A 144,179-nucleotide genomic window follows, 5' to 3' on the forward strand; every position below is an offset into this window, starting at 1 on the left:
AGGTGCCTGAAGTGCATACATTTAAAGTATGTATCAATATTCAAAATAAACACATAAGGATTTTGGATTTTGACATTTCAACTTGCTGATAGCATCTACTTGAATGAAGTTTTAATATGTATTATAGCTCTGCCCTGTCTGATCATTGTCTGAGGCAAACTTTACTCAAGCTGTCAATCCTTACACTCACAATAACATAATGAAGGGAGCCATGAAATTTACAGTGTTGTTGAAGTCCCTTAAGATCCTTCCATCTATGAAAAGCATCTGTTAAGAAACAGATTTTTAAAATTTGAGTCAATTGGACCACTTTTGGCCCTGCCCGTCATGGCACTATGGAGTGGAGACTTAAATTCATTATTTTGACACATGACACCAAACAAAAGAGGATCATGATAGGTCACCATGAAACTTTGTGATAACAAGGATTGTTTATAGATGGACCACAGACCAGGGATGTAGGGCAATTTGATGACACCAAGAAAGATTGATAACACTGGTCATGATCACATACAAAAGGCAGTAGTAATATTGGACTTCAACAGAGTTGGTTTATTATTGAGTAGTTACATTAAAACATGTGACAAAATGATGTATAGGAAGCCTTTAGAAGTCAAGAGATTTAAAACGGCAGCTAGATACACACAGTGGGCAGGACTATATACAACACAGAGTTAAATTACTGTACACACTCAATCGCACCATCTGTCACACTCCACACATGTCTGGCAACATCTCCTCTCGCTTGACATTCCAATATACATTTTACATACTATAAATGCACTAAAGAGGGCAGAAAAAAAATCATATCCCCTTTTCTTAAACTATTACATTGCATTGCTCTCTCTCACCTACGAACAGTGACACAATTTACAATATACATTTATACACACCTATGATGGAAATACTCCAAGCTATAATTTGTCAATTTAATTGCAAGCAATTTGTTACAAGGTTGATAAATATGGCTAACAAGGCAGTAAGACATATACTACTTAGTAGTATAGGTAGTGTTGTACCTCTTTGTGAAACTTGTTAAGAACCTAGTACGATACTGTTGTGTAGCTGTAACAGTGAGAGTTTCTGGTGAAAACAAAAGCCTAACAATATAGTGATAACTGAATGATTTACTTTCTCTTAATAACAACAGCTCTACAACTTTTTAATAAGCAATGCATGAGTTGTAAATGATATTTCTTTTAACATAATCTCTGCAAACTTGTTGATAATCTGTCCTCATGCAGAATTTTTGGAGTTTCAAAAGTGTCAAAACTCCAAAGAGTTGTCATGTTTTCCCAACTAAGTAGCATATTTCTGTTATCTGAAACAGTTATCCCATTAATTACAGGACTTCAATAAGATCATATCCTAAATGGTTAGGACTAAGAGTCTCATACAAATGTTTTTTCATTTTTTTGTATAGTGTGCAAACATTTTTTTTTCAACCCTTGTCAACTGCATGATGAAAGATCCAATTGTATCAAGTTCACATGTTTAACATCAGCCTTAAAGTAATGGACTATTTCATCTGTCTGAAACACGAGGCTACAAGCATCAATTACCAGTACACACAACTTAAAATCAACTTGTTTTCTATAAAAAACAATAAGTCAATGATTAAAAGACAGCCTTTATGTATATTCTAATCAATATCAGGAGATTCACACTAAGCTCTGTATGGATCTTTTTGTCAATGAAAATAAAACTGACACTTATTTCTCAAGAGTATAAATAAACCATACAGGAGAATTTGGCAAGATGACAGAAAATTATGCATTTCTAGTGAGAAAAATATGATCATTTGACACAATTTACATATTTACAATATATACAGAGAAGAGTGGTATGTACAGGGTAGGAAATTCATTCCATTGTGTGAGGAGGCTAACATTTTCTCATTTATGCCCTATAACATATTTCATATACAGTAGATTCAAAAATAGAACACTTGTACATACTGAACATTGCATTGGTGAAAACATGGCACAGTTACTCTCTGTGAGAGATACATAGTAACACTATCGAAAAACAATACTTCACACACGCACAAACACAGTGTAATTTCAACAGTGTAGTCCCACCACATAAGATTCTAAAAACAAATAGTATCCTTGTAAGTTTTGAGCCTCTTGTTAATCTTAACTTAAAAAACACTACTAAAACCAAGTAGTATGCTATCAGGCGATAAGCGATTCATAAAAATTCAATGTCATGAATAAAGTTAATGATAATAATTTGAACCAAAACATAGATGGGACAATTTACAGATAGGCATTCCATCTTCAGTGATGCATATGTATTGTACTTTCCATTATATGGGTGAAACTACTGAGAACATGGATAAATTCTCAATAGAGTTTTTGTATCCTAAGAAAATTCAAACTTACCTTGTACTGAATTTCAAAAAATCATTATGGCGGCTTACCTGCATTTAAAAAATCAACTTGGCTTAAAAAATATGAGGTTTTTGTAAACCTTGCAGATCAGTGTAACATGAGATGATGATCAGACTGATATGCAAAGCATTAACAGAACTAGGACAACTTATCTTGGAGTGGAATTTCTGCCTTTTAAATCACTTTTAGTGATGTGAAAACAGAAGCTGCTTTCAATCATTTTGTTACTCTGTATGAATAAGGTAAAACTTTATCATTTCCTATAAAAATTTTCTTATGTTGGAATTCCTCACTCTTGCAAAATTTCCATGACTCAGTTTGGCTTTGTTAGGTCCACAGTCGGTCTGTGTAAAATTAATCCTGTAGCAGGTCAATAGTTGACTTTGTCTTATGTGTCCAAGAAAGTCCATGATCAACTGCGTTGGAACTGTGTGTCCTAGCCAGTCCACAGTTGACTTTGTTGGATCTATGTGTCCTAGTAGGTCCACAGTTGACTTTGTTGGATCTATGTGTCCTAGTAGGTCCACAGCAGACTTTGTTGGATTTATGTGTCCTAGCCTGTCCACAGTAGACTTTGTTGGATCTATGTATCCTAGCAGGTCCACTGTTGACTTTGTTGGATCTATGTGTCCTAGTAGGTCCACAGTAGACATTGTTGGATTTATGTGTCCGAGCCTGTCCACAGTAGACTTTGTTGGATCTATGTGTCCTAGTAGGTCCACAGCAGACTTTGTTGGATTTATGTGTCCGAGCCTGTCCACAGTAGACTTTGTTGGATCTATGTGTCCTAGTAGGTCCACAGCAGACTTTGTTGGATTTATGTGTCCTAGCCTGTCCACAGTAGACTTTGTTGGATCTATGTATCCTAGCAGGTCCACTGTTGACTTTGTTGGATTTATGTGTCCTAGCAGGTCCACTGTTGACTTTGTTGGATCTATGTGTCCTAGAAGGTCCACAGTTGACTTTGTTGGATCTATCTGTCCTAGTAGGTCCACTGTTGACTTTGTTGGATCTATGTGTACTAGAAGGTCCACAGTTGACTTTGTTGGATCTATGCGTCCTAGAAGGTCCACAGTTGACTTTGTTGGATCTATGTGTCCTAGTAGGTCCACAGTTGACTTTGTTGGATCTATGTGTCCTAGAAGGTCCACGGTTGACTTTGTTGGATCTATGTGTCCTAGTAGGTCCACAGTTGACTTTGTTGGATCTATGTGTCCTAGCTGGTCCACAGTAGATTTTGTTGGATCTTTGTCATAGCAGGTCCTGATCGCCTTTTTTAGAGTTGTGTGCACTGGCTGTTCCATTATCGATTTTGTTAGATTTATGTGTCTTAGCAGATTAATGATCGACTTTGTTAGATCTATGAGTCATAATAAGTAATTGGTGAAATTTGTGTCCCTGCAGGTTAACGGTAGGCTTTGTTAGAGGTGTCCTAACAGGTTTGTGGTTGGCTTTTTTAGGTGTCCTGACAGATCTGTGATCAGCTTTGCTACAGGTGTCCTACAGTGGTCAGCTTTGATAGGTGTCCTGACAGATCTGTGATCAGCTTTGCTACAAGTGTCCTTACAGGTCAATGGTAGGCCTTGTTAGGCGTCCTGACAGATCTGTGATCAGCTTTGCTACAAGTGTCCTAACAGGTCAATGGTCAGCTTTGTTAGGTGTCCTGACAGATCTGTGATTAGGTTTGCTACAAGTGTCCTTACAGGTCAATGGTAGGCCTTGTTAGGTGTCCTGACAGATCTGTGATCAGCTTTGCTACAAGTGTCCTAACAGGTCAATGGTAGGCCTTGTTAGGTATCCTGACAGATCTGTGGTCTAGATGTGTCCTTACAAGTCCATAGTTGACTTTGTTGAGGTGTCCTAATAGGTCCAGGTTTTATGTGTCCTTGCAGATCCATTTCTACTGAGGAGATGCCATATGACTATCACACATTGCCTACAGTTGATTGTTATGAATGAGTCCTAGAATACCTAGGGTTTCTTTGGCGTTGCTGTGGTTGATGATTCTGGACTGTCTGGTTTAAGAATCTGGAAGCTGATGAGATATTCAGGATAAGCCTGCAAAAATAAAATACATGCGGTTTTAAATTTATTGATATGTTATACAGCACTCAACATCCATAACACTATTGTAACTAATGCTAAAAATGTAATATAATTTAGTTATATCTCTTGCCTTGCACTGGTATAAAGTTATCTTCCTTCACATTCAGCATGGAAAAGTTATTAACAACACAAGCATGATTCCTTCCCATTATATTTGAAATAAATATGATAATATGTTCAAATCAATGTTTCCATCTGAAGGAATCACTAATAATATATAGTCTATGATACAGATTCTATCTTACCTGTTCTCCCCTGTACACCACGTACTCGGGATACATAAGGCCTCCACTGCTTGGCCGCCCAATAATAGAGTGATGGCCAGGCGGTGAGTGTGCCATCTTTATTGCACTAAACTGAAGGAAAGACTTTCCAAGTGTCACTCGACACAGCAGCAGTTGTCTACAACATAACAGATACACATGGAAACATTGTTGTAACTTCCAATCAAATTGTTTGGGTTGATATAAGCTGGTAAATATAAATCAATCTGTTGAAAACTGTTTTAAACTTTTAATTAGTAAGAAAATACAAAATTTTCATTTCAAGACTCAATATTGACATTCCCATTTGCTAACAATGGAAACATTTCATTTTCATAAATTTACAAATGCATTCCATATGTTTTGATGCAAAAGAAGTTGTGATATACCTGTGACAGATGTAACAAGACCGGTCCTTGTGAAGAGGACAACCAGTACCGCCGCCTATACCGTACACATACTGGTTACTTTTGGACGAGTTCTCAGCAAAGTAGATACCTGTAATGTACATTGAAATCTATAGCTTTAGTTTGATAACAAGTTCTAATGACAGGCCAAAACCTGGAGACTACTTTTAAAATTATATAATATCGCCATCAATCATATGCTTTTGCAGCTAAGTATGATTTCATATGCTCTGATAGCTATCTATGTATGCTTTCACATGATTTAGCAGCTATCACATTTCACTTCATTTCAGATATCAAAATATTTACCATGTAAAAACCATTCCTAAGATATGCTTAAACATTCCTAGAATTATTTTTTTGTGTGGAAAACACTGGTCTGTGCATTCAACTGATAGATTGATATGAATGTTAGCATTACATTAAAGTAGCCAATTGCAGTATACCAACATAGCCTTTCTCCCAAAATGGCTTTTTAGGATATAACTACTGACCTGCTCCAAACATGCCCCCAATATAAGCATGTCGCTCGTCAAAGCCTTTGTGTACAATGGCGTTGATGAAAGGTGAGCCATGGAACAGTAAGCGTTCATTCTCATGGCCGTGGTTTTCTTCTGAGACTTCTTTCCGTCGATGACAATATCTACCCCAAAGGCGCTTATTACTGATCTTCTGGATCTGTGATTACATCATATGAACAATACATTAATTTTTCTTATATCTGCATCATTGGTAATTTATGTTTCACATCCTGTGTACCATATTATTCTTATTAACACACCATTCTCACATCTTTGTAGAATATTTTCCTTTTATAATTTACCATGTGGTAAGTCCCTCTTTGTAATTAATTGAAAGAGCAAAATATTTGAATAAATTTTAATTGTATTTAATTGTTCAATAAACCATGGAAAGCACCTGGACCTCTAAGTGTGTAAGTACAAATGATAGTTACGTTATAATTAAAAATTCAATTCCTTTTTATACACAAGTGGCAAAATGTTTGTAAAAATTGTCTTACAATGTTTCATATACTGATGGTACTCATATACCCATGCTGTCCCTAAAGTTTCTTATACTATTAACATATATTTAGACCAACAGTCTGAAAATTCTGCTGTCAATTAAACCCACCCTCTTTGAAGAGTTTTTGGATCCCAGCTGTATTAGAATATACCTATGGTTAGAATAACAGTCTTCTGCTGCAAGGCACTATAACTATGACCTAATGGAGAAATCTCAGAATAATTACTCAGGATGAGAACTTTTACTTTCCATGATTTCTGTTTGAGAAAATAATTTAAGAATCGATTCTTCTTGCAACTTACCTTATTAATATTATAACGGTTGAAAATTCCTCCTACATTTTCTTTATGTTCTCGTATTGTACTTTGCATCTGCAAATAAATATCACTCAGGTGAGTATTATCTGACCAGGGTTCAGATTCACTGACTTAAACATGTGTTTGTAAAACAACACTTAAATCACTTCATAGGATTATAAATTACATATTTACAAGAAAAATCTGGTGAAAATTTGTAATAAAGTCTACCTTTACAGTATGCTTACCTGTTCCTCCACAGATATATATTCTGGGTCATCTGGCTGTAGGTCAACAAGGACAGTACCTTGGTGTGGAACTGCTGCCAATATGGAGGACTGACCTATGGTGAGATACAAATGTTTTAACTGGATATCTGGGTTTTTTAAAAGTAAAATCTTTATAAAAGTTTTGACCTATAGGTGACCTTATTCTTATGTACTCTCCTACCTGAAGCAGTGAATACATTTCAAGGTTCTTTATGAGGTACTACACATCAGTCGCTAGTTCTAACAAGATGTAACTCAAAGATAATTTAACCAGAAGAATCAATATGACTCTAATGTGTTTTATTCAACAACGATAAATAATCACATTTCTTCACTACACACTCCCAATTCCAGGATGATAGTCTGATTTATTACATACTCTTTAACACTTTTCTGATGGTAAGTGTATAGAATACAGCCTGAATATGTCTGTTTCACTTGTAGTAACTTGGTAATAATTAGCATGACTAACTTGTAATTAATATAATAATGACAGGAGAACATGACCATTTAGACTATAACAAATCTTTAAAATCATTCAATATATCATATAATGGTCACATTATTCACTATACAAACAAATGCATTCAGATTTAGTTGAGCCATACAACTTACCTTTATTTCCGGAGATGAGTTTCTCCACACCTTTGAGAATCTTGTGGCGATGGCCATAAGCATTGATACCAATGTCTTTAAGTTCATCATGGCCCATTTCCACAAGAATGTCCATTGTTATTTGTTCTTTCTCAAAAATATCTCGTAACTGATCGAGTCCCACTGAGGTTAAGAACGAGGACACACTAACACCCTCTATACTACGTTCTCCTTCAGCCATTGTACGTTCCATGGCCCCATCTCCCACCTGTGGTGACACTGGCAGTGAAATTCCTCCTGTAGCTCCCAGTGAGGACATACCCGTCCCATTGTCATTAGTACTGTTGAACATTGAACTGCAAAGCAAGAGACAATCTTAAGTAAATACTAATCATAACTTGACAACTAATGATCTTGCTGACTTATTTGGTATTATAAGCAGCTCCTACAGAAATTTGATAATTTTAGTGAGAACGGTACAAGAATGTATATAAAATGAGAAAAAAAAAGAGTGAAAAACAAGAGGCCCATGGGCCTTAACGGTCATCTGACATTAGATACAAGATATTTGACCCCTGTGACCTTTAAAGTGGGTCAAGGTCATTCATTTGAACAAACTTGGTAGAGCTCCATGCCAGTATGCTCTGTGCCAAGTATTAGCCCCCTAGACCTTCTAGTATTTGAGAAGAAGTTGTTTGAATGAAAAGTTTATGCACGGCGGACGACGACGGACGAAGCATGATGGCTATAGGTCATCTTGACCCTTTGGGTCAGATGACCTAAAAAAAGACTTCTATTCATACCAAACATATTGCTTTATTTTATCATTATTTATTAATTAAAAAGAACATCCCGCCCTCCTTTATCTATAATTGTTTACCTGTTATTTGACGAACTACTAGCACTACTGGTGTTGGTGGTATTAACACTGGTAACCTGTGATTTAGGGAGGGTTGGGGGTTGTGTGGTGGGGGGCATGGCATCCTGTATCAGCGCATTAACATCATCTGCCTGTAACATCAACAACAATAATTATTTAACAATTAAAGCAATAGACCAACATACACTTGCACTGCCAATCACAAAAATCCTCTGATAGGTTAATTCATAGAGTCCTGCAATTGTCAATTTCAAATTTTAATGTGAACAAAAAATCACATACTGCAGCGATAACACAAACTTGTTTCTATGACATCCAGTATTTCAGCATGGCAAGATTTAGAAAATAAAACACTTACTGTTGCAAGGTCTAATGGTGTTTGTCCTTCCTGGTTCTTCATTGTTGGGTCTGCTCCGTGTGCAAGCTAGTGTAACAAAAAGACATCAGGTTAAGGTATGATTTTGAAAATACAAATAAACTGGTGTCTTTTGTGAAACATTTGTCTTGTGTGCATATATTTGAATGTACAAATCCCAGTTTGTCTTGGGTGCGCGATTCCCTTCCTTTCTAGGGAATACAAATGCCAACATGTCTGAGTGGGTACACTGGTAAAATCGTACAGAAACAAACCAATGATTCTTTCATTGATTCCCATACTGGGGATCATTGTCAGAGGTAAAAAGTTGTAAACAAATGGAATATTTTTGATTCTATTAAAATTAATTTTACACTCTGTTGAAACTGTTGACTCACCAACAAGGCACAGAGTTGAGTTCGACCTTTCTGTGCTGCTTCATGTAAAGGGGTAAATCCCCATCGGTCTACAGCATTTACACAGGTGTTAAACTTAATCAGCAGGGCTGCTATATCAACATGCTGAAAAATGAGGACAACAAACTGTCATACATACGATCACTTTCTTCATACTAGTACTGAAACAAGATTAATATATTTCTAAGTCCTGAGAAATCATTCTTGAAAAAGTTGAAGTATTGTGTAAAGATCAATTATTTGTCTGAACTAAAAACAATGTAATTATGCATATTTCAGAAGATTGAAGCAGAGGGTAGAGGTACCACAGTTTTATAAAGTAGTACATGACTTAGGCATTCCATAAGAGGAAGCATTATGGAGGGGTATGAGGTACCAGCATTTTATCAAGAGGTACATGACTTAGGTACTTACGCCGTAAGAAGAAGCATTATGGAGGGGTATGAGACCACCTTTGTCCTGTGCGTTGACATCAGCACCATTCTCCAGTAAAAACTCAGCAACCTCAACATTATTGTAGCCAGCTGAAAACAAATCAATAATGCAATTTGCATAACATAGAATGAGTAATCTTCCTGAAATGTACCTCAACACCTATGTAAACAGAATGGCTAGGGAGAAAAGAGAGACACATGTCTGTTAAAACTGGCACTACCTACAGAAGTTATTTAGTCTAGCAAGAAACAATGCAGACATAAAAATGTTATTTAGTCTAGTAAAAGCTGTATCACAAGGTATTACTACCACAAAATAATGCAGACAATCTTTAGAATCCATCAACTACACAGACATTCACTAGAGAAGCTAGTAATATCTCTTTACCCATGTTACATATATAACAAATTCCAGATGTTTAAGTTGAATTCCTGAAAATACTGCCTGGTTTTAAGTCCATTATATCTACTCTGATGAGGAAGTATCAGAACAAGATAATGGCTCAATTCAGTGATAGACAAATTCCCTTCTATTCACTGTCACTAGGGTCACTTTTCAACCTTTAGTCATCTTTTCTCAGTATATACACGTGAAAGGAATATTAACACTCTGTGAAGGACAAAAGGAAGGTTTGAACTGAAGTGCGAGATCTTACCTGCAAGATGTAGAGGAGTTGAATTGCGTCCTTGTGTATCACGACAGTTTATGTTTTCCTGGGAAGCTAGCTTTTGCACACGAGCTAAATTCCCCTTCTTTGCTGCCTCCAGTAAGGCTGCATCACCCCGGAGCAGATCAGCCACGTCCTGATCACCATCTTTGACTAGATCAAGTGGTGTGTTGCCATCTCGATTCTTCTTATTAGCATCAGCACCATGCTGTTATGTATAACAGTAAAGTAAATGACTTCAATGATACAAAAGTTAGTCACATGACTTTTCTTCATTAATACAACAGTTAGTCACATGACTTTTCTTCAATGATACAACAGTTAGTCACATGACTTTTCTTCAATGATACAACAGTTAGTCACATGACTTTTCTTCATTGATACAACAGTTAGTCACATGACTTTTCTTTAATGATACAACAGTTAGTCACATGACTTTTCTTTAATGATACAACAGCTAGTCTACTGTTTATTGATTACATCAGACACACTTTAAAATAATACTTTCACCTACCAAAAAAAAAAACCAATGAAAAAATTAATTAGACACTAAGAAAACGGAACCACATAAAAAGTACATCTATAAGTTTGATTAACAATTCCATTGAATGAGTTCAAAAATTTATACGTTAAAATGAGCAATATCTCACCTTGAGAAGAAGTTTGCAGATCTCAAATTTGCCCTTGGCAGCTGCTTCATGAAGAGGTGTGAATTTCCACAGATCAGCAACATTGACACAAGCACCATGCTGTAAGAGAGTCAACAACATGTGCATAATATCCAAACGTGAATAATATGTGACACAATATCATCAAACTTGAGGGGTTGTTATATTATAAGGTACCTGTCTAGAATAATAATACTGAATGAGATAACAAGCAATGCTTTCGTTGCTCCGTTACATCAATTATTTTCTCGAGATGATTTTAACTTTATATGTAAATTGATATTTATACATATTTCCATCTTACAGTCCAACCCTCTGCTTCAAGATAAAGGATAACTTACTTCTTTAGTCTATAAATCACAACAGGCTTCAGAATTTTCTACACCAAATGACAAAATCTACTCAAATTTGTTTTGAACTAAGCAATTTTCTATTATAGGTTGATAGATGAATGATACTGCTGGGCTGTATTCTAGATACCTTTCAACACTCAGGATAAAATTTTGTTTGAACTCAATTCCCAGGTGTACAAATTTCCTGAAGGGAACCATTGAACTTAAATTTGTTCCAAAGAAATCTTAAATGGAATAACAGACAATCTGAAGGGAAAGATATTTCCTTATAGCAATGCTTTCCTAAAGAAAACCTCCCATAAATAAAACTGGGTGACAGTCTGTACCAGTTCCTTTTAAAAACTTTAAATATAAAAAAAAAAATTGTTAGATCTCTTAAAGACTTACATTGATAAGAAGTTCTGTGACCTCAAAATGTCCATAACTACAGGCATTGTGTAATGGTACCAGACCACTGAAAAGGAAAATTAACAAAATTGTAATTAATTACTGTTCATACTAATTAAGGACTAACAAACAAGATACAACATTTTAAATATTGATAATATTTATCTCATAAGCAACATCTTCTTTGCCAGAAATATAAAGACTGAAATTGTTAGGGCATTTTCATGTAATGTTTTCATGTAATTTCTTGATCATAAACAGAAACTGCTGTGGCAAAAACATAATCCTCTTTTGCTGGTATCTTGAATTCTATCCTTCCATTAGAAAGTTCTCAGATTTAAACTTAGCTTCAACACCACATCAAGCAAAATCACACATTGATCAAATTACTTCTTCACTATGGAACCAAATAAAGACTGACCCTTTGTCCTTGGCATGTACATCAGCACCATGCTGTAGAAAGAACTCCACTACTCCAACCCTGTTGTATCCAGCAGCAAAGTGAAGTGGTGTAGAGTGTCGACCATCAAGGTCTCGGCAGTTTACTGACTGGGGATTGGCCGAAACAAGCTTCTAATAAAAGACCAAAAGGATAGTTAAAGAGATGTTTCAAAATTTAAACATCACAGCAAATTCTTCAGTACAGTTGCTATAAATAAACAAAGTGAATAAAAACTAATAAAAAGAATCCATAATTAAGCTTCCATGTACAAATCTATCAAAAAGGACTACCCTGTGACCTTGGTGTGTGGTTAGTATGACTACCCTGTGACCTTGGAGTGTGGTTAGTATGACTACCCTGTGACCTTGGAGTGTGGTTAGTATGACTACCCTGTGACCTTGGAGTGTGGTTAGTATGACTACCCTGTGACCTTGGAGTGTGGTTAGTATGACTACCCTGTGACCTTGGAGTGTGGTTAGTATGACTACCCTGTGACCTTGGAGTGTGGTTAGTATGACTACCCTGTGACCTTGGAGTGTGGTTAGTATGACTACCCTGTGACCTTGGAGTGTGGTTAGTATGACTACCCTGTGACCTTGGAGTGTGTTTAGTATGACTACCCTGTGACCTTGGAGTGTGGTTAGTATGACTACCCTGTGACCTTGGAGTGTGGTTAGTATGACTACCCTGTGACCTTGGAGTGTGGTTAGTATGACTACCCTGTGACCTTGGAGTGTGGTTAGTATGACTACCCTGTGACCTTGGAGTGTGGTTAGTATGACTACCCTGTGACCTTGGAGTGTGGTTAGTATGACTACCCTGTGACCTTGGAGTGTGGTTAGTATGACTACCCTGTGACCTTGGAGTGTGGTTAGTATGACTACCCTGTGACCTTGGAGTGTGTTAGTGATGACTACCCTGTGACCTTGGAGTGTGGTTAGTATGACTACCCTGTGACCTTGGAGTGTGGTTAGTATGACTACCCTGTGACCTTGGAGTGTGGTTAGTATGACTACCCTGTGACCTTGGAGTGTGGTTAGTATGACTACCCTGTGACCTTGGAGTGTGGTTAGTATGACTACCCTGTGACCTTGGAGTGTGGTTTATATGACTACCCTGTGACCTTGGAATGTGGTAAGTATGACTACCTTGTGACCTTGGAGTGTGTTTAGTATGACTACTCTGTGACCTTGGAATGTGTTTAGTATGACTACCCTGTGACCTTGGAGTGTGGTTAGTATGACTACCCTGTGACCTTGGAGTGTGGTTAGTATGACTACCCTGTGACCTTGGAGTGTGGTTAGTATGACTACCCTGTGACCTTGGAGTGTGGTTGTGACCTTGGAGTGTGGTTAGTATGACTACCCTGTGACCTTGGAGTGTGGTTAGTATGACTACCTTGGAGTGTGGTTAGTATGACTACCCTGTGACCTTGGAGTGTGGTTAGTATGACTACCCTGTGACCTTGGTGTGTGGTTAGTATGACTACCCTGTGACCTTGGAGTGTGGTTAGTATGACTACCCTGTGACCTTGGAGTGTGGTTTATATGACTACCCTGTGACCTTGGAGTGTGTTTAGTATGACTACCCTGTGACCTTGGAGTGTGGTTAGTATGACTACCCTGTGACCTTGGAGTGTGGTTAGTATGACTACCCTGTGACCTTGGAGTGTGGTTAGTATGACTACCCTGTGACCTTGGAGTGTGGTTAGTATGACTACCCTGTGACCTTGGAATGTGGTTAGTATGACTACCCTGTGACCTTGGAGTGTGGTTAGTATGACTACCTTGTGACCTTGGAGTGTGTTTAGTATGACTACCCTGTGACCTTGGAGTGTGGTTAGTATGACTACCCTGTGACCTTGGAGTGTGTTTAGTATGACTACCCTGTGACCTTGGAGTGTGGTTTATATGACTACCCTGTGACCTTGGAGTGTGGTTAGTATGACTACCTTGTGACCTTGGAGTGTGTTTAGTATGACTACCCTGTGACCTTGGAGTGTGGTTAGTATGACTACCCTGTGACCTTGGAGTGTGGTTAGTATGACTACCCGACTACCCTGTGACCTTAGAGTTTGGTTAGTATGACTACCCTGTAAGTTTGTAACTGACCTTGATGACCTCGATATCCCCAGCTTTGGCAGCCTCCAGCAGTTGTATGTCCACATCTGTTCCTCCCACTGGGGGGTCTTCTGTAATCATATCATGGTATCTCGATTATAATATCTTCAACGCTGTACAATTAACATGACTCTTAACCATGTACTAAATCAAGAAATAGATTTTGCATTTCGATACCTATTATTAAATGTTTCTTCATTTCTTAGGAGTGATATTAAAGAAAGAGATGAAAATCAAAGTCTGAAATCTTAAAAAATCTTTCTGACAGAAAACATTTGGCATTACATCCTCTGTGATGTTACCAGACCCATTGGTAATAATGGCATAGAAAAATTCCTTATCGATAACAGTTAATGATGCTACTTTGGTTTGCAATTGCATCATATCAAGTCAAGAAGTGGAGTTATCTTAAACAGCAGGGTAGGATCTATAACATTACTGACCAACAAAAATGATCTAATTTCCTTTCAATTTATCATTAGGACTTACCAAACAAATTACTTTCAAGATCAAGGTAATTTCATAGCTTTCTATGTATTGGTACAATCTCATTGTACATGTATTAAGATATTTGTCTAATTCTGAACAATCAAACAGGAGTTATGAACGACACAAGTAGTTAGCCTTATATATACTTTAGTCACAGCACTTTTTCTGCAATATTACTGGAGACCATAGATGCTATGTCTAATATTACCTTTGAGCATCTTCTGAATGTTCTCTGTAGCCAGCTGGGCAGCCATGTAGCCCTGGAGAGAGACGATGGCAGGATCTACTCCATAGGACATAAGTAGGCGACATGCCTGCATGTTGCCCTGCTGAGCCACTCGATGTAAAGCTGTCTGTCCAAGACTGTCCAGGGCATTCACCTGTACATTAAAACATTATTAGACTGGTAAGTACATATCATCTATCAACAGACTTTGTGTACAGTTAATACAGATTTATTCTCTCCATTGTCCACACATCTAATGCACTTAAGTCAGAATAATCTGTTTCAGTTTCTATTCTTACATGTTCTAAACCCTCTCAATATACAGTAAAACAATACAAAATACAAAAATTGTATTAATATGCAAATGAAAGAATCATCTGATACTACAAAAAAAATTTCAGTTCGTAAAAAAAAAAACATAAAACACAATATCTGAACACATACAGAACTGATGTATTAATCAAGTGTTGTTTTAGAAAAGAAGTTTTTTGTACTGATCAATAAAAACATATTCTTTCTTTTTTCACAAAATATTTATCAAAACTTTTTTTCTCTATATTCAGCTGGACATATGGAGTGTAAATGTTGAATGGTTAATGTAATGTACTGAGGGGAATCGGTTAAATCATATCAGAGTGTGTGCTGGTCAACTTTTTCACTTCAACAAACCGAACCCTCCCTAATCCTGCCAAATATTCATGTCCCATCCATGGTTTGAAGAAGTTCCATTGTATTACAAAAATTTCCTTTATGAGGACCACTATATAATTGTGGGTTAAAACCTTGTCACCCATATATCATCAAATTCAAGTATCTGACCCACTCTAGCTTTATCTGGACTAGCCAATAAGAACACAGACACTGGTAACAGTGACACAGATAGGAAACAAATCTTTGTATATCAAATTAAAATCTTAAAGGTTTTTTTGAATTCATATATTTTTCTTTTTATGGTACAATAATTTGTGAGTGTAAAAAGCATTACCTTGGCCCCATGTTTCAGTAGGACATCCATAACATCATAATGGGCCTTGTCAGCAGCTATGTGTAGTGGGGTGACATAACTGAAAGAGGAGGGAAAGTGTTAGACAAAACCAAAACCCTGTAAATATGAAGATGTGTGGTGGAGCAGAATGTCCTCCGAAACAAAGATCAAAAGACAAATCATACACTAATGTACTTAGCAGAGTGGGAAAGTTTCTGGATTACAGTTTTGCCTTTTATTTTCAAACTTTATGAATAGACAAGGCTAAGACAAAAATATCTGTATCACTCAACATTTGTCAAGAGCAGACAGTAACAAAGACAGGGCTGTTGACACTCAATATTGGAAAATGTGACTAACCTACCACAAACCACTATTTATATGTATTTAGATGACCATGGTATACTCACTCCTTGTTTTTATCGTTGAGGTTAGCTCCCTTACGGATTAGGAGCTCCACTACCTGTTTTCTCTTAGGGAAGGGGGAGGAGGCAGCACAGTGCTACAAATAACGAAATCACACGATGAATTTTAGATCATAATGAAACGATAGTTTTCTCTCAGTCAATGCTTTTTGACTGATGATATTTCTTTGTACTTATTTCTGTTCAGGACAGATAAAGTACTGTAATTTAATGACATGCTTTAGATCAAAAGTTATATACAATTACAACACTTTGGAAAATGTCTCACCAATGCTGTGTCTCCTGAGTAAGGGTGTTTAATATTGACAACTTCCATGTATTTCTTAACTCTTGTCAGGTCTGCTTGGCGACAACCTTCCAGTAATGAGTGACCTTTGAACTCATCTGAAAAAAAAAAAAAAAATCTTTTGTGAATGTCTTATATATAAACAAACAGTTTTAATCCTTCTTTCAAATCAGCTTAATGATTCATTTCCTTCCAAGGTGAAATATAAGAAGACAGCTTTTTCTAAACTACTTCTGTGTTTAAACTCAATATCAAAGGAGTTCTGCATCTGTTTCACTGTACATTCATTATTTCCTCCATTGTGTGGTTCAATGTTACAGAGAAAGAATACTTACACTGTAGCCTCTCCTGTAGCTCCCGAGTAGGAGCTACATCTATAGCACTTTTGGAGTGACAGTTGACAAGAGTGGGGTCAGCCCCATGTGCAAGGAGGAGAGAGCACACCTCCACACGGGACTTGGATGCAGCTTCATGGAGAGGGGTGAATTGCCATAGATCCATGGCATTGACACTTGCTCCGGCCTTCAAAACAAAGTGTGAAAATTAGCACTGAAATTTTGCATAAAAATAATGTTTTTCAAAACTTTCAAAAATCAATAGTACTGGTACTTACTTTAAGTAGTGTTTCTGTCACTTCAAAATGGCCATATGAGCAGGCATTGTGGAGTGGAACAAGGCCTCTGTGAAACAAACAAAAGCACATTAGTAATGATAACCAATCTGAAATATAAATCTTTGAAAAATAACAAGAAGGTAATCTGAATGCAATGCATGTCCACAGATTCTTGTAAGTCAGAACGCTTTTTGTCCTTGAATCATTCTATTTGATAATGGAAAGCTTATGTTTAACTTGGTTAATATAAAAACATTGTAACTGGCAACACAGTAGAACAAATACCTACCCCTTGTCTTTAGCATGGACATCAGCTCCATGTTGTAGTAAAAGTGCTACAATACGAGTTCTGTTATAACCTGCTGCTAAGTGTAGGGGCGTAGACTGCAACAACAAAAACACCAGTAAAGTACAGATTGTCTACAGAAAGCATCTTAATTATAAATTAAAGATTTATCAATTTAAAATAAAAAAAGCTAAATTATTAACCTAGTTCACCATAAAGACCACAAAAGTCCTGAATATCTGAGTAAATGTATGTACAGTAGCCCTAATTCACTCAGGAAGTTAATGAAAGAACCCGTTTTAAATACGTCTTTTTGTCTCACCATGATTCAAGTAACCTTGACTCCAGTGATAACTGTTACCCTCTGTTTCAGAAGATGACTGTTTTCATCAACTTATTTTTCCAATGTCTCAAATGGGCCAGTCTTCACCGATTGGTGGTTTCCTATTATGCTAGATGCTACCATGTTTTTAAACACTTTGCCCTGATTTTGGATGATACTGATTCTCATAGTTTGCATTCACTCAACCTTTGACCTTTAACCTCCCCCCACCCCCACCCCCCCCCCCAAAAAAAAAAAAAACAAGACAAAACAAACTGCACGTTACATGGATTTTACAGCAATTTCTTCCAACTTGTGCGTCATCAAAAAACAAAACTACAGAAAGGTGGTTTGGTTTTACTGATATTTACTTTAAATATTCTTCGGTAAGGTATCTATTTCACACTTTGGTGGGCGAATGTACTTGTATATATAACCATTAGTTAACAGTATGTTGGCAAGTGAATGGGTCTCTAGCTAAATCATGTCTTCATTTTTTATAATTGTTTACAAAGACAAATATCACCACTGAAACAGGCAATGTGCACTTCATGGTATCCAAATGTGATAACAACCAGGCAATGCAATTGATTCTTTATTTTGAGTCAATTGTTTATAGAAATTAGGTCCTCTATCAGCAACAGTACAAAAAAAAAAGTGGAATTCCGTGTCATATCATGTAGAATGAAAATTGAAAAAGAGTGCTACTTATCAGGTTTTATCTTCTTTTTTCCAAATTATTTATACCAAATCTTCATTAATAAATTGATGTATGTAACCATGATACATTTAATACTTCACTACTGAAGAGCAATACATTCTAATAACCACAGGATGTACTGATAACTTACCTTGCGTCCATCACTAGCGTGGCAGTTGACATTGAGAGGGGTAAGGAGGGACATGAGCTTATCTTCATTCCCACTGCGAGCTGCCTCCAACAACTCATCCTTCTTGTACTCGCCTGTAATATAAAAAATATGCTTACAAATCATGAACAAAACAATTCCCCAATTCTCTTACAGATATATTCATTAATCCTCACCATTTTTTTTAATTTGAAGCTGTCAAACAAAATTGTATATTTTGTACCAAAGAGACAAAGAAAGGCTAACAAAGGGATGATAAGGATATAAACGGTATCATTGTTTAAGATATATACTGATTTTCTTACATACATGCTTTCCATATCTATACAGCAAAAGTTTTTTTTACTTCCAAAATGATTTCAGTATATTGACTTATTGTTGAATTCTTTACTAACGACAGTGTTCATTTCCATTCATTTATTCATGTTCAATACCAGTGTTAGAATTAGGTGATTTTTCTGGGCCACTGATCAATTAAAAACATTAAAGGAATGGACCTGTATCAAAGATAAATTCAATGACTACTCACTACTAATGATTGACACGATACCTATTGTCATTGACTACATTGTGAATCCCGTTGGCCTACAGAAGCTGGAACATTTACGACTAGTTCTTGTCTACCAGAAAATATGATCAACACACATATTGTCAGGTTCAACAAGTCAACAAGTCAACAAGCTTACATGTATGTGGGTATTATTTAGCCTTGGAAATGTATTGGCCATTTTGTGTAGATACATACAGGAAAACCTAGTTTTCTTTATGTCTGCTCCTGGAACAGCAGTCAATTCCTTGCCATTATATAGCTCTCTATATAGAAGGAACATACTCAAATTAATTGTTAGATACCTATTACAGTAAAATACTACAACCTATCTTTCTTAACTGTATTTTAGTTGATAAAACTGCATCACGTTTCTTAGAAAGACATGAATGTCCCAGGGCCCCTATCCCTTTGTGCTAAAATTCAGTTGATAATTCCATTTAAAAAATAATGATAACATTGACACTAAAATCATACAACAAAAATTTATACAGGTGTTCTCAATTTTTCTCAATCTTTGTCCTTACTGCTGTGATAAACCATTCCTATCTGACACTTCTAATCAGAGATCGTTAACCTGTCCAATCAGACATTCCTCACTTCAATGATAAACCTGTTCAATCAGACATTCCTCATTTCAATGATAAACCTGTCCAATCAGACATTCCTCATTTCAATGATAAACCTGTCCAATCAGACATTCCTCACTTCAATGATAAACCTGTCCAATCACACATTCCTCACTTCAATGATAAACCTGTCCAATCAGACATTCCTCATTTCAATGATAAACCTGTCCAATCAGACATTCCTCACTTCAATGATAAACCTGTCCAATCAGACATTCCTCACTTCAATGATAAACCTGTCCAATCACACATTCCTCACTTCAATGATAAACCTGTCCAATCAGACATTCCTCATTTCAATGATAAACCTGTCCAATCAGACATTCCTCACTTCAGTGATAAACCTGTCCAATCAGACATTCCTCATTTCAATGATAAACCTGTCCAATCAGACATTCCTCACTTCAATGATAAACCTGTCCAATCAGACATTCCTCACTTCAGTGATAAACCTGTTCAATCAGACATTCCTCACTTCAGTGATAAACCTGTCCAATCACACATTCCTCACTTCAATGATAAACCTGTCCAATCAGACATTCCTCATTTCAATGATAAACCTGTCCAATCAGACATTCCTCACTCCAATGATAAACCTGTCCAATCAGACATTCCTCACTTCAATGATAAACCTGTCCAATCAGACATTCCTCACTTCAATGATAAAACTCTCAATCAAACATTCCTCACTCCAATGATAAACCTGTCCAATCAGACATTCCTCATTTCAATGATAAACCTGTCCAATCAGACATTCCTCACTTCAATGATAAACCTGTCCAATCAGACATTCCTCACTTCAATGATAAACCTGTCCAATCAGACATTCCTCATTTCAATGATAAACCTGTCCAATCAGACATTCCTCATTTCAATGATAAACCTGTCCAATCAGACATTCCTCACTTCAATGATAAACCTGTCCAATCAGACATTCCTCACTTCAATGATAAACCTGTCCAATCACACATTCCTCACTTCAATGATAAACCTGTCCAATCAGACATTCCTCATTTCAATGATAAACCTGTTCAATCAGACATTCCTCACTTCAATGATAAACCTGTCCAATCAGACATTCCTCATTTCAATGATAAACCTGTCCAATCAGACATTCCTCACTCCAATGATAAACCTGTCCAATCAGACATTCCTCACTCCAATGATAAACCTGTCCAATCAGACATTCCTCATTTCAATGATAAACCTGTCCAATCAGACATTCCTCATTTCAATGATAAACCTGTCCAATCAGACATTCCTCATTTCAATGATAAACCTGTCCAATCAGACATTCCTCACTCCAATGATAAACCTGTCCAATCAGACATTCCTCACTTCAATGATAAACCTGTCCAATCAGACATTCCTCACTTCAATGATAAAACTCTCAATCAAACATTCCTCACTCCAATGATAAACCTGTCCAATCAGACATTCCTCATTTCAATGATAAACCTGTCCAATCAGACATTCCTCACTTCAATGATAAACCTGTCCAATCAGACATTCCTCATTTCAATGATAAACCTGTCCAATCAGACATTCCTCATTTCAATGATAAACCTGTCCAATCAGACATTCCTCACTTCAATGATAAACCTGTCCAATCAGACATTCCTCACTTCAATGATAAACCTGTCCAAACAGACATTCCTCACTTCAATGATAAACCTGTCCAATCAGACATTCCTCATTTCAATGATAAACCTGTCCAATCAGACATTCCTCACTTCAATGATAAACCTGTCCAATCAGACATTCCTCACTTCAATGATAAACCTGTCCAATCAGACATTCCTCACTCCAATGATAAACCTGTCCAATCAGACATTCCTCATTTCAATGATAAACCTGTCCAATCACACATTCCTCACTTCAATGATAAACCTGTCCAATCAGACATTCCTCATTTCAATGATAAACCTGTCCAATCAGACATTCCTCACTTCAGTGATAAACCTGTCCAATCACACATTCCTCACTTCAATGATAAACCTGTCCAATCAGACATTCCTCATTTCAATGATAAACCTGTCCAATCAGACATTCCTCACTTCAATGATAAACCTGTCCAATCAGACATTCCTCATTTCAATGATAAACCTGTCCAATCAGACATTCCTCACTTCAATGATAAACCTGTCCAATCAGACATTCCTCACTTCAATGATAATCCTGTCCAATCAGACATTCCTCATTTCAATGATAAACCTGTCCAATCAGACATTCCTCATTTCAATGATAAACCTGTCCAATCAGACATTCCTCACTTCAATGATAAACCTGTCCAATCACACATTCCTCACTTCAATGATAAACCTGTCCAATCAGACATTCCTCATTTCAATGATAAACCTGTCCAATCAGACATTCCTCATTTCAATGATAAACCTGTCCAATCAGACATTCCTCACTCCAATGATAAACCTGTCCAATCAGACATTCCTCACTTCAATGATAAAACTCTCAATCAAACATTCCTTGCGTCATTGATAACTTTCCCTAAAACTTTATCTGGTTTCTATGAGGAACATGTTGAATAATTTAGAAATTCTTGGTTCTAATCCAATCTAATGTCAATACCATGGAACCTGTCTACTACAACATTCTTAGGTTACATAATCAACTTGTTCAGCTTCCATGATAGCCCTGTCCAATCAAACACAAACAGACTGGTAAGACATGTATAATACAATATTCTTAGCTTCCATGATAATCCTGTCTCAACATCATAAGCAGCCATACATGAGTGTTTTACCTGGTGACCTCTAAGCTGTGCTTAAACAACTGGTATTAAAACACAAACATGTTTACCGTTTTACAGAAGATGAGGTGTAGTAAAATACAATTCAAATCTATAATGTTGCATACAAACATATTCCCAACACCCTGCCTTACACACTGATATTGACTACAATGCTGCAGTAGTAACAGGCATGCTGTATACCTACAGGTCAGGTGTCCTGAGCAATGCACCAACAAAGTTCGCAGTGAACACATACGTCTGTAGGTGTGTCATTACACATATACTCAAGGCTCAATACCCTGCTCTTCATCAAACACTGGCCATCAACCTTCTCCACGTAAGACAATCACCAAATATTGTACACACAATTCCTCAACTCCAGAAAAAAAGGGCCAGATAACATAATTAGCAGGTGATCAATACCAAAGTTTATTTGCTCTGTGGTATGCATCATGTGTGTAATTTGTAAAACAGGCAGTGTCTGTAGTGCTTCATAACAATACCTTCGACGTTAGTAAAACCTAAGTTATCATTCGTAAAACAATACCTGCAAAATGTACCCAACTTAATCTTATTTATCATTCGTAAAACAATACCTGCTAAATGTACCTATGTAAATCTTATTTATCATTCATAGAACAATACCTGTTAAATGTACCAAGTGAAATCTTATTCATCATTCGTAAAAAGCACCTGCTAAACGTACTTAACAAAGATGAAAGATATCATTTGTCAAATTAAGTGATTATCTAACCATTGAGTAATTATTTAATGACAGTACATTATATCTTTCTTTCACCTGTATACATGTGCATACTGCATAACTTGTACTGTATATCTGTACACTACATTACTTGTACTGTGTATCTGTACACTACATTACTTGTACTGTATATTTGTACACTGCATAACTTGTACTGTATATCTGTACACTACATTACTTGTACTGTATATCTGTACACTTCATTACTGATACTGTATATCTGTACACTGTACTGTATATCTGTACACTACATTACTTGTACTGTATATCTGTACACTGTACTGTATATCTGTACACTGTACTGTATATCTGTACACTACATTACTTGTACTGTATATCTGTACACTGTACTGTATATCTGTACACTACATTACTTGTACTGTATATCTGTACACTGTACTGTATATCTGTACACTACATTACTTGTACTGTATATCTGTACACTGTACTGTATATCTGTACACTACATTACTGATACTGTATATCTGTACACTGTACTGTATATCTGTACACTACATTACATTACTGTATATCTGTACACTGTACTGTATATCTGTACACTACATTACATTACTGATACAGTATATCTTATATAATTTTCTATTGTACATCTCTGTATACCATCTTTTTTATCAAGGTGTCAAGGAAACAAAAAATTAAGTCAAACAGGCAGAGTTTGTGGCACTGCTTGTTAATACCTTGTAAATTAAAAACACATTATTGCTCTCTATAGAAAGCTGCTTTCTTGAATATATTAGTTGGTAACTTTAAACAAGAGATCCCAGAACATCATTTATAGGTCACCTACAACATTACTTTGCAAGTCTCTATATTTTGACAATAATATTACCTAGGTAGTACCCTGAATTTATTTTCACCTCTCAGTTGTAGCTGAGTTTGTTCAGCTACAGGTGAGTTTGATAACCTTCGGAAATCTCTGGCACCCTAAATCTGCGACATCAATTCCTCCAGATGTTAGTGACATTGGTAGTCTCATATACTAAGGTAGTTTTATAATCATTCTTATTTCAGCAGTGATAGTATACTGTGTTGTATAGAGGTATTATAAAACTAGTGACAAATCATAAATGTTTATAAAAAGCTATCAACGTAAAATTATACGAAAGAAAACAAAACCTAACACAGCTGAGATGAACAATAAGTAACAAATCAATCGGGTGAACTCTTCACTCTTCAATATCTGCACAACATGTTGATTAGAAGACGCATATCAAAGTCATCTGGTGCTGACATCCCTTTCATGTCAGAAATATACCTGAGTAAACATCTGGACACAGGTGTGTTTTGGTGGAATAATTAACTCTACCTCCTTGTTATTGAATGCTGCTGGATATGTTGATGAAATTCAATATAGCTGTTTTGATGTTAACAGCCTTCATAATTTCTACTAATGAAAAACTATCTAGTATTGACTTTACATCACAAATGATCGACCAATGAGAATCCTTTATTTTCAGAAGGGAAATAACTCATGAATTTATTATAGTTACGGAACACAATGGATGTGAGGTCATGTGTACTCTTAGGGGTCAAGGTCATTTAGACAGGTGTGCTGTGACGTACTGTTTCATGTCGCACGTGAGACAGGTGAAACACGAGTCATTGGGATAACAAAGGCGGGTATAGTGTAGTATGGTCATTCGAGTCTTGACGGTCCAACAACGAATACGTATACTTTATTTCTTCTATAACATGAGTGATAGCGACAATCCAAGTATTGTAGTTAACGAAAGTGTAGCTACACACAATGAAGATCGTCAGTCTGAGACTCATGATACCGTTCGAGAGACTTTTGATCTATTCAAAAATTATCTTAACACACAATTGACCAATTTCAAGCGTGATATTACTGAGGCCAACGAAGCTTCTTCCCAGAAAGCCGCTAAAAAGTTGAAAGAGGATTCCACAGTAAAATTTAAGAAGGTCGGTAACAAGGTCCAATTCGAGTTCAACAAAGGAATTGAGGAGTCACTCGAAAAAATCGACAAAGCCGTTTCGAAATTAGACGCTTGCAAGGCCCATGAAATCATCTCTGAAACTGTAGCTTCAGTTAAGAAGCGTAACAAGCTCATTCGTCTGGCAGATAAATCACCGGCTGGCTGGGAGATAGTTCGCGAGTACGAATCGGACGAGCTTGCTTCGGATTCCGAGGACGAGAAACGGATAAGAAAAGCAGAATTCCGAGCCTTGAAAACCATTAAAACAAGAAAAAATGAGAGTGCTTCCCGTCGCCGTTATTCTGTGTCCAGCACTGTTACTGGTCCTACTCAAGGGAGGGATGGCGCTAGATCATCTTATTCCGTCGGAAGTCAGGGGGCTGTGTCTACCAACAACGCGTTTCCAGGGAGGAGTACAGCCACGTCTTTTCGTCCCTATTCCGGGAGAACACCAGCAGCCAACGAGATGTGCTTCCAATGTGGAGAGTTCGGTCACTGGAGGTTTCAGTGTGGAAAGGGAAGGTCAGAAGCGACAGGAGACTCCAAGGCCGGCAAATGAACAAACGATCAGTGATAAGTACAGTTTCATATATTCTAATACAAATTTAGATACAATCAATGATCTTGTATTTCAAAAGCAATTTTTTGACCTAGAAGAAAAGCGTACACCGCGCTTAGATACGTCTGTTAAAGGACGTTTAAAACTAAACATAGATTTTTGGCGCGACATCGATGCTAATAAGTATATTTTGAAAACTTTAAAATACGGCTATTCGATCCCTTTTACATGTGAACCTCCTAGGTCTTTTAGTCGTAATAATAGGTCCGCCTTAGAAAACGAAAGTTTCGTCACAGAGGCTATTAAAGATTTGATTAATAATCAATGTGTGATAAAAGTACCTTTTTGTCCCGTCGTAGTTAATCCTTTATCGGTTTCCGTTAATAAGTCAGGAAAGAAAAGGTTGATTCTAGATTTACGTAGAGTGAATGAAGTAGTATCAGCAGAGAAAATTAAGTTCGAAGACTGGAAAATTGCTCTACAGTTGTTTAAGGAAGGAAGTTTTATGTTCAAATTCGACCTAAAATCAGGTTACCATCATGTAGACATTGCAACGTCTCATCAGACTTACCTCGGTTTCTATTGGGATAACAATTTTTATTGTTTTACAGTGTTACCTTTCGGGCTTAGTTCGGCACCTTACATTTTTACTAAATGTTTGAGGCCTTTAGTTAAATATTGGAGGTCACATTTCATAGACATTGCAGTATACTTAGATGATGGTTGGGGATGTAGTGAATCTCTCGATAAATGCGAAAAAGATTCAGACTTTGTGTTGGATACACTAAATAGGGCAGGCTTTATTGTCAATAATCAGAAATCTGTATGGCGTCCAGTACAGTACTTAGAATGGTTAGGTTTATGTTGGTCGTCTGTTGATTTCACGATTAGTATCCCTGAAAGGCGTTTGAAAGATTTGTCAGCCTCCTTAGAGTCAGTTCTCGTAAAGCTTCCTAGGTACACAGCTAGAGAAATAGCTCAAGTTACAGGGAGAGTTATCTCCCTTTCCCCTGTAGTCGGATCGGTTTGCAAGCTAATGTCGAGATTTTTGCATACTATAATTATAAATAGGCAGAGCTGGGACGGTGTTAAAACTATGGCTTCTGACGACAGATGTATCGGAGAATTATTTCTCTGGAAAAATAATATGGATAATTTAAGTTTTAGAAAATTAGCCAAGTATGAGGTACCTCGCACTATTATTTATTCAGACGCTAGTAGTGTAGCGTGCGGTGCCTTCGTAGTAGAAATTCAGGGTAGTACTTTTCACAAAAAAAAAATTTTCACAGGCAGAAAGGCACAAGAGTTCAACTTGGCGAGAATTAAAAGCAATCGAATTAGCATTGAAATGTTATAGTACCTTTCTGAGGGGAAAGACAATCAAGTGGTTTACAGATAGTCAGAACTGTGTGAAAATCACGGAATGCGGCAGTATGAATTTAGACTTGCATAAGATTGCTTATGAGATATTCTGTATTTGTGCTAGCAGTAATATTTCTTTGGATGTTCAGTGGATACCTAGAGAGAAAAACGTTCAGGCTGATTATATCAGTAAGATGGTTGATTTTGACGATTGGGGTGTAAGTCCAGAGTTTTTCGAGTTCATGGATTCATTATGGGGGCTATATACAGTAGATAGATTTGCTGATTGTAATAATAAGAAACTTGATCGATTCAATTCTAGATATTGGAATCCAGGTTGTGAGTCTGTAGATGCATTTGCATGTAATTGGAAAGGAGAGAATAATTGGCTGGTTCCGCCTATTTGTTTAGTTATGACAGTAATTAAGCATTTGGTTGCATGTAAAGCTGTGGGGACCTTAATAGTACCAAAATGGCCTTCCTCACCATTTTGGACATGTATTTTTGGTAAAAATTATGAATATAAATCATACGTGCATGATGTATTAGAATTTTCCGAAGTAGATCGTATATTTATACAGGGTGATAATAAGAACTCCCTATTCGGATCTGAAAAGTTTACAGGCCATGTGTTAGCCGTTAAATTGAATGGTGTGTGTTGATTGAGCGTCCTACTGTTTGGACCTCAGATTTTTAGACATTTACAGTAATATTGTTATTTGGACATTATGTGGTCTATCTGATGACCCTTGGCTCCACCTGACGGAGTGGCTTCACCTGATGAAGCCGATGGTCCTGGTTGGACGTTATGTGTACTATATTTTCATGTATATATTTAATATGAGACGTTACTGATATAAGCATATCAGAGTTGCTTCCCTTGACGAAGCGTGTTGGGCTATGATGAGTAAAATTGTATTCATGCAGACTGTATATGTATAATTAAAGTTTAAATGTTTAACCTTGTTTTTCTTTCTTTACGATTTGCAGATGTATTTAAGGTGGGACATTGGAAGGATTTTGTTAACATTACCGATCCTACTCTAAGGGATTTGGCCAGCTCCTTACCAGGATTGGTTATGAAATCTCGTGCATCCAATACCAATAGGAAGTACAGCGCAGGATTCAACAAGTTTTGTGCCTGGTGTAAAACATTTAACATTCTTCCTTTACCAGCAGAGGAATCTTATGTTGCTTTATACATTAATTCCTTACTCAAAAAACATCCCTCTGTTTCTGTTATAGACGAGGCTGTTTATTCTATAGGTTGGGTGCACGATATTTCTGGATATGTTAATCCATGTAAATTGCCTTTAGTCAAAAGTGTACAGGAGGGAGCTCGTAGAGTTATAGGTACCCACACAGTTAAAAAAGAGCCCGTGACGTCTGATGTCTTGGTGTCTATGATGGATAAGTTTGGTCAGGCAGACGCTAGCTTATCTGACTTACGTACAATTGCTATTTGCATCCTAGGTTATGCTGGGTTCCTTAGATACAGCGAGATAGGGAATTTAAGGCGGTCTAATATTACATTTTTTGATTCTTATATGAAATTACATATTCTGAAAGGGAAAACAGATTTGTACCGGGAGGGAGCAGACGTTATTATTGCTAGAACAGGCAAATCTACTTGTCCTGTTCATATCTTGGAGAGATATCTTATTAAGGCAGATATCGGTGACACGTCGGATGAATTCATATTTAGAAGCTTGACATTTTGTAAGTCTGACAATTCGTATAAACTCAGAGGTAATACAGGACTCTCTTACACAAGGTCCCGGGAAATAGTGTTGGACATGCTTGGTAAATTGGGTTTGGATATTTCCAAGTATGGTTTACATAGTTTTAGAGCAGGGGGTGCTACGGCTGCTGCTAAGGCCGGAGTACCTGACAGGCTTTTTAAAAAGCATGGACGATGGAGGACGGACAAGGCTAAGGACGGGTATGTAAAAGAGGACATCTCGGAAAGATCCATGGTCAGCAAGAGCCTGGGAATATGACAGGTATTATAATTTTCACCTCATCTTTAATTTTCGAAAGTTGTATGACCGTCGAAGGCCACACCCATATATAGGTGTTGAGTTTTATATGATAAATGATTTATGTTCGTTTGAACGTAGTGAATTAGAATCATAAATGAATTTATTATAGTTACGGAACACAATGGATGTGGGGTCATGTGTACTCTTAGGGGTCAAGGTCATTTAGACAGGTGTGCTGTGACGTACTGTTTCATGTCGCACGTGAGACAGGTGAAACACGAGTCATTGGGATAACAAAGGCGGGTATAGTGTAGTATGGTCATTCGAGTCTTGACGGTCCAACAACGAATACGTATACTTTATTTTCTCACGATTTGTTATTTTTCTTAATTAGGTAGCTACATAGGGCACCAAGCTAGGAAGTGTTCTTCTAGCGATACAGATCAAGCAGGAGGATTTATGATGATGGACTGAGCTGTCACCCCAGAAATTCGACATAGTCGTCTCTAAATCAGAAGATTATTGACATTAGAACGGGCCCGGCCCGGTGTGGTTTTTTGTAAATATCGTAAATAAAGTTGTATGACCGTCGAAGGCCACACCCATATATAGGTGTTGAGTTTTATATGATAAATGATTTATGTTCGTTTGAACGTAGTGAATTAGAATCATAAAAGATCTTTTAAATTCCTTATTTGTTTACAGGTAGAAATAGTGCTACCTGTACATCATGAAATACACTGCTCACTTTCTTACAACATTATCTGATGATTTTTCACAGAAAATTAACTTTTGATTTTCATTGTCGGTGATTCTCAGCTAATGTTTACAGGCTGGATATATCCCCTTCTTTTATCTTCTGTCTTTTGAGTTTGCTTTTATAATTCCCTATAATGAAGGGTAATAATAATCTTTCAACTGTTAAGTTCCAGATTGTCACCTGTTGGCCATTTTGTTTCACTGATTTGTCCCAAAATCAAAGGGCACCACTAGGTACAAAGATGAAATTACAAATTAAATTTGAGAAAGATCCATGCAGTACTTCACTGGTATAGTGATAACAAACTTTGTCAAAGATCAAGATGGTCACCTGTTATCCATTTTTTTTTCTTTTCTTTCTTACTCGATCAATCCCAAATCTAAAACTCCAGAAATAGCAATAAAAAGAATGGTTTTAATCTGGCTGGATGAACAACAGACAATGATAAAAAAACAACCCACCATATAATGGACCTGTTCTATAAAATCATTTCCTAACAATAACATGAACTTCAGGTTTTCTTGTTTCACATTACAACATTATACACCAAGTATACTTGGTGGCTGTCTGGCTTGTAAACTGTATGATGAAAAGTGGAATTATGTGTCAACCATTTCCCTACAGACATGTAGCAGACAGGAGAAGATAATTACACACATCACTGCCATCACCACAACTGTATTAGTGGATATCCAATTACAAGATTAACAACAAAACTCTGGGGTGCCTGCTGGCAACTATATCTGAATAATAATATTCTACTGTTGAATTACAACATATATTAAAAATGGAAATGAATAACCACATGTAACAACTAATGCCTTATTTTTTTTACATCAAATTTGTACTCTATTTAGGATACATGACTGGTCAGTATGAAAACTGACCAGCTGAGTAACCAATCAGCAACAGGACAACAATCAACAATAGATGTCATGGCCCACCATTTTACTGACTAGACAACAACATCATTCTGATTGGGTTACACAAATAAGTCTCTGTCCATCCTCATGGTCAACTACCATGTACAAGTACTGTCTAGAAATTTTATGTTTATTATATTATTAGGTGGCAACACAAAAGTCATGTGTTCCTTGTTTGTAGATAAATCAAACTATTTACAAAAACAATAAATCATTTTTTATTTCAAGATTTAAATGGTGGAGATTTTGAAAGCACATGAAACCCACACAGAGAAGCATTATAATTAAAGACATATTTCTCGCCTAAAAATTTGATTTTTCAACAAATGTGTCATATTGTGAAGTAAATTGCTTTCAGGAATCATATCAAAAGGAAATGAATTATCCAGAAATCTAAGGATACCATAGATCAGTGTCGAGTATGTTCCACTACTGAGCTATCTCAGGTCTATAATAAAAAACGTCCAAGGCTGGTGGAATTTGAGATCAGGCAGCAGGAGAATTGTTGTCTGCAGCTAGCCCAGGGATAGTGCATTAGAATGCATGTTTCCCTGGAGTAATTTTTGTGCATTTCTCTTCAGTCCATAGGCCTAGACTACATTTTCAGTCTGTTTATTACATAGTTATAGGAGAGGAAAACCTCACCATCTACTTTTAGAAATCGTGATGCAATATCATACTATATTTTGATTGGCTGCGTCTTGATTGTCTCTATAATACATTTTCTGATAATAGACCTATACTAACATAGGTTACTCTGTCACTTACTTTGTCTAAATGTGGAAATGCCAGCACCATTAAAAAACAAATACAGAATGTTACCAATAACAGTACATGCAAAATTTAACACTTGACTAATTGATTTGATGAGTGATGCGTACAGTACTATACATACTGGCTTCCGTGCCTGATTACATTCTGTCAGCAACCTGATTTGCCTCGTTAGCATGTGTTGTGTCACCCAATATTTTGCTACCAAGAGTTACTTTGAACTTACTTATTGGAAGTTTTATTAATGTTACTACATTAATAAAAAAAATATGATTTTGCAATTCAAGTTAATGTTTGTCTCATTAAAATTTTAATTATTCTCTAATAATATCATATTTTCACTGAACCAGCCAAGATGACGTGGCAGTACTATACGGTGTTATACATCCCCGGCCTTAATTTGGAACCTAAAAGAATCACTTAAGGATACAACTAACTTTCTATTTCCATTTAAACTAACATCTCAAGAAACATCCCAATCTAGAGCATTATTGCACAAAGTAAAATCAAGGTTTTAAATTCTAAGCTACATAAAAGAACATCAAGGCTCTACTAGCCAAGGGCTAGTGCTTGAAATAAAATTTTACACACTGAACATGGTTGGTTAGTTACAGGTTTACTGTCGATGTGACTCTTCCTTTTGCTCAGCATTTCCTCACTGATAACATCTTACAATAAAACAATGAGTGCACCAAAATAGTAGTAACACTTTGAGTTTGATTCAATTTTAGAAAGGAATGGGCAGCGCATTTTCTCCTACAATTGGATCATATGCCAAGGCAAATATCTTACAAATATCTCCATGCTATTGCCAACAATTGTATACTTAGCAATACTACAGTACCTACCATACTCAGCTGTGATATCAATACTTACCAACAACCCAGCATGATGTGGGCAAATTCATGTTTTTTTCATCATTACAAGCAAAGCATTATTTGGTATTAGAAGGCTTAATATAGCTGTCTTATCTGCATAGTATTAAGTCAGTCTGACAAGTTTAATTGGATATAAATTTATTAGTTATATGTAATTACGAATTCAATTAGGGATAAAGACAAACTTGTACTTTTAATTTTAATGGAAAACAGTAAATTTATTTAGCTGTGGCCCCTTTCAGAGTCTGACCATCTTTACTGACATCTGTATTTACATATAACTTTAGGAGACAGTTCCTGGTTTTTACTGGTGCCTTAATTGTAACTTATCAATGGTGTAGATGTTGAATGTTTGCCAAGCTGTACCATTTATCCCAGATTGAATTTGCTATTGTGATAGACACAGTTACAATAAACAAGGTGACACCTGATGTGACACATGGCGGAGTTAATTTAGTCCCTTATCATAAACATCCTTTCAAAGAATTAATCCACTGTTGATATATACATTTCACCAAAATCACCACCTGGGTCAAGTCTCCAGATTTGGACTTGACACAGAGTTTCCAGTAAATTAGGTTAATAATCTGACACTATTTCAAATTAAAAACTATTGCTTTTGCTTAAATAAATTTTTTTTTCATTTTTTAACTCCGATGAAAACAGTACACAAGGTTTACAGAGGTTTCAGTATAAACATAACGGAATATATGTACAGAAAATTTACAGCATGCAAGAAATACTTTCATTTTGAACTGTTTTAATTTTTACCTCCAGGAAGGGGTATGAATTACCAATGGCACTGTTTCACTGCCAAAATTTCAACAAGTTTCAGTTAATTCCATTTCCAAAATCTGTGGTTAAGTACATTGTTTTTTAACTCCAAAATTGTTTTGCATGATTATTAATACAAAAGTTCTCTAAAAGAGGAACCATCAGCAGCAATGGACTTCTTCATGAAAAAACTGATCTAATGTGTTTAGAAACTCTTTTCTTTGAATCATTCTCACTGGTATTTTTGTTAGAAACTCATTAATGATTATCTAATACACCAACAGGACAAATGACATATTATCCATCTATTAACAAGCATGCATAAAAAAGCCAAGAACAAAAATATTCTCACCGGTGAGTACAGCTTTGGCAGAAGGGTCAGCCAGGTCCACTGCCATCTTGCCATCAGTGTTGCGGATGTTGGGGTCAGCAAAGTGTTGTAGAAGTACTGTGGAGGAGACAGTTTCATAGTGATCATAGTTTACTGGGTGTATAGAGGAGATGTCTGACAGACCAACATCATATAAACTATAACCCTGGGTGTCAGGACGACCACTCCTATGCTTTTCACGTCGGGATCGCATTATGTGGACAAATGATAATTCCTTCTATAGTACCATTCAAATATCACAATAAAGCACATTTCTTTAAAGAATCCTCATCTTTGGTGTCATATTGTTAAGTAAATCCATATATCACACACTACACTTCCTGGGTAATTTTCAAAATTCTCCAATAAAATCACAAATTTTCATTGATAAAAGAAGAATGAAGTACATCCAACTGTAAGTGACAATGTTGAGGACAAACTATTGCCACAATGATGTCTGACCACTGCTGTGTCCTGATACATGTGGTCATGGGTAGGGCTCTAATAATCACTTAGCTTCCCATGCCTATCTGAGATCTACTCCAAATTTCCCCTGTCACATGTGGTCAGAGTGAAAACCCTAACACAACTCACCAGGGGTTAATCTACTCACTGACCACAGGCCAGCTGCTGTGTAATATAGACTGACCAACCTGTGTCACCCTTATCCACTAAAGTATGTAAAAGCTTGCTGCTTCTACAGAGGAAAGATACTGTCCCTATAAATTAGACACAAACTGCAACATAATGGTAAACATTTGCATATAGTGACCCAGTGTAAGGTATATACACCCCTGCCAATATAGAGTGGACAGAACCTGACAAGTGTCACTAACTCCAGGCAAACAAATGCTGTCACACCTGAATGCTTATCAAAAGGACTAACCAGGTGCCAAGTGGAAATCAAATTTGCATGATGACCCAATCAAACTGTTGGACTTTTAAAATTTTGATGAAACATTTCATATATGTGGACACAGACTTTACATGTCTTTCTGATGTAACAATTAACCTGATTACAGTCCAGTCTGCTGATAATTATATCACTTAGTCCCATATCATTATCTAATACATTACTCACCTTAACCATAAAGCTTATTTTCTTTTCAGAGGTTGTACTTTGTTTTTTGTTCTTATTGATTTTATTGATTTATGAAAACATAGAAGCAAAAATCTGATTTTAAATTTCCATTTATTAACAATGAATTGAAATAATTGAGTAATGGCAATTCATAACTTATACTGTACTCTCAAAGGTTCAAATATTACATTTGAAAAAGTGTGGAACAATCTTTTTTCTTTCACAATTAGTGACAAATAATTTTTTTCCAAGTATTTGTGTGTTTCATTTTGAAAATCCCATTATGATCAGAATCATTCTGTAGATATTTGGAATTTTACTACATATTTTCCACCACTTAAACTAACTATATTAAGATTTACCTTTAAATTAATATTTTATCAAAAATGACTCCTCTTTTTTTTGAGTCAAAACTTTATAATGTTGATTCCATTCAATGTTTTTTAGCTTGGAGAAGAAAATAAATTTTGACAATGTTAAGAAATCAGTCAGTGTCATAATGCCATTAGCTAGCCACCAGTAAAGAAGATTGTAATCACTGTCATGGTTTTCTTTAGAGCATTGTTGATAAGCTGTTGACATCTCTGTTACCTCTACCTGAGGCAACCATTACCATGTCCTGTCTATTCAGAGTAAACACCTCAGCTTTCAGGTCTGTATGTCAGTACATGATATTGGTCAATTCCTGACATGCTGGAGCTGTAGTTGGAGAGTGTGACTGACCATGTACTGGGTGTCCTGTCCACACTGCCATAGGGCATTGTTTAGAAAAACTTCATTATCGGGTGACAGTAATAAATCAACAGGATGTCCCACAGAACTAAGCAAACCTTATCTGTGCTATTATAAATCTAAATGAACTTTTGATAGTTTTATTGGCAACCAATTTAAGCTTTGATATCTTAATTTTCTGATTACACAACTTCATGACAAAATTTGCTAAAATCATTAATTCTTAGATAAAATATTTTTTCTTAGATAAGACAATACAAGTGTCATGAATAAAAAATCAAAATGTCATATTTACGATTTCTTGCAAATCTATATAGAGTTATACTTGATACATCAACCTGATTTGTTAGACTCAAGTCAAAAAGTGGTTAATTGTAAAAATAACAAGTTTCTGAAATGTTGTAGGGCCCTGTTTCAGGACTGAAATTCCTGTCGCCAAAATAATGTAATTTTCCTGACATGAAACATCAACCACAATTTCTCCCAAATCTGCATCTTTTTTCATTCATGCACCACAGACAAAAACTTAGAAAAATTACTTACAAGCAGTGCATATAAGATACAGACTAAATCATATTTGAAAAAATTCTTTTAAATGTGTACTTTATACAGAAAAATTAAACATTATTACATTCACAGACAAACCTTGGATGTATCATAAGCTTGTACTCACCAATACAAACATCTATCTTTCCCTTGATGGCAGCCTCATGTAAAGGAGTATAGTTCCAGTTGTCACGAGCATTGGCATCCCCACCATTACGTAACAAAAGCTGTACCACTTCTGCATGTCCAAAGGAGCATGCATTGTGTAGAGAAATTAGTCCTCCATCGTCCTTTGCATGGACGTTTGCTCCACACTCCAATAAATGCTCAACAACGTCCTTTCGCCCAAATCCTGTTAATTTTTAACACAAAAAGCACATTGTAAAGAACAGTAGAATGTAATAAGGGTTGTTTGTCCAGTATACATAATTGTACATCATAAGACAGTGCTGTCATGTTCACATTACATGTAACCTGGTGTTTTCTTTTTGGTGCTGTAAAAAGTTTACCATATATATACATACATATTCTTTATTCAATTTCATTCACTTATAAAAAATTTTAAAAAATACCAATTCTGATTAAAGATCAGAAAGACACATGGCCATAGCAAAACAAATCTCTCAGGGAAGGTTAAGAATTAATGTGTAACTATTTTTGTAAAAATTATCCTTGATGAAAACCAGTGTGGTATCAAGGGGTATAAATTGGCACATATCTACTTGTCAGATATATTACTGTTACATTTCATATACAGTATAATTCTTTCTTAGATGATGAGATATCGCTTATCAGAAACCATACAGAATGTCAAGAACAAGAATCCCCCTGACCTTTTCATCTCAAACAATCAATACCGATCTGGAAATAATAGCATGCCTTGTAATATTAAAGTGCACCCAATAACACATATGATATTGCTCTTAGGAGAATAACAAAACCAATGCTATGCCATCGTCCTGCAAACTGCCCATCCCTTCTGTCAGAATTGGTATGTTGACCACCTCAGCTTAGAGCAGGATAAATATGGGCGCTACAGTGAAGTATCCTTATCCTCACACCAGCAATTCTAGAGACAGATAGCCCTTTGCTTTTTCAATAATTATCTTATTTTGCTCCTGTAACAATGTGTGACTGTCAAGGTCATTTGTAAAATCCCAGTGCCTAAATTTTTCTTTTAGATATGTACTATGTATTTGTGAAAACCTAAAAATTTTAGAACTAGAGAGTCTTCAAGAGGTTCATATCAAAAGATCTTATCGTCCTTGTCCTCTATGACCTTGAAAGAATGCAATTGTCTTTTATTTGAATAACTAAAAAATTTACAGGCCATCTCAGCTACCAATGATCCAATAGAACTAGTACCTTTGTGAACTAATGAGGACTGTACAATTTCAATCACTGCAGTAATTATCGTTAATTTGAATAACACACTGCACTATTATATCTGTGTGAATGTGCACTGATGTATTATTATGTTCATGTTAGGTTGACTTTGTGTGATGCAGTGAGAAATCTAGGAAATTGTTCCTAGACTCATCCATGTCAATATATTGGCAGAAATTGTCATAACAAAGGAATCAAGTAGGACACTGTCTGTCTGGCTAAACACCCAATCAGCACCATGTAAACAAAATGTACCTATACACTACACATGTGACCCACTCAAGTCACAGTGCAATGGACCTGCATATAATGGATATTCTACTGCACAAAATACCAGTATTTATGCTAAATGAGTTTTAGCTTCCACTCAATTTTTCAGTAGTCTGCACATGTTAGTGATCACTTGATATTTTAACAGCCATATTTTTTATTTGTTGCACAGACTCAGTCATTGGTACAAGTTTTAATACTGTATTGGTTTATCTCAGACAACTGGATCACCTCATTGTTGTTGATAGATCGAAAACATGTCCTTAGTCTAACAGTTCATCATTTGTAAACATGCTATCTTCATACAGATAAAAATAAGTTTTTGGTTTAATTTGATTGTGACCATTTTGAAATAACTATAACAGACAGTCTCACCATTTCATAACACCACACTTTGTCAACTCCAATTTTAGAGAGCTCTATGACAACACTGGGGATAGCACTTAATTTTCATTTATCTACAAAAAAACTAAATACAGCGCTTGTCCAAATTTTTCCTGATTCTTAATGTAACAAGAGATCCCAGAGGGATCTTCATGCCCACCATTGTTTTATCTTTATATGCTCTTAGAAAGTTGGATCTTTTCCCTTCATTTCTCTTCTCTGTTTTTGCTCTTAATGATAAGACATTTGAACATTTCTTTGCAGAAATAAATGATAATTTCTTTGCCTGCCAAATCCAAAAAAGCCACCTGGAAGCCATTTTGCTTCCAAAAAACGAACGAGCACAAGAAGAAATCAAAGGGAACATACGAATGAAATTTGAGAGATATCCATTCAGTACTTCTTCAGAAAAAGCAATAACAATCTTTACCAGGCAAAATCAAAGATGGCTGCCCGTTGGCTGTTTTGTTTTTCAGATCAGTCCTTAACTCAAATAGGCACAATTAGAAGATAAAGAACCCTACACATGAAATTTGAGAAAGATCTATAAAGCAATAACAAACTTTCAATGTCAAAATCCAAGATGGCCATTTTTCGGCTGTTTTGATTTTCTGATCAGACATAAAATTAAATGGGCACAACTGTGGACATTTGGGAAATTACATATGAAGTGCGAGAAAGATTCATCCTGGACTTCCCAAGAAATAGCAATAACAAAAATAAATTGTCTATGGACAGATGAAGGACCACGGACACAGAGCAATCGGATAAAAAAAACCAATTCAAATTAAGCCACATTCACTAAATAATATATACAAAAAATAATTTGTACAAAGACAAAGTCTTCAAAAGAGTAGAAAACTTTTAAGTTGCATACATACAATTAGTGAACAACTGAAACAACATAAATGAAGTACTTAAAATCCAAGTTCTATTCATGTTTCAGTAACTTCCCTTAAATGAATGTACACAAATATTGCTGTGATACGACTGGCTTCTCACTTTCATTTGATTACATCGAGATATGATTACAATCAGTGATAAAAGGAAGTATTTTAAATTGATTTAAAGAATAATTTATGTTACAGAGTGCATTTTCCATTAATTTCAATTTGAACAGTGTATACAGAAAGGTGAACACTGATATGATTTTAAAAGCTTCAGCTATTCAAATATCTTGGTATCATGTGAGCAGTTTACAATGTACTATTCTCACTCTTGTGAGAATAAGATAAGATACAGAAGTCTGCATCTTGATTTGTTATTAGCTGCCTTTCCCAAATTAATTGAAAACTAAAACTTGAATCACAGATAATCAAGTAATGTTTATATAAACAATATTTTACCACCATTTCTCCACTTGTTTAGAGATAATTTCACCATGGAAAACTGCTGAAGGTTTTTGGACGATCAAAAAATAAAAAAAAAAACAAAAAACTGACTGACACATGTGGGAAGGGAGGTAATAATGTCAGGTTTCTGATTTTAATTCCCATATTCGAGCTATGTATACACTCTTATCATACATGTTTCATGTTCAATGCAGCTGGAGTTTATGAAAAGTCAATCACCAGACTTGTTTCTGTTTACACTTTTGGTGTAAATTATCTGCTATTATGTGACAAATATTCTACAGTACAAGGAAGTCTTTTTTAAGTTTCCAAAAATCTCAATATGTTGATATATTGGATCAAGCGAAGATATGATACAATGAAAAAATGAAGCAGTGCCATGATACTTTTACACAGTTTTTAAAAATGAGTTATTTTCCATATTCAAGTTAATTCCCTTTACCGAAACCTATTACACTTGCTAAAACCGAAATTGCAAATGTTTCAAGGAGGTACAAGTATATATTTTTCATATAATGTACGCTTTATCATCCTACTTTCTATTACAATGTTCTAAAACAATCCATACAGGTTCGTGTGTAGTTTCTTGTTTTAATAGTGTAACAAAATATGCCAACATTTCTCCTTAATCTCTTCACATATATCATATATCATGAAAGCTGAGTGATTTTATAAATCTTATTGCAAAAGAAAATTTTGATGATTTGCTTTTGATATTTTATAACAAACTAACAACTCAGGTGTCAGTAGATAATTATTCTTAGTGAATAAAAAATTCACCTTTGATTTTTGCAGCTTCTTCCCCATCCTTTTTTTCAGAAAATATATAACCTACCTAACAGCATCAGAATGCCAAGCAATTTTTAAATTATTAAACACTTAAGAAGTTTCCTAAACATAAACATTTTTGATACAGTTAGTAATGCATGAGATTCACTTCTCAAGAATTGTCACCATGATACTTATATCATACTAGAATGACCTATGGACTAGTTTATGCTATGTCAACATAACAGCACTCTAATATGACAAAAACTGCTCAGTGTTCATTATATATAAATATATATGTATAAAGGTGGCTTTGGTGTGTGTTGGATTTATCACCCAATAACAACCACTGCCATTTGAATTGTGAGACAGGGTTTCATTGTGATTTGTGGTTACCTCAGTGAACAACATACAAGAGGACCATTGCATTCAATCCTGAGCGTATTTGGGTTAAGTGGCTTGCTAAAGGCAACACCAAATCAGCACAGGATGGTCCTTAATAACTGTCAAGATGAACGGAACTTTTTTTTATTGATACTTTAGAGTTCAATCCACATATACAAGAAAACATTCAATGATAATATCTTCTTTGTTGTTTTAAGTGATGATCAACAATATGAGTATTTAGACACTGTACCCAATGTCTTCGAGCATATTGGGGATTTTTTGGTTGAATTCCCCTTTATTCTACAAATAAAGTGATCATGATTATCGTGATTATGGAAATTCTTCAATTTTGTGTCATTACTTAAAGAGGACAAGATATTTTTGAAAGCTCAAGTCCAATATACTCTGATAGAGTTATCACACCCTACGTTGTATGTACTGCCCTCGCAATGATCATTACCTTACCATGTACTGATATATTGTAGGTTTAAAATTACACTTCTCTCCGAGTGCCACAAGACTATTACATTTTAGATTCAAGTATCAATCATTAACTGTTAATATGGCGATGAAATAAATAAATTTGAGTTTATGATTTAGCTACATCTCGATTTTGAAGTTAAATCAATCATAATCAGAGAAAGTCGTCTGTAATACATGAGGTAATGCAATGGATAATTACTAAATTCATCAACGACAGTTTTAGACCGGTATCATGTCAAGTTTCGACTCTGACGGTTACGTGTCAGCTGTTTCAGCACCCTTTATGTCTAGGTTTGTTGTCAAGAAATATTACTGATATTTCAGTAAAACCGGTTATTTTACATGGAATAATGTACAATTATTACTAAAACATATGTGTATTATGTGAAATCGTTTATATTTCACTATCTTTGAGTCTAAATGACTCAAAATTATCCACATGTAAACAATAACATCGTTCCAAGGTGGAAAAGGAGACAAACCTGCAGCGAAATGAAGAGGGGTCGACTTTCTTCCAGCAGTATCTTTCGCGTTCACATTATGATGATTTACTAGTTTCTTTACTTTGTTCAAATCTCCGTTTCTACAAGCTTCGAATAAATCTCGACCAGGATCGTTGTGAGAAGGAGAACTTGGTTCATTTTGGAGCATGGAGCGACGGCTCGTCGCCATCTTTAATTTTCGTAACTCACGCCAAAATAACGGTTGCAAACGAGATCTTTTCAAGCTTATCTGCGACGTTGACTTCGGTTCAAAGGTGAACGGGACGGAGTTTGGAAGGTAAAAAGGTTTGATCGATGAAGTAAAGAAGAACGCTTACGTAGCGGTTTTGTTGATGTTTTAAAATATGTTTAATCAAAGTTTTGTTACTTTATTTCAAAATGTAATGCAAACACTGTTTTTGTAAAGCATAATTTTGGCATTTAGCAAGATCATAGAGGTCATCTCAAAACCTTTACTGATAACAGGTGTCCTTTCCGAGGGACCATTTCAAAATTATTTTACACAGAAATCTCATGATAAAAACTAGAACAACACAACTTAATTTGATTTGGTATATAATTCCGATTACAGTAGTCTATTGATTGATTAATTAAAATATAACAACATATTACAACAGAATAGTATATTATAGATTTACATAGTTCCTATCACCGCAAATAAATTATCACTTTATCCTTAATATTAAAAAAAAATTAAATGGTGATGTTGTACATAGTCCATCTATAAAAAGTTCTTGTTATAACGTTATCTTTTAGAAGTACAGATTGGACCTTTCTCAAATCGCAGATTTCCTGTGGTCCCATTTTGTGCCCTTCTGGGTTTGGGACTGCATTTTGATAATGAAAGTTTGTGATCATTATTTTTGAAGAAATATTGGATGGATCTTTCTCAAATTTCACATCTGTTCCCCTTGGTCCCTAGTTGAATACTTGGTTTTATGAATGATCAGAAAAAAAAAACTGGTTGACTGGTGGTCATCTTTGATTTTGAAAATAAGAGATTATTTTTGCTGTATTTTGAGATCTTCTCCTTGGTTCCTTTTCTTGCCCTTCTGTTCTTGAGTCTGATCACAAGATCCAAAATGACTGACTGATGGCCATCGTAGATTTTGACAATGATTTTTACTTTTGTTATTTCTTGAGAAGAATTGGATGGAATTGTCCCAAATTGCCTACCTAAGTTCCCTCCGGATACTAGTTATGCTGTTATGATTGTACCACTGATCAGACACACAATCCGGTTGACATGCTATCATCTTTAATTTGGTAGTTTGGTGGATTTCACTATTTCTCCAAAGGGATTTTCAAATTTCATATACCAGTAATTGAGAGCAAATACAGAGGGAAGAAGAGAAAAAAACAGTAGAGGTGAAGTGGTGTTGGGATCTCTTGTTTAATAATGTTATTATTATGTTATTTATGCATTGTTTATACACAAGTCAAAAAATTGTAACAGAGGTTATAATTATTTCCATGCCTCTGATAAGAATCGAACCCATGACCCCAGGCTTACTAGTCTGACACTCGACCAATCGAGCTAAAGAGAAGTTCTCTTCAGCTGAGTGGTATATTGCGGCTAGTATTTACCAGGGTTACAATATTATGGTATGGCATTTTTCTGTCTTTCTGGTTTGAACTTCTATTTTCCTGGATATCTCCTCCCACAGTTTTCAACTAATCTTTTTGAAACATGGAAGGGTTTATCACCATCACATGAAGCTGTGAATGTTAGTTTGATTTGACTGTATTTGGAAGAGTTACTACTCCTTGTTGTTTTTCATAATGTTTATCTTTCCGTTTTCAACCCATGTCTTTCAAACTTGGTAGGTTTAATGACCATGCTATGCAGTTGTATTCAGTTTCCTGAGCAGCAATTTGATTTATCTGTATAAAGAAGAGTTATTGCCCCAACAATATTTCAAAAAGTTATTGCCTTGCCCCTCTTTTCTTTTCAGCATTTTACTCTTGTTCAAAGATTTCTTTCGATTTTCCACCCATCTCTTGAATAATGTATAAATAAAACAAATTATCATTACTATTTCAATAAATATATTCTTCCCAATACAACATAAAGGACTACTGTATATTGTTCAACGCCACTGTGCACTCTTTTCTTTTTCTTTTTCAAAATCTTGCATATTGTATTATCAACTTCGTACAGTGAAGCATGACAACAAAATGCCTAAGATGGGGGATCTGTGGTGCAGGGAAGATCTCCAACGACTTCTGCTCTGCCATGACAACCCTACCAGACGGAGAACATGAGGTATACAATACAGGTTCAAAGCACTAAATATTACCTAATAAGGAATAAACTTCTGGCTATTAGTGACTACCCTTGAGAATCTCCTAAATACAAATATATCACTAGTTTTCATATGATCTCAAATACAGGTAATACCCTGTACATGTAATGATGCAGGAAAGATTGTTGTGATCCCTTGTTGATAAAAATGCTGGTTTTGATGTACAAATGTATATTGCCTGAATTATGTACATTGTATTGTGATATTCCTGGGTAAATATATTTGTCTATGATGATAAGTAATGATCATAGATTGTGGCAGTGGCAGCCAGGAAGCAGGAGAGTGCCAAGGACTTCGGGGACAAGTTTGGAGCAAAGATTGCATATGGTTCTTATGAAGCCTTATCAAAGGATCCCAATGTTGGTAAGAAAAAATCACAATGGTGTGCCTGTAAGAATTGTAATTTTATATTAATGTGTCATGCACCTGAGAAGTTGTTTAATACAAGTATGTCAAAATTGTCGTGGATACCTGCAATTATTAGAGAACACAACAGTCTTCAGGTATTTTTGCATCCTTTGACCTGAAGGGTTGGGATGACCTATTGCCATTGTGTTTCGTCTTCCATGTGCCATGCTCCATGCACCCTGTGTAAACTTTCCATTCAAATGACTTCTCCTCAATAACTGAAAGGCCCAGGGTTCTTATATTGGGCCTGTAGCATGATCGGATGAAGGATGTTTGTTAATATGAATGACTTTGACCTTTTTTTCAAGGTAACAGAGGTCAAATATGTAATAATCTTTAAACAACTTCTTCTCAATAACAAAAAGGTCCATTGTGCTGGTACTGGGCCTCTTTCAAGGTCACAGGTGTCAAATATGTCAAAATCTTAAAGCAACATCTTCTCATTAAACAAACGGCATAGGGTGCTGTTATTGGGCCTGTGGTATGCTGGGATGAAGGGTTACCAGTTTGTTGTTGTGATTTGCATTTTCTCTTTTTAAAGGTCACAGAGGTCAAATGTGTTCAAATCTTCAAAATTTCTTTCTCAACAAGCAATAGGTTTGGAGTAATGGTATTTGTGTAGTAGCATGTATTAAGAATATGCTCATATGAACCAACAATGTATTCTTTGTAAGTTGTAGAGTAGTTACACAATTCATTTTAGGCCTATATATATAGATCTTTATAATCAGATGACCGTTAAGGCCCACAGGGTTCTTGTTATTTACCTGATATTGTTTAACACCATACAAACCAGTAAGTCATTTGTGATTCTCTAGATATTGTCTACATCGGCACCATCCACATCAATCACATGGAGTTAAGTATGATGATGTTGAATGCTGGGAAACACGTCTTGTGTGAGAAGCCAATGGCCTTGAATTTGAGACAGGTCAACAGTGTTCTACAACTAGCCAAACAAAAAAATCTCTTCTTCATGGAGGTAAAGTTAAACAACTAAGTCAGGATAATAATGTTATGAATTTATGTATCTAGTTAATAAAACTAGTTATTTGTAAAGGGAATATTGTAAATAAATATGGGATATAAAGTTTTAAGCTCATCTGACCTGAATAGCTAAGTGAGCTTATCCAATGGTGCAATGTCTGTTATCAAACTCTTCCAGCATCAGCTTTTCTATTTAAACAACTTTTACTCAAAAGCATATGGCAGCTATATTCATAAGATGAATCTTGTTTGAAGAGAGTTTGATTTGCAGGGATATGAAATGCTCGTGTATTTGAGATCAGTATTGAATACCAAGTGAGCAATACAGGTCCATTGGGTCTTTTGTTCTAATGGTGTTTACTATAACTGCCAAAATTGACATTATTCTCTCTTGCCAAACTAAAGTTATGACATTCATAGTAACTCATGAGGTTGGAACAATAAGATTAAAAAATACACAATTTATAAAACCAATGTGTTCAACTGCAACGTCTTGTAAAATATCTACCAGGAAGAACATTTTAGCTTTTAAAACTTCAATCTAAATCAGGATTTTGAGATATTTTTGAATTTGAAGATGTATACAGAATTTCAAGTACAGTCCATGTGTATGTGACACAAAGATTTATCAAAGCATTATAAGAGAGCAATTCAGTATAACAGGCAATGACTATCCATCGTGAAAGGTATTGGTGTCTTTAATTAGAGTCTCTCTCTAAGCCTGTATGTACAATGAAGGTTCTCATCTGTTAGTCAATCCATGAGCATAATTAAGAGAAGCACAAAGGAATTTTGGCATAGTTTTATCCTTTTTGTCAGAATGAATCATGTAGATTTTAGAGTAAGGGGTCTAGATCAATTAAGCTGGAAAACAAAGATTTTTTTGGAACTTCTTAGAGAAACCTGTGCCACTAGGACAATAACAATTTCAAACTTCAGGGCCCATCATGACAAAATAGTATATAAATATGTAAGAACAGCTAAAAATGAATATCAGTAAAAATTTCATACTTTAACACATGAAAAATAAGTTGTAAGGACAACAAAAACAGAATCTGCAGCTTCATTAGTCAAATAAGAATGTTGAATGCATAAAGTTTTAAGTGTGTGTTGCTTGAGGATTATCTGCTTTATGGCACTCTTGTTATATGTGGTATCATAAACAGGTAATACTCTAGAATATGGCATGAAATGTTCCCACACTTCATTGTGGTTCACAACAAATGGCTGCTTTTCCAGGCTACATGGAGTAGATTTTTTCCCATTTATGAGAAGATCAAAGCAGAAATTGCATCTGGTAGCCTAGGTGATGTAGAGTTGGTGACGGCCAAATTTGCCATTCCTATCAAAGATGTTCCAAGAATTAAGGAGAAGGCACTTGGTGGAGGTTGTATGTTGGACATTGGCATTTACACAGTCCAGCTGGCCTGTATGGTGTTTGATGAAATGCCAGAGAAAATCGTCGCAGAGGGAGTGCTTAATGAACAGGGTGAGGTTTATCATGAAATATTTTGTAGAGTTAAGCTATATAAGCTGTAGGAAAAGCATTGTCCAGGAATGTTGATTTCTCTTTGTGTTATTACCATTTATCAACAATTTAAAAAAAGAAGAGGTGTATGTCAATGTGTTTGTTCATCCCATGACTGCTGTGCCCTTCCATCATTTTTCTCTTTTCAAACCAGATCTTTTTTCAAATATGATTGGTCTTCAATTATTTTTTTATATTTATCTGGAATGGGAAGTTAGGTGTGTGAATTTGATTAAATGTCTGACAATTTCATATAAATGCACAATTCTTGCCTAATGCGGTATTAAGATAAAATATATTTTTATGTAACAGGTGAGTTCAGTTGAAAAGGTCTGAAATCTAGAAATATATTAAGAAAAAAAATCTTATTACTATAGTGGAACATATTAAACAGAGAAATCTTATTGATAAAGGCTTGAAATATGGTGAACTTTGGACCATAACTAAAAGTGTTATATATTGGTAATGTGTTATAACAGGTGAGTACAACATTGAGTCTGATATACAGAAATATATATCTGAATATAAAGATCAATCTTGCAGGGCTTAGGAAATTATAACAATAAACCAGAAATCAGGAGATTTAATAATAGTATCTGTAATTTGTATAATTTACAAATAATTTTGACTAATTTTTTGTATTTGACAGGAGTGGACGAAGGAGCCTGTATCATCCTTAAGTATAAGGGGGGTAGAATGGCTAATCTAGCTTACTCTAGTCGTACGTGTGTGATCCAGTGTGCTGCCAGTATCCATGGAACTAAAGCAAACATTGAGGTAGTAACTTATAATTATACTACACTTTGTTTTTGGTGTTAGTCTATATTCAACCCATTTTATTATACATTTAACCAGTCTTTTTCTAGAGTCTGCAATAGCCCAGTTGGTAATGCATTGGTCTTCCCAACCTCAGATTCGAGGTGTGTAGTTAATTAATTCTTTTTACTTGTTCTTCTGTTCTCCCATAATTTAACTTGTCTTGGCCCTGTCTCCTACACTATACAGACAAAGAAACTATATATTTGAGACATGGCTTTACCTTGATGGGACAGTGTGTTACTTTGACCTTTATTGTGACCTTTGACCTACATCAAAGAAACGAGATTTCCTGAGCTCTATTTTCTACACTATCTGTCACTGGAACTTCACACTTGGGGCAGGGGTTCAACTAGGTGAGGTAGTGTATGAAAAATAGTTCACTCTGACACATATATTGACCTTAAACCTACTTCAAATGAAGATGTTTTCCCCGCTCCATTTCCTGTACTACTTCTCACTGTAACTTTACTTGTGTAGAATGGGTTGACTTGGATGATAGGGGTCACATATTAAAAGTGGTCTAAGTAGGTAAATTTGACCAGCATATTGACCTTTGACTTAAAGCAGGAAATTATGATGGTTTCAATATAAATTTGTAGTATTGCCTCGATATCACTTATTCATTTCAATCTGTGATACCACTTACTGGAATATAACTGAATTAATTCACTTTTATACAATCAAGTGCAGTTCATACCTAAATGCCATGAAATACATGGTGTCATCAGATGAGATTTAACAGTAAAATGGGACAATTTCTGGTATACATCCAGCAGATTTATTTGCCACGGTAATACTGACACTGTTCATCATTGGTTAAAGTGAGTTTAACAAACATTTGATGTTTAGAATTAGTTCCTTCACAAATTCATCTTCTATGCATTCTTTGCATATCATTTCACTTTTAATGGCAAACTGTAATTCATCAAATTGTCTTATTTGAATTTTTTATATATATGTATATATAAAATCTAAATATATTTTCAGATACCTGACCGCTTTTGGTGTCCGGAGAAGGCCATTTTACCAACAGGTGTGATTACCAATGAAGTTCCTGAGGGGCGCCATGCATATAACTTTTCCAACAGTGGAGGAATGAGATACGAGGCAGACCATGCTCGCAGGGCCATTCTAGAAGGTATGATAAGTTTCTGTGATAAACTGGTATTTATTTTAGGTATTGATAAATCATGTAATAAAATCATGAAGACCTTTAAATAGTGAAGTAATAACCATGTTTGTATTTTCATGTAATCCTAGAAAACTCAGCGGAAATCTGCTTTCCAAAATGTGAAAGTGTTTATCTTGAACAGACAATAATATTTTAAATGGAAAAAATTTGAAATCATTTCAGTTTGAAGTATTTGATAGCGTAAGTGTATGGGAAGGGAAAACAGGCTTCTTACAGGGTTTTAATGCTACCTGGTCTCCATCAGACCATAAAGTATTATAAATAACAGTGTTCATGCTTGCCTTTCGAATTTGGGGGTAGTGTACCTAAACAATGTTTTATATTGGAGAGTGGTTGAAAACCGAGGATAAAAGTCTTGAAATTCACTAATTTGGGTTTTTTTTACCCTCATTCGTGGGTAACTGGGAACATTGCATAAAGAATGTTTATCAAAAACAATGCTAGAAAAGTATTAGGCCTTTTACTGGCCTATGTATTGCTGAGAAACAAACTATAATCAAAGCAGAAAGTGACAAAAGAGAATTGTACAAGACTTGTGGTTTGCTGACAATACAAAAATGAGTTGCTGAGTTATATGTATATTAACAAGGTGTGTATGGGCCAGCATAATTAACTGCCTTATACAATGTGTAAACTATCTTTAAAAATCAATGAAATTTAATAATTTATGTTTTGCTTTGTTTTCCAGAACCTAAAATATTGATAATAAGTGTTGTTTTTACTTGTTAAAGAATGATCACTGAAGATCTGAGGATACATAACTTCCTGTTTTAACTGTGTATTGTAAAATTAGTTAGTCATATGTATTCTATTTATCTTGTACTATTAATCTACAAATACTAATGTCTACAAAATGATAAATATTTAAGATTTCACATTATTTTTTTTGTCTTCATGGATTTCATGAGTAGTGTTGTCACCATAAAATCTATAACAAGGGATATAGGCTTTTTAGCTCTCCTGGCTGTAAAGTTCAAGTGAGTTTATTGTATACTGCATCATCTTTCTGTCAACTTTTTAAACAAATTTCTACCAGTCAAGAACGAATGAACATGTTTTGACCAAGTTTGTTCAGAAGCATCATTGTGAGGAGAAGACTCAATTTTGTATACGAATAAATGATTGGTGTTATCACCCTCCCATGGGACCTAAAGGGGAAAATTAAGCAATCCTTTAAAATCCTAATTCTTTAGGAATGGTTGGATTTTTTCTGAGACATCCTTAAGTAAAGAGGATTCATTCTTGTATACACAATGGGTCTCTACCCTATTGTTTCGGAATTGCAGGTCCTAATAGGGGAAATAGAGCAAATTCTTGAAATTCTACTTTTTCTATGGGAATGCTGGTATTCTGTCCTAATTTGGACTTAAGTACTATTGGTTGAAGGGGAATCAATTTTGTATAGATTGTAGGTCTCATGCCCCTGTGGCATGAGGGGCGGGCCCAATAGGGAAAACAAAACAAGTTCTTTGACATCGTTTCTGTTGAGGGATGTGTGGAATCTGCCCGATTTGTTCTAAGGCATTCTTGGGCAAAGGAAAATCAATTTTATATACACAATTGGTCTTGGCTTCTTGAAATGGGAGAGACAAGGCCCAATGTGGGAAATAGAACAAATTCTTCAACGTCCATCAGTAGGAATGGCAGGATTCTGTCCCATTTTGATTTGAAGCATGCATGGTGTGGCACATGGAACCTTCGAGTTTGCCATTGCATGTTCCAGGGATGCAGAGAGCAAAAATGATTGTAGCCCCAGTAGTAACCCAATGTGAAAATAGATATAAACCTTTAGAATTCCTTTTCCTTTAGTTTGGATGAAGCTATTTCTGCAAAGCCAGATGAGCAATACAGCCCCTATAGGTCTCTTATTATAAAAATCTATAAAAATTGTCATTCTCTCTGAAGTTTGTTGATTGAAAACAAATTTTTTTAAGTAAGCCTGATCATCTCATCACTTCTAACATGTATGATTTACTTTCTAGGTAAACTGGAATGTGCCGGGATGCCTCATCGCCATAGTGAAATGGTCATGACGATTAGTGATGAAGTCCGAAAACAACTGGGTGTTGTCTATGATGTTGACTAGAATTAAGTTGTCTTCCTTTGACAGTTACTACGGTGCTATGTTTTTCCTTTGAAAAACAGCTTTACTACATTATTCAATAAACATACATATAAAGGAATACATAAAATGATTTTAGAATCTGCATTTTTGTTAAATGTAAAATATATACAATTTTATAATTCCAAAGTTGTTATATGATCTCTCCTTTTGATAAGTAATTCTACCTTTATATTATGTTGATTTTTAAGTTGATGAAGAAGAAGAATGTGAATCTACCTGCATTATTTTGTTGAAATTATAAAACCTTTATCATACTTGTTTTGTTTTCTTATGCATTTCTATTGCTAACACATCATCATCATCATCAACATCATCAACATCATTGTCATCATCATCATCATCATCATCATCATCATCATCATCATCATCATCATCATCATCATCATCATCATCATCATCAATCATCATCATCATCATCATCATCATCATCATCATCATCATCATCATCATCATCATCATCATCATCATCATCATCATCATCATCATCATCATCATCTCAGCAACAAAATTCAGATAAAAGTTTCCACACTTGGGATGTTTATTTCATTAAATAGATCATCTCTTGTTGCCCATATGTACTACAGATTTGATTTATATGTCTATTTCATGAATTCGTTTTAGTCCTCCTCTTGTTTGGTCAAAGATGAATTTGTCCAAAGATTTTCAACGCTGTTTATTAAATGCTATACTTGTCACTAGTTTGGTTGGATGGTTACAAATTATATGCTTTGTGTCCATGTCTCTTCATGGTAAGCACACCCTGCCTCTATGGGTCATAGATCCTGCCCATTCTGTGATGAAACATCAAAGAGTGGGATCAGGACACTGGAATGGACTCAGATGCAGTATAACTTGAGAAGTCCCCACAGGTCTGGCAAGGCAGTTGTCATTAGTCCAATGCTGTCACTTGAATATGTTCCCTAGATTGTATGTACTATATCTCCAGTTTTCCTGTGGCCACCATTACCTCCTCCTTGATAGACTTCCTCCGGTAGTAATGGAGGGTTGGTGTAAACAGGCCCCAACATCTACTTTCACTCATCTGTCATTAAGGAAGGGTGATGTTGGTTCACAGATAGGATGCATACACATAATAGTCATGGATCTTGATCAATCAGACTGGTACAATGTATATCATTGACTGGGACATAGTGATGAATAGAGAAAACAGTCTTTTGAACTGGATCAATCAGACTGGTACAATGTATATCATTGACTGGGACATAGTGATGGATAGAGAAAACAGTCTTTTGAACTGGATCAATCAGACTGGTACAATGTATATCATTGACTGGGACATAGCAACAGATAGAGAAAACAGTCTTTTTTGAACTGGATCAATCAGACTGGTACAATGTATATCATTGACTGGGACATAGTGATGAATAGAGAAAACAGTCTTTTGAACTGGATCAATTAGACTGGTACAATGTATATCATTGACTGGGACATAGTGATGGATAGAGAAAACAGTCTTTTGAACTGGATCAATCAGACTGGTACAATACATATCATTGACTGGGACATAGCTTGATTGATTGTTGTCTGCTGAAATTCGAGATTGATGGGAATAACAAAATGATTAGCAGACATCTTTGTTTTGATAAAGTTTGTCATTATTTTTGAGAAGTACTTCAGAGATGCATTACTCTTGAATTTCTCTCTCTAGTTGCCATTTTAAATGTTGATAGTCAATAACACAAAATGGGCCAGAAAGCTAATCTGTTCTGCAGCTTATAAAGACAAAAAATTGACAAAAGAATTAATTTGAACAAACCCAAAGGCTCTTCTCCCAAGCTTGCTATAGCCAAACATAATGAAATATATTTGGCCTTTTGGTTACTGAGAAAAGCTAATTTTAAGACTTTGAACCCTTTGTGAAGTCGGTCAAGGTAATTGATTTGAACAAACTTGAAGCAATTCACCTCAGTCAACTCGGTATAATTGTCAATAAATTTTAAAGAAGAAAGAATCAGATGAACACAAAATAATTTATTATATTCTCATTTGAAACAAGCAAATGAACATCGACTTTATAAATTTGGTATAAATAATACATCAATATGGAAAGATATCACAGCTTTATCACATATTTCAAATATCAATTAGGACGGAATGTTGAGTTAATATACATCAGCAAATTCATGTAAGTATTATTTTTTCTCTATTTTAAGTAGGCTGACAGTTTTTTATGATAACTGATCATCTATGCTTTTGAACCCATCATAGTTCTCTTACAAAATTATGTATACAAAGTAAAGCTGTAAATCTTGATACAGACAAATAAAGCATTAAATTGTCTGTACCCTGCAACGATGTTAGTAAAATATCACAGTACTTTAACATGCATTGAAAAGCAAATACAAAACTTTATACATTATTACATCATTGTTTATAAGATATTAAGCTGTTTCTTCAAACGGCTTTTTTTCCAAATAGTTATCAGTCCATGATCTCATCTAAGCAGTCACTGACAAGAGTTTCATTGATGTTGACATTATGTGCCGGAGAGTTGAGTGACTACAATGTTTGGAAGCCCATAACACACAGTGTTGTACCAGGACATCTCAGGTTCCGGCAACTCCTCCTTAGCACCGAAATCACGGTCACTAAAGTCTCGTTCATCTTCTCGGTGACTCTCCTTCTCCTCGGCTTCCTCAGTAGGTTTGTCCTCCTCAGGTTTCCGACGTCGGTAGGGAGTGAACAACAATCTCAAAGCCTCCCCTGTAGTTTTTCCACCCTCCAACATATCTGTTATATAATACAATGTAAGTGTCAGAATGGTTATCATATATAGATACTAGCATTACTGATTTCACTATGTTTACAGTGTAGACAAAAGTGAAGTCACTCTTATCAAGATTAATCAGATTTCAACATTGTTGTGTACTGATATTTACATGTCTTACATTCCATCTGGCAATATTAGAACCCTTATCAGTAGTTGAAGTCGTTAACTTATACGTATATGTAGTTGAAATGAGAGTCTGTAACTGAGTAAACGTATTATGTAACAAAAATAATTGTTTTGTGATGCCTCTGCAAGGACCTCTATTTTACAGTATGACATTCTAGCCATTGAGCCAAAGGGAATTTAAATCACAAGGATATCAAAGGTTAATTAAAGTCACAAGTCCAAATATTTTTATACAACGACAAAGATATTAGCCTGAAATATTCCTAATTTCTGACTTTTTCCCCACTTTGTGTATGAAAGCCTTAATAGAGAGATTTAATCTTTATTGCCCGACACTTCTAGAGATATAACTAATGTTAATCTTAAGAAACCCTTGTTGTAACTTCAAGATCAAGATTGAACTGCATAGAAAACTAAACTAAAACTAAAAATCTACGATTTACCTTTCATGTTGGTCTTTAACCTATTTGCATTCTCTGCCAGAGCACAGTGCCATTGATTGGCCATAAGACACTTGATTCCAGTCAGACTGACCAACATGGCTGTCTCCACAGGTTTCTCTAGGGCCAGAATGCTTGCACTGTAGAAATGAACAAAGCATACATTTTAGAAATACACACAAGTTTTGATATATGAGATGGTAAAGAATAACCTACTTCATTAGAAAGAGATGCCTCAAAAGGAATGACATTATCAAGGGAAGGCTTGTCTCTGAAGAAGGTGTGGGTTTATTTATTAATTAGGCAACACATATTTCAAAAAGATTAAAGTATAGTAAAATTTGACTTGCCTCTTAAGAACGTCCAGTTTAGACTGCCTGGTGAAGCTCTTACTAGTCTGTGCCAAGTCCTGGATATACAGTATGCTACAATCTACAACAATACATTCATCTCATTAGATTTAAACAGTTGTACAGTGGAGGTTATACCTTACTAAATAAATTCTGAGCAGAATCAATACCATAATATATAGAAAATAATAATACATAACTTATATTTCTTGTTTTGACTATATCATAATATTTTAGTTACTGGACATGAACTTAATTTGCATGTTTTTGTTATTTTCACTGAACCTGTATCAAGAGACCACCTGTCATATGTTACCTTATTTATTACCTCCGTTCAAAGATCACATATGACAGATTTGATTTTACAACATTTAGAATTTATCTAAAATAGTCACATCGACATTTTCTTAATTCTATGAAATGAAACCAAAAATCAAGATTTAAAATACCGGTAAAAGTGTTATTAACCTTGAAGAAGCCAACAGATTTTGTTACATCACAGACAATCTGTGTGATTACTAACCTGGTATGTTGAGAGCAGTAAGTTTGGCAGGTGGTATATAGTTTAGGAACTTCTCCATGCCATAGAAGATGAAAGAGCTGTTTTCTGTAAGATATATCTCCCACTCTCCAACACTAGGGGTGTGGTCATCTCCCATGATGCCGAGCCAGCGAGGCGTGAATTGCTGATCGTATTCGTCTATCAAACGGTTTATCACATCTATTGGTTTATCCACTTCTGTAACCAAATATCACACAAAATGAGATCAGCTTACCTCACCTTATCAAAAGTTACATAATCATCAATTATAGACCAAGTTATAATACTTGTACATACAGAACTAGAAATGTAACAGGCAGATGAACCAAGAGGGTCAGAGGTCAATGTACAAGACCTAGGGTAAAAGGGTCCATGTACAAGATTTAAAGTCACAGGATTCATATTACAGAGTTAGAAGTCAAAGGTCATTGTCACAGAATTAAAGGCCCGAGGGTCAATGCTACAAGATTCAGGGGGTCAAAAGGTCAGTGTCACAAAATCACAGGTTACAAAATACTTTCAAGAGGGTGATGCAGTATCACTAGAAAGACAGAGGAAAAAGTCCCAGAATCAGAGGCCAGAGGGTCAATGACACAGAGACCAAGGGTCAATGTTAAGGAGGTCAAGGGTCTAGTCACAAGATTAGGGGATATGGATAAAATATTTGGGACTACAGGGCTCATATTTTTGGGAAATACATACCCGTTTCTGCACAATCCAAGTGGGTGTCCACAATATCTGGTTCAATCAAGGAACATGATTGATATCGCATGTAATACATGTAGAACCTACTGTATTCTAATATACATCGATGACTTGTCTTCAATTTCACTGTGGAATAATATGGTGACTTTACACATTTCATACCTGATCTTGTGTTCAACTTTGACTCTGAAGACATTAATTTCAACCGTATTATTTCATATTTTGTGGGGTTACAGCCAGGGTAAGAAGGAGGGAAACCAAATAGTTTACTCTCTTGATCCATAAGTAATACCCCTGGTGTAATTTCATAGATTAAGAGATTATATTTCAGGTTAGTAACTCTCCTCAAAAGTCACAATGTGATAGCACAGATGTCATAATATCTTAATACTGGTTATTAGATTTTGCAGATGAAAAACTACAACCTTTGAAGATCTACCAAAATAATAACTAGCACTTTTCGAAAGGATACATCTGAAGTTCATTGTGTCTACAGCATGTTGCCATGGTGCTATCTCTCTGGTAAGTGGAACCTACAATATGCATAAAAAAAGTTGCTCATCATTAAAGACTCTTTATTCTTTTGGTATTAGTGGAACTCTTCAATTTTCAGTAGATAATACTTATGTTCATATTGTTGTAGACTGTGATTTCTCATTCAAATTCAAGATGCAGCTTGTATCTACAAAATTATGTGAACTGTATCTCATATGAATAATTTTGACCATCTTTTGTATATGACTTACAATCTTGGCCATTTTTTTGCTGGCATCCCTGAGGCCAGGGATTCTTGACATTGGGTTGTCCACCTGACCCTTTGGTTTCTTCTTGTTTACATCCTCTGTGAAAACAAATGGTACAGTAACAGAAAACATTTAATATTTAATTTTAAACTAAAACTAATTAAAACATGGAATACCAGAAGCATATGATAATACTGGAATATAGTGAAATACACAATAATTTATACTTGTAAAAAAGAAATACCTGACACAAATATACTTACTTATATAATCAATTCATATATCAGTTAAATCAATATCAACTATTCATTTATGATTCTAATTCTTAAATTTTGTTCTGTGTCTTATAATTTCCACTTTTTCATCCTCTATGAGTAATTACTGATGGTAAAAATATAAACACATGAAATTTAAATCACAAAGTTTTTAGAATTAACAAGAGCAACTGATTTTGTTGAGAGGATTAATTAATTAAAAATCAAAATTTACTATTTTCTATATTGAAGTTGTTAACATGAAGTGTGAACGAAATTTACAAAACTAGTGTGATTTAACAAACTAACAGAGAGCAGGTTATGGTGAATAGTTAAAAGTTTTTCAACATGATTCTAGACTGTAAATTTCTGTGGAAACACTTCTCACAAAATCAGTGGTTATCGTTTTTGTAATTCAGAACTCCTTGCCAAACTGGTCAACTAAACAGTTAAAGAAGATTGTGGATGGGACTTAACAATGAACAAAAAATATAAAATCAATGTTAACAGGAGTAACTCCTCAAAACTGTCTTACTGGCTGAGTCTGCAGCAAATTTAACATGATCCCCTACAACAAAGTCACACATCATATAAGTGTAACAAACAGTGTTTCCAGGACAACAGATACAATAGTATCATTAATACAGAGGAATTCTCACATTTCCAAGACAACAGATTCATGGGTTTTATTATTTCTATAGGAAATTTGGTACCGGCATTTCCAGGACACTAGATATAGGTGTATCATCAGTAGTTTGGGAAACTGGTGTTTCCAGGAAAACATCAGTACTGTGGGAAACTTCTTTCCAGGACCATATCAGTATTGTGGGAATCTGGTTTTTCCAGGACAATAGTTTCAGGGTATTATCAGTTTTAGGGAGATCTAATATTTCAGTAAAAAGGTACTCATTTTAAAAATGATTTTACATCTTGTTTACCTACTTCATTGCTTTTTCAGGAATAAAATAAGTTTTCCAATTGTGGGATAAAAATTTATTTGATTTTTCATCTTTCCAAGCGAGCATGGTGAAACAAGCAAACGATCTTCAGAACTGTTTTAATTCAAGCAAAAGCAGAAACCTGACTAGATTTCCACTCCAGAGAAAAGATGGAAACTACTTCAAACAAATACTATGCCCAGTCTATACTGTATCTAGGATCTAGCAGAAATTCCACTAATATCTGAAAAACTAGTACCTTGTTGGCCCAATTTAACTTCATACATTCAAGATTATTTATCACTTAATGATGCTATGAGATAAATGTGATTCGATGAAATGAAACACATATCTAGCATTTTACCTTAATCATCCATATGAAAATCATTTGAAACAGAATAAAGATAAACTTAGTTAATGCAATGGAAACAATAATTGATAAAGTTATACTATGATATTAGCCACAATGTCATTAAATATTTTGTGTGAGATAACTTAAGTTTTTCATTATCTAATAGCTGTTGTAGGATTGATAACTGATATTCATATATAGCTATATAAATATATATTAAGAAACACCAACATTTTAAGAATTAGCAGTCAGATATTAATTTCATATCTTTAGTTGTATGTCTGGTTTATTTTACAACACTGTTTCCTATCCTATTTCAAATTGTTAAACTTTTCAATGCAATCTGAACAAACAACAAACCATTACTGTTACTTTACTTATTCAGTCAACAACCATCACCCACTCACCACACAAAAATACAACTATATTCTAACTCAAGGTCACAACAGAGAAAAATGTGTACAGAAAAAAAAAAGATCATACGAAATTGTAAAATCATTTACAACCAAAGACGGACAATTTGTAGGGAGGGGTTTGGGCTTGAAATATGAAAAAGGAAATTGGTGGACTTCAAGATCTCAATAAACTTTGTACATATGACCACAGAAGAAATTTGGGACTTTTTAAACAATGAGGATACAGTTGCATCAATATTAAAATCATTTAAACATCACATTAAAAATTGATTTATGTTTGAAAGAACATTTGAATTACTTTAACAAAAAACTAAAATTCATTGTTCTTTTTATATTTTGATAAAAAAATGTACACACTGGAAAAACAATCTTCATCATTCTACCAACAAACAATTAAAACCAGACCACTACTTCCATCCCCTAAGTCTTGCCAGTCACACAAACACTGTGGGTGCCCTGGTCTCACACAAATTACCTTCTCCTGTGGCTATGACATAAACACAAACTTATACCTTATAACACACAACTTCACCAAACATCATTTGTCAGGTTATGACATCTTTAGTTAGAATATTATAAATATTAATTATTTGAATGATTTTAATATTTTTGAAATATTCAATACAGAGATGGGACTATGAATGAAAGTATTAAATTTCTGATACGTGGCACAATAATAATTATCATTATATCATACTTCAATATGCTATCTCGTCAATATAGACGGATTCACCAGATATGCTATTACTTACATAACTTGTTAACTCTTATTGTAAAATAACCTTTCAAAACTCAAAAGTCTTCTATTTTTCTTTTTTTTTTTTTTAAACTTTTCAGCTAACTACCTCTTCATACAAAGTACATTTATGTAAAGAGTGTAAATCATAATGGTACAATTATAAAGTCTGCCTAATCAAGACGATTGATTATATGATATAAAAAAAAAACCAAAAGTAAATGTTTATATAGGGGTATTTGAATTTTTGGTATAGGACAATTAACATGAATGTACAAGAATATGAAGCAGTTGATATGTTGGCTAGTACACAGATCTAATACATGTCATTAACACTACATCGTTCATTAACCCTCACATGCAATACCTACCATCTTCTGTAGAAAGAGATAACAGAAAACCAACATTAGTAACAAATTGTCCAGGCAACAGACATCATCAATTTCATAAAAATTGGGAACATTTTCAGAAATTAGAGAAATCTTTAATTAGTGAAAGTACCCAGCCAATGAATAATTAATAATTCATAAAATTTATATGCATACAAAGAAAAAAAGAAATAAAGTTTAAGACTAAAACTAACAAAGGTTTGTATACAAACACCGAAATAAAGAAAATATAGTGCATTACACCAAAATTATGGGAGAAGAAAAAAGATGGGGTTTGCAGCCACTGATATGTATTTTTGAATTGAAAGTAGATTTTTATTTTTCAATGATAATCAAGAGCAGGGTGGTTGATCTAGCACTAAATCTCAAACAATCCATATTTAGTACAGCTGGACATTATGATAAATGAAATCATAAAATTGATAACAATGCCAATAAAGATAAATACACTGAATGCATCCTTCTATTCAAGCCAATGACAATCCTCTTCTTGCTCAACTACTTAACAGTTTTTATGTAAGTGTACTTAGATGTATTGTTGATAACATAAGTTCTAACTTACACTAGCAATTAGAAAATATGAAACAAATTGTCAGACATGGACTTAATTGAGAGAAGTACTTAACTATACATGAGTTAGTGCTACTCTTGCAGAGATAAAGACCAGTTTGAATGGATCACTGTCATCACAAACCCTTTAATATGGTGACTCCTTTCAGATTTTTTTCTATTTTATCAAAATCAAATCATTGAAATTGGATTTATTTAAATGAGCATATCCTTTAACAGAAAACAGAATCAATGATTATTTTGTAGATAAAATTTGCCAGTTTTCAGAGAGATAAGTCAACAATGAAATAATTTATATTCATTAATAAATATTTTAACAAAATGGGTAGGAAGGAATACCTCATGGTTGTTGGAAGATATAAGCCATGTACCAAAGTATGTAAACTGCTCTTAAGAAGGTCATTTTTAGGGTTTGAAGATAAAAAGGTAAAGATATACAAGACTAACCCATAACAGCTAGACTAGGTGAGCTCGGCTTACCTTTAGGCTTGCCTGTATTGAAAAATTCAGCATTGCATGAATATTTTGTTTACCTTTTTCATAGCTTATGCATTTTGCATAACTAACTATTAACTATAATGCCAAGGGAGACAGGTTATGCAAAAGACAAAAACAGGAAAAAAGTGATGATTGTGTTTGGTTCTGACATCTTTAAATGGCGTGCTACCAATCTGATGGCAACAGCTGCAGTCAAAAAATATGAAAGTCTGCCAAAGTAAGAGTTCTCTGTAAAACATAGGAATACACACTAAAGACAAGGTTGTTTTGCTGTCGTAGTGTGGCAGAGACAGAACAGAAAACATACCTGTTGGTACCTCTTCCTTGAAGAATCTGTGATAGAAAAGCTGTAGTGAAAAATCACGTGACAGGGATGCAACATTCTCCACCTGTAGGAACTCAAGGGCCTCAAGAGGGAGTTGCATGAGATAGTTGTCGACCAGGAGGATAGCGCACTCAATACTTGGAGGAGGCTCGACTGGGGCATTCTTAGCTTCTTTACCACTGGCTGGGGTCACCACTTGGGTACTATAGGGAAAATTTACATCACTTAACAAAAACAAAACATGCTTTATTTTCATTTTCAGATTTTTGTTTTTTGTTGTTTGAAAGAAAATTCAAATGAATTAATATTATCATAAAAATGACCTCAATTGAGATAAGCAGTTATAACAATACATTGTCACTTTGGGACATTTTTATACCATGTAGTCGATTGAGTTTACACAAGACAAAAATTGTTCATCTGAAACTAAAGACAACCAGAAAAACTCTAGATTTTATTATCTGTTTTTTTATATTTTGATAACCTTACTTGAGCATGCCCTGTAGAAATGTTGTGATGGGCTGAAGGTAGGACTCCATGTCCTTGATAAGCTGGTCAAACTCCTCTAACAACATGGCCTCCTCCTCAGCATCTTCATCTAGATGAAGGGTCTGAAACATCATCAGTCTAACTATAATGGCATATCTACATGGTCAGGTATACAGGTATTCATAAAGCTAATCTACATGGAGAAATAGAAAACATCCTAAAATCTTCTGTACCAAGAATATGATATCATGCTGTTTCTAAATCTTGTTAAGAAATAAGAATAATTTGTTCCCATCAGTGTGTCTATAGGTATATCATGGAGATTACAGCATCACATCTCTCCTCCTGTACATATTGTCATTTTTCTTCTTCATGGACAGAGAAACTTGTCTTTTAATATCCTCTTAATGAATATCAAACATGTTATCTTTATGTCTACATAGAAAAAAGCTGGTTATCTTATCTACAAATCTTCTCCGAGTGTCAACCAAATTATGTAACTCATATCATGTTCTCTGACATAATAAATCTACATGATTGTTTATTAAGGCTGAATGTTAAACAGACCTGTGTCTTTTGTTTGAGACTCTCATCGAGGTTCTCCAACATCTTCTGTCTCATCATAGCCTGGGCACGGGCATATTCTTGCTTCAGAAGCAATGCTTGTATGGCCTGGCGATGGTCTGCAAACTTTGTAAGCAGGGATTCTAGCATGTCAGGGTTCACCTGGATACCAAACACCTTGGCCCTGCTGGATGCTGTTATTCAAAAAAGATCATTTAATTAATTGATCAAGTAAAAATGATGTATGTAAACTGACTTCAGTTGTCTTCTATAGCATTACTTATCTAGACATCTCAAATTTGTTAGGGGTTTTATGTAGAGGTATTTCAATTTAACTAATTTTGTTCAAAACAGTTCATCACATATTCTTAGCCAGTCAAAACACCCCTTTCAACTATTGATGAGAAAGAAGCTCCACCCACTTTCCAGTCAAGTTGTCAGTAGATTCGGGTCAGGATGCAGGTCGAGACATAGACAAAGGCTTAAAAAGTTTCTGTGCACTGATTATCTGTCTAAATTGTTGTTTATATTGATTCCTGGTATTCATATTTGAATTTTGTCATGTCTCTCAGTGGATCAATATAACAGGGGACATCATGGAGAGGCTTTGACATGTGACAGAAAACTTGTCTGAAGTTGTCAGTATGTTTCTTTCAAATGGAGATTGGGATTTATGTATAATTGTGCATTATACAGTAAAGGTAGAAAAAAGTACCAGGTGACATGAATTTATTTAGTTGTGATATTATAACTGAAGATGATCCCTGGAGTTCGAATATCACCTACTGTAACAGTCATCATCTTTATCAACATTCTGACATTACAGACAATCTCACCTGAAGTGAAGAAAAGCCAATTGGAACATGTCAAAATGATTATCATCATTCCCCTCTCCACTTTCATTCTGCCATCTTTGGGTAAGTGACAGAATTCATGAGTATATTGGGGATTTGATCATGAAATTATCCAATATAAAATGTGTTATGTAACCATTATTTTAGAATACTGGATATATGTATCATTCCAAACCCTCTAATTATTCTGACCTTGTGGAGCAGTTGTCTTTGGATTCTTGCCTCCTCCAGCCACAGGAGCATTCTTTGGCTTGTCTAAAATTGCACCATACAGGAAGTTTCTAGGGGAAAAAATGACATTCTGTGAAAAGGTGAACCTCTTCTAATAATTATCATTTCACTCATCCTTAATTCACTACTTCAGAATTATTCAATGAAAAATGGCCTTGAATTTTCAATGAATCAACACAATTGGCTGTAAACATCAAGTTTCCAGTTTCCAAACACTTGCCTGAGGCAAAGGAAATGTAAATACAGGTACTAAACAAGTCAGTTGATGAAAATCAGAAGCTATATCCTGAAATATCTTTTTAAACCAGCATCTTCTGAAAATCTGATAACTCTTTAAATATCTTTATCATCTGTCCTTAGGTCTTAGCAGTTAACTGATAACAAGAATGTCTGGGGGTTTGAAGTGTAATGAAGTACCACCTACTTGTCATTTTGAATGGTCATTTTCCCATAAAAAAAATTTGGATACAAAGAGGAAATTAGTCTAGAAAGATCTTTCAAATTCCAGAAAAAAGCCCACAGCTGATGGAGGATTAAGTCTCTAGATAAGTTACTAGAATCACAAGTTTGTAGTGAATTTAATCTATTGTAAGTATACCACGTGGAAAAACAGATGCTATCAAATATACATATATTACCATAGTTACTTATTAAAAAAATACTCTGTATTTCTTAGATGTACATTGATATATGTACTGTCTTATAGACTTTTGAATTAAATCATTGTTCATTAAAAGGAAATGTTTGATGACTTGTATGGCTGCAGCGTGTATCCTACATACTTGTCTGGAGAATGCTGAAGGATGATAAAGTTGAAGTTGGCTGGGAACTCCTTTATCAGATCCAGATGGGTGGGCATCACCTCAAGTCTCTTCCAGGCCTAGACAGAAAACAAAATCTCAATGCTTTAATATATATGTATCTGAAGGCTGGAGATACTGAGACAATGACTTATTTTAAAGTCTAAGGTTTTCTGTTGTATCAATGATATTTATCATATTAGAAAAAGTTACTTCATTTTGATGTTAAAATATCTTACTTAATTTTAATGGTTACTATACCTAGATATGTTTTTATGCCTTTCTTGTACATCAACAAAATAATGAGAATGTATGTGTTTACTTTGAAATTCGAGTTAATTTATCAAACTTTTTCCCCAGCTAATGATTGCACCCATTTTCACTCATTCATTAATATGATGTGATGATGCACTGTTCATGGAGCAGGGCATAACATGCTTACTGTATTGTACTTTAAACCAGAAACATTTATGTATATACAAGAAAAAATACAATTTATTCAATATTTCACCAGACATATACATGATGTATTTGTATATTTCAACATTGACCAAATCCATGCTTTATTATGAAGTACTTACTAAAACAGGAATTATTCTTATTACTCACCTGCCAGTTCTGCTCAAGCGATGTCTGGACAGAGGTCATCAGGCTGCCGCTGGACATGTTTGTGCTGATGTCATTTTCCAAAATGTCTGACCGCTGATGGAGCAGTGCGGCAAGACGAGAGGTCATGGGGTCGACCTGGGCCTTGTTCAGGAGTGTTTCAAGTTTAAGAGACGTACAGCAACTCTGTAAACAACATTGATGCTCATTTAACACCAGCAGGCCAAATTTACTGACATATTTGAATTTCAACCAATCTTACTGTGTAGGCACAAGAAATATTTGAATTTCAACCAAAGACACACAAACATTCTTACTGTGTAGGCACAATAAAGAATGACCAGAGACACACAAACACTAATAAATGGTACTTTAGTCCTGACCAGAGACACACAAACATTGTTACATAATAAAGTTTAATTAAGACCAATCATTACTTTAATGATATATGAATTCCTTATTTTGATGATCTAAGGGAGTTAACTCCTGTATAGTTATTGTCAGATTTATCTATTAATTGTTCAATTAATTATTGTTTATTTCCAGTTGAGTTTCTGTTTGAGATCACTTACCTGATATAAGGCCAGGAACATAGAACATGCTTGAGGATCATACTGTCCACAACATTCCACAAGTTCCAGAGATATAGTGGCAGCTAAATCCTGGTTACAAAAGAAAAACAATTCCAATGTCAAGCCAGATATGTGGTCAAAGATCATTGTCAAATGCCAATTACTGTGGTTTAACATATCTAAACCTTTAAACTTCAAGTGAAAAATGAAAAGAAAAAAAAAATGGAGGCTACTCACATTGTAGTGTTTGTTAAGTGCCAAATTGAGAGCCTGGACCAAACACTCAGTGGCTTGTAGCAGGTAGTGTCTACTCACGTCCTCTGCAGCCTGTCAACATGTAATCATACAATATTGAATTAGAATGTGGTCTTTTATTCGCCTCCTAGGTTTAACCTTTAGGCCCTTCACAGAGAGAGTCCTAATGTTAAATTCATTGTTTGGATCTACTGTATCTTATCTAAATTGGTATTGAAATGTGCTCTTTACTTGTGTCTTTTGTACAATTTTAAAATGTAAAAGCACATATGAAAATAGTTATTTCTAAACAAAATCATATTAAAACAATACAATTTCTCTAATGTAACCATATGGTGGATGAAGTTGCCTGTCATGTAGTCAATATGACATCATAAAAGATATAGTTAAGAGCAGTGTTACCTTGGTCTCTTTCATTTGTACGGAGTAGCGTACAAACAGTTTGGATGTCTCGTCTAACTCAGGTTTCTCCCCTTCATCTTCCTCTCCTTCTCCAGACGAGCTCTCCAGCTTCGAAATTTCCTACAAGGAATGTGTCAATAGTACATATGATAATGGTAACAAAATGTCTTTCAGTCTACCAGTGCTATCAGCAATGAATCTGTAATGTATAATAGCATATTAAACCCTACAAAGCCAAAAAGGAACAAAAAATCTTCATACATTCACATGCTGAATCAAAGTACATGAAAATCTTTAAAACACGAGAAACAAGGATTTTTTTATCTAAGTGTTGAACAAATATCTTTAGCTAGTGAAGTAAAGCTATCCTTATGATAACTGGGCTTACCTCCTCATACACTGACCACTGTGTGCCAGAGTTTGGACAGGAAAACACAGAGAATGCCTTCAGACTCTGCCCTATTCCACACAATGCCTACAATCAAAACAATCATCTATGAATGCAAATTCTTCAGGAGCCCCCTAATCAAGCATTCTGGGTCTTATTTCTACTTCAGAGTTTCATATACCATGTACGGACTCCTCAGAATCAATTGTCCTTGAAAGTGAAATTAATAACGTATTTATGAAACTGTATGTACTGAACACGTATATTTAGGTAAAAAGTCATGTATTATAAAACAACAAATTCATCTACTCATTACAGTCATATCTCAGAAATGTTGTGGACCATACTTACCTTAGTCCTCAGCTTAGGGATTCCAGCAGCCATATTGTGAGCATCCACAAACTTCAGCATGGCATCTTCGATAACTGTTCTGTAAACGGAAAATAAAGACAAGAAAATAATTGATCACATGACCAAGACTTTGCAAAAGGGATTTTACATGTCAAGTTCCTATCTTTTGGTGAGTTGAAGTATATATGTTTACATTTATCTGAAATATTTCAGACAGTAGGTTTTATCCACTTATTTATAAAATTGTCACTAACAATCACATGTTCATTTCAAATTAAAATTGGTAAAATGAAATTCAACATGAAAACAAAAGCCTTTTTACCTCGTGGTATCAACCCATTCCTTTTCCATGTGTGTGTAGGTGGGGGTCTCTCTGATAAAATCTTCAACCATCTATCAACACAAAAAACATCATCAGTTTGTAAAAGTATTCAATGTGACAATACTAACAAACCAGATATGACTTTACATCAGTTATAGAATTGAGTGTAAGGGATTGAAGGTAGTTATAAGGTCTAACAAAATAAAAAATCCTTTGATTGTTAAATAATACCAACATCTATAAGTTGCTATATCAAACAATATCCACATCTAAGAGGAGACTTCTGATTGTTTGAAATGTAAAGTATATGATGTAGTCCTTACTCAAACCACCCAAAACCAAGCTACTCATTATTTTTCATTCTAGAGTCCATTTGTTAGATAAATCTGAGCACATACATGATGCCAAAAAAACGACTTAATTATTTTTCGTTTCTCCATTTGAAGAAAAATGTTCTGTGACAAACCATCTGACATTTCCTTGGACTGTTCCAATAACATTTTTTAAAAAGCATAAAAAGCCCAGGTTACCTTGACAACTGCACCCTTCCTGATATCCTCTAACTGAGTCTCTCTTGCCTCCTTCGCATGTTCCTGGAATATCGCCAACATCACAGACCCACAATGCACTTTGATATCAGCTAACTCCCTCTGGATGGGCAGGCTCAAGTTCCGCAACTAAATAAATTTAAAGTACAATGCAATTCATTATACTAGCTCTAAAGATAATATTGGTTATGTTACTGTTGTCGTTATCCCAAATGTTAAGTAATGTGTTGTTTGGAAGTGCTTTTGTTTTGTTTAGACCAACTACATGAGTTTTGCTTATTTTTGAGCCTTGTAATACTGACAGCAAAATATTTGTTGTTTGTACCCTCTGTAGAGAGTTAAGATGTGCAAGTACTTTCTCCACTGAAATGTTGTTTCTGAAACAATCTCCTCTAAAGAGATGAGAGCATGCTGACTTCCATGTACATCTCTGAAATTTAGTTTTTGAACCTACCTCCTGTAGAGAAGCGAGGGTCTGGACATCTCTGTAAACCTCCTCTGCTATTGCCACAGCATCCCGTAGCACACCCATAGACTATAAACCAGAGACAATCATAACTAACATTGCTTAGTTATTAGCATAATAACTTGTACTATTGTAGGTAATAAATGCAAGTTTTATCTGACACAATAAAATTATTGTACAAATTTTGTACATTTATGTGCCTAAAAATCAATGTACAAATTTTATTTTCTATTAAAGTGTCTATAAACATTGACCTTTCATGCAAAACCAGATATTAGTTAGGAATTTGGTGAAAATATGACATAACATACATATATATCTCAAACTACTGATGAATCAATCCAGACAAAACTTTTGTGAAATATTTCCATCACTCAGGGAGAAAAATGAAAACATTGAAAGTTTATACCTGGAGATAATAAGTATGGAGGACTTCTTTTTCTGAATGGATAGATTTCTTTGCCATCTTGATGAGGATATCAGCATGGTCCTTCATTATGGGTAGGACTTCTCGTTTGTAGCCTAGTTTTGTCAGCTTGTCGCAGGCATTCTCATATTTCTGTGCAAAAATATACAGGTAAAACATTGACAAACCTCTGCTTACATTAATACAGGTTCAAATGGAATACATTTCAATTGGTTTTTTGTTTAATCCTTGGCAGAAAACTCTGAAACTGATGTTCATAACAAGCTTTACATATAACACACTTGATGCTTACCTCACAGATATCCAGAAGTCTCTTCAACACTTTAGGCTCATTCATATCCATGTCTTCTTCAAAGATAAGCTTGCTCTGAACAAATGCCAATCTGTCAAAAAAATTCAATGAAGCTTATGATCTCACAGTGCTTATTGATTTATAAAAATGCAAGATTAACTGGACTATTCAACAGAACAAGTTAATTGATCTACTTGTGAAAATTACTTTTCATGTCGGATAAAATATAACAGACTTATTTTCATTTCCATGTCAGGTAAATATAACAGACTTATTTTCATTTCCATGTCAGGTAAATATAACAGACTTATTTTCATTTCCATGTCAGGTAAATATAACAGACATATTTTCATTTCCATGTCAGGTAAATATAACAAACAAATTTTCATGTCAGGTAAAATATAACAAACTCGTTTTCATGTCAGCTAAATGAAAATGTTCAAGAAAATCAGGCAAATATTGCATAACAGAATCATACATCATTGAAAAGAAAAACTACTACAATTATTTTATTCTGACTCTGAAATATGGGACATAAAAACATATTCTGGAAATTCTAAATGGCAACCCATGGCCATCCTATTTCTGTATAAGATAACTGTTGTTTTTCTTGTGTAAGTTTCAGTGTAGTATTACTCATATGAATGAATAACGTGTAGGCTGGTTGTTTACTAAAGTCTTGTATTATATAATCTCTGAATTAGCTACCAATCCTGCCAAAAAACACAAATACCATTCATTTAAATGATAACAGCTAAAGTGAGTTCTCAGATTCACCTACCGTGCTTCCATTTTAGCAATGATGAACTGAGTGACACTGACTCTATTAGGACGCTCATCAGCAATTCTCATAAATTCATTTAAGGCGTGCACCAGAATACCCCGAGCCTGAAGATAAGAATTTCAAAATAAATAACCTGAAGACAGCAACAAATTTAAGTTATTTTCATCATAGAAAATCAAAATGATATGGAAGTGTTAATTCTATCTTAACCTTTAAGCATGTAGCAGTTGCTATCAAATAGACTACATTTCACTACAGATACTTACAATCCTCTTAGAGTTCCTGTTTTCATAATCCTTCAGTGTAGCATCCACCATCAGCATAGTTGTGTCATACCAAAACATCTCATCTCCTTGGTATTTATTCTGTAGTGGTAATATTTTCATCAATATAAGAAAATGAAAAACAAAATTATGTCTTTTCAAGGATACTGGGATATTTTTTGTAATGTGTTGCTGCAAAAGGATAGAAACCTGTTTCATCAACAATTAATACAATTATTCCATAAAAATCTTCTTCCAGATGAATGCAACATGATATCAATTTTAAGATTCTTTATTACTTTGTAAAGAATGATCATCAGGGTGAAGTTATAAAAAAAACAATTTAGCATCCCACCTGTGCCTCACGGCAGAAGTTAAAGGCCTGGCCATACTGGGCCTCAGCAAGAGCTAGCCTTCCAAACAGGAACAGGATCCGGGCCTCAAGCTGATGGTCATCAAAAGCCTGCAGAGTAAGGATATCTATCTGTCATACAATAATCTTTTCAACCTGATGACAGGCAAATTAAACTATCAGAACTGCACATCAAATTACATCAACCCATGATATACATTGCATGGTAAAGTGTATCTTGAGATAATTTTATTCTTCATTACTGTCCTAACCTCCTTTACAAGATTTAAATGATGAAGATAGTTTTGTAAATGTTAATAGACTTACCACAGCTGCTTTGTGAGCCTCATCCAGGTACTGTCTGGCTGCTTGGTAACCACACTGTAAAAATACAATCAATGAAATGAATGTAAGATAAACTTTAAAAGATCATTAATACTGAAGTATCTTGTTCACAATGACCTGTTAGTGACTTGTACTGACCTGATTGATAAGAAGCTGTGCCATATCAGCCCACACATCACGGAATGTAACAGCACTCAGCACTTTACCCAGGTGAGATGTGAGAGGTTGTTCATCACTCTGTTGAAGGAAATGTCATGATTGCAGTCTCATTTAACCTTGTCTTTATTAAAAATATTTACCTTGATATCAAGGAAAAACATGTTTAAACATCAATGTAAAAAGACATTTTGAACAATTTGATGACTTTAAATATTAACATGTATTGTTGTGTCCTCTGTTGTTTTAAAGAAGAAAAATGGCTAAAAGTTTACATTACTTTAAACACTAATCATCAATCCAGTATCTTGTATCAAAAAGTCCATAGCAAGCAAACCTTGGTGTCTATGGAGGATTGTCCCAGATGTGATGTGACTGACTTCCTCGTCTGACTTTGTGTACTCTCTGCTGCCAGATTTGCCAGCGACTCCTTCACTCGCATCTCCTCCTTTGCCACTTGGATCTGTCTCTCCTTCCATATGGCAATCTCATCACGGCATCTAGGAAGAGATAGTCACATTTATATCATTCATATTTTTCATTCCTTACTGCAGTTTCCTCAAGGGTCCTCAGGTGTGAGATATTGAAAAATACATTACAGGTAGTTCATTTTAATTCACTTTAAAGCATGAAAAGAACTGTTAGTCTCTAGAGGCAATCTGTGATGAAAATATTGCTTAATTAGTAGTAAGAGATTTTGACTTCAAAATGTAAATTGATTTAAACATTTTTTTTTAATCAATCATTTATCAAATGTGTCTTTTTTGAAAAGCAGTGATGGCCAGGGAAATACTCTGAACAATAGCATAACAATGGAGCATGGTTGTACTTACAGAGACTGGTCATCCTCACTGATAGTGAGTGGTCCAGCCAACCTCTCATGGAACATAATACCATTCTTCAAATTTAACTCCAAACAGACCTCAGCAGCTCTGTAACATGTTTAACATAAGATGGAGAATTAGCACACTGATGACTTTACTTCATCCATTAACAGCTGAAATGAATATGACAGATAATAAAACAAAGACTTAGACACAACCGGTACAACAAAGATCTGTTGTTTCTGGAATACCAATAAATTTAGCTGTGATGTTGCTAGCATTAACAACCACAAGTATGTTGTCCTATATTGACATTACCTTCCCAAATGTATCTTCTATCACCTTCCCAAAATGTATCTTCTATCACCTTCCAAAAATGTATCTTCTATCACCTTCCCAAAATGTATCTTCTATCCAGGATTAAAAAAGGTGAGGTGCTCACAATTCCCAAATCCAACCATGTAGACAAGTTTTTTATTTCTGAAATGGTCAAAGGTCACCTTTTGACCTTTAACATTGACCAGTAACCATTAAAATTTAACTATGCATAGATCTTGATGGTGTGATGATGTGGTGAGAATATTTACCAAATCTGTTAGGGTTACATGAGATATCTAGTACACAAGATTCTCATGGCCTATTTACTGACACAGAGACAAAGTGCTCTGGAGACCGGAAACTCATATTTTGTTAGATATTTTTGTGATTATAACAAAGGTCAAGAAGAGGTCATAGTGCCTTGTTTGCAAGTTTGATGTCCAAACATGAACTCATGTTTGATATATGCTGCAGAAACTTTTGTCTTGGAAGAAAACTTTTAATTTTCACCACTGTTAAATTCTCCCTAAAATAAATAAATGTACAGTATACACCTGTAACAGAATAATATTCAAGGTCAATGTCAAAGGTCAAGTGGAGGTTAAAGTGACCTCATTCAGTATGTAACACATGTACCTGTATATTTCCAAATGACTTTTTTTGGCGATGCCAAAAAAGAGGTGTGATATAATGTTAAAGTGAACTTCATGTCAAGATATATTGATTACAGTACCTTGAGTGGATGAGAGTGTTGAGTGCGTTGTTCTTGAGGAGGTTACGTGACATGACATCCTCCAGGGCAAACACTGGTAAAGTGAGGTGGTTGTAGCCTACTTCTCTCAGCATTCGAATCAGTGTGTCCAGGTAATGCAGGGTCAACATCTGTTTTATAATTCATAAAATTGTTTTTCAATTACCACTAAACCTCTTTTATACCAGAAATAACTTCTTATAAATCTACCAAGTCCAGTAATCAAACTTGGTCTATATGACTTCCATAAGAAAAAAAAATGCAGGTCTCATTTAAATAAAAAATGAAATAATTCATTTTAATCAAATTTTATAGAATCTGACATGTATTTTCTCAGGGGTGAATCATTAAAAGTAAAATTTTCCATAAACAATGTGTAAATTAAAAAGTTATTTCTAATATTAGTTTCTTTTGTTGTGAACTTACCGGTTTAACAATGGTACTAGAGTTAATACCATTAACCTTCATCTGCTCACTGCTGAATGCTTCCACCACCTTCAACACAAAAGTGATATAGAGATTACAGGAGTGACATGGTTTCTAATTTATCACTTCACAAATTGTTTCAACTAACTATTGATTTAAAACAAATCAGTCAATATCAATATTTAGTGATATTTTCTTTCTTTCTGAGTTTGATTTTTCTAGATTTTCAGTTTTTTTATATAATTCTGATGTCATACCTCATCTGGAGCATCGTACACAGCCCACTCCTCTGTATTGCTGGGCAGTGCATCAATGGGTCCCTTACGTTTGGGTTTCTCCTTTACAGGGGCAGCTGGGGCATCTTTTTCCTTCTTTTTGTTTTTAGCTGATGCAGCATCAGACTTGGCATCAGTCCCTGCAGCAGCTGCAGCCTTCGCCATCTCCTTAATGATTGGTCCAGTCACTGGCACTGACACCTACCCAGTATACAACACAAAGTATTGCCAAACAAAGTATAACAAAATTGCCAAAAAAGGGGTTAAACTTCATTAATTTAAATTTTTTCCCCAAATGTCTTCATTTCAGATCAAAGCGATATAAACAAATATCTTCCTTTTGTCTTTCTACCACTGACATTTAATCTACTAGATATAGACCTGGGTCTTTTACAGTTATTTGTAACATGCACTTTGCAAATCTCTATGTAAGCTACTTATGTGTCATACAATCACTCATTATACTGTGTCTGAAGCTAAAGGCTAACAATTGTTTATATAGTATTCCAGGTACATGACTGTTGTAATGAGTTCTCTACAGGTACATTTTGATATAGGTACATGACTACCTAAAAACATGACACAGCCATACCTGCCAGAGCCGCATGATAAAGGAGTGGCACATTAGTAAGAAGTCCTGGTACTCTACTGAGGAGCGACCAGCTATCTCGGCAAGGAGAATGTATGCTCTCAGCAGTCCATCTATCTGTTTCACATCTTCAAGGTCCTGGAACTTCAGTCCTGGGTTGTTGGGCAGCACACCTGTAACACAACATTTAGACTTTGTTATGTTAACTGATCTTTTGATTAAGTTTTGTGAACATTTACGTTTCAGATAATACAAATGATATCTGGAATTAGAAAGTGAATCTAAGTTTAGCTTCTTTTAATCATGTGATCTTGGTAAGCTGATCATTAAAATTTGAAACCTGTCTCCAACTGACCTAATACAGCCTTACACAAATTCTTCTACAACTGACTCTGTATATCCCTTCACAAATTTGTGTCCTACTGACCCTGTACATCCTACACAAACTTGTGTCCTAATGACCCTGTACACCCTGGCTTCACAAACCTGTGTCCTACTGACCCTGTACACATGGCTACACAAACTTGTGTCCTACTGACCCTGTACATATGGCTACACAAACTTGTGTCCTACTGACCCTTTACACATGGCTACACAAACTTGTGTCCTACTGACCCTGTACATATGGCTACACAAACTTGTGTCCTACTGACCCTTTACACATGGCTACACAAACTTGTGTCCTACTGACCCTGTACATATGGCTACACAAACTTGTGTCCTACTGACCCTTTACACATGGCTACACAAACTTGTGTCCTACTGACCCTGTACATATGGCTACACAAACCTGTGTCCTACTGACCCTGTACACATGGCTACACAAACTTGTGTCCTACTGACCCTTTACACATGGCTACACAAACTTGTGTCCTACTGACCCTGTACACATAGCTACACAAACTTGTGTCCTACTGACCCTGTACACATGGCTACACAAACTTGTGTCCTACTGACCCTGTACATATGGCTACACAAACCTGTGTTCTACTGGCCCTGTACATCCTACACAAACTTGTGTCCTACTGACCCTGTACACCCTGGCTACACAAACTTGTGTCCTACTGACCCTGTACATCCTACACAAACTTGTGTCCTACTGAACCTGTACATCCTAGCTACACACACCTATGATAGCTTGCTTAGCTACAGGTATGTATCCATCAGGATTGATATCATCTGACACACTGCTGGTCTCACTGCGACTGTCCATGGACTTTGCTGCTTTCTTGGGTTCAGGACTTTTCCTTGGAGTGTCAGCGACAGGAACTAATTTTGAGGGAGGTGCTGGTGTGGCCTTGCCCTTCGCTGAACTCTTTCCTTTCCCCTTCTTCTCTGCTTTCTTGGCCACAGAAGCCGCTACAAAACAAACATGATTGTAATGATTACTTACAGATAATAAAATCAGCAAAGATGGTAAATATCAAATATCATTCATAAATGTTTCACTTTTATAGCATACATATAAATCCCATATATACGGCAGCACATTTGAACCTCTTATCACATGTAAAATTTGTTAGATATTTCAATGTTACATATCCATATACACTTAAAATGATATAGATTAATGAACATGACATACGCTGATGTTAGTTTCCAACTGTTTTAATGTATGACATGATATAAGGGTTAATACATTTATATAAGTTTGTATGCAGAAACATTAAATGAAGCTTCAGCATACCTTATTAAGACATTAATTATACATCAACATAAGAATTAGTTACTGAGTACATTTTGCTTCCTAGAAAGCTTAAAGTAAGATATTCACAAAAAGTTTAAATACATATTTTGTGCATTATTTTGTATTACAAACACTTTCTAAAAATGATACAGTCAAACCTGTCTAAACCAACCACCTGTGGGATCTAGTAAACTTTATACTAAATAAGCCAGAGTTACATGACATCGAATACAGATGTCTTGTTTTGTAACCTTTGATGAGAATGGGATTATAACTCTACGTCAGATGTGACAGATTGTCTGAATAATTAGGGGTTGGTTTAGACAAGTTTTACTGTATTTTGATCAAAATAAATCATCAATCAAGACATGAGCACACAAATTATTGTACATCATCTCAGGAAAATCAACATCTAGGGAAAAAAGGCACACAGATGGTAAATCTAAATAAAAAAAGACAGAAGACATCACTGTAGTAATCCTAGTATACACACAGTTGTCTGTCAGTGGGCTGTATTTAATTAGTTGTGACTTTATCTTGGTCAAAAAGAAATCAAGTGACCTGACCAATGTCACTAACCAATACTACATTTGTATATTCATATTAATTAATTCTACCAATAATGGTATTGATTGAATAATTTCTAGCCATTGATTAAGTTAAAATTCTTACCTATGAATACAAAGTACCTAAACATATTATGCTCAAACATTTTTAATACAATCAATATTTTGTAAACAAAAGTAAATTATGAACCCTACTAATGGTACACTAAATTAAGACATCATATTATCATTAGCAAATAATTTCCACAGATTTTGGTTTTGTTTCCGACTAAGGTGAAAGTCATTCCATTACTCTAATTTCTCAAAGAATAAAATATGGTAGGAGCTAAAAAGATTCTCATCTGCAATATATATATAGATTGATTTACTGATAAAAACCTTACAGTATGAAGAAGAATAATCACCATGCGATCTATTTAGGAGTGGGACTGGGGACAAAGGTTTCTAGCTATGTCTACAAACACCAAACCACTACAATCAAAATTACAGGAAACACAAATGTACATGTCTGTCTATATACCCCCTTCACATACAAAGACTTTTAAGACTGAATCAACTTGATGCGACATGTTATAAATATCCTCCAATCAAATTCTTCATTTTAGAACAAATAAAAGATATCTCACTTCAAGGTTAAGCATCTTATTCAAAGACTCTTTCTGAGAGTCCATTGTGAATGACAGTTTACACTTAAAGTCATCAAAAGAGATTAATATGTGTCTGCTAACTTTGCAGTGGGTATAGAAGTTTGGTAAATCTATTATCTCTTAATCAGAGAAATAAAACCAGTAATCACATTTGGTCATTGCTAGCTTAAGTACAAAATAACGAGGAAGTTATGAACATGTACTTTATAATAATTTGAATTTTTGATTTGATGAAGATGTTCCTTATCATAATAAGGAACCCTCAAACACATACAATGTATTTATAAATGATTCATTAAAAAAAAACCAAAAAATAAAAAACCCCAAAACACTTTTGTACTTTGAAGTATTAAGTACTTAATTACCTTAAATCCTGTAAATCATAGAGTAACTGTTACATCTACACCAATGGTATTGTTGTCAACACTGAAACACTGTTACATCTACACCAGGGGTATTGTTGTCAACACTGAAACACTGTTACATCTACACCAATGGTATTGTTGTCAACACTGAAACACTGTTACATCTACACCAATGGTATTGTTGTCAACACTGTTACATCTACACCAATGGTATTGTTGTCAACACTGAAACACTGTTACATCTACACCAATGGTATTATTGTCAACACTGAAACACTGTTACATCTACACCAATGGTATTGTTGTCAACACTGAAACACTGTTACATCTACACCAATGGTATTGTTGTCAACACTGTTACATCTACACCAATGGTATTGTTGTCAACACTGAAACACTGTTACATCTACACCAATGGTATTGTTGTCAACACTGAAACACTGTTACATCTACACCAATGGTATTGTTGTCAACACTGAAACACTGTTACATCTACACCAATGGTATTGTTGTCAACACTGAAACACTGTTACATCTACACCAATGGTATTGTTGTCAACACTGTTACATCTACACCAATGGTATTGTTGTCAACACTGAAACACTGTTACATCTACACCAATGGTATTGTTGTCAACACTGAAACACTGTTACATCTACACCAATGGTATTGTTGTCAACACTGAAACACTGTTACATCTACACCAATGGTATTGTTGTCAACACTGAAACACTGTTACATCTACACCAGGGGTATTGTTGTCAACACTGAAACACTGTTACATCTACACCAATGGTATTGTTGTCAACACTGAAACACTGTTACATCTACACCAATGGTATTGTTGTCAACACTGAAACACTGTTACATCTACACCAATGATATTGTTGTCAACACTGAAACACCGTTACATCTACACTAATGGTATTGTTGTCAACACTGAAACACTGTTACATCTACACCAATGGTATTGTTGACAACATTGAAACATATTTGTGGTGGGTTCAACAAGGGGATCAGACTTGATATCCCAGAGTATAATGGATCAAACAAACTAGAAACTATAAGATAGAACATATAAAACATTTAGACAAGCTATATATTAGGATACCATGCTAACTAACAATATCTAACACTTCACAGTGGGTAAAGAAACGGACAGCAGGAAGAAAAATAATTGTTTGAAAAAATATCTGATAAGATGAATCTCAAAAAAAAAACCCCCACTTTAAGATCCATCTTAAGGCATTTCAGTTTATCAGGAGAGTAATTTCAATTTGTACTAATAATATAATGATAACATGCAATATCAATCATTATATAGTACTTAATAATGGATCAATTTCTTATAATATTGTGTGCCATGACCTCTTCATTAGATATTGATCACCATTAAAAATTATGAATAAAGAAATAAAAAGACTGAAAAAAGAAATCATGCATGACATGCTCATTACATAAATGATATGATATTTTGCAAAGTGCATATTTCAAGAGATTGTGGACAAAGAAGTGAGAGGAGGAAGCATATAAAGAAGAAGCTGAGAGATATATCCCTGCTACCTTTCCCAGTCATTTTTTTGTTGGAGTCTATCAGTGAAAGTTTCCTCTGGACAGCAGCTGCATCAGAATGGTGACAACATACACAACTAATCTCTACACTGACAGTACAACAATCACAAGTGGATACCTCTCCACACATACAAAGCCTTTCTCATACAAAATCTTATATTTCTTTTTTCATATAATAGTTATTGGTAATCATTTGCATATAATTAATGAACCAGAAAGCTGCTGAAGGTCTATTATGAATTCATAAATGGCCAGCAAAGAGACAGAATAAATGACAAAAAATAAAGCAAATAACTTTAATGGTGCAACATGTTCTGTTTTTAATGAACATTTCTACAAAATAAGAAATCTGATGCTAGTACAGACAAAGGCTATATTACAAAACATGCTAACATGAAACAGCTATATGATGAAAAAAGTGCATGGTACCTAACATATACTGGTAAAGCAATATCAGTAATGTGAACAAGTATATGGTTACAGATATTATACTGGAAATGTTATCCTTTAATTCTACTTACTGTATATTTTACAGTTTAGATATTGGATATGGTATATTAATTAAAGATAAGTAACAAATCTTTGAAATATTTGAACAAGTTATTTGAAAAATTGAGAAAAGAAAAGAAGTAAATGCTATATTGAGTTTGGAATCACATCATTGATCATATGGGCAAACAGTTCCAGGCTCAATCTGAAGCCAGTAATACATTCACCATCAATAAGTGAATTGTATTAGTACTTGCTGACAAACTCTCATAGAACTTAAGCTTCTTGTGATCAAATCTATCTTCTTTTGTACAAAAGAAACTTTGACAAAAAAGTCTAGTCTATTTACCTCGTTCCTTGTGTATCTCTGTGTCAGTCCTCATGTTAAGGATGATATCAACAGCCCATTCTATCTGATCCACTGCATCCTGGAGAGGAAACTCGTTGTAGTACAGCCACTGACCAAACTCTAATAGCAGGTCCACTTTCTGCCATTCATTACTGGCACTCTAAAACAGAAAGTAAGCATTTGATTTAATAGTATACGTAACATGTTTTAGTACAATCACTGACCAAGTCCACTTTCTTACTAGCATTCTTTGACAGAAACAGGACACAACTCTCTTAAATGAACGTAATTAACAATGCACAAAAACACACATTCTAATCATTTTCTAATTCTGTAATTCCATCAACATGCGAAAATTAAAATTTATATATGGCAGTCTGAAAAGAATGAAGTATCACATTGAATAATCAACACATATGCCTACCAGAGTTTTTTCCTTCATTCTTGGAGCATAAAACAAGGGACATAACTCTGTAGTGTCAGACATAGCTCCAGGTATACCTATAAACTTACATTGAGAGCCTCAACAGCCGCTTGGTAAGATATGAGCTGCTCCAGAATTTCTTTAGAACTGAGAGCTACTCTCCTCCACATGTGAGCCACATAGTCCTCACTCTCGTCCTAAAGTCAATAGAGAAGTATTACTACAAAACTTCATTGTAACTCATTTGGCTATTAATGGTGTAAGTACAGTCTATATATATATATATAACTTTTTTGTCGAATTTCAAAATATATGTTTAACACCTAAACTGCAAGACCAATGGTACAATAAAGAAAATTTTATACATAATGATACAGTATTAACAACAATCATGATGATTTTTTAAAAAAAAATTTCATTGGTCAAGAAAGAAAATCTGAGGAACAAAGGGACACAAGTTAGTATACTAATGGTACCGTTCATCATCCATCCAAAATGTCTTGATATTAATTATGCTAGGGGCAGCAAACTGACATAAAAGACAGATGATGTAGTAACAGACCTGTATAATATTTTTTCATCATTTTAAGAATATACTGAGTGAATGATGAACAGATGCATGCATGGATCACATAAAACATTGTAGAAATGTGTTCATCACAGTGCCAGTACCTAGCCAAACTGGGTAACGTGTGAGATGTGATACTTGAGTCAGCAGTGTCCACACAGATATCATTACCATCACCAGATAAAGAATGTGCATATCAACAAGTCAGTGATATCATGCAAAAGTTTATAGATAAGGATTTTTAAGAATTTTCAAAAAACGTTTCATTTTTATTTGAATGGGAACCAGCATGAAATTTATATTAGTACACTTTGGAGCAGCAGACCACTGATGATACCTTAAGTGGAGATAAAATTATTAATTTATGTACACACTGTAAAAAGGAATTTTTATAAGAACTTTGATAACTCTAGTTAATTCAATATTTACTAATTAAAATCGGGAAATCAACACATATAATCCCTTCTTAAATCTAATCTTATCACTAAGACCATGTCATTATCCGACCCTCATTATCAAGTAGGTAACTATTTTTCCTAATTCGAATTTACTGTAATATCAAGTTTTAAATATCAAAAGAGTCTGATAAACAATTTCAAGAGATTTTTTTCAATCATAAAATCTAACCACAGATATGTGTACAATGACAGTGTTTGACACCTAGACATCCTTCATGCGCACTGTGTCCTCCTCCAACTAAAGCAGTGAAATACTACTGTCATAATAAGCCAGCAACATTTGGTGTGTGACACTGATTTTACTGATGGTTATACAATATATCACTTAAAAGCAGTGGTAGATATTTCAACACCCAAACCTTGCGAACTTTGCTGATTGACAAATCATCAAGGTCTTCCTGTCAGTTGTTAGTCAAACAAAATGATGATGGAATAAAGACATACATATTAAATATAAAATCTATATATATGAAAAAAAAAATATATGTTTTAAAGCATATATTACAGAGGAAATATGTGTTAGTACGATTTATTACTGAAAAAATTTCAATAAAAAAAAACCCAAAACATTTGAATATGAAGGTATGAGATCAAACTATACCTACAATAATACATTGTGTTATTTCTTTGTTAAATTTAATTATTCTATAATAAAAAGTTTCTGAAAAAAAATAGGATGAAGATTTGGATAATCAAAACAACAAAATTAATCCAGAAATATCAAGTCAATTGGTAAAAATATTGCCACTCTCTGATTGATATAAGTATATGTAATATTTAAAAAAAGTGCAGAAAAATCATCACCAAAAGCCAGAAGTAATAAAATTTGATATTTTCAGTTTGTGTGTTAAAACTGAAGCTGGACAATGTATGAAATTAACTGATTTCTCTTACCTTAAATTTCTGGATATCCATATTGACGCTTCTACCCAACTTAGCCTTAGTCATCACACGATGCTTAAAGATCAGTCTGTCAAATAAAAATAATGAGTCTACTGATTTTTAAGGTATTTGTTTTTCTGAAACAAAAATCTAACTACATCATTCCAACAAAAGGAGCCTCTTCAATTTCATCCTTTTACAAACGAAAGGATTTACATGAAACACAAGAAAATCATCTAGAATTCTTTTTATTTCTTGAAAAGTGGGGATTAATCTTTATGTTTTTTTACCAACAACACACAATCCCTAGAAATGTAAACTGATGTTAACTGATAATGACACCAGGTTTACCATACATATATACATAAGTAGGTAAGTATAAGCATTGTTATTCCTAAATTCTGACCCTTACTGTCAGAACTAAAATCTAAACAAGGAGCTGCAAAGCCTGGCATTATCCCCCTCACCCAGCTGTTGGTGTAAAACCTAAATATGATAGATATATTCCACCTTAAGACCTAATACAGTGAAAGCACTAGTGTAAAATGTAATGTCATCTTTCGTCAGTTAACAATTTAATTTCCTTTCATCTCCTCAACTTCAACATTTTTTTTTATATATATATACATAAAGTTTATAGTAAGAGTTCATACCTTGATGCAGGTCTTGTGTGTTTGACTGATATTTGAATAAAGCTTGGTATTGTCCATGAACAAATTTATGCAACACTATAAGTCGTACAAGAAGTCACAAGAAATTGAAAAATTTGATGGTAACAGAAAAAATATAAATAATAAAATGTTCTCAATAAAAAAAGGCGCAACTAGGGCACTAACCTAATACAGAAAGTTTTTTGGAGTTAAGTGGAATGGTTTCGAAGAAAATGTTTCCAAGGTAACAGGAAAAATATGAAAAATAAAACGTCATCAAAAGCAAAAGGCAGAACTAGAGCACTGGCTTAATATATAAAGCAAGTTTTGTGAAGTTGAGTCAAACAAATTTGAAATTACAGCCTGGAAAAGACCTTCGACGGACGGAATGAACCCAAATTAATATCCCTCGCAAGATAATAAAAATTGGGAGTTTTAAACATAATATGCTATTTATTATAGCACGAAAGTTATGACAAATAAAGGAAGTGTTTCTGAAGCTACTTACAGTCTGTGTTTGGTCCTCGGCATATCAGTGATAGCCTGGTCCATAGCAGCCAAACCTTCCTCCCATTGTTTCTGGTAAATAAATGGAATTTTGTTTCAAGTATTCCTTAAAGCACCAATTGTTAACAAAAGTTTCAGAGTTCATGTCTGTATACAAATATGTTGCATAAGAAAAGAACATACAGTGACCACTGTCTTATAGTCTTTATTATCCTACCTTGTCAGCATAGGACTGGAAAAGAACTCCATACAACGATGCTCTGAGGGTCAGGTCATCCTCGGGACTCCCAATGGTGGAGCTCTGTGGCTTATCATCCACAGCCACTTCTGCTCCAGTACCTCCATCTTCCTCCTCATTTTCCTTGTCTTCCTGTTTCTCCTAAAGTTCAAAGAGGTTTATAAGTGGGTGTATATAACTTAAAATTCCAACAAATTGTAAAGCATTGTTGAAAGTCCTAGTAGTGTTTTTTTCTACATTGTATATTATTACCAGTATGTTTTATTCCAATTTTCTTTGTGATAAATAATGTGAATTTTTTCCTGATCATTAAGTAATATCTAATAATTTACCATCAGAATTTCAAATTTTTTTTTCCATCCATTTCTATAATTAATATCTCAGTCAGATTAATTTTTTGGAACACTAACATTTTCAGCTTGGCCTCACATCAGTTATTATTTTGACATGTAAATCAACATTAAATGAAGGCCAGTTGTTTTCCTACCTCTGCCTTTCGAACAGATTCAGCTGTAGTGGTAATGCAGAAGAGAATGGCTTTGATTGGCTCTCGTAGGAGTTCTCTTTCAATTGGCTGACTGACAAGAGGCATGCATGCGTTCCAGTAATGTCTGGCTGCAGTCATCACCATCTCATAGTTGTCAGCATTCCTGGCAAATCTGGGAGGATTATAATTGAAATATGTATACAAGGACATTGAGTTGAAACAAATGAGTATGATACATAGTTCAAACTAAAAATTGAACAAACCATATCACAGTGAAATTGGTCAAACACTGTTGACCATTATACTGTGGTAAACCTCCAGTCAGTACAAATAGGCAGGAAGTTTGAACTTAAGATTTTTTCCATAAAAAGTTATTAGCATCGTAGTAATCTCTTCATGTGGTCACTATTCACTATATTGACCTGGCACTGCTGCTGGTGACTAACACACTAAATCAATGAAGGTGACACAGTAACACTGACCTGCCACTGTTACTGGTGACCTAACACACTAAATCAATGAAGGTGACACTGTAACACTGACCTGCCACTGTTGCTGGTGACAAACACACTAAATCAATGAAGATGACACAGTAACACTGACCTGCCACTGTTGCTGGTGACTAACACACTAAATCAATGATGGTGACACAGTAACACTGACCTGGCACTGTTGCTGATGAATAACACACTAAATCAATGAAGGTAACACTGTAACACTGACCTGGCACTATTGCTGGTGACTAAAACACTAAATCCATGAAGGTGACATAGCAACACTAACCTGCCACTGTTGCTGGTGACTAAGACACTAAATCAATGAAGGTGACACAGCAACACTGACCTGGCACTGTTGCTGGTGACTAAGACACTAAATCAATAAAGGTGACACAGTAACACTGACCTGGCACTGTTGCTGGTGACTAAGACACTAAATCAATAAAGGTGACACAGTAACACTGACCTGGCACTGTTGCTGGTGACTAAGACACTAAATCAATGTAGGTGACATAGTAACACTGACCTGGCACTGTTGCTGGTGACTAAGACACTAAATCAATGTAGGTGACATAGTAACACTGACCTGGCACTGTTGAGGAAAGCTTCCATGGCCTCTCGTCTGATAGCATTCTTACCAGCCATGTTGTCCACAAGACTTTGGCCAAGAAGACCACTAGCATAGCTTAGCATCTCCTGCTCCACCATATACCTGTGGCTGTAAATAAAGACACACACTGAGACCAAACTGTCAACAAAAATTGATAAAATCTGACAAGGCTGTCAACAAAAGAAAATTTACCAGGTGTGTTGGAGCAACATGAATGCCTGCCAGTAACCAAGGAGAAATAAAAACTTTCCAATACTCTGGCTTTGTTAATATGTGAACTCATGACTCAAAAACATTAAAGTTCTGCCTGTTGAATTACTTGTAAAGAATCTGAAATAAAACTTATTTCTACCTGTTGATCTTTTTTTTTGTTTTTCTTTGTCAAATTCAATAACAGGCGCTAATACAGTTCTTTATCTGTATCCATTAAAGAGTAAATGAGTGGAGACAAAGTAATGAAGGAAAGATTGAATGAAGGACAAGGGTAACACTATATTCCCCTGACCATATAATAGCAGCAGTCAAATGATGTATCGATATCATACAGGGAGTTCTCAAACCTTTTTAAATGACAACCCAATTTTAGATATATACTTACGCCTCCATCTTCCTGTTCTTTGGCTGAGTACCAACTGTAGCAAAGCGTATAGCTTGTTTACTACAGCGGACAACAATGGCATGAAGTTTCTGAGCGTAAGCCAGAGAGGTCAGTCTTGTCCACATCTGTAGCTCCATAAACTTGTCTGACCATGTGCACTCATCTAGCCAGTTAGCTACCTGTATGGATGAAATCAATTAAAAATTATACAGAATTTTGTTACAGTGGATCATAGGTTCCATTTTTGCCCAAATATCTTTCCTGTCTTTGCCTTGAATTAGTTTTTGGGCCAAAATATCAACCCTTGACAGAGTTAGATTTATATTGTACATAACACAATAATTGATTGCAATTTTACAACCTGCTGCACTTCTATACATATAAAAGATCATCACCATGTAAATATGCAGATTTGAAAAACTGGACAAAAAGACTGACAGGTGGAATAAATAGACATTATCAAGTATATTATACCTCTCTAATCATTGACATGGGGCTCTAATCAACCAACAGAATTATATATGTATATCTTCTTTAATATTCTACTTCATATTTACACAATTTACCTCTGCAATGGTTGGTGTGTCCTTGAACTCCATAATTCCATTCCGGTTAACAGTCAGCATCTCCATGGCAACTATGGCCCTTGTCATCTGTCTCTGACCTTCTGTGTATGGCTGGACATAAAAAGGTAATTAATTCTATTCTTATGCTTTCTGTCACATTGATATATAACTGATTAATACTTCAGAGAAAATTTATGTCAGCTTTGCTTAGTTTTCAATTCAATGAAGATATTTGCCAACAGCAATCTATTTTTCATCATAGAATATTGATGACTATTGGTTAATCATCAAGTTTAATATCAACAATTGGTTCAATGTATTGCTATAATTTGTTTTTCCATCATTTCTATTTGTCCTTTCCTACAGTTCAAACTTATATAAGGCAGAAGAGTTATGCATTAAGCCTACCTCATCATCAGCCCCTAAGGTTTTTGGGATCTGCACTTGAGCCATCTGTTTGGCCAGCACCCAAGTCTGTAGGAGTGGGACACGAGCTGCGATGGGAACAACATGGAGTGGAACACTGCCATTGGTCACATCTATGGCATACTCACAAACCTGTAATAATTAGGAGATTTCATGTGGAGTGTCTGTATTTACTATTTGGACAATATGCTATAAATTTAACAACATCTTATTCATTGAGTATAACTATATATTCCTGCCTTCTTGAATCATTAACAGCAATCAATTTTTAAGTGGAAAATAAGGTTGGGGTACAGAATTATCCCAAGCAGGTTTGATATACATGTGTACAATGTATAAATATTGTACCTACCTCTATAGCCTTCTTTAGGTCTGGAGCGGCCTCGGGATTAATGCTGACAGTTAGGACTGGTTTACTCTTTGCAGCACCAGCAGCAGCAGGCTTGCCCTTCTTACCCACCTCAGGAGATGGTACAGGAGTTGGTGCAGATGCACCGTCTTTGCTTGGCTCAGCTGGAATCCAGGGCTTCATGTAGGCATATGCCAGTGCTGTACAAATATTCACTAACATCACTGTCTCCCTGGAAGACAAAGGACTAAGATTTCAATCTGTACTATAACATAAACAAAAGGCCCATAGGACCTCCATCACTCACATGTATCTTCTTGACTAAAAATGCTTCATCAAAACATAAAGTTAAAGGAATTCTCAATATCCAAGCACACAACATATTTATTTTTCTATCAGGGCCCGTACCTCTGTCCCTAGAGAAACAGCCAAACAATTGATACTTCAAACCAAGCTGAGACAGAATCCTGTCATTTCTATAGAAAGAAGAATTTTAAAGAATTTCTCCTATTTCCCCCATAATGGTCCTACCTCTCCAACTTCAGGGGGTCGAAACCCTCTGTTTACACAAACTTGATTCCTCTTCATCAAAGAATGCTGCTGACACCAAGTTTGGGCAAAATCCATTCATTCCTACAGGAGATTTTGGACTTTCAAGAATTTTTCTCTATTTCCACTATTTGGCCCCATCCTTCTTCCTCAAGGGGCCAAGACCCACCATATATACAGTGAATATTATTCACTCATGATTAATTCAGACTAAACTTTGACAAAAGCTAATCCTTTCTAAAGGAGAAGTAGGATGTTAAAGAACCTGCAAAAAAAATTCCACTTTTGGGCCCCACACCTCAGGACCTTGTGGGCGAAACCCACCAGTAATACAAAATTGGTTCTGCTTTAACCTAGGATCTTTCTGACCAAATTGGTAAAATCTGCCCAGTCATTCATGACTTGTAGCAATTTCTGAAGAAAAAGTTGGCAGATGATAAACGCCCACAGTATGGCATAATCTTACTGGTCCTTTGGATCAGGTGAGCTAAAAACTAAATATTGTTCACAAAACTCTCAAAAAACAGATTGGTCAATTGCTGCCCTTAATCTGTTGGAGGAGATTAAATACCCTGCATGTCCTATCTTTCGCAGACCAGTCACAACAGTGGAAAGTGTATCCATGATTTCCCGATGTCGAAGCTGTGTGAGGAGATGGTTGTTGTAGTTCCAGATGTATGCTCCAGCACTACACACTAGCCAGGGCTCTATCAGCTCCACACCTAGTTCTAGTCCTCGCAGGAAACTCTGAGTACCATCCTCTGTCAGCAATTTGATCCAGTCACTGTTAAACATAGAAAGTGTTGGATATTTTAACAGTTATCAGTGTACTCCTGTTATTAGCCCACACTTTTTGACACAATGTGGAGAACAAGGCTCATTAACAGGACAATGTATTAACACTTGTTCTCATTTCTAGATATCTGCCTACTTTTACGAAGTCAAATAAACTGGGGAGAGTTCATAAAAAGTCATGGGCCCATTGTATTGAATTAATATGGTAAAACATATACAGTTTTACAAATATTTTATCAAAAAGTAATAGCATTAAATACTAAATATTGGAAATACTGGAATATTTCATAGCCACAGAGCTGATTAGATCCTATAAACTAACCAGTACTCTATCCAGTCTGGGTCCTCCTCCGGTTTTTTAGCTACATATCCTTTAGGGCGCTTACTCTTGTCCACGGGAGGAATTGGCATATCATTTAGTTCAACTCCTTCAGACCGCAACAAGTGAACAATGGCCTGAAGAAAAATACAATTCATAAAACATACTAATCATACATTTTACAGGCAAAACTTCCCTCAATATTCAAATCCCTTTCTGTTATGAGTTACATTTCTTCAATGAAGCTGCCAGTTTGTTTAAATGTCAGACATCTTAACTTGCAATAAGTTCAATTATATCTAATTTTTCTCACCTACATATTTCATCATTATCTCAGCATAGATATAGGAATTAAAACTTCTGTGAGTGTAGTTACCTCCCCTTGAACAAACGAGACTTCTGCTAACATCCTGATGAGGTCCTTGTCATATAGTGGGACAAATCTCTCAGGACTAGTTGGACGACTGAGGTTACGTCCCTTTTTCTCCATTCCTTCATAAGAGGTGGCTCCCTCTGCTAGTGTGGACATTACTGACTCTTTGGGGCCACCAGTTGCTGATTCCTGGCCCATCTTCATAGATGACTCCTGGACCATTCGCATAGATGATTCTCCAGCTGCCCCCATACTGCTGCTGGCTCCACCATCACGCCGTTTTTCAGGCTTTGGGCTGCAAAATTACAAATTTCAACAGGATGATTTATACAGTTTTTCTGTATAATTTAAGACTGAGTTTTTTCCATTCCAAAAGTAAAATATTTCCTTATTCAAAAAGTGAAATACAAGATTTACTTCATACCTTTCCATTTTCTTTTCCGGTAGGACATTTTTCCAACGTCCGTCATCATACAATAGACAAAATCTGGCAGCTACACGACATACGTCCCAGACTTGCTGTTTACGGGCAGTTTTAGCAAGGTCACCCCAAAGCCGTGCCCTGCAAAATCACACAATCCTTTAGAAAATTTCATAGACTAAAATTTAGGTCAATGAAATTTTCAAATGATTCATTTATAACTGTTGAAATAGTTTTGTTGTTGATATGAGTATATTTGGAAAAATTTAGATACACATGTAATAACATCAATAAACATAATGAGGACAAGGGGGATAACTCACCTTTCTCTGTCATTTTCATCACCCAGTCGCTTTAGGTGGCCTGCAGCTTTTTTAACACACTTGTTAAACTGGCGTGCCTTGTTTGATAGCTTCTTTATCTGTGTGAGTGGAGCTTTCCCACCTGTCACATCTACAACAGGTGTATGCATCTGTCTAAGCTTACTGATATCAGAATTAACCTAAACCAATCTCACACAAATCCATCACCTCTTGAATACACTGTTGATAACAACATGCTATCCTTAAATTAGGGTGATGGCACTAAATAAGAAAGAGTTCTAACTAAAAACTAGGCCACAAACTGATCTAAAGTATCCACAACATCTTACTTATAAAACTGACAAATCAAACATATTTAAGAAACGTTTTGAAAAATCTTTACAACTATATAAATAAAATGAGATTGTTTATATCCCTATACTGCTTCAACAAGCTGGGCTCACTGCTTAATGAAACTGATAAGTTTGTCAATTTTTAACATCACAGCCTGACAAAACTTATAACACTGTACTGTTGTCAGTGTACATACTAACAAACATTACATGATTGGATAATTTATCGATTATACACTGTGTTTACCCTTCAGTGAATCCAGAGGTATGAAGTAAAGTGGTCAAATGGTCATTACACATAAAGAAATTAGCATTTATTCGCTAATTACATACTAGTTCACCTAAATTTTCATAAAATGATAAGGCCTTGTGTCATGTTTGTTTCTGATCTTTAGTAGAACACCTTGGTTAAATGTTTGGCTTGATTCCACTGACAATAAAATTACTATATTAAAGACTGAAAATTTTGCTTTTCCCTCTGACAATAATTATCATTGGATTTTCATTCTATAGCTTCCATTATTGCTCTGAATTATATCAGTAACTAAAATACAAGCATTCATAAAACCTCAGAAAGCAAATAATTGTAAATCATTTAAAAACTGGGAATGAAATGAATTGTCGTTTGTGGAAGGTAATTTTTTATATTAAAACCAGTACATGTAATTTGTGACATCAATACATGTAATTTGTAACACCAATACATGTAATTGTGACATCAATACTTTGTGACATCAATACATGTAATTTGTGACACCCATACAAGTAATTGTGACATCAATACATGTAATTTGTGACACCAATACATGTAATTTGTGACATCAATACATGTAATTTGTGACACCAATACATGTATTTTGTCACACAAATACACGTAATTTGTGCCTCCAATACCTGTAATTTGTTAATGTTCTATACATGAATTATGACACAAAACTTCCAAATTTTATCGTTTATAATCACTTGATTTCAATTGATAGCAATGGAATGATACGATATCAATTTTAAATGTATTTGCCAATTAGTAATCAGTTTCCTTATTAAAGTATATTATGTATTTACAGTTTTATGGTTATAACGTCAGTTTTAATCAAGCATTAAATAGCTTGTTAAAGTCATGAAAAAGAATGATTTCATTACATTAATTAAGATATTGAAGTTATTTAGTACAATGTAAAAGTAGAGTACACTAATCCAGTTTTAAAAAAATAAAATCTGAATGACACATTACAATTCTCTTTTTTCAAACATATCTAACTAATAGTACAAACATTTCCAGAAAAATCTCAGAAATCTTCAACACTAAGCCACACAGATCTCAGACTGCTACAAAGAGTATCCTGCAAAGGCTTTAAGAAGATGAATGTTTTAAAATTCAAACAAATCTATTACCTTACATGAAAATGAAATTTGAAAATCAAAATCCACATCCCACTAATCCAATTCAAAACAGGTTTACCATGGCCACATTAGGTAATGGATGTACTACTTTGATTAGAAGGAAAATTAAGAAAGATGAGTTCAGAAAAGAAGGAAGAAATTTTATTGATCAGTTCTAACTTCATTTGACAAATTAATTTACTATAAAAATTCAAAGAGTTAAATCCAGAGATAGAAATATTTATTTTTATTTTTTGAGGCGAGTTTTACAATACTGATCCCAGGAATGGTGGTAGACACAGAATTACACTTGTAGTGTAAACATGCTAGAAGATGTGTAGAAATAGAGAGCAAGATAAACTGTCTGTGAATTCAAGCCCAAATATGGTGAATCTACCTTTAGCATGATTTGTGTCTGTATCACTATCTGGATCAAATACTCAATACACATATTACACACTTCATAACATAAACGTTCCTAATTAAACAATGATTCACCTTTTTTTTGTTATTGCAACATCCAAATTCTGGTAATATTCAAGTTTTGGGTGTGGAGAATATTTACCAAAAATAGAGCCATACATCCAAAACAATATTTGCTATTATGAAAACTGTTAACTAGAAATATGAGTACATGTACAAACTAGAAATAACAGTACAAACACAAGACAAACAAGAATTTATATGTGACAAGTTGAAACAAATCCATTATTTTAAGAAAGTGGAACAAACAATGACTCTGAGAATATAGCTGAGTACAGCTGCCTATACTACATTCACCAATCACAGAAAACTTTAGAAAAGTTTTCCAAGACGTTCTGAGAAGGTTCCTCCTAAGAAAATACAAGATGGCCGTCTGTCAGCTATTTCTAAATTTATAAATTTTCTAAATTAAGAACCACTAACAACACTGGTAGATCGAAAAAGATTCCTTCAGTACTCTCTGATACCCAGTAATTTGACCTTTCAAGCATTGTTTATGAAATGACAAACAGATGGACTGACGATTGACCGCAGACAAAGGATGACATTAACAACCCATCATGTAATGATGATGGTGGACTACCAAATGTAGAATTCTAAATCAGGTATTGGTATTTTGGTAACAAATTCTTAACAAAATCATACCATTACGAGTTTCATCCTTCCAGCATAACACCACAAAGTATCTACCCTTTCGTTTACTGCTGTCTTGACATATTTTCTCCTAGACAGAGATACAGACATATAAGATGATCTTTCAGAGATGTGGTTCAGTCTAGTCTCTACAGCTAGCTTTACCCATCAGAAGTATCAGAGATGTGGTTCAGTCTAGTCTCTACAGCTAGCTTTACCCATCAGAAGTATCAGAGATGTGGTTCAGTCTAGTCTCTACTGCTAGCTTAACCCATCAGAAGTATCAGAGATGTGGTTCAGTCTAGTCTCTACAGCTAGCTTTACCCATCAGAAGTATCAGAGATGTGGTTCAGTCTAGTCTCTACACCTAGCTTCACCCATCAGAAGTATCAGTGTCTGGCTGTGACTACTTCCTACAGTCATGTGAATGTGTTTGTCATAGTAAAGCATGCTTACATCAGCTGGTGTAGAGTGACATACTCTCCCCTCCCCACCTAAACTTCAATAAAAAATAACTATAACTTCAATGAAATCAGATCAGTTATTCTCTAAAGACGATGTTGAAACATATACTTTTTACATGAGTCAATATTCCTCATATATAGATTTGTTCTCAATTCTTTATATTTTAACTTTGTATATTTACATACTGATGATGACCTTCAGGAAAAAAGCACCAAAGTTTGTGACACATTCAGTTAAGCTAGCACCTACGCAGTGTAAACATGCTTCACCATGGATTTTAACTATCAGATTTAATTAGTAATATAGCTCATTTAGAAGTGAACCTGTAAACTCATGGTCCTTGTTCTCTGAAATAACAAAATTGTCAATAATTGCTGAATTTCTTTCAGATGAGAAAATAAAATAAAATCCTGTAAATACAATATTGAGTACAATCATATAAGCATAGTATTGTATCAAAGAATAACAGTAACTACAACAATAATTAGAAATCAGTTTTAACAATTCACACCACACAAGATTTAAAACAAACACATTGACAGATCATACATAAAGTGGCAAAAATTGCTTGTATACAACCAAACTGATCAGGTATACAGAAGTATGTAAGTCACAAGTGACAAGATATGGAGTTTGTTAAAACTAATCCCTGAACATGCCTGGGTTGTTTACAAACATGTTTAACGCAAGAAAATAAGCTGATATAAGGTACATATAAAAAACAAGGTTCAAATGTTTCTCAATGTTCATTAGAAGTACAGTGAACAGCGAAAAATTTACATCAATTAAAAAAAATATGGCTTTAATTAAACATTTACATACCCTTGTTATCAAGAGAATTCTTTTCCTCAAGGAATTCTTAATAAATATTCATTAAAGATCAATTCTTTTTGTGTAGTTAGCAGTTTTCAACATAAGATTATAAAAATGAAATTTGACTTTGAATTTAAACTTAAATAAATGATCAGTCATCAGGACAATGATGAGTATATAACAGTTATACTAGAATCTGGATCTACCATCAAATATATTTGATCAATAAACAAAGCTTTGATAATCAAGAGGTTTTAACGAAGAAAATGATGTAACATCTTATGATGGTTAAGTAGAAATTGCAAGAGGTATGTGCTATATTTCGTCTTATTATGATTAGTGTCATGAAGTTTCAGAATTACCTGAACAAACCACACCTACAAATAACATATCACACTCAGTCCCTAACATAGTGCTTTAAACTGACCTTTGGTGTCACTTTCACTGTCCAGCACTAAGAGGAAGGCGTCTGGGGCAAGTGCCTCTCCAGCTTTAACCAAAAGTGACCGCTTCATGCGAATAGTTCCTGAGTCAGCCTTTCTGGCCTGTGATATAACCATATATATGTACACATATCAAACTTTTAATGAAAATTTCTTGCAATCTTCAAATTTCTGCTGTTTGTTAGAGTATTTAATGAACATTTTTATTATCTATATCAAATCCATAAAATGTGTAAGTACTGATATATATAACAGAAGTATCTATAGCAGTTAAAAACACTGAACCAATAATATGGAAACACTGTTAATACTAATATTCTGCAAACATGCAAAAGGCATGAATAAAAATTCACATGTAACTGGTTCTTTTGCTTCTGATATATCTTTGTGACCTGCAGTTCTTACCTGCTCGATGATCATGGCCGCTATATCTTCTGGCCTTTCTGGCTGTTGGTACAGCTGTGATCTCAGCTCTAGTCTACGTAGAGATACCTCCAGTCTCTCACGGTATACATTCCCATCATCTAGAGCTAGAGCCTACAAGAGACAAGCACCAAAATCTGTGTCAGTGGTATTCAGACATATCTAGTGTTTATTCTAATCCAACTCCCTGCCCTGCATCGTACGGCACAGTAGTGACAAATCTTTGCTATTTTAGCCACAGATAAATCTTAAAAGAAATATTTGTACATGATATGACCTGCAAACTGGTTTTCCATATGTAACAGAATTTTGAAGTTATTTGAGCATTATTTACATAAATTGACAGCTCAAGAGGATATGAAACAAAGTTCAACATTAGATAAAGGGCAGAAGAAACATCTTCAACTGCTTACAGAACTTTCAGGTAACTCATTTACCAAGTTAATGAAAATTTTCAACTATAACAACAAAACATAATTGATGCCTAAGACAAAGTCTTAACCTTTTTGAGGTTGTCCATGGCCACTTGTATTTGTTCTTGATCTTCCTCACACTTGGCTAATTCTGTGTGTACCTGACACCTCAGGCTGATCAGTAAACTGTAACACATAACATAGGAGAAAATAAGAAAACTGGAATACTTGTACATATATAGTTAATGAATAAACATTCAATAGTCCTCATCTCTGCCCTTGGTGCTACAAAAAAATATTGCATACAAAAATTGAAAATCTTGAAATAATTATTGTTTCCAAGACTAGAGAAGTCATCCTCTAAAGCCAAGGCATTTATATGAGAGGTCAGCTGCCCAGAATGAACTCTTCTGGTTAACATTTTTGAGTCATCACCACAAAGCTAGACTACCTCTTCTTGTTTCTAGCCAATGGCAAAGATTTATCATCTATATCCAGGTATATCAAATACATTTGTATAAATCAAGGGACACGGTTCACACTTCTCTCTATCCTTGTATGTATTGAGGGAGGAAAGTCTTATCTCTCTCTATCCTTGTATGTATTGTGGGAGGAAAGTCTTACCTCTCTCTATCCTGTATGTGTTGTGAGAAAGAAGTCTCATCTCTCTCTATCGTGGCATGTATTGAGGAAAGGAATCTTACCTCTCTCATCCTGGTATGTATTGTGTATCTTACCTCTCTATATCCTCCAAGGCTTCTGCTACCAAAGTGAGGGGTTTGCGTGCATGGTTCCGCAAGTTGAGTTGAAGAAGTGGAAGACATAAGTTCCACTGGGTCACACATGCAGCCTGAATTACATTTGGATCGCCATGACGAATGGCATTCATGATTGTCTCCTCACAACGCTTGATAGCCTGTAACCTCAGCTGAAAATTTCAAAAAAAGTAATTTTTTCCATCATTAAAATACATAGCCATTTTAATCAGCATAACCGGATCCTTTTTTAACATTACAAATCACATCTAATTATGTACTGATCATCTCCCACTTAAATACATTTATGATCACACTTGTACAAAATATCCCATTGCTACCATAGTACTATTGTAATATCTGTTTCAATTACAGAGAATGTGATATTGTCTACAATTTGACATTATAGAATTGCTAGCAATTACCAGCTGAGATCAGTTTAAAGCTGTTCTTGGGAGTATAAAACAAACCTCTTGGTCGTGAGTGATATTTTATACAGAGTTTATTTCTTGTGTGTAATAATACATGTAATTATTATCACATTACTTTTCTTTTTCAAGAAAATATATCATTACATCATAACAATGATGGAGCCCTCTCAGTGCTACAAAAACACTATGTATCAGGATGAAGTACATTATTTAAGTAACTAAGGCTTTGAAGTGTTATGTAATGATTACTTACATCTATGACAGACTTTTGATAAGATTCTTGTTTGTCACCCAGAGAATGTAGCATTAAGTCACATTCTAATAACTCGAGCTCCAAGTAGAAGCCAGCCTCCTACAAACATATATATATAAAACACTGTCACATACATAAGGTACATAACAACAGGACAACAGATAATCACTAACAGATTGACAGCAGCAATTTTATAAAAACTTTCTTTTGTATGTAATGCAGTATAATTGTTATGTAACACAGGAAAGCATGAATAATTCAACATTTAACATACATGGTTGATAAGAGTTAGAATACACAGGTTTTATTTGGTTGCTTTCACAAGAAATTAGATCACAACAGTGGTAGGTCTGATATGACAGTATGTCAAATTATTCAGCAGTCATATCAAATTGATTAACTTCACTGCATTAATTTTCATTCTTTCTTTTTTCAAAGAAGGATGAAATGCATCTTGAATTTTTGCAGCTGAGCTTTACTTTCTTGGTATAATATAATTTAATATATCATATAATGACATGTATACTGTTTGCTCAATTTATCACCCTGTGAACAGCCAGGGTCACTTTGAGATGAGATCTCCTTATAGTAGCAGACAGCTACCTCATTGAATGCTATGTAGAAGGCCCCTGCTTGCTATAATAAACAACTGACATAACACATCTTGCTCAATAATACAACTATAAAGCACATCTCTTAACTATTTGAGAAACACAAACCTCCCTGGGTAGTGATAGAACCACACCTCTCAGATCTTCTCATAAACACAAACCTCCCTGGGTAGGGATATAACCACACATCTCAGATCTTCTCCTGAGAAACACAAACCTCCCTGGGTAGGGATAGAACCACACATCTCAGATCTTCTCCTGAGAAACACAAACCTCCCTGGGTAGGGATAGAACCACACATCTCAGATCTTCTCCTGAGAAACACATAACTCCCTGGGTAGTGATAGAACCACACCTCTCAGATCTTCTCCTCATAAACACAAACCTCCCTGGGTAGGGATAGAACCACACATCTCAGATCTTCTCCTGAGAAACACAAACCTCCCTGGGTAGGGATATAACCACACATCTCAGATCTTCTCCTGAGAAACACATAACTCCCTGGGTAGGGATAGAACCACACATCTCAGATCTTCTCCTCAGAAACACAAACCTCCCTGGGTAGGGATAGAACCACACATCTCAGATCTTCTCCTGAGAAACACATAACTCCCTGGGTAGGGATAGAACCACACATCTCAGATCTTCTCCTGAGAAACACAAACCTCCCTGGGTAGGGATAGAACCACACCCTGGGTAGGGATAGAAACACATAACTCCCTGGGTAGGGATAGAACCACACATCCCAGATCTTTTCCTGAGAAACACATAACTCCCTGGGTAGGGATAGAACCACACCTCTCAGATCTTCTCCTCATAAACACAAACCTCCCTGGGTAGGGATAGAACCACACATCTCAGATCTTCTCCTGAGAAACACATAACTCCCTGGGTAGGGATAGAACCACACATCCCAGATCTTTTCCTGAGAAACACATAACTCCCTGGGTAGGGATAGAACCACACATCTCAGATCTTCTCCTGAGAAACACAAACCTCCCTTGGTAGGGATATAACCACACATCTCAGATCTTCTCCTGAGAAACACAAACCTCCCTGGGTAGGGATAGAACCACACATCTCAGATCTTCTCCTCAGAAACACAAACCTCCCAAAGTCTGACACTCTACTATGCAGTCCCATATATTGATATAGTATTGTATATTGGTGTAATGTCGCATGTTTTGCTATATCATTGTACACAGATGAAACTTGTGTCCAGTGACATTAACCATTCTTTGCTATACAATCCATCACAACTCCTTCTCTGTGACAATATTATGTATCTGATTTCATGAAGAATTTGCTATCATCGTATTGGCAATATGATTTTTTTTCAGAATGCAATATGATAACAATTTCTTTGTCAATAGGAAAGTGAAAATTTGCCCTAAACATCTAAAATTAAACAATAATAATACAGTGACATAACTTACCTTGACAACGCATGACTTCATGTGGTTCACACAGTCCTGAGCGAGATCTGCGAAATCTAGGTCCAGACAAAAACGGCCAAGTTCCAGCAGCAAAAATGGCCTTACAAGGATGTAAATAAATCAATAATAATAACAACATATAATATTCCACTAAGTACAGCTGTAGTTATTTCACAGAAAAATAATCTTTTCATTTGAAAAAACTTAATGTTCTAAAGTGACCATGGTACCTAAATACTTCTTACCTTATAAGTATCTTTTAAGTACCTGATGAAGACCTTGCGACAAGGTTGAAACTGGTAGACAAAGTAAAGTTTCTACTAATTGATAACCCTTGAGTATGCTGCAGTTACTATTCTGTTTCTATTTTAAGTACCTGGTAAATACAATGCTAGATTTGGTCCTCAGAATACAAATTTGTGTCTGTACACATAAATGATTAACCCTCATATGTTCAACCTTGTCCTATGTTCTGTTGGAAAAGACAAGTTACACCAGTTCTTTTAAATCTTAAACTCTAGAGTCAACAAATATGAACACCAATAAGATATATCCTTACATGTAAACAAAGAGTAAGTACAACTATAATACATCAAACATTAAAAACAGAGTATCTTACATGAGTTTCGGTTTATATGAGTTTAACAACATGAATTTTGATTTTTTTCCCCATTTAACTGAGTCTTTCTGGCTAGGTAAAATGAGAACTTTGTGACAAGTTTCATAAATCTTTTATAACATGGAAATGAGTTTCTATCAATCAAATTACTGGATTACTTTTGCATTTGCTTGTGAAATAGCATTTTTTCTCAATACTGATCTCATTGTAGTGATTTCATAATTAATGCATATGTAGTTATAATGTCACAATGAAAACAATGGGAACCTTCAACCAATCAGAGCTGCACAAGATCATATTACATATGTTATTAACAACAAATACGTAATCGGTGTTATTACATGGATAACAAGGTAGTTATGCAATCAAACATTTTCTCCAACATTGATGGAGCCCACCATGTTTGGTCTTTGTTTTTCTAAATTTTTCACTTTTCTCTTCTGTTCTATTCTTTCCATTGTACTCAACTATATGTAAAATCCTTAACTGTCAAAGATAGTCACTTGTCAGCCATTTTGTTTTTCTGGTCAGTTCCAAAATTAAAGGAGCAAAACTACAGACCAAAAGGATGCTATATTTGAAATTTGAGAGAAAGATCTGTACTCCTCAAGAAATAGTGATAACAACCTCTCATTGTCAAAATCCAAGATGGCCATCTTTCAACCATTTTGTTTTTCTGATCAGTCCCAATTTTGTACCAAGGGGAATCTTCATATGAAATTTAATAAAAATCCCTCCAATACTGCTGAAAAAGCATTTACAAACATTGTTCACTGATAATAGTGTACTAAACATCATACCAATACATAATATGAGATTTAAAAGACTTAAGCTTGTGATTTATAAAAACAAAAATATTTCTACTATAAGCAGGTGACCATTGTTAGTAAAGGATTCTATCTACATCACAGGACAGGCCATTCCTTATATACCAAATGTACACAGATGTAGTAACCTTCTTAAGAGAAGAAAAAATCAAAATCAAATGAATACAAAAAAAAAAAAAAAATAACAAAAACAGACAGACATACTGTAAAAGTATATAAAGGATAGATAATGCTTCTAATGGATGTAGTTACTGCCTGTTACATTCCATTTTTTCCAAAAATTACTGATGATTGTACTTTATTTGTTTGCTTTTTGTTTCCTGCGTTTATTGCCTTTTGAAAAGTCAGGTTCATTTTGAAGCAGGGTCTAGATCTCATTGTAGTAGCTAGTGGCTATCTCAGTGAACAACATACAGAAAAGCCTGTTACACACCACCAGAACAATAAGGGTAAAGTGTCTTGTCCAAGGACACCACCACAACATCAGAGAAAGGTGAGAAACGCAAAGCACCACAAGTAGGGGGTATCCAACTATTTAGTATGGATCTTTACCTGAGGGTTTGTAGGCCAATACTATACCAAAATTTTATAGTTGTTACTAAATATTATCAATTTACATGTTTTTTTTGCTACTTCTAAAATATACCTTCCTTGTACACAGAAGAATGTCAATATTTATTACAACTAAAAAAAACAAGACTCCTGAGTGAACCACATAATGTAGAATGTCCTATTACTCTGACTGATGACCCTATTTTTTTCTATAGCTCAAAATTAAATCGTAAGTATAACCCTGTACAGATTCCTCTTCCTTTTAATCGTTAAATGTAAGGTTGGAGATTCTACCCTTGTTGATGTGTGGGAACTCACTTGTCTGGACTGTCTGCTGCCAATTTCTTTGTACTTGTTGGAGTTGGGGTTCGCCTCCCCGCCTTGGAAGGACTTCGTCTGTGTGAAAAATTTAGCCAGGGATCTATCAACATCTACAGAAATACCTACAGAATTAACTAAACACACTGTGATACTACAAGTGATACACATATCAATTAGTCTAAAACTTAAAATATTCCTTAATTGTCCAATCCAAATGTCACCTACATCAATAGTTAAACTTGAATGTAAACACTAGTTCAGTACACAACAGACATAGATGTATCTAATTCATCCTCCTTTTTCATGATAGTCCCTATATAATATAATTTAGGTGTAGTTTGCTTTAAGCTGTTTGATATTTATCAACAAAATCAAAGTGTTGTAGGATATACCTATCTTATTTGATTCAACTGGTATAGCGTATTGAAGAATTTTACAATCACTAGTGAATATTGGATTGGACAATCTCTGGAAAAGAAATGCATATCTACAATCTATTTATTCAATAAGAAACAGTAACCTGGAAATTTAACCTCAACATTCCCTTCAATTTTGCAACCATAAATTTAGTTTACGTAAAACATATTTTTAGCTTTAGTTAGCCTTGATCAACTAAAACCAACTTACCATTATTATATATAAATAGTTGTACCATATGTAAGTGAATTATGGAATTTTAGAAGGTAAGAATGTTAATATCAGTATTTTAAATAGATACTAAATTAATCTATTATTACAAAAGTAATTATATGACAGATATTTTGATTACAAATCACTTTAAAACTGTTGGTGACAAACTTTCCACACTTGTGTGACTAACCTCAATGTTATGGTTGCTTGTTAATGAAGAAAATGTAGAAGAGCAGTGATCTAGAATTCAGATCTGATCACAGTGTACCTAAAGACTAAGAGAACTTCAGAAATGCCCATCTTACCTCCGCTAAAAATCTGGTACATGGTTTATTTTGCATTTTACACCAAAAATTAACATTAAGTCCAAAATTAAGAATCTGGATATTAATCGATTTCATGTAATTTGTTTTTTTCACAATTTAAAACACTAAGATGTCAGACTTAGTCTTTGTATTTTTATACCTTTTTTTAAATATTGTACCAAGGTATCTCATGTGGCAACTTGTCTGAAGTGTGACTAAATTTGCCACGGCATTTCTGTCACCACCTTAACCTTGTGCATACATTGACACGTCGTGCAGAGTGATTGTGAAACCTTTGTCGGTCATATTGTGAAATCTGACTCGGCCAGAATGTGTGAAAACAAGAGTCAGTCAGATAATAAATCTCACCTCATCATCTCACCGCTGGATACATTGCGATTTCTTCAAAAAGTCATAAAAGGAAAATTTCTTAACATTGAGACAATAGATATTATTTAATAGGGATATTTTGATGGACTGGTGAATAAGGGTTAAAGGGAACGATACAAACTCAATGATGTAAGATGATAAGAGGTAATGCGATCACAATAACATCGGAGATTAAATTTGCTCAACTAAGAAAGCAAATGTTTCATTAACAAGAGATCCCAGTGGGATCTTGGCCCCCACCATTTGAGGATCTGTTTTCAGTTCTTGCAAATTTGTTTATTTTTTTTTTTGTTACAGGTTTTGTAAATGTTCATGAACTGGCCTTCATTGAATGTACTCAATGATGGCACAAGATATTTTTATTAAGCACCTATTAGCAAATATCATTTGAAAAAGATCCCAAAGTATTATTAGAAAGCAGTCAGTTACAGGTGGATAATGGACATGGTCTTGAATCAATATGATAGAATATCAAAGAAAATATGCTTGTGTTGTATTACTGTCGACATCCAAGATGGCTGCCTGTGGACCACCTTGATTTCAAATCAGTCCAAAAAAAGCACAATGCACAACTAGGGACCAAGGGAAACCAATACCTATGAAATATCAGAAGTATCCATCCAGTACTTCCTCAAAAATAGCGATAATAAGATTTTACTCTAAAAATCCAAGATGGCTGCCTGTCAGCCATCCTGATTTCGGATCAGTCCAAAAAGGTAAAATGCACAATTAGGGACCAAGGGGAACCTGCATATGGAATTTGAGAAAGATCCATCCAGTACATTCCAAGAAATAGCGATAACAAACTTTAACTTCCAAAATTCAAGATGGCTGTCTGTCAGCCATCTTGAATTCAAATCAGTTCAAAAAAGGTACAATGCACAACTAGGGACCAAGGGGAAACTATGGTTGCTGATTCGGGACATCGTAATATCGCTTCGTTTAATGGGAATCGAGATTTCGATATCACGACACCACGATAGCAAGAAGCGATAACACAATAGAGCGATGCGAGACCATGATAGCACATCATGTTGTCGTGATATTGCAATCTCGCTTCCCATTAAACGAAGCGATATTACAATGTCCCAAATCAGCCACCATAGGAAACTGCATATGAAATTTGAGAAAGATCCATCCAGTACTTTCCCAGAAATAGCGGTAACAAACTTTTACTTTCAAACTCCCAAGATGGCTGCCTGTCCGCCATCTTGAATTTGAATCAGTCCAAAAAATCTATAATGCACAACTAGGGACCAAGGGGAAACTGCATATGAAATTTGAGAAAGATCCATCCAGTGTTTTCCCAGAAATAGCGGTAACAAACTTTTACTTCCAAAATCCAAAATGGCTGCCTGTCAGCCATCTTGAATTCAAATCAGTCCAAAAAAAATACAATGCACAACTAGGGACCAAGGGGAACCTGCATATGAAATTTGAGAAAGATCCATCCAGTACTTTCCCAGAAATAGCAGTAACAAACTTTTACTTCCAAAATCCAAAATGGCTGCCTGTCTGCCATCTTGAATTCAAATCAGTCAAAAAAAAAAAGGTACAATGCACAACTAGGGACCAAGGGGAAACTGCATATGAAATTTGAGAAAGATCCATCCAGTACTTTCCCAGAAATAGCGGTAACAAGAATTGTTTACGGACGGATGGACAACGGACCACGGACGCAGGGCGATTTGAATACCCCACCATCTGATGATGGTGGGCTTAAAATTCCATCAACAACGTTAACTTGGTATCTACATCCTCATCTCTTGGACCTCACACTTACAATACTAGACTTCAGAAAAGCATTTTTCCAAATATTAAATAATTCAATTATGAGATTTGGAAAAAATGATGAGGAAATTTTAATGATAATGGTACAATTTCATGTGTGATTATGTACACACATGCACCCATATATAAATATACCACCGGACTCTCTCTTACATTAAATTTGAATTAATGTTGGACTAAATTATATAACATGAACTTTGTCCCTAGACATCATTCCTGATGTCATATTGTGTTGTCACAAGGTTTTATCAGGTGGATTACAGTACAACTGATCCTCTGATCCAAACCTACAGTTCATCACAACCAAGCTTTGTCCAAAAATTACCAATATGGGCTCTCTCTCAAAATCATGCTATCATGCATTATGTAAGCGATAAGCCAATGAAGCTGGAGTATTCATTCTCAACATATTTTTAGATTTTTTTTTATAATTAAAGAATATCTCCCAAATGTCATTTCATCAACTATTATCTTCACATCTGGAATGAAAACTATCATCTTCACATCTGGAATGAATACTAAAAGTACACATGTACTTGCTGTATCCATGCTCATAAATAATTGTGTGAAATCACCATCATGCATTTCTATTTTCTAATTAACACACATGAACACCATGCTGGAATCCATTATTTATAAGTGATTACATCAAAATTATGTAAGTGCTATGATTAGGACATTGTATTTCTGATTAAGTTCTACTTCTGACTAATAACATTACTTACACTAGCTCTACAATGATATTAAGTCTATTGTATTTAATCATCTCTCTTCATACAAAAAAAAAATTCATCTACACATTTTACTTTTTTAGAAATGCTGATGTATAGGATTTAATTCTTAGATGCCGCACTCAACTGATCAAAAGACATATCTAGACCCAAATATTCAAGTTTTTTTTAATCTAACAGTAAAATGCATAGAAATTAGAATACATCAAAAAAAGGGGGGAAAAAAAGAAAAGAAAAATATCCAGCTACGTAAACATAATAGAAACTGATACAACAGAAATGTACAACAAAATATTTCCTTAATCAATTTAAAGTGATTTAACCATCAACTATTAGAATTGATATTTGACCTTCAAGTATTATTATTGAAATACTGACACTTTAGCTGTCTCTACATCATCCTGCTAGGTACATTAACAAACGACAGAACCAGTAGACGTCCTTACAAAACTACATCAAACCTACAATCTAGACATGCACAGTTGGTGAGTGTTATATAACTTACAACTCAGAGTCCAAGAAAACACTCTGAGACACTTCAGAATGTTGAGACTGGGGACTGGGAAAACAAAACATCACATAAATCAACTAAATTAAATCAAACAAAAGTGCATAAATATTTAGTAAACTAGATAATGTTTAAGTAATTAAATCTAGGGAATTGTCAATAGGAGACAATTTGTAATAATAATTAATAATTAATTCTGAATGCTGCAGAAAAGAAAGTAAAAACATTAATAGAACTCAACTGAAAATACACATCTATCACCACTCCTCCTTTTAAACAAAAACAATCAATCAATGATTAGTTAATTAGGTAAAAAACTTTTTCCCAAAACATAATCATTTTATGAAAGAAAAAAAAATTAAAAAAGGAAAAACTATCTTGGCATGTTTGACGATTTCAAATATCACTATTATTATCATCATTATTATTGTTTTTTCGAAATTCAAATCTTCATGAGTTGAAACACTAACACTCTTCCACATCAAAATTACTATAATGCTTGGTTAAATCAGGTTGAATTAAGATTGATGTGAGAGACAAGTCAAAAGCTTACTGATGTTTTTATAAGTTAGACATAAACTAAAGTAAACTGATTTTGATGTTGATTTAATGCTTCCATGTTTTCATGTCTTCAGACTATTGAATGTGCATAAAAATGTATTGTACATCCCAAAAATTAAAACATCTTATCATTTTGATGTCAACTTTTACAACATGATGACACAACTCTAATTTACTTTTATATTAACAGGAAGTATCACAAGTCACAGTTGTTTCAACCACAACAAGATTCTGTCATTCAGAACAAAGAAAAATAGCACGGCATATTAATTAACGAAAAAAAATCAATACAAATATATGTATCATTCAAAGTGAGTTTGGAAGAAAATCTGATAAAGCAATTTCTAAATTTTATATCTAAACTGAATTTTTCATATAACTGACACAGTTTTCAAGAAAACCTAAACTATGAATACCAAATTATTCTATAACACATTACTAAACCAATATTTAACAGAATATCTGTCATGTACATCATTATTAGATCACAAAGTAAAAATATCAAACACTAAATGATTTGATAATAGTCTGGGTCAGCAAATCAATAAGTTTTTTTTTTCATTTTATCAAGGAATTTGCATGTGGTCAAAACAACACAACAGATATATATCAACCAGGAAAGATTCAAATAAAAAATATGTATATAGCAAGTTATATATTTTTCAAAGAGATTGCAAGAAGAAATTGTAATTTTCAAGGGCTTGCCTTCTAACAATAAAACATGTTAAAGATGTTTTTACTTGGGCTGCACAATTTTTTTTTATTTCATCCAAAATGTTAAAAACAACTCCAAAATATGTTTGATTATAGCTAGAGATATAACATCACATATTATAATTTGCCTTCTGAAAAGTTTTGTACATTTTTACATATCCTGAAGTGAAGTTTCATGAACACTTCTGTTTCACAGTATACAAATGACAAGGGTCCAATATTTCTTCTGATGTGTAATCAGCAGTATGTTATAATGCCAGTAGAACACTAGCCAAACACATCCCTTCAATCAGGGACAAAATTAGAACTAAACTAGCCAAACAAATTCCTGTAAAAAAGAAAATGCTAAGGGCTATCAAAGAAAACTGTCTATCTCAGATGGGGAAGCAAGGTTGGCCAAACAGGGACCCAAAAATAAGTAACTTTAAACAGTATCATATAACAAACTGCATTTTCTCTACAACTGATTATACACAGTGTTTTATCAATTTTTGATGGCCCACATTGTATAGACATATTTCTGGAAAGCCCTGACTTCAGATTAGATCATCAATTCCACAATTCCAGACCAAAAATCTTTCATTAGGTCATCACACCCAGAGCTGAGTATACTTACACCCGTTGTGATGAATTTTTACGTACAAGGTCAGGGCGAGGTCTATCAGGAGTTGATGAGCTAGACCTTACACTTTAAAGTCACATATGCAATGTCATTATTAATTATCTTCGCAATCAACCAACTCTTTACATTATCTTCCTATATCTGATTGAAATGGTTAAAGCTACACTGCTCTGTAATGCGATATCATCATAATCTTTGAAGTTAAAACATACCTACCTCCAGAAATTCTATATTGCTTTTAGAGTATAGCCACAATGCCAATAAAACAGATATGTTTACAGTATGGTCACTGTCACTGAAGTCTTTAAATCCTTGTTTTGATAAAGTTGGAATGATCCATCATTAACAAGAAATCATATGTTCAGTAACAGGTCTATATCTGCTTACTACATATCAATAAAGTTTGAAGTATCTTCATCAGTTTGCCACTTTAACTGCTTATCATCTGAACTTACAGTTAAAGTCTAACAAAAATCATACATGGAAACTGGTTGTGACATTGGCTAAAATTTTGATAAGGGGTGATTTCTACCAATTCCTTCTTAAACACAGTTTCTGATTTAGGAAAAAATAAAGGATATCATTATTAATGTGTCAATGTTATGTAAAGTGCTAAAACCTGAACAGGTTTTAAAATGCTGTTGAAAAAATGTACCTCTCTCTATCATCTTCCAGTCGACTCCCAGGAGTGGGACTAGCTGCAGTTCTCCCCCCTTTCTTGCCACGCCCCTTCTCTGTCTTTTGGGCATTGGTGTCATCAGCCCCACCTTGAGTAACACCCATTTGGTTAAGGATACGCTGTACCTCACTGTAGTACTCTCGTTGTTCATTCAAGTCAACAGATCTACAAAGTGGCGATAAAGTTAGGTTACACAAGAAAATCAAATATTCTGTGGTAAATAAATTAGAAACAATATGTAACAACACAGCATATTCAAATAGAAGCTCACCATTTTTGCTGAGTATTTGTCCTACAGAAAAGGCTGGGAACATACAATTACATACAACTTATATTTTATGTACTTATCTCTCAACATATTTTAGACTTTTATGTGATATACTTTCACAGGAAAACTTCCAGTCAACTATGACCTCTATCTCAATCAAGAAAGTTCCAAAGGTATAATGTATTTATCTTCAGACAAGCCCAGGGTGTTGGCCTTACTACAAACCCTGAAATAACATTGAAAATTATTATTTTAATATGGATGGGCTTTTTATCAAATATAGACTTATTACTGAATGAATATAGTGCTTCCACACAAATTAATGACGTTTTGAAAACAGGTACCTTATCATATCATCAGAAGTTGCGTTCAGTGAAATCAAAGTTAGCATGACAATGATTTGATCAATAAACTTACACTTTGAGTTTCAAAATCTTGTAGTACACTGCTAATTCTGCAGAGTTCTTGACATCTTTGTGCAGTTTGGCAGACTCTAGCAACTGGTTTCTTACCTATTTAAAAGTACATTGTGTAAAATATAAGTAATAGGAAAAAAATGTGTCGTGTATTGAAAACTGAACCTGACTCACAGATATTTAACAATAATTCCTCACATTAAAACTCTACTAGGCTGTAACTTCATATCCACAATGGATGTGTGAAAACAATGACAATGTTATCCTATAATAAAGAATCATAACCTATGCAGTTTCAGAGAAGATTTATACAATGTGATGGGAGAGGGTGTGTGTCTTTGCTTAGTGATTAGCATATCTATTTGGGAGTATGTATATGAAGTTTGGATCACATCTTTTCAGAGATGATATTCAAACCAGAACTTACAATGATCCCAAACACCTTTTTGTACAGATGAGGTACGTTAGTCTTGATGAAGGTAACAGCTGGATTGGCTATACTAGCAGCATCATTCCTCTTCCCAGCATCTAAATGACACTCAATCAAAGCTCTGAAACAATTTGAAAAACATATCATGTTCAAAAAGGTGAGCAGTTGAAACCAAGGAAGCAACACTGCAGTTGTTGTTGCACCATTTCAGCATTAAGCAATTCTTGAGTATTTATATTTGAGATTTACTTTAACTGAACTGTTTCATATAGTGCTTCGCTGATAAATGTATCTTACATAATTAGCAATATCAGGACATATAATTATTTTTCATTTCAACTATCTTTCTTTAAAAATATATTCGAGAAAGCTAAGTCAAAGAACAATTATTTAATATTTTAAACAAGTAAAATGCCGGCTCCTAGGTAAATAGTTGCTAACCATACTTTTATGCTGCAATTGACCTTGGAAGCTAGAACATATTTGAGGTATTCTCAAACTCAATTTTGTAAAAATTTTCAAAAAAAAAAAAAATCCTCAAGAAATATGTGTTAGAATGAGACTCTAACATTGGGTATTGGTTTTCTCTAAATGATCATTTTTACTTTGACCTGGCAGAGGCTGAGAGAATCAGATATTTTGTTAGATTTTATTAAACATACATCATCAGCTGAGCACGCCATTCAAAGTCTTTGTCATCAATGTCGTCAAGTGCCCTAACCACCTGGTGAAGACCACGCGCCAAGAACTGTTTGTAGTTAGGCTTGAGGAATGGACGACAAAATTGCCAGTAGATCACGGATGCATTGTAGACCAGAAAGTGATACCTGTAGATATGGATAAAAGTTCTTGTGATGTCTGATAATATAAAAGTGTATCAATCAAACATATTTGCAATCATGCTTGCCAAAGGCTAGATATATACTCATGTAAGTATGCACATGTATAACAGATTTCAATCAGTGACTCCAAATTACAATAACATTACCAGTGTTTTGTAGAATGGCCAGGATATTAAAAGTTTGTATGATAATTACCTTCACTTCAAAAAAGGGAAATTCCATATCATCCTGTAGGGCAAACTTACCTCACATTCTTCTTTGCAAATGAGATAGCTTTCAATAAATAAACTACTGCTTTTTCCAGTTGTTCCTGAAAATAAAATATAAGTTGTTTTATGTCAATATACACAAAATGTATGATATGTTTAGATTAATGTTGACTTACATACTATTTTTCTAAATCCTTGCTATACTGGTAAGTGAAAAACTACAGAAACTTTATAAAATACTGTGTAAAAGTACATTAAAATATATATAATTTATGTATATTCAGTCAACAAGGTAAAATTCTATATAAGGTTGTTTGTCTGCTGTACATGCACACTATATCATTTTATTAGTAACATCTTTTGGTTGCCAAGTGAGTTACTTTACATATGCATGTGACATCTGCAAAGTTTTAATTACTGGAACTAGGATTGTTTGCATGAATAGGCTAATTTTTGCAAACACTGGATTTTTCAGCTACTATCCAACATTACTTACTGGGTTATTTGCTTTCTGTGGGGCTAAAAGCTGAGCCTGACATAGATATGCTCTGCACAAAAACTGGTTTGCAGGTGGTGGTTTCATGAAGAACATTTTGAGACAGTCCCTCGCCATGTCATAAAGACCATTCTGGAAAAAAAGTATTTAATTAATAATGAAATATGAGTAATCTAAAAATTGTCAGATGGATATAAATTCATATTTGTCTGTAAATAAAATAAAAACTAACAATTTACATCAAATTCTGTAACCATCAATAGTTTAATGACATTTTCAGAAGAAAATTATAAAGGAAATTAGATATCCTCCATAAGAATCTCACCATTCTGATTTTGATTTCTTTGTCAAGTGACTCTCAAGGATGACAATGGGTTAGATGTGTAGCTCTCAATATTTCATAATTTACAATACCTGGAAGGAGATTTCTGCACAGATAACGTACAGATCCTGCCCAAAGGCTTCTGGTGCATCCACAGATGGTTTGTTTTCTGCAACATTTCTGAGGACTTCAAATGCTTCACTCAATGGTGGATTATCTGGACCTGCAAGTGCAAGGGAAAATCAATTCATCCAGTAGTTGTGTCCGTTAACCTACCAAAAAGTTATATTCATATTGACTCAGACTATTCCCACCAATTTCTCCTGTCAAACCGATAACAGGAGAGATATTTTGTTGCTTACAATGATTTTAAAAGTCATTAGAACAAGTTTTTAAGAATCACAGAACAGTCAGAAATTTTGCAACTTTGGCAGAATATACCTTTAACACATATTTTAGTTCTATACTGTTGACTACCCAATTTTTGTTCTTTCCAATGATGAAAATATACCATATATATGTTTCATGATATAAAAATGTTTGACCATCAGTGTTGTAATGAAAACTTTTCATGCTCTTGATCACTTTAACGTATTCGCTTGACTTCATCAGTTCAAGATTTTCAGTTCAATTTTGTCTGCTATCCTATCCACTAGATTAGTATGCCTTGTATTTATTTTTTTCTTATTTGGTACAATACAGTAATGATCACTAGAATTAACTACACACATTGAAATACATGGCAACGAAACGAAAGTTTCAGTACACATTCTCCGAAAGATGATAAATAAGTTCATGGTTTAAAACGACTGTATGATTTTAAGACGACATTCAACATAAAGACGTTGCATTCATGTAGATTTTTCAATAAATACAATATTATATCATTTTTGTTAAAAGCCATTTAATTCACTGAAATTCAAATAGGCGTGTTTCTGTGGAAAAAATAAGCTAGTACTTGTACGTCTGTACTGTAGGCATATATAGTCAGAGAGACTGTCGGCTGACCCAGTAGAATCTGCAGAGTGACAAGCTTGACATTTGTTATACACACTTTTATTACCTGATAATTTTTGGGCAGTTGTGAGTAACTTGCGAATACTGATATCCATGTTGTCGTAATTACTCGAAGCAAACAGTAGCGAACAATCAGAGCACCTGAGCGTTGTCCGCCATGTTTCAACTACTCGTTGCTATTTTGACCGCCATCTTTGTTTCGTTGTTGGTCACGTGACTTTTATTCGCGGGAGATTTGAAGCTTTTGAGATGTATGGTTGACACAGGTTGGTCGCTCAGTGGTTACTTAACTTAAATACATTTTCAAACTTGATGTTTTTTTCCAAATCAACGTGAATATATTCCAAACTATACATAAAAGAAAATAATTGCTAGCACACACAGCCAAATTAATTTTAGAGATCTGGTTTGGTATTAACACTTTGATAGGAAAAAAATGAGAAAGGAAAAGAAACTGTGTAGAATGTAGAATTTATATGATGAAATAAGGCTAGAAATGTTGATCTCTTGGAAATGTCTGATTCTTGATCATGAAAATCATTAGCATAGGAGCACAGGAAGACACGTATCAGATATGTACCCAAAGATTTAATTGTATTTCTATCACAGTGTCCGGCAAACATATATATTGTCAAAACGAATATTCATTCTGTAAACATGTTTAAAGTGGCTACTATCAATTCTACTTAAAACTGATTAGATTTTGTTCCCACTACATGTTTACCGTTTTAGTGACAACAATGTGAAAAAAAAAAAAAAATACAAAACGAACAGGCGAAACCACGATACTGAATAGGCGAAACCACGATACTGAATAGACGAGATCACGATATTGAACAGGCGATATCACGATATTGAAAAGGCGATATCACGATATCGAATATGCGATACCACGATACTGAATAGACGATACCATGATATTGGGTAGGTGTTATCACGATACTGAATAGACGATACCATTATATTGAATAGGTGTTATCACGATACTGAATAGACGATACCATGATATTGAATAGGTGCTATCACGATACTGGATAGACGATACCACGATACTGAATATGCGATACCACGATACTGAATATGCGATACCACGATATTGAATAGGTGTTATCTCGATACTGAATGAATGGTATCACCTAATCATTAAAGCGATTTTACCAAATTAAAAAGAAACGATTATGAGATGTGACCTTAATGAATTAGTGATATCACCTACCCAACTAGTGATATCGCCGGTTTATTATAGTGTTATCACTATCATATGTCAAAACCGTTTTTACTGCGGCGTTGTCGCCAATGATATTGAACTGATGGTATCACCTGTTGATTGTAATGATGCCCCATTCTGTTTGCATCCTTCGTTTCGCTTTTGGTAGACTATGTCGATATGCATGCACATGGATTGTATTTTTTATGTCAAATTCAAATTCCGACTACTACGTGTTACAAATCCAAATATTTTATATAAACATTCTCGTGAGATCGTGCGAAGGCAGTCATTTCCAAAACTGCGGTCATCGAAAAAAATGAGTTGATGTATACAAATACGTAATTTATTTCGAATTATATTCAAATTTTGCTTTGTTTCAACACTAACAACCTGATGTCGAATAAACACTGAGATCTTTGAGAATATATATCCCATTCAATGCGATTTTTGTTTGTTGTGTTGCCAGCAATATTGACCACTTGCAAATTTCTTTTAATATGTCTTCTTGGTGTGTCTCTAAGGATTTGTGCACATATCAGGCAGTGCTTGTTGTTGGATTAGACTGGAGTTCGTCGCCAATGGAACCAGTTGTCTGTGGGTAATATCATGCTCAATTGATAAGCTAGGCGGAAATGTGTGATTTGATTTGTCGATTTAGAATTGTTTCCAGAGAGAATTGTCCTGTAAGTAGACATAAAGTAGAAATTGAAGGAGGCATATTTATCTCAATTTTCCTTTATATTGCGACACACCTTCTTATGGACGACGAAGTCTGTAGCCTACTTTCGGTCTGGTATGCATATATCGGTTAGAACTGGGACTGGCATCACTATATACGTGTAGTGTGTAATATTTCGATGTGATTTTATTTCGACTTCTGTAATGTTGCAAAGGGTCTCCATGATTATATTAGCGAGATAAATAGTGACCTAAAATGATGTGTTAATTGTTGAACTGATTTCCTTGCTGTTCCCTACTGACGGCATCTTTTTCACACTCGCCAAATCGTGAGTGAAGATCCTTCTTACTCAGTTAAAACATAGAAGAAAAGTCTATTACATTATCTGCAAAATTAGATCTCTGTTTTCCGGGGTTTTCTACTCTTCATTCTAAGATATTATCTCTATTGTACAGAAAACGAAGTGAAATGAGACACGTGTATCTGGTATCATTCAGATTTGGAATTAACGACATCAATTGAGCTGACCCTAAGTAGATCCAAATGCCGATTCTGAAAGCCGTCTGTCTTGTTGCATCTCTGGTAATCCTATATCCTGCAGGATATACAATTCTTTTAGATCGTTGTCCAAATATCGTACGATAATTCCAGAAGGGACACCAAGTTCTGCGGAAGGGGTATGCCATCCTCCATATTCATTGAACTACTATAATTCTGTGCTCGACAAGTCTCTTTGTGAATCTTTTCTAAACTTGCTAAAACAGCCGTCCAGGGTTTTACTATCAATGGTACTGGAAACGGCATTTCTACATAAAGACACATATCAAGAGTTTTTGATACGGTACAAACAACGAATAAAACGTAAACATACAGCTGTTTTGTCCTTCCGTGGCTCTTAAGTGATGTTAAAGGCCCAAAATCTAAAGTCAAGGACTAGACTGAGGAAACTCGAAATTGATTGAAAGAAATATTAAAATCTAAATCGGAAGGTGCACTATCCCCATAATTCAATCACTTTCGCTATTTCCATTTATCTGAAATTTTTAGAAGAATGTAAATTACTTGTATATATTCTGAATGGTGCCACTATTTGACTGAATTAAAACGTGCCATACAGGTTACGGAAAACTCCGGTGACTACTACCTGCAATCTCAAAGATTGTACAAAACACAAAGGTGCATAGCACCTTTTAATACACATCTAGAGTTGGACACTAATGAGATATAATTTTGTCGGTCGGCGTAATGATATTTTAAAGACTTTGTGGATGATTGAACACACGCTTAGACTTTGTCTCTATGCTCTCAACTTGAGGTTGCAAGGTTGAATCAATCTCTGAAATCTTCAATGTACGTTAATGCATGCTGTCTCTAGTCCTGACCCCTTTGTAACCAAAGCCTGGTCCAAATAGGAAGAACCCTTTATAGGGCATCAAATGGTACACATGTAAATTCCCAAAAAGTTGATTTCAAAGCCAAATAAAATCTACATTTAAATTGTTTCATGGTCAATTTTTCGATGGGGGACCTATTTATATACCCACTTCATTATCATCAGAAGCGTGAAGTAAAACATGGACGAACTATCCTTCAGGTTAGCAAATTATAAACGTTGTCTATGGTCAACTGTAATACTAAACATAGCAAAGTATAGTTAGAAATAAAAGTGGGTGAAAAGGAAAGGAAAATGTAACAGAACCAAAGATATATCCGCTTGTCAAGGTAGCTGTTGATTTAACAAGTGAGATTGACATGTTTTATTGTTTTAAGGATAGAATGAATTCGGAATGTATCGAGGTTGCCAATTTGTGGCAACGTGGAATGACTTAGGCATCCGTAGAATCGTTATTGTTTTTCCGTAGTCCAATGTATTAATCTAATTTCTATATAAAATTAGATAAATACATTGGACTGGGGGGAAACGACACCGTTTATAAGTTGCCAACTTGAAGGATAGTTCTTGCATGCTTTACTTTTACCCTTCTAATAATCATGAAGTTGATTCCATTCTCATTTCCTGTAAACCAGACGTATTCTGTAGTCTCTCTCTTAACGGAATCATATCCTCGGTGGATTAAAGTGAAAATTGTTGACCTCTTTTTCGCAGCTGCTATAAAACACTAAAACAGGAATCAGCAGAGATAAAGCAACAGTTTCAAATGTAAACACTCGGCAATTATATATGTATTTACCAATAAAATAGTATTACCTGTAACATGTATCACCCGAACTGGAAGTGGTAGGAAGTGAGCTGGAAAATTCCCGTTTCTGGGAAACGAGATAGTGTCTATATTGAAAACCTAACAAATGGCTTGAATTGTCATTGACATCATAAAATTTAGCCGTATGATCGAATTTCAGTTGATAATTCTGTTTCAAAGTTTCAAAAAATCCAAAAGGGAAACTAATTTGTCAATATAACAGCCTTTTTAGTGCTCATTAAAGTAGGTGTTTGCATAAACAATTGAGTGTGCTTGTGATATAGCGGAACTGTGACGAGTGTTTGATGGTATCTGCTGATAACTTAAATTTCCAGTGTCAACGAGAGACAAAATGTCACAGCCGTCATGCTTCGGGATGTCGTTTAGGCTTTGGGAATCCATTATTCATTTATAATTCATCGCATAAATTATTTCATTTTGTTTTCAGGTAAACAAGTCCCGGAATTCCTTTAGACAGTTTTGAAGACCCATATTCCGTGAATGTTTCCAAATATTTCATGAAAGGAATTATCAAAGACTTTTCTGCGTTATTCAAAAGGATATAGATTGACGACATGGCAACACCTCGCGTGCTGACATTCCGACAGTCCGTCAGTCTAGGTGATATTTGGATTGAAGGTACGTTTTTTGTATTAGAGCTGATTACGTAGAAGGAAGGTCAAGGTCTTTCATTACTCTACCGTGTCTTTCATTAGTTTGTCAGTGGTAGTGAAGCCTTGGTGCCTCCAGTATAGTCCGAGTATAAAACAGTTGAATATGAAAGTTTTTATCTTAGTCGGGTGTTGTCTTATCATTCGTAGTGTGTGTTGGCCATTTAAGCATGTGTTTACTAGGTATTATCTGCAGTTTGGTACATATGTCAGTGGTTACTTAACAATATGTGAAAAAGACGCGCTATTGAATATGTAAGTCATAAAAATCATCTGATGCTACACAAATTATGGCTGAAGTAGATAAAACTGTGCAAAATTCTATAAATTCTTTTGTTGGTTTCTGTAAAACGATAATTTCGTAGTGATGAATACAAATGGAGAAAATTAGCATTGTCTACAGGAGAATACAACAATACTACTGTGTTTCAAATACCGTTAAAACTGCGACAACCTTTTATATACTGACATGCACACAATCGAAAAACATGTGGAGTTTTGATTAAACTTTAATACTGGTACAAACCTATACTTGAAATACTTAAAAAGAATAAAATAAGAATCTTACCCTATAAACCATCGAATGCTTATTTTTCTATTAAAACACCTCTCCCTTTCCTTTAATATACTTTAACTTAAACAATACAGAGCCCGTTTAACACGTAAAGTTAGGCATTCCAAATTGCCAAATTGTTGCCATTGATGATATCTATGACAAAGCGTAATTTTCAAAATTCTTATCCAGAATATCATTGTGCGCCGTTTTGCACTTGCAGCACCAGTTGCGACCTCAGACACAGGTTTATGTACTGCTTGACCCTCGTCAAGACTCAGCATTCTGACTGGCCGACAGGTATTTCCCCACCCACTCTCGGGACTAATGTATATTTATTATTGTGGTGATGACAACATGTACATAACACTCGTTATCTTGTCATTAGTAACAGTAGGGAATAGGCACTGGATAAGAGGGGCGTTGGAGGATTCCTCATGTAACAGTGGTCACGGTATGGTCAGAGCATGTACATTTTTGTGTGTCAGTTGTGCAATTGAATAAGGTTACTTTTTTATTACACATGAAACCTCTGTTTCCAAAGAATTCTACACGATGACACAAGAATCCTATTCTTATTGCCCTGTAGATGTAATCTATTCTCGTAAAATTAGTAAAACAGAACAGGGGCAAGACGTGTATCCTTAACCTAAGTGGTTAGTCAGTAATACGTTCTAGCATTAACTGGTGCTACTCACATCCTAGGCACGCGAGTCGATGACAACAGGATTGCCACAACCGCTCCGACAGAATAGACCAATAACTTCAAAACGGAACTTCAGTAAACATAATATAAACAATAAACGCAGGTAGAGCTATTTTTTTTGTTTTGTTTGGTTTATCAATTTATACAGGTCTTTAACAAAAAAAATATAATAAAGATAATACCGAACTGTCAACATAGTGTTAATTCTACCTCAATATCGATGAAACAAGGGAACAATGAAACAAAAGAAAGATTTACATCGTTATCTCTATAAAACCGCAAAGGGAATGATACAAGGCGTTCCGAAAGGGTAAACATCTTCTGCTTTAGCGATGAGACTTGTCATGTAAATCTTGGTGAAGTAAATAATGTCACGTTCTAACTGGTTATCACAATAATATTTCTCTATCGCATTCTCGCATAGACTCACATTCGTTTTCCTCCATAGTCTCAGCTCCTACAATCTTAACACGAACTAAATTCCGACTTTAAGGTAATTTATAGTCCTCAGCTACAGCTCTTTTCCAATTAAACCATGTTTGTTTTACATTATTATTTAAGGAAACATCTACTGGTATTTGAATTGAACTGATCACAAGAACATGTTCTGACAAATTAAGTTCACTTTCATCTAAAATTGACACACTCTGTACTAAATCAAGGGAGCTTGCTTCAATGATAATATGGTCAATAAGTGTTGATTTACCCATTTGGAGAAAAAAACGAACTAAATGGACCCCTACACGTATTTTGTACATTGATGGATATCAAATTACACCAGCTTAAAAACTCCTGAAATATCCTAGATCTATCATTTTCGTCAAAGCTACACCGAGTACCTTTAACTTGACATTCAAATCGCCCATCAACATAACCTGTCTATTCTCTCAATAAATTGAGTATAGGCATTCCAGAAGTTCAACATTTTCTGTAAAAAATCAAATAGTCGGAAAGAGTAATCTCCTCTCCCTACTATTCTTGGACGATCTACCTCTATTTCTTGTACTCTGAAAAATGATTCTTTGTACAACAGATCAACAATGAATAAAACAGTTGTTTTGTCCTTCTGTGGCTCTGAAGTGATGCTGAGGGCCTAAAATTTAAAGTCTAGGAGCAGACTGAGGAAACTCGAAATTGATTGAAAGAAATATCAAAATCTTAATCGGGTGATGCACTAGTAACATAATTCAATCACTTTTGCTATTGTCATTTATCTGAAAATTTTAGAAGAATGTAAGTTACTTGTATACATTCTGAATGATGCCTCTATTCAATTGAATTAAAACGTGCCATACAGGTTACGGAAAACTCCGGTGACTAAATATCTACCAGCAGTGTCTACTACCTGCAATCTCAAAGATTGTACAAAACACAAAGGTGAATAACACCTTTTAATACACATCTAGAGTTGGACACTAATGAGATATGATTTTGTAGGTCGGCGTAATGATATTTTAAAGACTTTGTGGATGATTGAACACACGCTTAGACTTTGTCTCTATGCTCTCAACTTGAGGTTGCAAGGTTGAATCAATCTCTAAAATCTTCAATGTACGTTAATGCATGCTGTCTCTAGTCCTGACCCCTTTGTAACCAAAGCCTGGTCCAAATCGGAAGAACCCTTTATAGGGCATCAAATGGTAAACATGTAAATTCCCAAAAAGTTGATTTCAAAGCCAAATAAAATCTACATTTAAATTGTTTCATGGTCAATTTTTCGATGGAGGACCTATTTATATACCCACTTCATTATCATCAGAAGCGTGAAGTAAACCATGGACGAACTATCCTTCAGGTTAGCAAATTATAAACGTTGTCTATGGTCAACTGTAATACTAAACATAGCAAAGTATAGTTAGAAATAAAAGTGGGTGAAAAGGAAAGGAAAATGTAACAGAACCAAAGAGATATCCGCTTGTCAAGGTAGCTGTTGATTTAACAAGTGAGATTGACATGTTTTATTGTTTTAAGGATAGAATGAATTCGGAATGTATCGAGGTTGCCAATTTGTGGCAACGAGGAATGACTTAGGCATCCGTAGAATCGTTATTGTTTTTCCGTAGTCCAATGTATTAATCCAATTTCTATATAAAATTAGATAAATACATTGGACTGGGGGGAAACGACACCGTTTATAAGTTGCCAACTTTAAGGATAGTTCTTGTATGCTTTTACTTTTATCCTTCTAATGATCATGAAGTCGATTCCATTCTAATGTCCTGTAAACCAGACGTATTCTGTAGTCTCTCTCTTAACGGAATTATATCCTCGGTGGATTAAAGTGAAAATTGTTGACCTCTTTTTCGCAGCTGCTATAAAACGCTAAAACAGGAATCAGCAGAGATAAAGCAACAGTTTAAAAATGTAAACACTCATCAATTATATACGTATTTACCAATAAAATAGTATTACCTGTAACATTTATCACCCGAACTGGAAGTGGTAGGAAATGAGCTGGAAAATTCCCGTTTCTGGGAAACGAGATAGTGTCTATATTGAAAACCAAACAAATGGTTTGAATTGTCATTGACATCATAAAATTTAGCCGTATGATCGAATTTCAGTTGATAATTCTGTTTCAAAGTTTCAAAAAATCCAAAAGGGAAACTAATTTGTCAATATAACAGCCTTTTTAGTGCTCATTAAAGTAGGTGTTTGCATAAACAATTGAGTGTGCTTGTGATATAGCGGAACTGTGACGAGTGTTTGATGGTATCTGCTGATAACTTAAATTTCCAGTGTCAACGAGAGACAAAAAGTCACAGCCGTCATGCTTCGGGATGTCGTTTAGGCTTTGGGAATCCATTATTCATTTATAATTCATTGCATAATTTATTTCATCTTGTTTTCAGGTAAACAAGTCCCGGAATTCCTTTAGACAGTTTTGAAGACCCATATTCCGTGAATGTTACCAAATATTTCATGAAAGGAATTATCAAAGACTTTTCTGCGTTATTCAAAAGGATATAGATTGACGACATGGCAACACCTCGCGTGCTGACATTCCGACAGTCCGTCAGTCTAGGTGATATTGGGATTGAAGGTACGTTTTTTGTATTAGAGCTGATTATGTAGAAGGAAGGTCAAGGTCTTTCATTACTCTACCGTGTCTTCCATTAGTTTGTCAGTGGTAGTGAAGCCTTGGTGCCTCCAGTATAGTCCGAGTATAAACATTTGAATATGAAAGTTTTTATCTTAGTCGGGTGTTGTCTTATCATTCGTAGTGTGTGTTGGCCATTTAAGCATGTGTTTACTAGGTATTATCTGCAGTTTGGTACATATGTCAGTGGTTACTTAACAATATGTGAAAAAGACGCGCTATTGAATATGTAAGTCATAAAAATCATCTGATGCTACACAAATTATGGCTGAAGTAGATAAAACTGTGCAAAATTCTATAAATTCTTTTGTTGGTTTCTGTAAAACGATAATTTCGTAGTGATGAATACAAATGGAGAAAATTAGCATTGTCTACAGGAGAATACAACAATACTACTGTGTTTCAAATACCGTTAAAACTGCGACAACCTTTTATATACTGACATGCACACAATCGAAAAACATGTGGAGTTTTGATTAAACTTTAATACTGGTACAAACCTATACTTGAAATACTTAAAAAGAATAAAATAAGAATCTTACCCTATAAACCATCGAATGCTTATTTTTCTATTAAAACACCTCTACCTTTCCTTTAATATACTTTAACTTAAACAATACAGAGCCCGTTTAACACGTAAAGTTAGGCATTCCAAATTGCCAAATTGTTGCCATTGATGATATCTATGACAAAGCGTAATTTTCAAAATTCTTATCCAGAATATCATTGTGCGCCGTTTTGCACTTGCAGCACCAGTTGCGACCTCAGACACAGGTTTATGTACTGCTTGACCCTCGTCAAGACTCAGCATTCTGACTGGCCGACAGGTATTTCCCCACCCACTCTCGGGACTAATGTATATTTATTATTGTGGTGATGACAACATGTACATAACACTCGTTATCTTGTCATTAGTAACAGTAGGGAATAGGCACTGGATAAGAGGGGCGTTGGAGGATTCCTCATGTAACAGTGGTCACGGTATGGTCAGAGCATGTACATTTTGGTGTGTCAGTTGTGCAATTGAATAAGGTTACTTTTTTATTACACATGAAACCTCTGTTTCCAAAGAATTCTACACGATGACACAAGAATCCTATTCTTATTGCCCTGTAGATGTAATCTATTCTCGTAAAATTAGTAAAACAGAACAGGGGCAAGACGTGTATCCTTAACCTAAGTGGTTAGTCAGTAATACGTTCTAGCATTAACTGGTGCTACTCACATCCTAGGCACGCGAGTCGATGACAACAGGATTGCCACAACCGCTCCGACAGAATAGACCAATAACTTCAAAACGGAACTTCAGTAAACATAATATAAACAATAAACGCAGGTAGAGCTATTTTTTTTGTTTTGTTTGGTTTATCAATTTATACAGGTCTTTAACAAAAAAAATATAATAAAGATAATACCGAACTGTCAACATAGTGTTAATTCTACCTCAATATCGATGAAACAAGGGAACAATGAAACAAAAGAAAGATTTACATCGTTATCTCTATAAAACCGCAAAGGGAATGATACAAGGCGTTCCGAAAGGGTAAACATCTTCTGCTTTAGCGATGAGACTTGTCATGTAAATCTTGGTGAAGTAAATAATGTCACGTTCTAACTGGTTATCACAATAATATTTCTCTATCGCATTCTCGCATAGACTCACATTCGTTTTCCTCCATAGTCTCAGCTCCTACAATCTTAACACGAGCTAAATTCCGACTTTAAGGTAATTTATAGTCCTCAGCTACAGCTCTTTTCCAACTAAACCATGTTTGTTTTACATTATTACTTAAGGAAACATCTACTGGTATTTGAATTGAACTGATCACAAGAACATGTTCTGACAAATTAAGTTCACTTTCATCTAAAATTGACACACTCTGTACTAAATCAAGGGAGCTTGCTTCAATGATAATATGGTCAATAAGTGTTGATTTACCCATTTGGAGAAAAAAACGAACTAAATGGACCCCTACACGTATTTTGTACATTGATGGATATCAAATTACACCAGCTTAAAAACTCCTGAAATATCCTAGATCTATCATTTTCGTCAAAGCTACACCGAGTACCTTTAACTTGACATTCAAATCGCCCATCAACATAACCTGTCTATTCTCTCAATAAATTGAGTATAGGCATTCCAGAAGTTCAACATTTTCTGTAAAAAATCAAATAGTCGGAAAGAGTAATCTCCTCTCCCTACTATTCTTGGACGATCTACCTCTATTTCTTGTACTCTGAAAAATGATTCTTTGTACAACAGATCAACAATGAATAAAACAGTTGTTTTGTCCTTCTGTGGCTCTGAAGTGATGCTGAGGGCCTAAAATTTAAAGTCTAGGAGCAGACTGAGGAAACTCGAAATTGATTGAAAGAAATATCAAAATCTTAATCGGGTGATGCACTAGTAACATAATTCAATCACTTTTGCTATTGTCATTTATCTGAAAATTTTAGAAGAATGTAAGTTACTTGTATACATTCTGAATGATGCCTCATTCAATTGAATTAAAACGTGCCATACAGGTTACGGAAAACTCCGGTGACTAAATATCTACCAGCAGTGTCTACTACCTGCAATCTCAAAGATTGTACAAAACACAAAGGTGAATAACACCTTTTAATACACATCTAGAGTTGGACACTAATGAGATATGATTTTGTAGGTCGGCGTAATGATATTTTAAAGACTTTGTGGATGATTGAACACACGCTTAGACTTTGTCTCTATGCTCTCAACTTGAGGTTGCAAGGTTGAATCAATCTCTAAAATCTTCAATGTACGTTAATGCATGCTGTCTCTAGTCCTGACCCCTTTGTAACCAAAGCCTGGTCCAAATAGGAAGAACCCTTCATAGGGCATCAAATGGTAAACATGTAAATTCCCAAAAAGTTGATTTCAAAGCCAAATAAAATCTACATTTAAATTGTTTCATGGTCAATTTTTCGATGGAGGACCTATTTATATACCCACTTCATTATCATCAGAAGCGTGAAGTAAACCATGGACGAACTATCCTTCAGGTTAGCAAATTATAAACGTTGTCTATGGTCAACTGTAATACTAAACATAGCAAAGTATAGTTAGAAATAAAAGTGGGTGAAAAGGAAAGGAAAATGTAACAGAACCAAAGAGATATCCGCTTGTCAAGGTAGCTGTTGATTTAACAAGTGAGATTGACATGTTTTATTGTTTTAAGGATAGAATGAATTCGGAATGTATCGAGGTTGCCAATTTGTGGCAACGTGGAATGACTTAGGCATCCGTAGAATCGTTATTGTTTTTCCGTAGTCCAATGTATTAATCTAATTTCTATATAAAATTAGATAAATACATTGGACTGGGGGGAAACGACACCGTTTATAAGTTGCCAACTTTAAGGATAGTTCTTGTATGCTTTACTTTTATCCTTCTAATGATCATGAAGTTGATTCCATTCTAATGTCCTGTAAACCAGACGTATTCTGTAGTCTCTCTCTTAACGGAATTATATCCTCGGTGGATTAAAGTGAAAATTGTTGACCTCTTTTTCGCAGCTGCTATAAAACGCTAAAACAGGAATCAGCAGAGATAAAGCAACAGTTTAAAAATGTAAACACTCATCAATTATATACGTATTTACCAAAAAAATAGTATTACCTGTAACATTTATCACCCGAACTGGAAGTGGTAGGAAATGAGCTGGAAAATTCCCGTTTCTGGGAAACGAGATAGTGTCTCTATTGAAAACCTAACAAATGGCTTGAATGGTCATTGACATCATAAAATTTAGCCGTATGATCGAATTTCAGTTGATAATTCTGTTTCAAAGTTTCAAAAAATCCAAAAGGGAAACTAATTTGTCAATATAACAGCCTTTTTAGTGCTCATTAAAGTAGGTGTTTGCATAAACAATTGAGTGTGCTTGTGATATAGCGGAACTGTGACGAGTGTTTGATGGTATCTGCTGATAACTTAAATTTCCAGTGTCAACGAGAGACAAAATGTCACAGCCGTCATGCTTCGGGATGTCGTTTAGGCTTTGGGAATCCATTATTCATTTATAATTCATTGCATAATCTATTTCATCTTGTTTTCAGGTAAACAAGTCCCGGAATTCCTTTAGACAGTTTTGAAGACCCATATTCCGTGAATGTTACCAAATATTTCATGAAAGGAATTATCAAAGACTTTTCTGCGTTATTCAAAAGGATATAGATTGACGACATGGCAACACCTCGCGTGCTGACATTCCGACAGTCCGTCAGTCTAGGTGATATTGGGATTGAAGGTACGTTTTTTGTATTAGAGCTGATTATGTAGAAGGAAGGTCAAGGTCTTTCATTACTCTACCGTGTCTTCCATTAGTTTGTCAGTGGTAGTGAAGCCTTGGTGCCTCCAGTATAGTCCGAGTATAAAACATTTGAATATGAAAGTTTTTATCTTAGTCGGGTGTTGTCTTATCATTCGTAGTGTGTGTTGGCCATTTAAGCATGTGTTTACTAGGTATTATCTGCAGTTTGGTACATATGTCAGTGGTTACTTAACAATATGTGAAAAAGACGCGCTATTGAATATGTAAGTCATAAAAATCATCTGATGCTACACAAATTATGGTTGAAGTAGATAAAACTGTGCAAATTTCTATAAATTCTTTTGTTGGTTTCTGTAAAACGATAATTTCGTGGTGATGAATACAAATGGAGAAAATTAGCATTGTCTACAGGAGAATACAACAATACTACTGTGTTTCAAATACCGTTAAAACTGCGACAACCTTTTATATACTGACATGCACACAATCGAAAAACATGTTGAGTTTTGTTTAAACTTTAATACTGGTACAAACTTATACTTGAAATACTTAAAAAGAATAAAATAAGAATCTTATCCTATAAACCATCGAATACTTATTTTTCTGTTAAACATATCTCCCTTTCCTTTAATATACTTTAACTTAAACAATACAGAGCCCGTTTAACACGTAAAGTTAGGCATTCCAAATTGCCAAATTGTTGCCATTGATGATATCCATGACAAAGCGTAATTTTCAAAATTCTTATCCAGAATATCATTGTGCGTCGTTTTGCACTTGCAGCACCAGTTGCGACCTCAGACACAGGTTTATGTACTGCTTGACCCTCGTCAAGGCCCAATATTCTGACTGGCCGACAGGTATTTCCCCACCCACTCTCGGGACTAATGTATATTTATTATTGTGGTGATGACAACATGTACATAACACTCGTTATCTTGTCATTAGTAACAGTAGGGAATAGGCACCGGATAAGAGGGGCGTTGGAGGATTCCTCATGTAACAGTGGTCACGGTATGGTTAGAGCATGTACATTTTTGTGTGTCAGTTGTATAATTGAAATAAGATTATTTTTTTCATTACACATGAAACCTCTGTTTCCAAAGAATTCTACACGATGACACAAGAATCCTATTCTTATTGCCCTGTAGATGTAATCTATTCTCGTAAAATTAGTAAAACAGAACAGGGGCAAGACGTGTATCCTTAACCTAAGTGGTTAGTCAGTAATACGTTCTAGCATTAACTGGTGCTACTCACATCCTAGGCACGCGAGTCGATGACAACAGGATTGCCACAACCGCTCCGACAGAATAAACCAATAACTTCAAAACGGAACTTCAGTAAATATAATATAAACAATAAAGGCAGGTAGAGCTATTTTTTTTGTTTTGTTTGGTTTATCAATTTATACAGGTCTTTAACAAAAAAATATAATAAAGATAATACCGAACTGTCAACATAATGTTAATTCTTCCTCAATATTTCTGAAACAAGGGAACAATGAAACAAAAGAAAGATTTACATCGTTATCTCTATAAAACCGCAAAGGGAATGATGCAAGGCGTTCCGAAAGGGTAAGCATCTTCTGCTTTAGCGATGAGACTTGTCATGTAAATCTTGGTGAAGTAAATAATGTCACGTTCTCAAAGGAGAAACGGGAGCAACCACCTGGCATATTAACGAGCAAAGAAGATCAAGGAGATCATTATGTCGACCACAAACCTCTCTCATATTCTTCATTAACATGTATAGCTAAAACCTCGTGTGTTGTGAGTTTATCTGTAAGTCAATATTTTTTGAGATTTAAAAATCCAATATGGTACTTATTTCCAAACGTTCAAATAGCGCGTGTAGCTTTTTTCAACCCGAGAGTGAGACAAGGAAATCGCACATCGGGAAAAACATGGATTTACCTATCAAGAGTAGGAAAAACCATAACAAATGCTTGTGTTAAGTAAATGGACTCATATAGACATTGTTTTTCACATAAATACTTCCATACCTATGTTCTATATCTTTGACCTAAAGCTGTATAGACGATATAGCCCAAACTATGTATACCACCATACCTACGTTCTATATTCTATACCCACAGTGATATACATATAGCCAGAATTATGTATATCTCCGTACTTACGTTCTATATCCTATATACCCACAGTGATATACATATAGCCAGAACTATGTATATCTCCATACCTACGTTCTATATACCCACAGTAATATACATATAGCCAGAACTATGTATATCTCCGTACTTACGTTCTATATCCTATATACCCACAGTGATATACATATAGCCAGAACTATGTATATCTCCATACCTACGTTCTATATACCCACAGTAATATACATATAGACAGAACTATGCGTATCTCCGTACTTACGTTCTTTATAATATATACCAACAGTGATATACATAAAGCCAGAACTATGTATATCTCCATACCTACGTTCTATATACCTACAGTAATATACATATAGACAGAACTATGTATACCTCCATACCTACGTTCTATATACCCACAGTAATATACATATAGACAGGACTATGTATATCTCCATACCTACGTTCTATATACCCACAGTGATATACATATAGACAAGACTATGTATATCTCCGTACTTACGTTCTATATCCTATATACCCACAGTGATATACATATAGCCAGAACTATGTATATCTCCATACCTACGTTCTATATACCCACAGTGATATACATATAGAACTATGTATACCTCCATACCTACTATATACCCACAGTAATATACATATAGCCAGAACTATGTATATCTCCATACATACGTTCTATATACCCACAGTAATATACATATAGACAGAACTATGTATATCTCCATACCTACGTTCTATATACCCACAGTGATATACATATAGACAGGACTATGTATATCTCATGTTGAAATTCTATATCCTATATACCCACAGTATATACATATAGCCAGAACTATGTATATCTCCATACCTACGTTTATATACCCACAGTGATATACATAGACAGAACTATGTATATATATTTCTATATACCCACAGTAATATACATATAGCCAGAACTATGTATATCTCCATCTTACGTTCTATATCCTATATTACAGTGATATACATATAGCCAGAACTATGTATAAATGTTCTATATACCTACAGTAATATGCATATAACAACTATGTATATCTCCGTACTTACGTTCTATATCCTATATACCCACAGTGATATACATATAGCCAGAACTATGTATATGTGTGTTTTACGTTCTATATCCTATATACCCACAGTGATATACATATAGCCAGAACTATGTATATCTCCATACCTACGTTCTATATACCTACAGTAATATACATATAGACAGAACTATGCGTATCTCCATACCTACGTTCTATATACCCACAGTGATATACATAGACAGAACTATGTATACCTCCATACCTACGTTCTATATACCCACAGTAATATACATATAGACAGGACTATGTATATCTCCATACCTACGTTCTATTTACCCACAGTGATATACATATAGCCAGAACCATATCTCCCTAGCGTTCAAATACATATAGACAGGACTATGTATATACTACGTTCTATATACCTACAGTAATATACATATAGCCAGAACTATGGGTATGTTCTATATCCTATATACCCACAGTGATATACATATAGCCAGAACTATGTATATCTCCATACCTACGTTCTATATACCTACAGTAATATACATATAGACAGAACTATGCGTATCTCCATACCTACGTTCTATATACCTACAGTAATATACATATAGCCAGAACTATGTATATCTCCGTACTTACGTTCTATATCCTATATACCCACAGTGATATACATATAGCCAGAACTATGTATATCTCCATACCTACGTTCTATATACCCACAGTGATATACATAGACAGAACTATGTATACCTCCATACCTACGTTCTATATACCCACAGTAATATACATATAGACAGGACTATGTATATCTCCATACCTACGTTCTATATACCCACAGTAATATACATATGTAAGCAGCTTACTGAACGACGTACAAAAAGGATCCATGTTGAAATTAGTATAATCAGCATATTTAATGACGGTCTAACCTATGGCAACCTCATAATCTTTTAGTCGGATTCATGCTGGTTTATAATTTCTATTGGTATGATGTTTTTGATGTTACTCTTACATTTAAAAATTCAGCCATTAAATGATTTTCCTATGAATATAAAATAGCATTTCTTGCCTCTTTAAAATTACAACTTGTCATTACTATTCACTTGTGTGTTTCAGTTCTATCCTCCCGCCCTTTAAACACACATACGTAAACATATCTCTCAAGCCATCACTGTTTATGAGCTATTATTTCCAGACTCAGACATAGCTATTGCTCCTGGGCATGGACAATTATCCCGTTATCTATACTAAGTTGGAGAGGTTCATAAACCTTGATATGGCCAAGCGTTCAAATTGGGTCTACCAGTGTCACTAACCTAAATGTAAGATACTAGGGTATGTGGAACCTACGTCAGAAGCATGAAAACACTAAGGACTGTAGGATAAAGTCAACATTACCGTAAATGACAATATATATAAAACACTTTATGTCTCCGAGGTTGTGCTCGTTGTACAATCAACTTGTTTTTGTTTACCGGAAAAATCCTGTGATTGTTGTTATAAGATCTTGATAGGTAGAAAGGAGCTAATTAATGTCAGTGTCCGCGTAATTACTTCCTAACTTTCTGTTGCAATAGAAACACATTTTTAGCATTGCTGCCGTTCCTCTGGAGACTTCAGTAATCAGCATTTGACATTGTACCTGCCCTTGTCTGTTATCTATGCTTGTTTACAGCAGTGTGTGTAGATGTCTATTAACGGCAGACGTGTCACAATATCGTGTTTTTATTGTTAGTTGTGTCGTTACCACAGTGAACATTGTAAAGCTTGAATAGCAACGCTGTCAGAGAGAAATTAAATACTCAAAACCGATCAATTTTGGATTCTTCTGTATTAATCAGAAAACGAAGTCAATAACAAAAATAATCCCACATTAGTTGACCCCTCACACAGTAAAGGTTTTCTTCATAAGTTCACCATAACTCAGTAAGGGTTCCCTCATTAGTCCAACATAACTCAGTTAGTGTTCTCTCATCAGTCCATCGTAACTCAGTAATGGTTCCCTCATCAGTCCACCATAACTCAGTAAGGGTTCTCTCATTAGTCCACCATCACTCAGTAAGGGTTCTCTCATTAGTCCACCATAACTCAGTAAGGGTTCTCTCATTAGTCCACCATCACTCAGTAAGGGTTCTCTCATCAGTCCACCGTAACTCAGTAAGGGTTCCCTTATTATTCCACCTTAACTCAGAAAGGGTTCCTTCATTAGTCCACCTTAACTCAGTGTTTCCTCATTAGTCCACAATAACTCAGTAAAGGTTCCCTCATTATCTAGCAGAACTCAGTAAGGATTCCTTCATCAGTCCATCATATCTCGGTAAGGGTTCCCTCATTAGTCCACCTTAACTCAGTAAGGGTTCCCTCATCAGTCCACCATCACTCAGTAAGGGTTCCTTCATTAGTCCACCATTACTTAGTAAGGGTTCCCTCATCAGTCCACCATCACTCAGTAAGGGTTCCCTCATCAGTCCACCATCACTCAGTAAGGGTTTCCGCATTAGTCTACTATAACTCAGTAAGGGTTTCCACATAAGTCGCTACAATAATCAGGCATGTATTTTCATCATTCAGCAAACATTCCCACATTAGTCGCCTCATTATTCTGCCAGAACTCTCATAACAGCGGACTCATATTTCAGTCCTGATTTCCTCATTATTCGCCTTATAATTATGCAGTGATGGCCATCTAACTCTAACGGATATTAACTCCAGTGCCGCTATACTTCAACACGGACTCCAACATTAGTCAGTCCATACTGACAATCACTAGGATTAAATCAATGCATCTTTATTTCTTCCTTAAAGGAATAAGCTTATCTCAAATAATTTATTTAATAGACATGTATTTGATATATCAGGTACACAGAATTCATTTCAAACGTAGAACTGTGACTGTGTATCCGAAACAAACACTAACCACCCTTTGTTTTAGCCATATCGTATCACTTGTATCATCACATCTCATTTCGTTCAATTAGATTTTTTACTTTGTATAAAATATCCCTTTGTTTTATTAATGTTATTGACATTTTTATAAAAGAACAATTTTGCCACAGCTATACAAAACACAACAATTCCCTGTCAGGATGTTTAAACTCCGGAATACAATAAGAGATATGGAGAGTCCCTGATCTAAGCATGACGGTGTCATATAAAACCTGACATTTCTACCAATTATACGACACAGCACACTGGCGAACCGACCTATATTCCACAGTCGTGAAGTCAACGTGACCTTTTTGTTATTGATTTGATGTAGATATTACGATAATATCCAAGGACGAATAAGTAAGGCTAGAACATGATGCTGTGGTAGAGTTTCTATGTAAGTTCAATGGAATGAAAAAGATCACACGGATCTAGTCTTTATCATTTAATTTGATATTCTGTTTCTTTTCTACTTATACGACAATTTTAATTGTTGCACATCATTATTTGATATTCAAGAAAATGTGTACATTCTTAATGACATAAACGTTATTTGATTTCAAGAATGGTTCATGAAAGGTCTACATTCATGGGGACAAACTGCAGCCCTCACATTGACGCCCCCTCCTTCCCCAACATTTCGATACGAGACCAAATTGATGAAATGACTCTCTGTAATAATTCACAAGAATGTCTTCGTATGTGTCGAAAAAAACCTGAAAAACGGAAGGCAGAATTTTTAGACAGCAATGAATTTGAATTTTTGCAGAGAAATCTACAGGTATGTCTAACCATGTTGAGTCATCTTGATATTATGTATTGATTTTCCGTTGGCCCTGAAGGCTTATCGAATGTCTCCGTAGTACGATCCTAAATAGAATTTTACATAACTTTGATAAGATTTGTATGACCCGAGTAGTCGGGAAAATGAGTAAAAAAAATTAGAATGTGAGCAAATTGAATTAATCATTTTCAATTATTCTCTATAAAAGTATTGTAGCATCTATAATCATTCCTCCCACTAAAAAAGAAAAAAACAAAAACAAAAAAAACAAAAAAAAAAAAACCGAGTCCGAGATCTTAACGTTAAATCTTGCCTTGAATATCACAACATGTCCTGAAATGAACAAGGTCCTGACATAATAACACGTGTCAAAATCAATAAAGTCTCACGTATTCAGCCTTAACAAGTAACTAATTAACATTTTTGGCATGTTAACATTCTTAAATAAACATTTCCGTGTCTGGATCAATAACGGACGAACGGAAGCTGCTGCTTATATGTGTCATCAGCCTTAATAACCTTTCCGCCTTTTTTTTTTTTTACAAACTTCGTCCTCTCAGCTATCTTGAAAAAACAATGATTGAAATAAATGATTAAAGATGTTACCAGAGTACATGCACTTGTATATAAAAATATCCAACAGTATGTCAATTACTGTATAACAGATACAAAAGTGAATAACACCTTTTAGTACAAATTCAGAGTGAGAGACAGTAGAGCGATGCATTAAACTGCATCATACAGATGTTTCGTCCTTCTAGAACTCATATGTGGTACTAAGCTCCTAAAGCGATGTAGGAAAATCCAAAATTATCGAAAGCAAAATCTAGCTTTGGGAGTGCACCAGTCCCATAATTTAATAAATTTCCTAATTTTCATATATCTAATAATTTTAGAACAACGTACAACAAGTGCATTTGTATATTCTAATCCCTGTCACTATTCTAATAAATTTAAACCTGGCATGCGGGTTTCGACAAATTGCCTCGGGGACTTATAATGCAACATACACACAAGCTACATTTAACAATGTTATGCATTTGTCTAAACTAATTTAGTGAAAGTGCAGTACAAAAAAAGGATTATCACATAATATCTTACCATTTCAAATTTGATAAAGTCTGCTAGTTGTTTACGTAAATTACAAATGTATATACATATAAATAACATTAATATTTTTATTTTATTTTGAAATGTATAGAATCAAAAAACAAAGTCTAACTTTAAAATGCTGCAAAACATGTCCCATGGTAATATATACGTTATTTGTTGCACATGTTGGCCTAGTTCCTCTCTACAGCCACAGCAGTGTGTCAACAGCCAAGAAGGCTATTGTTGTTGCTTAGTGATGTCGCATCGCTTTTATTAGGTTTCTATGTTACATCACATCACTAGCCGCAGTCTCAACGGGTGTACTTGGGTGACATCTTACCAATAACTCCACTCTCTCCGAAAGTATTTTTGCATCTAGGGATTACGTCCATTTCTTTTATACGATATGGCGTTGTGAGGACAAAAATACAATATATCTAGATTTAATTTAGTATTCAATAGACAAAATGCATTATATATTGCAACGATTTTAAGATGAATGGTTTTACGGTTCACTTTATCAGCTAACTACATGTGACATGCTGCACGTGAAATGCTACATACTGCGATAATACTCATTTGTATATACATGATAATTAATTGCATTTAAGGTTAATTGTGTCACGTGAAGCTAATGTAATGGATTTGGGTGGACATACACAAACCACCCAATATTAGCGGTAAAAGACCAGTTATATTAGTAATTTATACGTCTAGTGATAGCTTACACTCAGTTGGTGTCCATTCTGTACCATCACATACACTCATTTAGTCCTAACACACTTACTATTAGGCGTAGTGACGTCAAATTCAATTTCTTATCAGAAATTCCAATATGGTTTCGTGTGCTGATGCAGTTGAAATTGGACACATAATCACAATTCCAAATCATCCACGTGAAAACAAAACTTTTTTTTATTTATAGATATATGGATTCTAACTTTTGAACATTTCTGTTTTATGTCACACACTCCTATTAAAATACGTTTTCTAAATTCTCTAGCACATATACCGAGTATATTATACTTTAACATATATTTACAATTATAATTGAAGCCATAATCTATGTAATTCTCATACTCATTATACATTGATAATCATAGTCTCTCTCCCACGCGTGTGTGTTGATGTGACGTTATAAATAAAGGACGGCATCGTACCACATACTGAGTTTGAATGTCACGCGCTTTAAAGTGCCTTCCGTTAAAATATGGTCCTTATGCAGATCTTTTTTTCTTTTATTTCATTTTGACGGAATATGATAAGAATAAACGTTGGAATCTTTTATTTAGCTAATAAGATTTAAATAAATGTGAAATATTAAAAAAAAAAAAAAACAATGTTGTTGGTTTTGTTGCTATGGTATCAGGAAGACTGACACAAATGATTGCTCCATGATGGCTGTTTTTAGGTCGACAAACTGAATGTTTTCGCTATTTTAATATAAACTTTGAAATAGATAAAATAGTAACTGCATTTTAATGCAGATAAACTGTAAATATTAGGTTTAACATTCTGTTTTGACTACGTTATCGGGGGATAGCTACAACTCAACCCAACATAAATGGTTTCGCTAGTTATTCCGTTAATTGGAGTTCAATTGTACTTATCTCCCGAAAATAACCTAGTACCACAATAATAGTTAACATTGTTGTATTACAACAGTACATTGTTGTATTACAACAGTTAATTATGGTAGAACAACAATACATTATTGTACAATATTACATTATTATAGAACAACAGTACATTATTGTATTACAATATTACATTATTATAGAACAACAGTACATTATTGTACAACAGTACACTATTGTATTACAACAGTACATTATTATAGAACAACAGCACATTATTGTATTACAACAGTACATTACTGTATTACAACAGTACATTATTGTATTACAATAGTACATTACATTATTGTATTACAACAGTACATTATTGTATTACAACAGTATATTATTGTATTACAATAGTACATTACAACAGTACATTATTGTGTACAATAGTACATTATTGTATTACAATAGTACATTATTGTACAACAGTACATTATTGTATTACAATAGTACATTATTGTACAACAGTACAATAGTACATTATTGTATTACAATAGTACATTATTGTACAACAGTACATTATTGTATTACAACAGTACATTATTGTATTGCAACAGAACATTGTTGTACATCAGTACATTATGTATTACAACAGTACATTATTGTATTACAACAGTATATTATTGTATTACAACAGTACATTATTGTATTACAACAGTACATTATTGTATTGCAAAAGTACATTATTGTACAACAGTACACTATTGTATTATAACAGTACATTATTATAGAACAACAGTACACTATTGTACTACAACAGTACATTATTGTATTATAACAGTACATCATTATATATACATTGACAGTATATATACATATAATGCATTATTATATCTTAAAGAATCTGTTTTAGTCTAGTATCGATTGTATAGACTACTTAAATAGCCATGTCACTAATGTTTTTGTGGGTTATCATGCATTATTGTAATCCTGCCGTTCTGTAACATCAGACATATTTTGTATATAAAGATAATGTTGACAATGTCTGTCAGTAGAGATTGGATTACAATTAATGTCTGATCGTTCCCGGGGAATTGTTTTGGAGTATAAAAGGGATATAAAAGGCCGTTATCATATATCATATAAATATCCAGAAGACATACAACATAAAAATATGAATATGACACAAAATAGAGAAAAATTGCAAACTGTTTTTCATCAGGAACTGTTCGGTTTATTTCGTTCTGCTATAACAGAAATCTGGCACCAACCGAAACATTGATCGTCGAATTCAAATTATTTTTGAAACTCATGGCCCAAATGGTCTCATACCAGAAAAGAAATTATCTTTTTTCTTCAAGTATTTAGTCTCCATAGTGATGAACACAGATATATCATATCATAGGTTTATTCTCCTTTGTGATTGTTACAGACATATTCTCCCAAAGTTTTAGTTTCCATGGTGATTGGTCCAGATATATTCTTCCAAGGATCTAGTTTCCATACTGATTGATACTGACATGTTCATCCAAATATTTGGTTTCCATGGTAATCGGTACAGACCAATTCTTCGAAAGATTTAGTTTCCATGGTGGTTGGTACAGACTAATTCTTCCAAAGATTTGGTTTCCATGGTGATCGGTACAGACTAATTCTTTCAAAGGTTTAGTTTCCATAGTGATCAGTACAGACACATTCTTCCAAAGGTTTTGTCTCCATGGGGATCTGTATAGACATATTAGTCTCCCTGGTGATCGGTAAAGACAAATTTTCATCTTCATGTTGTTGATGGAGAAATTTTAATGTGCGTGGTGTTCGGCACCGATAGTTTAGTCTGTCTGGTGTTCTGTACCAACATTTTAGTCCATCTACGGTTTGTTGTCTTTATGAACTTATAGCTAAAGCGTAATAGCTCTACCTGAAGTGGAGGCATACTTCTTCAATTTTCTGGAATAAAAACACCATGGAAACCCTTACAGACAATCTCTACTTTAAAATCTCATACATAATATAAATATACAGACCACATTTCCGACAAATCAATAAAGCATTAATGGTCGTTATGTTTTAGTAATAAAGGCGTTTTGCTTTATAAACATATTGAGAAAGCATGGGCTGATGGAATCCCTTATGCCCTTCCAAGACGGTTGTCTGTTTACAATGGCATGTTTCAGCCCAGTTTCACTACCAGTCAAGCCTCCGTTGTGTGTATTGCGTTTTCGTTACGTAAAACAGGCAACAAGAATTCAGTTTCTATACATAATAAACAATCCAACATACTTCAATTTATGTTCACTTTGATGATTTTAAGAATTTTAAAAGGGGCAATCTATTGAAGGTCTGGATTCGTTTAACATTTTCGAAACTCCTTCATAAAAAATACTTGAAACTCCTCATGAACAATAAATATTTATACCAAATATTTTAAAGCCGTTGTTTTCTTAAAGTCTTGAAAAATCTCTGGCTAGATATTGAAGGCTTTTTTTAAAAAGATATCAGCGACCCGGTCTAACATGCTGAAGAATTCTAGGTAAGAAGGACATTCCGTACCCATTGTTCTCCGCCGAATCAGTCATGTACTTAAAATGCACCCAAGTCGTTGGCACAAACATACGGATGCACATACAAATTTGTTACTCTATTGGAACCTGAAGTCCAGTTTCCGCTTTGCGCCTAGCCTCTCGTACTTCTAATGACACGTTTGTGTTTAAACTTGAATATGGACAACCCATTGGTAGATATGATGCAAAATCCATACTTTATATCTTGGTGATGCCTAAACTTTCAAGAACGTTGTCAATGAGACTCTCCGTTTTGTTCATCCTAGTAAGGATTGTAAAACACATAAATACATATGCAAGAGCATGATAACGTCGTTTTATTTATGATTTCGAATTGCGAAAACAATATACCGCACCATACAGCAGGTTCGTCCCTCTGTGACTCGTCAGCGATGCAAAGGGCCTGAAAGCGTCGGAGAAAAATTCAAATCGGTCGACAAAAATATTAAAAGCACAATAAGTAGGTGACTTATCCCCATAACATATTGAAAGATTTCAAAAGATCTGGGAGGTGTCTGTAAAGTATTGAACATTGCACGCTTGTGCTTGTTGACGTTATATAATATGATGTACCCTTCAGAACCTGGGATTTCTGTTCTCTCGTTGAAATCTTGTAAAGCATGCTGCGATGGATTCTCTTTCAGATAAAATGTTTTCGGTATATTATTTTAAAAGGACTGTAACAAGGAATATAAACAAATGTTCGAATCCCGCCAATTCTGAGATATGATTAAAATTCAGGATCGGATCAATCAGAATTAAAATGGAAGCTGATTTTTCCCCTCTCACGTATATTGTCTGATCGATCTACGTTAAGCAATTGCTATAGAATATCTCTCGTTATTTCTCTAATCGAATTTGATCAAAGGAGACATCTATCACTTTTGTATCCAGGAAACGTTTCTGTGTGTTTCCCTTATTGGGAAACTGCTCCCGTTAAAAACTTGGAAAGCCAATATTCATTTCTCCTTTACATAACATCAATAAATCTATATTGTCATAAGTACTACACATACCATATCAGTCAGATTTTATTATACTGCTAAGTGTTTTATATTTGAGAAAATAATATTCAGGTTCAATGAGTATAGACTGAGTGAATGTGTGGAGCGACTAATGTATTATGAACTTTAAATTCCAGTAACAGTGCTAAAGTTTCATTGTTCTTTTATATACTTGCTCCACATTAGACTCAACAAGTAATTCAAAAATGATAAAATCACCGTTTATTACAAAAACAACCATGAAAAACCAAACTTTGTCAAAAAAATCATGAAAACGCACTATGGAAATAAGTACTTATCGAATGAAAAGTTTTCAATCTCCGGTGGGGATTTACCAGTTATGGCACACAGTCGAAAAATGGAATATTTTGCTGAGATTCCCATTGGACACTTCTGCGATGCCATATTGTGTTGGAACAGGGCTCTCAACCCAAATGATGATGGAGAAACAAGAAATATTTGAACATTTGACAAAACGCATATCACACTGGTGTAATAAAACGCGTTGGCTATGGTTATAATCCATGGCTGTGGATAGGAACGCTAGGGCAATATATAAAATCGTCGGAATATGCTGGGGCAGTTGGACATGTGTATGAAAACGCCTCATTTTGAATGTATACACTGTTTGTTGACATGTCTGTATTTTCATGTTGTTGGTCTTGAAGCACGATGCCATCGTATCCAAAGAGTAGATATGTACAGACATTGTATATATTGACTTGTTAGTTTTATTGTAATTACAAATTACAATTATAATTAGTCGATACATCTAAATATGGTGTTTGTTTTGTATTTTGAATCAATGTGATAACCAGCGGTATAAGAATATAATAACAGTCGTATACGTTGAATGTGTTTCTGTTTTTGTAATAAACTGTGACATTTTACAGATATGACCATAAAAATGGTTGCTTCAAACAGACATAGAAAGTCACCATTCACATACATATTTTAAAGAATGTGAAATCTGATCCCGAAAACATGTTTAATTCTCAACTCGTTGATTTGCTGTCGATGAAGCAGAAGACGTTTACCCTTCAGGGACACCCGATCCTATTCTCCTTGTACTTCTTCAGGGATCTCCGTGTAAACGACATCCGTTCTTATGTTGCAAAATTCCAACGAGTTCGAGTTTGAATTATTGACATATCGGTACACCCCTCCTCTATTTGTTAGCTATAGTCGTCGCCGTAGTCGTGATAGTTGGACTCTTCACAGTTCCTATATTAGTAAGTACTCCATTGTTCATTGTGAACACCATGGTGGTACCTTACGTACCCTGGCATGGTTGCAGTCTGACGTTACCGTTCTAAGGATACAGCATTGTAAGGGATCAAGCAAGAGAGAAGGGAGAGGTCGTCATTTATGTTTAAACAGGGATGAGAAATGACAGTGTTCGTTGTGGTGTTGTTGATAAGCACGTTCAGACAGTGGTTTTCTGTCAGACTGACTGTGTGGTGCGCTGCTCCAGGCGGAGCGATACCAGAGGCTGACTGACACAAGCAAATCGTATAAGTGAGGAAAACCTAGGACACGGGTGCATGTGCTTTTAATTCTACCAAGATACCAAGGGTGTTATCTGGGGATACTTTGTTGTGAGGTAAGGCTAGTTGTAAATCATTGTTGAGCTATTAACATCACCAGCTTTATATAAACTTGACTTAGTGAAATATTTCTTATATTGGCTAAAGTATTACATACTTAATGAACTTTTACATACTTAAATTGAACACCACAATATCGCATTCATAAGTGGACTGTAACTGTTTATATTCAAACGACTCTATTTTACTTACAAGTAAGTAATAAAGTCTCTATGGTTTTAACTATACAGGTCAGCTGGCTTTTACCTATCATTTGTCTATACATATGAAGAAATAGCAAGGCATGGTATCAGTGTATGGCTATATCTGCTTAAAGTACAACTATTTATCATACAAAACCAAAGCTATAAAGGAGCAACATTCTCAATTCCTTATATCCTAATGTCTTAATACGGACAGATTATTTACATTATTCATCTTATACCTTCCTCTGATTCTCAAACTTTATGAATCTTTAATCAAATAGCCGTGTCTAGAGTAAAACTAATACAAGAATGATATTTTTTTCTGTGAATAACTCACATGTAGGACGTAATGATTTTCTGTCTTTGTAATTTCTAATTCAAACTAACTTATCTGTGCTATAAAAGTAAAACTTCGTCACTAAGAGTGGAAGTCGTCACTTGGTATTTTAAGTTAGTAATTGATAATATATTTTATGTATAAACATCATAAAAACCACTGTTGTTTATAATGAGTTTGTATCCCGTACATTGTCGCGCCTTATAGAGGAGTACGAAACAAGGATATAGCATCATAATGCTTGTTATAATGTATTCCGTCGGGCATTGTACAGAAACCACCAATAATATAGTTGTTTAGCATGCCAAAAGTCTGTTATATTCAGGATTTATTCCGAGAGACAAATGTATCGATTAACGAGCAATTGCAAGATTTGTATGTTAAGAATGTCTGAGTGAAAAGATTGGCTAGTGAAGGTACAAATAGATAGTCATGTTTAGAAGGGGGACAGTACGGGACAACAATTGCTTCATCAGACATGCTTGTTTAGCGTTGGCATCTAACGCACTTCATATCTGTTTAGATTTACACGGCTAATTTGAACGTGCATTTCACGTTAGTATTGTGTGTACACAGCAATGTGCATTGATTTATCATTAACTGTGTTACCACTGCCAGCTAAAGCATGTAGATTTGGACGTCCGAGAACAAAGCCAGGCATAGTTCCGATTATATGTGTTCTCAAACAAAGCCGACTATAAGGTTGAAGTACACCTGACTATCATTAGTGTTAGCTCCTCATATGTTTAACGTTACCAGCTAATTAGTGTATGGGTCTTTTGCCCTGTCAAGAAATAACATGTACACAATTGACCGTGGTCAGCACATGTTGGGAAGGAAGTGGCAGACTTGTTATAATAATAAGTTTAAACAGTAATGATACCAATGTGTGCGTACGTGCACTATAACATCAAAAACCTAATTTGTAAACCCCGCGTAATTCATACACACGTGTAACATCATACTACTACTTCTATTTCAGAATCTCGCGTGATTCATACGCACGTGTAACACCATATCACTAATTCTATTTCTTAAACCCCGCGTAATTTATACTCACGTGTAACATCATATCACTACTTCTATTTCTTAAACCCCGCGTAATTCATACTTACGTATAACATCATATCACCACTTTATTTTGTAAACCCCCCGTAATTTACGTGTACACAGTAAATACAAGTGTAATTCGTTCTGACCTGTAACACTACGTGTACACAGTAAATACAAGTGTAATTCGTTCTGACCTGTAACACTACGTGTACACAGTAAATACAAGTGTAATTCGTTCTGACCTGTAACACTACGTGTACACAGTAAATACAAGTGTAATTCGTTCTGACCTGTAACACTACGTGTACACAGTAAATACAAGTGTAATTCGTTCTGACCTGTAACACTACGTGTACACAGTAAATACAAGTGTAATACAAGTGTAATTCGTTCTGACCTGTAACACTACGTGTACACAGTAAATACAAGTGTAATTCGTTCTGACCTGTAACACTACGTGTACACAGTAAATACAAGTGTAATTCGTTCTGACCTGTAACACTACGTGTACACAGTAAATACAAGTGTAATTCGTTCTGACCTGTAACACTACGTGTACACAGTAAATACAAGTGTAATTCGTTCTGACCTGTAACACTACGTGTACACAGTAAATACAAGTGTAATTCGTTCTGACCTGTAACACTACGTGTACACAGTAAATACAAGTGTAATTCGTTCTGACCTGTAACACTACGTGTACACAGTAAATACAAGTGTAATTCGTTCGTGTACACAGTAAATACAAGTGTAATTCGTTCTGACCTGTAACACTACGTGTACAGTAAATACAAGTGTAAATACAAGTGTAATTACGTTCTGACCTGTAACACTACGTGTACACAGTAAATACAAGTGTAATTCGTTCTGACCTGTAACACTACGTGTACACAGTAAATACAAGTGTAATTCGTTCTGACCTGTAACACTACGTGTACACAGTAAATACAAGTGTAATTCGTTCTGACCTGTAACACTACGTGTACACAGTAAATACAAGTGTAATTCGTTCTGACCTGTAACACTACGTGTACACAGTAAATACAAGTGTAATTCGTTCTGACCTGTAACACTACGTGTACACAGTAAATACAAGTGTAATTCGTTCTGACCTGTAACACTACGTGTACACAGTAAATACAAGTGTAATTCGTTCTGACCTGTAACACTACGTGTACACAGTAAATACAAGTGTAATTCGTTCTGACCTGTAACACTACGTGTACACAGTAAATACAAGTGTAATTCGTTCTGACCTGTAACACTACGTGTACACAGTAAATACAAGTGTAATTCGTTCTGACCTGTAACACTACGTGTACACAGTAAATACAAGTGTAATTCGTTCTGACCTGTAACACTACGTGTACACAGTAAATACAAGTGTAATTCGTTCTGACCTGTAACACTACGTGTACACAGTAAATACAAGTGTAATTCGTTCTGACATGTAACACTACGTGTACACAGTAAATACAAGTGTAATTCGTTCTGACCTGTAACACTACGTGTACACAGTAAATACAAGTGTAATTCGTTCTGACCTGTAACACTACGTGTACACAGTAAATACAAGTGTAATTCGTTCTGACCTGTAACACTACGTGTACACAGTGTAACACTACGTGTACACAGTAAATACAAGTGTAATTCGTTCTGACCTGTAACACTACGTGTACACAGTAAATACAAGTGTAATTCGTTCTGACCTGTAACACTACGTGTACACAGTAAATACAAGTGTAATTCGTTCTGACCTGTAACACTACGTGTACACAGTAAATACAAGTGTAATTCGTTCTGACCTGTAACACTACGTGTACACAGTAAATACAAGTGTAATTCGTTCTGACCTGTAACACTACGTGTACACAGTAAATACAAGTGTAATTCGTTCTGACCTGTAACACTACGTGTACACAGTAAATACAAGTGTAATTCGTTCTGACCTGTAACACTACGTGTACACAGTAAATACAAGTGTAATTCGTTCTGACCTGTAACACTACGTGTACACAGTAAATACAAGTGTAATTCGTTCTGACCTGTAACACTACGTGTACACAGTAAATACAAGTGTAAGTGTAACAACGTGTACACAGTAAATACAAGTGTAATTCGTTCTGACCTGTAACACTACGTGTACACAGTAAATACAAGTGTAATTCGTTCTGACCTGTAACACTACGTGTACACAGTAAATACAAGTGTAATTCGTTCTGACCTGTAACACTACGTGTACACAGTAAATACAAGTGTAATTACACAGTAAATACAAGTGTAATTCGACCTGTAACACTACGTGTACACAGTAAATACAAGTGTAATTCGTTCTGACCTGTAACACTACGTGTACACAGTAAATACAAGTGTAATTCGTTCTGACCTGTAACACTACGTGTACACAGTAAATACAAGTGTAATTCGTTCTGACCTGTAACACTACGTGTACACAGTAAATACAAGTGTAATTCGTTCTGACCTGTAACACTACGTGTACACAGTAAATACAAGTGTAATTCGTTCTGACCTGTAACACTACGTGTACACAGTAAATACAAGTGTAATTCGTTCTGACCTGTAACACTACGTGTACACAGTAAATACAAGTGTAATTCGTTCTGACCTGTAACACTACGTGTACACAGTAAATACAAGTGTAATTCGTTCTGACCTGTAACACTACGTGTACACAGTAAATACAAGTGTAATTCGTTCTGACCTGTAACACTACGTGTACACAGTAAATACAAGTGTAATTCGTTCTGACCTGTAACACTACGTGTACACAGTAAATACAAGTGTAATTCGCGTTCTGACCTGTAACACTACGTGTACACAGTAAATACAAGTGTAATTCGTTCTGACCTGTAACACTACGTGTACACAGTAAATACAAGTGTAATTCGTTTTAATGCATGTCAGTACGAGT

General features: G+C 34.9%; 3 protein-coding genes across 3 annotated transcripts; 1 reads left to right on the plus strand and 2 right to left on the minus strand.

The window, feature by feature from the left end:
• Positions 1-526: 526 nt before the first annotated feature.
• On the minus strand, positions 527-41,667 carry LOC132552612 (poly [ADP-ribose] polymerase tankyrase-1-like). The gene is made up of 27 exons (XM_060216801.1): positions 41,478-41,667; positions 36,093-36,317; positions 33,589-33,684; positions 18,564-18,676; positions 17,394-17,488; positions 17,105-17,171; positions 16,827-17,013; positions 16,474-16,589; positions 16,191-16,282; positions 15,781-15,859; positions 14,778-14,949; positions 14,072-14,151; positions 11,940-12,091; positions 11,519-11,585; positions 10,761-10,859; positions 10,099-10,318; positions 9,423-9,532; positions 8,991-9,113; positions 8,596-8,661; positions 8,238-8,368; positions 7,379-7,713; positions 6,743-6,837; positions 6,501-6,569; positions 5,667-5,850; positions 5,155-5,263; positions 4,748-4,904; positions 527-4,454 (listed from the first exon to the last, which is right to left on the minus strand). Exons 1-27 carry the CDS (start codon positions 41,665-41,667, stop codon positions 4,368-4,370), a joined length of 3,516 nt encoding a protein of 1,171 aa, XP_060072784.1. The 3' UTR covers positions 527-4,367.
• Positions 41,668-41,757: 90 nt separating this feature from the next.
• Positions 41,758-51,059, plus strand: LOC132552615 (trans-1,2-dihydrobenzene-1,2-diol dehydrogenase-like). Its single transcript, XM_060216804.1, has 8 exons — positions 41,758-41,775; positions 43,660-43,764; positions 44,056-44,167; positions 45,031-45,194; positions 46,439-46,688; positions 47,377-47,504; positions 48,534-48,684; positions 50,721-51,059. Exons 2-8 carry the CDS (start codon positions 43,666-43,668, stop codon positions 50,822-50,824), a joined length of 1,008 nt encoding a protein of 335 aa, XP_060072787.1. The 5' UTR covers positions 41,758-41,775; positions 43,660-43,665; the 3' UTR covers positions 50,825-51,059.
• A 2,112-nt stretch (positions 51,060-53,171) lies between these two features.
• Positions 53,172-111,619, minus strand: LOC132552617 (cilia- and flagella-associated protein 46-like). The gene is made up of 70 exons (XM_060216805.1): positions 111,571-111,619; positions 110,600-110,730; positions 110,186-110,317; positions 109,726-109,790; positions 109,301-109,465; positions 108,636-108,759; positions 108,210-108,304; positions 107,501-107,689; positions 104,946-104,999; positions 100,591-100,668; positions 98,275-98,374; positions 96,228-96,326; positions 95,526-95,716; positions 94,878-94,974; positions 94,358-94,489; positions 93,937-94,054; positions 93,020-93,043; positions 89,404-89,533; positions 89,084-89,221; positions 88,663-88,954; positions 88,290-88,423; positions 87,744-87,956; positions 86,627-86,855; positions 86,257-86,406; positions 85,849-85,959; positions 85,283-85,461; positions 84,661-84,792; positions 83,578-83,749; positions 83,070-83,231; positions 82,854-82,924; positions 81,708-81,783; positions 79,877-79,984; positions 79,364-79,523; positions 78,517-78,573; positions 74,816-75,046; positions 73,691-73,860; positions 73,081-73,299; positions 72,824-72,892; positions 72,380-72,528; positions 71,338-71,436; positions 70,842-71,004; positions 70,487-70,585; positions 70,331-70,384; positions 70,007-70,114; positions 69,655-69,753; positions 69,386-69,492; positions 68,605-68,695; positions 68,295-68,444; positions 67,874-67,954; positions 67,402-67,548; positions 66,872-66,942; positions 66,550-66,628; positions 66,199-66,285; positions 65,811-65,930; positions 65,391-65,480; positions 65,154-65,243; positions 64,585-64,767; positions 63,958-64,055; positions 63,137-63,225; positions 62,094-62,284; positions 61,527-61,648; positions 61,020-61,240; positions 57,349-57,381; positions 56,563-56,657; positions 56,289-56,349; positions 55,814-55,849; positions 55,094-55,309; positions 54,571-54,652; positions 54,224-54,360; positions 53,172-53,614 (listed from the first exon to the last, which is right to left on the minus strand). Exons 1-70 carry the CDS (start codon positions 111,617-111,619, stop codon positions 53,361-53,363), a joined length of 8,748 nt encoding a protein of 2,915 aa, XP_060072788.1. The 3' UTR covers positions 53,172-53,360.
• Positions 111,620-144,179: the final 32,560 nt, after the last annotated feature.

The sequence above is a fragment of the Ylistrum balloti genome, unplaced genomic scaffold (assembly GCF_031769215.1).
Source record: "Ylistrum balloti isolate Yb309-2 unplaced genomic scaffold, AGI_CSIRO_Ybal_v1 Utg370262, whole genome shotgun sequence".
Classification (NCBI taxonomy): Eukaryota; Metazoa; Mollusca; class Bivalvia; order Pectinida; family Pectinidae; genus Ylistrum; species Ylistrum balloti.

What these genes read in the sequence shown, in the direction of transcription:
- LOC132552612 (XM_060216801.1), bottom strand. Translation starts at nt 41,667, where the DNA reads ATGGCGACGAGCCGTCGCTCCATGCTCCAAAATGAACCAAGTTCTCCT. An exon ending in TACTGAAACATGGGGCCAAG is followed by an intron (nt 14,950 to 15,780) that starts GTAATGCTTTTT and finishes TTTAATGTACAG; the next exon opens with GTGAATGCCCTGGACAGTCT. An exon ending in TGGGGGCATGTTTGGAGCAG is followed by an intron (nt 5,264 to 5,666) that starts GTCAGTAGTTAT and finishes TGTACATTACAG; the next exon opens with GTATCTACTTTGCTGAGAAC.
- LOC132552615 (XM_060216804.1), top strand. Translation starts at nt 43,666, where the DNA reads ATGACAACAAAATGCCTAAGATGGGGGATCTGTGGTGCAGGGAAGATC. An exon ending in TACCAGACGGAGAACATGAG is followed by an intron (nt 43,765 to 44,055) that starts GTATACAATACA and finishes TAATGATCATAG; the next exon opens with ATTGTGGCAGTGGCAGCCAG. An exon ending in GAACTAAAGCAAACATTGAG is followed by an intron (nt 47,505 to 48,533) that starts GTAGTAACTTAT and finishes ATATATTTTCAG; the next exon opens with ATACCTGACCGCTTTTGGTG.
- LOC132552617 (XM_060216805.1), bottom strand. Translation starts at nt 111,619, where the DNA reads ATGGATATCAGTATTCGCAAGTTACTCACAACTGCCCAAAAATTATCA. An exon ending in GCTTTCCTCAACAGTGCCAG is followed by an intron (nt 83,750 to 84,660) that starts GTCAGTGTTACT and finishes TAATCCTCCCAG; the next exon opens with ATTTGCCAGGAATGCTGACA. An exon ending in GTTAAAGACCAACATGAAAG is followed by an intron (nt 53,615 to 54,223) that starts GTAAATCGTAGA and finishes ATTATATAACAG; the next exon opens with ATATGTTGGAGGGTGGAAAA.